The 119,430-nt window shown below is 40.3% G+C and overlaps 4 protein-coding genes across 9 annotated transcripts; 2 read left to right on the forward strand and 2 right to left on the reverse strand.

Moving 5' to 3' along the window:
• The first annotated feature begins 2,242 nt into the window (after nt 1–2,242).
• On the forward strand, nt 2,243–9,211 carry lrrc38a (leucine rich repeat containing 38a). Its single transcript, XM_063015912.1, has 2 exons — nt 2,243–2,870; nt 8,967–9,211. Exons 1-2 carry the CDS (start codon nt 2,243–2,245, stop codon nt 9,209–9,211), a joined length of 873 nt encoding a protein of 290 aa, XP_062871982.1.
• A 10,892-nt stretch (nt 9,212–20,103) lies between these two features.
• On the forward strand, nt 20,104–71,914 carry vps13d (vacuolar protein sorting 13 homolog D). Its single transcript, XM_063015973.1, has 69 exons — nt 20,104–20,200; nt 20,283–20,360; nt 21,111–21,301; nt 21,402–21,482; nt 21,567–21,683; nt 21,773–21,877; nt 23,133–23,303; nt 23,429–23,529; nt 23,611–23,779; nt 24,209–24,310; nt 24,417–24,618; nt 25,320–25,502; nt 25,599–25,729; nt 25,823–25,871; nt 26,004–26,183; nt 26,281–26,411; nt 26,520–26,652; nt 27,218–29,416; nt 30,624–30,775; nt 30,868–31,947; nt 32,554–32,644; nt 32,739–32,865; nt 32,947–33,127; nt 33,402–33,584; nt 34,779–34,938; nt 35,163–35,376; nt 35,756–35,927; nt 36,549–36,664; nt 36,776–36,988; nt 37,231–37,502; nt 37,594–37,727; nt 37,994–38,149; nt 38,265–38,454; nt 38,711–38,785; nt 38,906–39,103; nt 40,135–40,224; nt 40,888–41,028; nt 41,152–41,277; nt 41,511–41,585; nt 42,073–42,178; nt 42,287–42,439; nt 43,058–43,193; nt 43,391–43,438; nt 44,053–44,203; nt 44,322–44,538; nt 44,635–44,882; nt 45,279–45,470; nt 45,559–45,685; nt 45,791–45,933; nt 46,173–46,303; nt 46,461–46,636; nt 46,746–46,869; nt 47,801–48,036; nt 48,147–48,249; nt 48,331–48,488; nt 49,186–49,294; nt 49,396–49,563; nt 49,679–49,783; nt 50,581–50,730; nt 50,896–51,045; nt 51,434–51,530; nt 51,617–51,765; nt 52,440–52,574; nt 53,203–53,370; nt 60,044–60,176; nt 60,268–60,463; nt 67,964–68,095; nt 69,063–69,303; nt 69,544–71,914. Exons 1-69 carry the CDS (start codon nt 20,104–20,106, stop codon nt 69,673–69,675), a joined length of 13,080 nt encoding a protein of 4,359 aa, XP_062872043.1. The 3' UTR covers nt 69,676–71,914.
• Nucleotides 71,915–76,072: 4,158 nt separating this feature from the next.
• Nucleotides 76,073–89,876, reverse strand: dhrs3a (dehydrogenase/reductase (SDR family) member 3a). The gene is made up of 6 exons (XM_063015036.1): nt 89,316–89,876; nt 83,968–84,111; nt 79,433–79,552; nt 78,428–78,666; nt 78,217–78,342; nt 76,073–76,637 (listed from the first exon to the last, which is right to left on the reverse strand). Exons 1-6 carry the CDS (start codon nt 89,649–89,651, stop codon nt 76,553–76,555), a joined length of 1,050 nt encoding a protein of 349 aa, XP_062871106.1. The 5' UTR covers nt 89,652–89,876; the 3' UTR covers nt 76,073–76,552.
• Nucleotides 89,877–91,248: 1,372 nt separating this feature from the next.
• Nucleotides 91,249–111,649, reverse strand: igsf21b (immunoglobin superfamily, member 21b). 6 transcript variants are annotated; one of them, XM_063015034.1, is made up of 10 exons: nt 111,431–111,649; nt 100,733–100,845; nt 98,619–98,740; nt 97,942–98,060; nt 96,925–97,040; nt 95,542–96,028; nt 94,762–94,862; nt 94,042–94,234; nt 93,012–93,050; nt 91,249–92,921 (listed from the first exon to the last, which is right to left on the reverse strand). In XM_063015034.1, exons 1-10 carry the CDS (start codon nt 111,492–111,494, stop codon nt 92,845–92,847), a joined length of 1,431 nt encoding a protein of 476 aa, XP_062871104.1. In that variant the 5' UTR covers nt 111,495–111,649; the 3' UTR covers nt 91,249–92,844. The 6 variants fall into 6 exon arrangements, 2 of the variants coding, with proteins under 2 accessions (XP_062871104.1, XP_062871105.1); XR_010015353.1 differs by lacking the exons at nt 91,249–92,921; nt 93,012–93,050; nt 94,762–94,862 and adding an exon at nt 95,246–95,459 and having other exon boundaries at nt 94,151–94,234; XR_010015352.1 differs by lacking the exons at nt 91,249–92,921; nt 93,012–93,050; nt 94,042–94,234 and adding an exon at nt 95,246–95,459 and having other exon boundaries at nt 94,781–95,112.
• Nucleotides 111,650–119,430: the final 7,781 nt, after the last annotated feature.

A 119,430-nucleotide genomic window follows, 5' to 3' on the forward strand; every position in this document is an offset into this window, starting at 1 on the left:
CTTAGCGGTTAAGGTACTGGACTAGTAATACAAAGGTCGCTGGTTCAAGCCCCACCACTGCCAGGTTGCCACTTAAGCAAGGCCCTTAACCTTCAATTGCTTAGACAATATACTGTCACAGTACTGTAAGTCGCTTTGAATAAAGGCGTCTGCTAAATGCCGAAAATGAAATGAAACATACAGGTTTGCTCAATATCACACAGAGCCCAGATAAAAGCTGAAGTATTTAATTGGTATGAAATTCACTGCCTCAAGTCTCTTGACTTTAGTCCTTACCTCTCTAGTGTCAGGTAGGGTGGCCACATTCATAGTCAGAAAAAGGAGGACATTGCACCCCCAAAAGGAGGATGTCATACCAGGAACAGGGGGACATGATACTGCAACACACGGAATGAAACTATAACCCATATAACAGAGTTTTTGACCAATTTAAGCAAGAATTCTATAACAAATTACTGTTTTACTCACCAAATGTTGTGTCTACTTTTGATATATTTGGCATTTTCACAGCGTTCTTGAGAATGAGAGCTGACTAATTGACTCAGGTAGAGGTGTATGCAGAACAGAGCGAGCGGGCGAAATGTAACCACCCAATCACAGACTAGCATTTAGAGGGCGGACCTTCTGTGAATCGTAGCTCACCCACCACTGGCCAATTGCCAGTCCGCCCACGATAGGTAGCACGATAAGCAGTCAAATTAGGTTGTTAAACCAATGAAATACAAAGCATTTGTTTTGACATGTACCTGAGCCAATGACAGATAATATTGATCAAAAATGTAACCAGTTCTCTCCAAAAGGAGGATTTTTAAGTGTCCGTCCTAGTGTTGCATGGGCGGAGGACTGGCAGCTGAAAAACCGGACTGTCCGACCTAAAGCCGGACGGCTGGCCACCGTAGTGTCAGGGCATTTGTCCATAGCAGTTTGCTGAGCATAGTTAGCCATTGTAGTTGTGGTCAAGCAATCCATTGTGCAAGTTTAAATCCTGCTGACTATAACTCCACTTTCTACTGGTAGCTTGGCAGTGGTAGCTTGGTGGTTAAGGTACTGGACTTGTAATCACAATGATACTGTTGGGTCCCTGAGCAAGGTCATTACTGTAATCATCAACTGCTCACATTGTATTCAGTCATAATTATAAGTGGCTTTGAGTAAAAGTGTCTGCTAAATACCACAAAAATGTTAATTTAAAGGGTTATGGTTCAATAAGACATTGGAACTGCATATCCTTTGTGACATTTTGTGCACAATTCTGCAGCTAAGTACCTTTTAATGCAAGACATCATGTAAGTCTGCAGTAACCTTGTTCCTGTGAAAAATTCTGACATCACTGATTTGTAGAATGGCACAAAACCAGTCATGTGCTGAGGGATAAACAATAGTGACTTTTTGCCATCATTCGTCATCAGCACATGGTCTACTCTAGGGGACGCATTTGAGATGTGTTAAAGGCATAGTTGTGTTCACTGTCTGAATCTTTCAGGACAGTAATCTGTATGCAGACGGCTCTGCGCTCGTGCCCATTACCATGGCAATGGGACCAGAATATGCATTCAAATGCTGAGTAAATCTATGATAAAATGCAAAACTAAACGTTATCTCCTGTGTGCACTGGTGCTTAGTGCAATTGCTTTTTGCCCCAAAGTCTAGACAGGCTAGACATGCCCAGTGATTGACAAAGATAAGAATGGAGCAAAATGGACCAATGGACCAATGGAGATGTAGACTACAATACAGATTTTATGTCTTTATGAGAATTGACTCAGGGTTTACCAGCCAAAAATACCTCTTTCATCTCCTGTCCTGCCCAACCCCCTTTTGACGCCCCAGGCTCTCCTAGTCTGTGGTTTGGTCATTTCTATTTACCTCTTATTTAATCCCTAGTCTCCCTCTCTCTTGCTCTCACTCTCTCTCTTTTGCTCACGCTCTATCACTCTCTCACGGCTTCTCTTCCTCCTCTTCACTCAGAGCCAGCAGGCTGCCACTCGACCCACACTGCCTGCTATATGATCTCTCGGAAAACAGCGTTACGAGTCTTTGTTTACTCTGTCAATCTACAGCTTTATTTTTATTTAGAACTAACAGGCAAGGAAGGATGCCTTCGCAACGACCCTGACGCTTTTCTCTTTCTCACGCGTCCCCCTCCCTTCTCCTTGTCTTCTTCCCCCTGACCCTTTCCCGTCTGCCCTCTCCTTCGCCCCTTAATCCCCCCTTTCTTTCTTTTACTTTCTGCCCCTCGACAATGTTCTCATGTGTTCACTGTCTTCAGCCTTTCCTCGCCTTGCTCTTCTCTGGCTTAATCACTTGGGGTCAAACCTGTCCATCCAGCTGTTTCTGTTCAGACCCTCACACCGTAAACTGCACCGGTCAAGGGCTTACTCATTTACCAAACTCCATCCCTTTGGATACCCGGAGGCTCGTTCTGTCTAATAACTGGATAGCCTTGATCCCCCCAGATTTCCTAGTTCTATACAGCGATCTGGTATACCTGGACCTGCGGAATAACTCTCTGACCAGGCTGGAGCCAGGGACTCTGACAACTGCCTCCAGGCTTGTCTATTTGGACCTGGGAGGTAACAACTTGACAGACATCCCTTCTGGAACTTTTAAAGAATCTCGCAGCTTGATCAAGCTTCGCCTGGATAACAACCCCTACCTGAGCGTAGTGGGTGAGGACGCATTCTCCGGCCTCACCTCTTTGCAAGAGCTGGAGATGAAGATGACCGGACTCTCGAGCCTGGACGTCAGGGTGCTCAGCCAACTGCCTTCCTTGAGAGTTATACACCTTGAGGGAAACCCCTGGATGTGTAACTGTCATTTTGCCAAGTTGTTTTTATGGCTGAGTGAAAATCGTCACAAGCTTCGAACTGGTAAGCTGTTTAAAACATTGACATATTGGGTCTTTGTCCATGCTGTTAATTACATACATAGATGTCATCTAGTTTTATCAACACAATTTCACAATTATATTTATATGACTGCAAATATATTACCCAATCTATTATATTATACAATGTGTACCATAGTGTTTGGCGTTGGTGCTGCAGTACTCCAAGGACCAGGTTTAATCCTCACATCCACTGTTTCCTTTAAATAATCTTTAAGTACACAGGGGTCCCTCCACCCAAAACATACCATGAAGTGACCTAGCTTCTCCAAATATACCCTAGATATAAATAACTTAGTGAGTGTGTGTTGGCCTGCAATGGACTGTTATCCTGTTGAGTTCACAGCTTCACAATCACACATCAGACTTGGATATAACATCAGATTCATGTTTTTAATGACTTCAAAAGTATGCTTTTAAAAATTAACACTTGACCTGGCTAATTATCTTAATGTATTAATTATAATGCATTAATAATGTATTAGAATGACAAAGAGGCCAACACCATAGGTGATTACGTCATGTTTTATTTTCATTCATGTGCATAATTTATGGAACACATGCCTAGATTCAGTTTTACTTTGTCTATCACACATTCCTTGAGCTAGTTTACTTACAGATCCTAATCTTTATTGTAATTTAGATGGCTAAACCTGAAGTCACTGTAGACACAGTATCTCTTGTTTTTTGGCCAAGGTGAGGTGAGGTGGTGTTAAATGTAGGTTCAAGCTCTTGTTGTGTCTTGGGGATGACCTAACAACACAGACATGTGTATAATGACCTTGATTTCCTTTTCCTACCTGTTTTTCTCCTATTGTTTTCAACACGTTGTTTACATGCAGTGCTCTGTAGTGATCTCAATTACATAGTCTTATTACAGATTTCAAGGGCTTGTAATCAGAGTAAGGTACACAGGTAAATATCTGTAATCAAAATACAATTATATTTATTTTATTCTTGAATACACATATTTAAATCAATAAACCACATGAATACAAGTTGGTAATTTAAAGAGCAATGCAACATACTTATATACAGTATGTATGCTGTATGTAATGTTTTATTATGATGATGATCTTGTTGTCTTTGAGTAAATCCACTGAATCAAGCTAAATGTTAATAGCAAATGGGAAACAGTTTACATTCTGTTTAATCAACAATCTAGCAGCAGTTGCCAAGCAAATACAATTTACTTTCAGCGCCATATGTTGCTCAACGCTTTCTGAAGACCAAATCATCATTTCCAAATAATTAGGTACACAAAAATGAACTGTCTGTCTGTCTGTCTGTCTGTCTTTCTGTCTGTCTTTCTGTCTATCTATCTATCTATCTATCTATCTATCTATCTATCTATCTATCTATCTATCTATCTATCTATCTATCTATCTATCTATCTATCGAGGTATGTTAGTTTCCCACCATCCCAATAACATATCAATAGATAGACTAGCTGCTTAAAATTCTCACTAGATGAGAGCTGGTGGAAATGTGTGAATGTGAATCAGAGAGTCTGTGATAGCTTGTTAAAGACTGGTACCCTGTCCTGTGTATACTTCCTCTCTCATCAATCAGTGTTTTTGGAATAAGCTTCAACCCTCTGATACAAAGCAGATACTCTCCACTGCTTCATATATTATCTTAGATGTGATGTGCCATCACATTTTATTAAAAGACAATACGTCTGTTTCTAAGTGACGATTTCATTGCAGGTAAAGAATAACAGAATTTTTAAACATCTTGTGTCTAGAGATCCCAAGATGGGAGAGTTGGTTTAATGTTTGGTTGAACTATTGGGTAAATACTTGATTGTTTTAATTATACACAAATTAAAAAGTGCCTTTTCTGCCTAAAATACATTTTAAAAAGTTCGAAAACAGGAGGAGCATTAATAATGCTAGGATCTTTGTGTAACTCAGAAAAGTGTATACAGACACTAGCATTAATGTTTATTAGAATTTAACATCATGTTTTACACTTTGGTTCCATTCATTTTTTTTCTATTTATTTATGCATTTTCTCCTATTTCTTCTCCCGATTTAGCGTAGTGACTTTGTCTTCCGCTGCTGGGGGATCCCTGATTGCATTCGAGGATGGGATATTGCTGCTCACGCCTTCTCCGACCCATGCGCAGTCCTAGCGGACCCCTTATTTTCGCACATGCATTCTGCACAGACACCTCTATCTGCTAATCAGAGTCCTTGCACAGCGTTAGAAGACCCCACCCACATAGTCCGTTCAACCCGCCCTAGCAGACACGGTGGCCAATTAGTGTCTGCTGCAAGCACTGCACTGCTACATTGCGCCCAGCCGACCAGTGGCAACACCGAGTTTCGAACCGAGGAGCGGAATATCCCGCTGCGCCACCTGGGCGACACTTTGGTTTCATTCATGACAATTTACCTAATTTACATGTCTGGACCACTTAAACTGGAAATCAAACCCAGAACCTTCTCGCTGTGAGGTGACGGTGCTACCTACTGAATCACCTTGCAGCACCACTAGGATTAATAGGCTAACTAGCTAAGTAACTGTCATCAGCTATTGTTTTACACAGAAGATGAATCTTGTAATAACACTTAATAAAATGTTTATTACACCAAAGAATTAAATTAGCTTCTAATATTTACAGCTTGCTTCAGCTGCCGTACAGACTCCTGCTGTGTAAACGACCTTGCAGGACCTTGCATAAGTGTCACACTAGTTATGTGTTTTGCCCACGAGTCTGACTAATATTATTGTATATGCTGCACATTTCTGAAAGGTCTGTGAGTGAGGGCGGCATGGGGGCTTGGTGGGTATCACTGTCACCTCACAGCGAGAAGGTCCTGGGTTTTATTCCCAGGTGGAGCAGTCCGGGTTCTTTCTGTGTGGTGTTTGCATGTTCTTTCTGCATCTGGTTACTTCTCACAGTCCAGTCAGGTTAACTGGAGGTACACAATTGACCCAGGTATGAGTGTGTGTATGCCCTGTAATGGACTGGCGACCTGTCTGGGGTGTTTCCTACCTCTCGCCTGGTGAACTGAACCCACGGTGGTCGTGAATAGGATAAACCTGTGGTAAAACAGACAGTGAATGAATGAATGATTAAAGGTCTGTGTGTGTAATCTGACAGGATAATATGTGGGACAGCTTCAGCCTGAGATAATTGTAATTTGCTCAGCTAAAGAACTGAACAGTTGGTGTATCAGAGAGCATGGCCAGGTTTGAAACACAACAATGACTGAGGTGACTGAATGTATCGTGTGTAAAAACCTCTTCTGGATGGGCTGACTCACTCACACTCACTGCTGCGATTGATGATGATGTCTTCTGACTTGTCAGTGACAGTACACAAAGCACACCAATGTTTTTCCATGATAGAAAAGAGGGTTTTAATATTCAGTGTGTGAAGGCAAGTAGGATGTACCTTCAGTGCAGGCTTTTTCAGATTCACACAGTGTCTATTAGAATTTGTACATCTAAATGTCTGTCAATAGAAGCATAATACAGATATATTTAAAAACCAGATTAATATGGGTAACAGTATTCAGACATTACAAATTAATATAATTAGTACTTTGTGGCAAAACTGTTGCTGGCATTTACAGCTTGTACTTGTACACAGTAAGAGATAGTTAGCTTTTGCAGCATTATGTTGGGGCAGTTGTAGCCTAGCGATTAAGCTACTGGACTAGTAAGTAGAAGATCACCGGTTCAAACCCCACCACTGCCAGGTTGCCACTGTTGGGCCCTTAAACTAGGCCCTTAACCCATTGCTTAGACCACATGTGTCAAACTCAAGGCCTGCGGGCCAAATCCGTGAGAGCTTAAAAGATGTGTGATTGTCTTAAAATACACTGTAAAATCGTACATAAACCACACGACCACATCCCGCCACTACATGGCATAAATATTTACAAATAATCCCAAAATGTACAAGAAGAGAAAACTGAAAGAGAAGGAAGGTAATTTACTAAAAGATGGGAAAGTGAATACAAGTTTGTGTTACTTGTATTATGAGGCCATGTCTGTGGTAAAGGAGTACAATATAAATGTGAATACACATTATAAATATACAGTAGAAATTTGGCATTTTGACGCCAAACACAGAATTTAGCCCCCAAGAAAAACAACAAATTGTCCAGACTGCAATCACAGCAGTATACGTTACAATCGGCCCTTTGAGGGCAACCATAATGCAGATGTGGCCCTCAGTGAAAATGAGTTTGACACCCCTGAATTAGACTGTATAATGCAATTGTAAAATTATGGTTTAATTTCAAACCAGTTCATGTAACAGAAAGAAACGTGCCTTGCTAAAAATTCACCACACACCTAGTAGAAAAGAAATTGAACCCATATTGAAGTATCTCAAGTCAAGGTGGAATAATGCTGTTTATGAATAACTAAAAAGTGAAAGGGGGGATAATTTGTAACAAAGAAATAATAGTATAAAATATAATGTCTGCAACCCACTATGGAGAAACAGGGGGATAGCAAAAAGATAAGAGCTGGTCCACTGTCGTCAACGCGCCCAAACCAAACTCTTGGAAAGACAAGAGAACAGGAAAACTTTTTGTACTTCTTGGTTTGGCCCTGGGTGAACCCCCTGTCAACCCGCACTTCCCTTGCGCCACTGTGGTGCATTTACGGGGAAGGTCTTACCTCCGGAAATTCGGACATGGCACCATGGCCTGGGGCATTCCGCTCTTTCAAGAAAAGCATGCAGTGAGGCCCAAGTTACCGAAATTAGCAAACTGGAGCAAACTTCGTGGTACAGCATCACAGCTTTAAGAGAAAAGGTGTGCCAGCTAATGTGCTGACAAAGAGGATAGAGTAAAGTCGCGGTACACAGGAAACCTTGCACCTGAAGCGTATCAGCCCTTACAAGTCACAGGTGACTGTAATTAAGAGAATGAAAGCTCACACTGTGACTCCTGGCCAAACTAGGTCAACACAACTAGGCTGATGCACTCAACATCCACCCTGTTACATTCTCTTGCCAAACAATGTGTTTGAGTCTCTACAAAGGAGTAGCAATATTAAAATCCTCTATACATTTTTAAGGGATTGAAGGGCTTGGCTAGACCATGCCAGCACCTTCATCTTTTTTTAGAAATCATGTTTCCTTTGATGACAAAGAAGAAGTTCCATATAATGATGCTCCCATCTCTATACTGTGCCTGACTGCTGAGTTACAATGTACTGTATATGTGTCATACATAAAATACATAACATTTTTATACCTACTAAAACGTGCACGTGTGTTACATACAAGTTGGGAGGGGGGGGAGGGGCTCCGGGTCCTTTCTGTGTGGAGTTTGCATGTTCTCCCTGTGTCTGCGTGGGTTTCCTTCCACAGTCCAAAAACATGCAGTCAGGTTAATTGGAGACACTGAATTGCCCTGTAGGTGAATGGGTGTGTGTTTGTGTGTCTGCCCTGCAAGGGTGTTACTGGAAAGCTGGGATAGGCTCCAGCACACCTCAAACCCCCAAACCATTCGGGACCCTAATTGGATAAGCAGCTAAGAAAGTGAGTGAGTGAGTGAGTGAGTGAGTGAATAATTTGTGTGCAAAGGACACCAAATGATCCAGTTTTAAGGTGGGAGATCTTTTGCCTTAGCATATTTTGCAACTGTACGGAGCTCTCTTGTGGTATTTTTTTAATAAACAACAGGTCTGGACTTCAGGACAGCCAGTCTAGCACCCACATTGTCAATTATGGAGCCATGATCTGTATTGTATATAATGTGTATTTATTGTTTTATATTTTTAGTGCTGCTAAAGTTCTAGAAGTTACACATGCACTGACAAATACTGTCTTTTGGACTCCATGCTGGAAACAGTCTGGATTACCCTTTTTCTTTTGCTTTTCTTTTGCTTTTCTTAAACTGAAAACAAATCTTATTCTAATTTAAAATCCATGAGATCAGCAGTTAGTTCACCTTCTGCAAGCAAGTAGGTAATAAAACATTTGTTAATGCTGACAGAACATGTGTGCAAATCCTTAATGTGAATAAGGATGCATTGTCTACCAGTCCAGAAGTACCAGCTGTGCTCCCATACCTCTATCTGACTGCTTTTTCTTTCACTCCTGCAGGGCTGGAGGGCATGGAGTGCTCACTCCCAGTGGATGGGCGACAGGTCTCTCTGAGCATGCTTTCCGAGGACAGCTTCAGAGAATGTAAGGGTCTGCTCTCTCTAAAAGATTATCTCATCGTCATTTTCTCTGGGATCTGTATATCAGTCGCCGCCATCATTGCCAGCTTCTTCTTGGCATCCGCTATTCACTGTTTCCAGCTGCTCAAAGCCAAAAGGACAGATGAGGAGGATGGGGAGGACTAAAGGCTATGCTTTTAAGCCTTACTAAGCTGCTCCACCCTTCCATATTCACAGTAATGTACCTCATTGTGGATATCTGAGAGACGAAGCACCATGACTCTCCATTTCAGTATTCATAACAGGTGGGGCTCAGTAATCCACCGTTTGTCCCTATGACTTATTATTTTAATCAGAGTTTTAACCTGCAGCTTGTGGCCCATAAAACATAGAGGCTTTTCTATATTGGGTCTTTTATTTCTACAGTATATGTGAATGCAAGCATGTGGCCGAGACTAGCTTCTGTTGAATGGTACAGCTGACAAACAGGTTAAAAAACCTGATTTGAATGATGCAAAACATCAAAGCACTTTTGTACTTGAATAGAAAATGTTGAACCAAGCCTTAAATTGTAAACTGTTCCAGTAACAACACTGCGTAATTGTGTTCCAGGCTCTTTTTCTCGAGATGTTAGTCACTGAGTTACTGAGCATAATCATTCAGCGTGTTAACTACAGCATGCTGTGGTCTATTTTTGGTAAATGAAAAATGTATTAATTATTTTCTATGTTATTACTAGTGAGATTTGTCAAGTTGCACTTTAAGAAAGGATATTTATTGCACATAATCCCAGTAAGCCATACGGTAGGCTGTATCATAAATCATGCTGACCAAGGTCACCAAAGAGTTTCTTAAAATGTGTATTTTGTTACAAAGGTGTAAAATGTAAACAGTTATTTAATTTACTGATGCCGATGTACATTACGATGTATTAATATGAAGTTTTCCACCCCCTTTTAAAGGATTAAACATTATACATACACTGATCAACCATAACATTAAAACCACATCCTTGTTTCTACACACACTGTCCATTTTATCAGCTCCACTTACCATACAGAAGCACTTTGTAGTTCTACAATTACTGACTGTAGCCCATCTGTTTCTCTGCATGCTTTGTTAGCCCCCGTTCATGCTGTTTTTCAATGGTCAGGACTCTCCCAGGACCACTACAGAGCAGGTATTATTTGGGTGGTGGATCATTCTCAGCACTGCAGTGACACTGACATGGTGGTGGTGTGTTAGTGTGTGTTGTGCTGGTATGAGTGGATAAGACACAGCAGCGCTGCTGGACTTTTTAAACACCTCACTATCACTGCTGGACTGAGACTAGTCCACCAACCAAAAACATCCAGCCAACAGCGCCCTGTGGGCAGCATCCTGTGACCACTGATGAAGGTCTAGAAGATGACCAACTCAAACAGCAGCAATAGATGAGCGATCGTCTCTGACTTTACATCTACAAGGTGGACCAACTAGGTAGGAGTGTCTAATAGAGTGGACAGTGAGTGGACACGGTATTTAAAAACTCCATCAGCGCTGCTGTGTCTGATCCACTCATACCAACACAACACACACTAACACACCTCCACCATGTCAGTGTCACTGCAGTGCTGAGAATGATCCACCACCCAAATAATACCTGATCTGTGGTGGTCCTGTGGGGGTCCTGACCATTGAAGAACAGGGTGAAAGCAGGCTACAAAAGTATGTATAGAAACAGATGGACTACAGTCAGTAATTGTAGAACTACAAAGTACTCCTATATAATAAGTGGAGCTGATAAAATGGACAGTGAGTGTGGAAACAAGGAGGTGGTTTTGATGTTATGGGTGATCAGTGTACATCTCTTAGGAGACATGTATTTTATGTAAGTTTTGGGATTTTTCTGTTACTGAATGATTGGAACATTAATGAGAAAGCAGTGATTTAGGTAATATGCAGTCTACAAATTCTACAAATTTAAATGTATTGCACCACATTAACTCTGTTTATGTTTTTTTTTTTTTACTTTTGAGTATAATTAAATAAATGATACTGCCAAAGTTTGAAAAAAATTTAATGTTGTGTCTTGATCTTTTAATAGATAAAAAAGACAAACACGTCTTTTCCAAAGCCACAATCAGTAATGTGTGAATTGTTTTTTCCATCACAAGACATTTGCAGATGCTTTTCAATTCAAACATTTCTCCTAATGTAAGCTTGCACTGCTATTAGCTATTATGTAAAAAAGGAAAAACTAATTAGAAACAAGACAATTAAGAAATTATACAATATAATGTACAATGTACAAACACAGCTTCTGGAAATTTTGGGACATTTTCTCAATTGCATTAAAAACAAGAATCTGTCATTAGTTAATTCACTTGAACCTTCATTTAACTGATATAACTACAAAGAAATGACTTTTAATGTTTTTGGTCAGATGTTTTTTTTTTTTTACAGTTCAGCTTGTTTTTAGGGGAAATTGATGTTGAGTTCATGTGCTAAAGATGAAAAGGATCATCCAGACTGTACATTAAGCCAGATCTACCAAAGTTATGGTCACGATCTGGGGGTGCGTCAGTGCCCAAGGGTGGCTTGTGTCTGTCTGTCCTATTGACATAGGCTGGGATTTTAGATATACAGTGTATCACAAAAGTGAGTACACCCCTCACATTTCTGCAGATATTTAAGTATATCTTTTCATGGGACAACACTGACAAAATGACACTTTGACACAATGAAAAGTAGTCTGTGTGCAGCTTATATAACAGTGTAAATTTATTCCTCCCTCAAAATAACTCAATATACAGCCATTAATGTCTAAACCACCGGCAACAAAAGTGAGTACACCCCTTAGTGAAAGTTCCTGAAGTGTCAATATTTTGTGTGGCCACCATTATTTCCCAGAACTGCCTTAACTCTCCTGGGCATGGAGTGTACCAGAGCTTCACAGGTTGCCACTGGAATGCTTTTCCACTCCTCCATGACGACATCACGGAGCTGGCGGATATTCAAGACTTTGTGCTCCCCCACCTTCCGCTTGAGGATGCCCCAAAGATGTTCTATTGGGTTTAGGTCTGGAGACATGCTTGGCCAGTCCATCACCTTTACCCTCAGCCTCTTCAATAAAGCAGTGGTCGTCTTAGAGGTGTGTTTGGGGTCATTATCATGCTGGAACACTGCCCTGCGACCCAGTTTCCGGAGGGAGGGGATCATGCTCTGCTTCAGTATTTCACAGTACATATTGGAGTTCATGTGTCCCTCAATGAAATGTAACTCCCCAACACCTGCTGCACTCATGCAGCCCCAGACCATGGCATTCCCACCACCATGCTTGACTGTAGGCATGACACACTTATCTTTGTACTCCTCACCTGATTGCTGCCACACATGCTTGAGACCATCTGAACCAAACAAATTAATCTTGGTCTCATCAGACCATAGGACATGGTTCCAGTAATCCATGTCCTTTGTTGACATGTCTTCAGCAAACTGTTTGCGGGCTTTCTTGTGTAGAGACTTCAGAAGAGGCTTCCTTCTGGGGTGACAGCCATGCAGACCGATTTGATGTAGTGTGCGGCGTATGGTCTGAGCACTGACAGGCTGACCCCCCACCTTTTCAATCTCTGCAGCAATGCTGACAGCACTCCTGCGCCTATCTTTCAAAGACAGCAGTTGGCTGTGACGCTGAGCACGTGCACTCAGCTTCTTTGGACGACCAACGCGAGGTCTGTTCTGAGTGGACCCTGCTCTTTTAAAACGCTGGATGATCTTGGCCACTGTGCTGCAGCTCAGTTTCAGGGTGTTGGCAATCTTCTTGTAGCCTTGGCCATCTTCATGTAGCGCAACAATTCGTCTTTTAAGATCCTCAGAGAGTTCTTTGCCATGAGGTGCCATGTTGGAACTTTCAGTGACCAGTATGAGAGAGTGTGAGAGCTGTACTACTAATTTGAACACACCTGCTCCCTATGCACACCTGAGACCTAGTAACACTAACAAATCCCATGACATTTTGGAGGGAAAATGACAAGCAGTGCTCAATTTGGACATTTAGGGGTGTAGTCTCTTAGGGGTGTACTCACTTTTGTTGCCGGTGGTTTAGACATTAATGGCTGTATATTGAGTTATTTTGAGGGAAGAATAAATTTACACTGTTATATAAGCTGCACACAGACTACTTTTCATTGTGTCAAAGTGTCATTTTGTCAGTGTTGTCCCATGAAAAGATATACTTAAATATCTGCAGAAATGTGAGGGGTGTACTCACTTTTGTGATACACTGTACGTAGATATATGCTATAGAAATATATATACATAATAAAGAAATATATATTTACAATAACTTAGAAAAGCAGCATTTACTTTTCTACATGTTTGATCTTCAAAAAACAATATCAATAGTAAATGTGCACCATATGCTTGAACAAAAACTGATACTTATATAACTTGCTGTAGCTATATGATTGTCTGCTTGTATACAAAGCAAAATATTGAATACTGTGTATCAACTATGATGTCAGAATCACAAATATAAAGTTATAGTTTTTGAGAGGAGACCAACAAACTCAGAGGCGTACATCTGCAGTGTGTGGGAAGAGTACACTTACAAACCATGTACTGTAGCACAAACAATCTATCTGTGTATCACTGATCAAAATAGTGCAGTGACAGAGAAATGGAATAGCTCTAATTTTCTCCTATGTACACGTGGGATTTTATCAGTGATGTTCCACATTACTCAGTGTTACACCACCATAATTTATTATGTAACTTTATTGGATCATTCTTACAATTTACCATTTCTGTTAGTACTGTAAAACACCTGATGGTATGCAAATCAATAGAAATGTCATCAAAATAGGATTGGGACTTATAGGTATCTACAGGTGGATTTAATAGCCAGAAAAGACAATGTGTCCTCTGCCCACATCTGTATGTTCAACCTACAGTTTTACTGGTTATAAAGTTACATGCAGTTACCATGTTTTGTTAAAATAAAGTGATGATAACACACTTATTACTTGTATATGCTATATAAGATCTAAAGTTTTATTAGGCATGTAACTGAATGTTACCTCTGTACATGGGAGTTGGGGGTTGGTTGGTTGAACAATCAATGTTGCACATGGTGTATGTAGGGTTATTGCAATGTAAGGTTTACTTACACTCACTGGTCACTTTATTAGGAATATACTAAAAACCTAATTCCAAAAAAACTTAGAAAACAGGTAAACTGTTAAACATAAAGACAATACTCACACTCTATCTGTCTGTATGTCTGTCTGTCTGTCTGTCTGTCTGTCTGTCTGCCTGTCTGCCTGCCTGTCTGTCTGTCTGTCTGTCTGTCTGTCTATCTATCTATCTATCTATCTATCTATCTATCTATCTATCTATCTATCTATCTATCTATCTATCTATCTATCTATCTATCTATCTATCTATCTACAAAGTCATACAAGCACTTTTTTGTTTTGGAATGTAAATGTTTGCCTCAAGAAATCTGTGACTTATGTTCTACTGTTCTTCAGGTCATAGTAAGTAGTGACGTTTAAAGCCTCAGAACCCAGATTTATTCCATGGTGGCCCTTTTCAGTTAGGGTAGGGGTCTCTAGCAGTGGATTAAAGGAACAACTGGGTAATCAAATATGACTAGATTGGGAGAAAAAAAGGAAGGACAATACTCACACTCCAAAAATTTTTGTAGTCCAGTGTTTTACTGGTATTTATTGAAAACAGCACAAAGAAGAGAGATTGATTGATTTTTGTCATTTCACACTAATCTTAAATAAGTGAGGCTATCATATTTACAGTATCGTATGTACAGTTTTGCCACACTGTACAAGCAAATGGTCCAACAGTTCAACAACAGTTTAACCATACACAATTATAATTTATTTAAAGATTTCACCATCTAACGTTCATAGCATTATTAAAAGATTAAGGGAAACGCGGCATGCATTTGTGAGGTAAGAGCACCACAAAGATTGAAACCTGGGTCTCAGCAGACTAGCTGGAGTCATAGACCACTGTTTGTATTTTTCACGTTTTTCACGTTTTTACATCTTGACTATTACATGAGGGTGTGTTTTGAGGTATAACTTATACCCTGTGTACTTGCTAACTGGTTTCTTAAATGTCTTTTTTATTAATTTACTCAGGTGTTTTAATACTTACTTTTATGAGGCTGATGGATTTATTAACACACCACCCACCTTTGTGTGCATATTTTCCTCCAATTTGAAAAACTGAGTTTTTGTCTGACCAAAGTGCATTGCTCCAAATGTGTATTCATTAATTCATTCTTTCATTCATTCATTTATTGTGTGTTTTACCAGCACTTTATCCTGGCCAGGGTCACAGTGGTTCTAATCATTTGGGGAAAGGTAGGAAACACCCTGGACTGGTTGCCATACCAACAAAGGGCAGACGCACACACACACACACACACACACACACACACACACACACACACACACACACACACACACTTACAGCAATTTTTAGTAGCTCCAGTTTGCCTGACTGCCTGTTTTTGGACTTGTGGGAGGAAACCAGAGCACTCGAGGAAAACCCACATTGAAACACTGAGAACATACAAACTCGAACCCTTCATGCTGTCAGCACAGGATGAATTATAATAACAACACAGAAAAAACTGCAAAAACTACTTTCTAAATCTACTGTATAAACATTATTACAAATTCAAAAGACCATATTTGTGTACATTTAAAGTAAATGCACTGGAGGTAAATTAAATCCCCCAAAACTAGGTGGAGGTAAGATTGGCTCCATGTATTGGGAAAGCATCTCTGGCTGAATGAAGGTTGAGCCACAGCACATCGTGATTTGTGCACTGCAAAGCAACCTGACAGAACACTTTCAGCCTCAGGCCACAAGAAAACGGACAAGCGACAAAACAAGCTGCACACGCTGCCAAGTCTGGGTAAATCTTATTCACAAATGCCACACAGATGTGAGATGAGAGCACTCTTGACCATTATTTACAATTTATTTTTGCCTTCTTGTCTTCACAGGAAGATAGTGGGAGGGCAATATATGGATATGTGGGTCCTTATTGGTGCAATTTCTGCTGTCGCCATGGTTACATGGTTGTGGGCCAACTGTGTTGAGAAAAGATGCAGACACAGACACAAGGTTTGCAGGTTTGCATCGTCATGAGTGTCACATTGCATTCACACTGTAACAAATGGTTGAGGTTTTAATAAATATTCATTATATAAAAGAAATTGTGCTTGGCTTACTTATTTTAAAAGCATTTATGCCTACACACTTTCTAAAGTATTTTTTTACAAATTATTTTTTACAAGAAACATGTTTTAAATACACTTTCACCTAACCCATATTAAAGACATCAATTTATTGACATCACTATTTAAGAGTAATCATCAAGTACAATTCATATTTGACAGGGTTTCCTGAAGTTAGTTAGCTGGTCTGCCAGTCAACATGCCTCTGAAGTGTTGTGCTAATGTGTTGAGCATGTGCTAATGCTAACTTATTAATACAATGGTTATTGTTACAGATTTTTAATGTTACAGTTATATTACAAAAAATGCTGATAATTATGTAAATATAGCCCCAGATACTAAAATCTGTCAGTATCAGAGACATGACAAGTACAAGACAAAATCAAAGAAAGTAGGAACAGTATGGAATGTGCAAATAAAAAAAACACAATTTCTTACAATTACTTTGACGTGTATTTTATTGTAGACAGTATGAACAGTATGAAGATATTTCATGTTTTGTCTGGTCAGCTTCATTTAATTTGTTTAAATACATCCATTCCTGCATTTCAGGGCTGCAACACGTTGGAACGGTAAAGCATTTACCACTTTGTAATGTTGCCATTCCTTCTCACAACATTAATGTTAAATATAATTAAATGTAAAGCTCTGTAAAATAATAAGACATTCTCTTCCAAATTTAAAGGGATTTTAAAGAGAGTGTTTAGTACTTTTGGGTACAAAGCCTTTAGCTGACTGAAAGAAAATTAAAAGACTTTGAAATGACCAGTAGTGGGAACCAACTAGTGGACTGGAAAACATGGGAACATTTATTTTCGTTTGGCAGCACATATAATCGAAATAATCCATGTTAAAGTCTGTGAAATAAAAATACGAGTACGGTTCCAGTAACTACGAACTTCTATTTTTGCTTTACATTTCTCTTTCATTGTTTTCATTCTCCTTGCTTTATTCTTACAAGTCCTCTTATTTTAGCTTATTACTTTCTTCTCAATCCACTACAATACTGTACATCTCCAATATGTACTTCTCTTAATCACTTTTTTCCACATGTTATGTTTTTATAGCATCATTGTAATTTTCCAATACTTGTGCTAGTTGTGCATTAAATAATCTTTCTCTGCCTCAAAATTATGAGACTTCATTTTGGACAAAGGTTTTGTTAGAAGAGTCTTAGTCCATGACTTAGTCCATAGTAAATTAACTGATAAAAAAGCTAAAAAGGGTTAATTTACACGTAATTTACAGAATAACTGCATAACGGGACTAGTGAGTGTCCCACTGATTTTATTGATTTATTTATTAGTTTTATTGTTATTAAATTACCCTATCCCCCATATCATCCTTTTATTTTCTCTTCTTTCTCATTGAGGTGTTCCCAAGCCCTCAAACACACATTTCAATGTAAAAATGACAAATAAACTGGTAACTTTAACTTATGAGCATTTGGGTGAAAACAGTGTTTTGAAAAGTGCTTTGGAAATGTAATTTATGGTCATTTATACTTAACAAACACCGTTTTTGCATATAACAGAATACTGAGGGTGGGGGCCAAAAAGCAGTAGCCCTCCAGTGTCAGTGTGGTATTTAATCTGACCATGACTAAAACCATTATACCCTGGATCAGTTTGTCCTCCACTCGCTAGATGTCCACACTCAGTAACGGGTGTGTTGTAAAGGTTTGTTTGTTTGTACATGTGACCGGAAAAGCGGTGTTGGAAGTTCGGTCATTACGTGAAACTGAAAGCTCGTACTGCTCTGACTGCGCGATAAATAAACAACACAGGGAGGAAAATGTCCATTTTTGATAAAGTAATTAGGGAAACCAAACTACAGTGTCGTTTCATGGTTAGTAAATAAACTTTATTACGTCGCTTTAGTTTTATTTCAGGTCTAAAAAGTTCTCGTGTATCGACGAGTCTGGTTAGCTAACAGGCTAAGTGTTCCTGTCAGAGTGTTCAGTCAGTCAGTGTCGCGTGCTGCTGCTGTTCCTCTGAGCTGACAGGATGGTATTTAACTGCCATTTTATCTATTAAGAGCTTAAAACACTGGAGTCTAAAATGTGAAAACCAACAGTGAGCTAACAAACGCAGATACAGACTGTCCCAGGATTCGACTTCTACAAGGACAGCTTCTATTTATGGACACCGTGAAGACGCACTGTTTTAGTTGGATTTATTAATGACCCGGCGGGCACAGATACTGAACCGCTGTTTACAAGACTGCGTCCACCATCAGCTTTCATCCTGGTCCTGAAAGAATGGTACGTGCTGTTAGGAAATCGGCCAGTTCTTGTAGAAGTAGCCGCTATTCAGATAAATCATTAGATTTCACTTCATCCCGACAATAACCATTAGGGCTTACTGAACAAACCCACAGTGTTCCGTGCATTGTCTTGTAATTCTTATGCACATTTTTGCAGCTTGCTTTGATTCACTGTATTCCTTCCACACAAACAGTCTAGTGGCTGTTCCACGCAGGTGACCTTTAACATACATTTGTTGATTATTTGCTAATCAAAGACAAATAGAAATCACTGTAAATGGGATCGTGCTGCACTAATCAAACATGAATTTCGATTCAGACCTTTGACTATGTAATGTGTGGAAATACAAAAAACAACAGCAGGTTGTGATTGTGCTGTATTAATATTAACCCCTGCTGTCTGGATTTCTATTGTTAGATTCAGCTATACAGTAAATCTTGGTCTTTATTATTAATTCCTATAGCTGCTTGCATCAGATTTTAAACCATGATGCTTGTACCTGTTTGTTTGTTTGTTTGTTTATTAGGATTTTAACGTCATGTTTTACACTTCGGTTACATTCATGACAGGAACGTAGTTACTCATTACACAAGGTTCATTAGTTCACAAGGTTATATCAAACACAGTCATGGACAATTTAGTGTCTCCAATTCACCTCACTTGCATGTCTTTGGACTGTGGGAGGAAACCGGAGCACCCGGAGGAAACCCACGCAGACACGGGGAGAACATGCAAACTCCACACAGAAAGGACCCAGACCGCCCCACCTGGAGATCGAACCCAGGACCTTTTTGCTGTGAGGCGACAGTGCTACCCACTTAGCCACCGTGCCGCCCTTCTGTACCTGTAACACTGTATAAAGGAATCTGACTTGGCAACATAGTGCAAGACCATTTAAATGCAACATCATTCGTCAAGCTATCCATAGACATACAGCATACTAAATATGTCTAAAGTATTAAAAAATTAGGTCAGTTTGCCACTGGATTAGTGTAACACAGCTAACACAGTTAAAGATGCACACACTACTGGAGAGTGCTTGAGCTCACAAGTTTGAATCTCAGCAGTGCTACCGACCAGGCCAGACTTTCAACAGACAGTTCACAGATCATCTCTTGTTAGATGGGGTTCCTTTTTGTCCCTGCTGCGATATGCAATCTTTAGGACTGTTCTGAGCACGGGCACTACAGTGAGAGGAGTCACATGGAGCATAGCATGTCTCTCCGTATGTGATACGGATCTGTGTGGAACTCACCACCAGAATGGGCAAATTGGCATTGACTACATTGGGTAAAAAGAGGGGAAAAGCAACACAAATATATACAATTAAATAATATAAAGTGTTTACCCTTGATTTACATAATTCAAAATATTACAATACCTTGTTTTTTATAGAATTTGTAGAATCTTTTAAATTGTCAGCCCCTTTTAACATGCCTTCGTTGAACACACATTTTCTCTCTACTTTCCTAGATTTCAAATGCCTGGAATGTGCTTCGGATGTAAAGACCCAAAAATCCATCGTCACTGCAGACTTCCTGTCATTTCTCCCTCTCATCATGTTAGAGGGACTTGTTGCCTGGGTACTCAACACATACCTGGGCAAATATGTCAGCAATCTTAACACTGATCAACTCTCTGTTGCTCTTCTTAAAGGTATCAGTATTTTACATCTGCAGTTGTTTGACATGCCTCTGCTGTCTGACAGCTTGTAAAATGATGTTCATGTATGTTCCAGGAGCGGTAGAGCTTGAGAATCTTCCCTTAAGAAAAGATGCACTCAGAGAGTTTGGTCTTCCCTTTGAAGTCAAAGCAGGTGAGTTAGCAAACATCTGCCTGTAGGTTTCAGTGGAGTTTCAGTGGAGAAGATGTTTGTAACCTCATGCAAAGGAATGTCGACAATGTTGCTCTGAAATGCTTTACTTTTTCCTCCTTTCAGAACAGGAACAATTCTTAAGAGAGCTTGTTCCATCACATGGATTTTGGTCAGATTTGTTGTAGATATTCCTTGGTGCTTTCTCTCTATTCTGTATTAAGCTAAACAACAAATTCCGATAAAGCGAATGTGAGTTTACATACATATGAAAATTACATAGCCGGTGGAAGCATTGGCAGGTAATATAAATACTTGCATCTAGGTTAAATGGTGTGTGAATACTCCCATGTCCTCCCAGAACCTTGTGGTTTTGTTTTTTATTTACTGTCTTTGTTATGTGTAATTAATCATTTCAGCAACTTTAAGTCACTTTATAGGTTGAGACACTTGACACATGGCTTTTAAGGTGAGGGTGGACTGGATAAAGGAATTCCTTTCTGGTTGATGCTGACTGCACAGAGACTAGAATTAATAGAGATCATTTATGCTTAATACTAGTGGAATTGGGTAGCTTTAGAAATAAAGTTTCACAAAATATGGCAAAAATATCAGTTTTACATCATATTTTTACTGACACAGATTTACCTGTCTCCTCAGTAAGTGTGACACAGCATGAACAGCACTGAATGCACGAAAGAATGAATGCTTTTTTAATGCTTTTTGCATTTCTACACATTTAAATTCCTCCAGGCTTCATTGGGAAGATTGTACTTCAGATCCCCTTCTATCGGCCTCATAGTGACCCATGGGTCATCTCCATGTCTCAGCTGAACCTGATTATTGGCCCTGTCCAACCCCAGGAATACGATGAGGCACAAGAAAAGGAAGCTGAGCGGGAGCAAAAAAAACAGCTGCTCAAAGCTTATGAGGACAAATGGAAGGTAGTCAAAGGAAGCTTACTTATATATTAAAGTATAATCATTTACAAAAAATGCAAAACTATATAACATATATAACACAAATGTTTTTTTATCCATTTAGCTTGAAAGTGAACAGAGGGGCGAGTCATACTGGTACTCAGTCACTGCTTCAGTGGTCACCAGAATAGTTGAAAATATTGAGGTATTTTTTCCACATGATATTTAAATGAATTTTTTTACTATATTACAATTTTAATGCTAACAACATGGCCATTATTTGCTGCAGTTGAAGATTCAAGGTGTGCACTTGAGGTTCGAGGATGACTTCTCCAACCCAGAAAAGCCATTTGCCTTTGGAGTTTGTATTAAGAATGTATCAGCACAGAACCCCTCCAAAGAACCAGTAAGCTAAACAACTAATGTTATTACTATGTTACTAATGTAAACCGTTGTAATATAGAGAATAATATTAGTATAATTCTTTGTTCATAGGCTCAGAAACTTATGCGGCAGAAGCAGCTCGAGATTGAGGAGTTTAGTGTGTACTGGGACACACAGTGCACTCTGCTTGCTGATCTTCCTCCAGCTGAAATACAGGTAGCAATTTATGTAACCTATAAAAAATGCAATTATTACGGCATATTTTGACTACAAGTAAACTGTTACAAGTGTAATGATTAACACTCTTTTAAGTTTTTACTCACTTTTATCTATTTTTCAATGGCTATGAATCGGTATCGGCCGATTTTTAATCAAAATATGCTATCGGCGATCGGCCGATATTTCCTAAAAGTAGCCGATCCGATCGTGTGATATATAAAGACCACGTTAAGTTAACAGCTCAGTGGATTGATCCAGACTTTGAGCTACAAAGCACCAACCATCACATCACCATTCATCAACCATCGCACAGAAACCACAGTGAAAGCTCTTCATGACCTAAAATAACATCATTAACGTTGTGCATCATACATACGATGTAATTTGGCTGATTGTAATATTTACTTTAAAAAGATAATTCAACCCGGTCACATCTGAGTCGATTCTATCAGCACGTTATATAAACTCCTGGTTCACTTTGGTAAATCGTAAGCGGTTCATACTTGTGATGTAGATGAGAACAGAAAACGTTACAGAGCCAATCAGAGGCAAAAGTTTATTCATTAGCAAATTCGTTAGTTCAGGATCATCTGCTGAACTTTTAGGATCAGAAAACTTTTAGCTCCTTAGCGAGTCTGACGGTCGGTTACAGATCTGTGGTAACAGCAGTTTAATGAAGCTTTTTAATGTAAGAGAGTCACACAGAATGTTCTGTAGTAGCTGGTGTTTATTTAAAACCACGACATTTAATTAATAACAGTAAACACGGAGAGATAACTGAGAAGAGAAACTTACGCTTCACATAAAACGAATCGACTCATGAATCAATGAATCACTTATAGCGATACTGTGAACAAAGCGTCTCTTCTAAAGGCACACACACACACACACGCGCGCGCTGCTCCGGTTTATCTTCACTGTGAGGCTCTTTTTAAGTTTATTTAACTTTAAGTTTATCGGAATCGGCTATCGGCCGATGTCCCTGAAAGGAGATCGGAGATCGGAATCTGTGCCAAAAACCCCGATCGGTACATCTCTAGTTAGAATACAATTGTAGTTATTGAGACTATACTGAAAATACCAGCTGTGTCGTACAAATATGTTTTGTCATTTTGTTATACTAGCAGTGTGCTAATCTTTTAGCAACTTGGCTGTGGTTTCCAGCTTTTAAAGATGTAGAGAGTCTGCAATGCTTTTTAAGATACTTTTCCCAATTTATCATCTAGTCTTTTGTCACTGTTTTCCTAAATAGGAAACAATGACCACATGTATGCAGAGCCGAGAACACCAGTACATATTTGAACCAGTGTGTGCATCTGTCCTGCTGAGGAGAAATACATCAAAAGAACCGCTGCGATCTCGCCACACTCCCCGTATTGAGGGCCAGGTCCAGCTGGAACCACTTTCACTACATCTTTCACAAGTAATGTATTCTATATAACTTGCTTGCATTGTCATTTATACCTTTTGTTGTTTTTAATTCAATTTAAGAGAATAATTTGTGTATAAAAAGCTTAGAAAGTGCCTTTGTTGATTTTAAAATTACAGGTTCAGTATCAGCAAATAATGGCTTTCCTTAAAGAGCTTGACAGACGAGAGAAGGAAATGCTTTACCGCAAATGGAGACCCAAAGTCCCTGTCTTAGGAAAGTAAGTAAATGATGCTGTAATTTAGAAAGCAAGAAGTCACCCTTGGAATACAGTGTTTTAAATATCTTTATTGTTTTCTAGCTGCCGACAGTGGTGGATATTTGCTATCACTGCTAACCTGGAAGCAATCATGGAGAAGCGGAGGCGGAGTACCTGGAACTTTGCCCTTCAGCGTGCTTGTGATGCCCAGCTCTACACAAAACTTTACGCACAGCGACTGAGGGGAGATGCGCTAAGTTCACAAGAGGAGGTCATCTTAATAAACTAAATAAAAAAACATATACACTGTTTTGTATTTAAAAATGCTGCCCTGTGTAGTACAGTGTATTACAGGTGCTACAATGTATAACTACATATCTCAGAATCCTTTTATTAGATGATGGCACACATGGATGCTTTTGAAGTTGTCCAAAGCAGTTGTGTGTAGCAGTTAGAAATGTCCAGTACCTAATAGGTGGATAAGTAAACAGGCTTGGGACTAGTTTGTTGCTATACTATTACAAGGCTTGTTGGTAGTAAGACTTTTAATGCCCAATTTAACCGATGCTCTGAAGTCATCAGCTCTTGTATATTCTGCATTTTATGTTTTGCAACCGCTTTTCCTGTTCAGGGTTGTGACTGGTCTGGTTCCGCTGTGAAACATTTACACTTGTTAATTGCTGTTCTCTCCTCTAAACAGAAAGATTTTGAGAGAATTGAAGATGAGCAGACTTTGGAGGAGTTGCAGAGTCTCAGGGAAATTGTTCATGATTCCTTGCGAAAACAGGAAGAAATCGCAGAGGTAGGATTGTATCACTTATTTCGAATTCTGAAAAGCATAAAACTTAATGTTTTACTAAAGAAATGTAACTAAGAGTGATTTCTTTAATATTTAATATCATTCTCAGAACATAAGAGAGCCCATGACAGAGCCAATACCCTCTTCATCATCCACTTCCATTCCTAAAAGTCACAGTTCTGGAATGATCCAGTATTTGCAGTCTTGGTTTCCTGGCTGGGGTGGGTGGTACGGATGTGTTGAGAAGGGGCCAGATGGCCAGCCAGTGGCAGATGAGCTCATGCCATCAAGTAGCCAGTGGGATATTCTGAGTAAGTTTATATATTTTTGTATATACATAGAAATTGCATTGTATAGACAGTTTTCATTTTTATCAACCATTTTATCCTGGTCACAGTGGCGGTGGGTCCAGTTTGCACTGGTTGACCAATAGCACTGATTAGATTCAAACCAGGATCTCAGTGGTGGTGGGATGGCGCAATAGACCGCTGCGCTGTCTGAGTGCCAATAGGCAATGCTGACAAATTAAAGAAGACAAAACTAGAGATATTCTTTCAAAAGATTTTCCCTCAGTTCCCTCCATTCATCTTATTTGTTTTATTGTAGCTTTTAACTATTACTATCTTAACTATTTACCTACTGTCTTTATTTTGTCACTGTCAAACATGACTTGCTAAAAATGTTTTTTATAAAATTTCCAACAGTATTTACTGATATTTTTTATATATCTAAATGCCAATGTCATTTGCAAAACTGTTCCTATTATTGTAAACCATCAAATTTACCTAAATCTTTTGCTAAAAGGTCAGCTTTTTACATTTCTATTCATCCCATAGTGTATGGTAGGAGGTTAACTGTGTTATGCAGTGCACTCGTCTGAAAGAAGCTGCACTAGATTTGTTCATTTTTTTATTTAATATGTTTATTTTGTATAATCTGTCTTTACTTGGTGCTCACTTTGCTTGGACCTCTAATGTGTAAATGAAACATGAACTACCTTTGTCATCTACAGCTGAAACAGAGGACCTTTTTGACCCTCTGGAAGATTCTCATACGTTGAATACCTTCACTAAGAGGGATCACCTCTTCGCTCGGCTGGACTTCTCACTGAGAAAAGCAACTGTCACTCTTTTCCAGAAAGATCAGTTGAATTGTTTCTCAAACGATAGTGGGGTTATTCAGTTGGAGTTTTCAGGTATGAAACATGACCCAGGTGTTATTTTACCTATTTAATTCTTATCATTAAAATGAAAATTTTTATTAATGCTAAATGCTTTGTGTTCTTTTTCAGGAGTGAAGATTGGCATTGAGTCTCTACCCCGATCAGAGACCTCTTTGCTCTCTGTAAAGCTTGGAGGCCTGTTTCTCAGAGACCTTACTACTCAGGGATCCATTTTCCCTTTTTTGGTCTCACCTAAACTGGTAAATTTTACTGCGTAGAGAAGTGAACCTTTCAAAAGTTTATAAAATGAAGCATTGCCATACAATTTGCCATATAACCTTTATCTATTTTAGGATAAGAATCAGTCATTTGGACAGAGCTGTAGCACAGAAAGCAGCACTGGTGGGTGCATTTGCTAAAGAAAACACGTTTGTGTGATTGTGTTAAGAATGAGTATTTTTCTTTATTAACAAATGATTACTTTTATAAATATTATTTAAAAAATCTTGAGCTTTTTATTTACATTTTGTTCAGCATATGATATGGAGTCGTCTGCATCTCCGGTCTTTGAGATGATCTATGAGCGTAACCCAATAAGGTGTAAATTTGAGAGAAGACTGGAAGTCAATACTAGCCCTCTTAACATCATCTACAATCCCCAAGCCATAAAGAAAGTGGCAGACTTCTTCTACAAGGGTCGGGTTCATACATCAGGTATCAGATCATTCTAACTTGCACTAGTAGTTACTTTGCATCATCATTGCATGAATTTAGGTTTGATCCATTTTTGAGACGGGATTGTTTATTTTAGGATTTGGATATCAGTCTGAATTAGAGCTGAGAGTGGCAGAGGCAGTAAAGAGACAATACATCAAGCTGAAAATGCAGACAAAGGCAGAAATCCGTCAGTCCATCGACCAGCTGCTAGTTGGAGAGTTCATAGTAGGACATATCATCATATTGCTTCTTACTGACAGATAGTACAAAATATGCTGGACTGCATGTATAGTTCTCTGTGACCTCACTGTTTGTTTGTCTGTTTCCCTACAGGAGAATATCAAGCGATGGACAATGAAGTTAGATATATGTGCTCCTCAAGTTATTTTTCCTGATGATTTCCAGTCTGAAGATCCCATGCTGGTGGTTGTTGATCTCGGGCGTATCTATCTTAGCAATTCACAAGGTAGTAGAGTGGAAATAATTCTGCTTTCATTTAAGGCTGTGCTAGTGAGGCTTTTATGTTAACTAAAAACACAGTACAACTACCTGATGGTAAAACATTAAACTAAAGCCTAGTTGTTCAAATGGTGTATCATTTTGTATTTCCGAATATTTGATTGAACACTTAAGAACTAAATAGGAAATTACGTGTTTTCAAGTGTTATGTAGCAGGGATGGACAAATGACCTGTATAAGCTTGATGAGATTTTTATGCAAATGCTCTATTGCAGGCACCAAGTTAGTAATAATGATTTCATACTTGAAATGCAAATGTAACATTGGTCACTTGCTGCACAGGCGCAAGTGGTACCCATCCAGCCCACAATGTCTATGCTTCAAAACCAAACTGAGTGAAAATGAAGACACTAGTAAAAACAATTCAAATCCAAAATCTTAGCTATCTCATATTTTCCAGCACTGAGCCACTTACCATTTACTAGGACAGCCTCATATTCCTGTTAACTTGTCTAGCTTGTTTGATAATTATTCTTAATAAATAATTATCTTACTCTTTCTTATGCTTCCAGAGGCTCCCAAAACACAATTCAAAGCTGCTCAGTCAGAAGATGAATTAAGTGATGAGGAATATCAGACTCCACTTGCGACGCCTCCTAACTCTCCTCCACCTGAACCAAATTTAGAGTTTAAAGGGCATGATAAGAGTCTTGACCTCTCTAGCCTTAAATCAACAGAGGGAGGCCAGTCCTTCAGCAGGGTTCTCTACGAAAAGTACTCTTTATCTTTTAAAGACCTGCAAATAATGGTTGGTCGCTACAAAGACAACTGGAAACACCTACAGAGCGATGTGGGGCCCACCCATGTAGTGGAAAAATTTAATGTGCTCTTACAGTTAGAGCAGAGGTTGCGATACACCACAGACCCTCAGCTTCCTGGGGCAGTTCTTTCAGGAACTTTACCAGACCTCAAAGTTCACATCAACCTGGAGAAAATGACTGCACTCAGAAGCTGTCTTGCTAGATTAAGTAGTGCAAGTGTCGACGAGAGCAAAATTGATAAGGCAGAAAGCGTCAAGTCTCCTGACCCTTTAGCTTTCTCCCATGACAAGACGTTTGAGAGGGAGAACAGTCTATCAAAGCTTCAGGAGTATGACCGAAATCTTACAAAGAGTGTGATGACCCTTGAGCAACACACACGAGAAGTGCTGGTCGAATCCAGGCTTCTCCTTGCAGAATTTAAAATCAACTACATGCAGCTTGGTATTGAAAGTGAAGGCCAGTATATATCTGTCCTCAAGGTATTTAATACTAATGCTCATTTTGTAAAAAGACCCTATGATGTTGAGGTCTCTTTGACAGTCCATGGTCTTCTCCTGGTGGACACCTTGCAGACATATGGGTCTGATTTTGACCTGCTTGTGGCATCACATAAGCATCTCAGTTTTGATGTGCCCACTGGCAGTCTAAGAGAAAGCCAGCCCACATCACCAGTGTCACAAGACGGGAAGTCTGCCGAGTATTCAGACCTTGACGTTTTCAGAGACCAGGAGGCTCTCATTAAACTGGAGTATCAGTTCATCAGCTCAGACTGTCCCTCCATGAACTTAAATAGCTCACTACAGGTTACCACCATGCAGGTTAACAATTTGGATATTATTCTTAATCCCGAAACCATCGTACGACTGCTCCGATTTTTACAACAGTCCTTTCCTAAAGAAGAATCCACATGGACACCTTTAACGCAGCAAACACCAACAATGCCCAGTGACCAGGAGCAAGAGGAAGACTTTCAGTCTACTTATCAACAGAATAAGGAGTTAACCGTTGAGATCCATAGGTTAAATTTACTGCTCTTACGAACTGTTTCAGCTGAAACAACCTCAAGTACTGAAAAGAGATGTATGAAAATTGCCACAGCCAGTATAAATGGGACAAAAGTCAATGTTTCCATGGGAGGTCGACTAGATGTAAATGGCTCCCTAGGGTGTATACAGCTTGTTGATTTGACACAAGAAGGCGGAAAAAGTCAATTTGTGGTCAGTATTGGAAATTTAGAAGCTAGCTCTTCAGAAAGTGTTGCATACCTACCTAGTTCTGGATCATCTTCTTCTGATGCATTAAATTTCCACTTTTTGGAAAAGTCCCAAGGAGAGTGCTTTTTAGAGCTTCATATGGCATCATTACACTACAACCACTCAGCAAAGTTTTTAAAAGAGCTTAGTCTTTCTGCCAATGAGGTGGAGGGAACCTTTCGCTCCATGGTAAAGAATGCTGCCACTAAAGTTTCGAATGTTCTGGCTACCAAAACGGCAGAGTACACTGGCATGGTATCGCTCTTCGAGACCCCATCCAGAAGATCCAGAACTCAGAGTCAGTGTCATTGGACAATGGACCCAGTTGAAGATGAAACGGATCATACTGCTCTTGAGGATGAACCATCTTTGGATGCATTTTTGGTCAAACTCACTCTAAACATCAATATCGAATCACCAGTTGTATCCATTCCTCGGAAACCTGGTCACCCGGAGCTTCTTGTTGGTCACCTCGGGAGCATTGCTATTCAAAACTTTGTTGCAGGGCAAGGCTCGGACGGGGAGAAATTGCAAGTTGAAGTCAAGGATATAAGGCTGTATTCTGTCAACTTAAGTCAGCAGGTTCTGCAGAAAACGTCCACCTTGGGGCAATCACCTTCTCATAATGCTTCAGTCAACCTGGATGAGCCACAGTTTACTCGCCATGACTTCTTTGAGTATCTAAATCGTGGAAAAGGTAAGAATCAGAAACCAGAATGCATTCGGTTGAAGTTATATTTCTTCATAGGAATGTGTTTGCTTTATGCATTTTCAAAATAAAAATGGATCAGATCAGAAAATAGGTAAATAGTTCCCAAAACAGAGTCAGGATAATTGCTTAGTATCAACTGTAATATGCAATGCTGGTGCAACTGGTTTAACTTGACTGATTTGTGTGTGATTTCTGCTCATTTTGTGTTTAAAAAACAAATCAAACTTAATATAGGATATAGATTTATGGTCAGTTATTGCTGGATGTGGTCATGCAAACCGTGAATATGTTGCCATTTGGTAAAGTACCACGTGAATGTGAGTGGTGACATCTGGTGGTTTCGCTATGAAACTATTCTCCCCATGGAATTGAAAACAAGCCATTTATGGCTTATTTATGCCTCATTAGGGCATCACGAAAACGCTTTTGCTTCCAATTTGCTGCAGGTCAGGTTCCAACCAGATTGCTGGTCACAAGCCACCTATCCATGGGGCCCAACCCCACCCAAGACACAGTTAGTCATGTCTGTGTAGACGCCCGGCCTGCCATTAGCACAGCTGAGATTCAAACCTTGGATATCAGTGGTGGCGGGTGAGCGTAATAGATCACTCCACCTAGAGCACTAGTATCCAAATTTCAGTTATTTATTTATGAAAATTGCACGTGTGGTGACGTTACTGAAGGTGTTTTATATATCACATGATGGCAAAAAGGAGACACAGCCTGCTGCTTTTTTCAAGTAGTAATTTATTTTTATTTTCTTGTATAGAATTAAAACAAGTCTTATAACGTTCATTTGTAGGGAACCCTGTCACATTTAAATACAGTAAAAAACTTTTTGATGTTACAGGTTAACTCACAATTGCATAGCTTGCTTACGGAACTATATTACATATTACTTACCACTCACAGAAAAACAGTTACAGAATTCACAGTTATTCCTAGCACTTGGTGGAAATCAAAACTTTGTTTAGGTTTAATAGTGCTAAAAATGCCATTTAAGCCTTAAGTTTGGTTTTAATGAATATATAAATTTTCCATACAAATCTGGGGTTTGCTATGGAACATCTAAGCTTATTTCAGGGTAAATGATTTCCTTCCTCTTAGTGCTGTCTTTAGATACAAGGGTAAATACAGACTTTCTTATAATATTATTATTTACACTTTATATCTTTTGTTTGTTTTATTTCAGCCTTTCACATTCTTAAAGACACCACCATCCAGCTCACACTTGAGAAGCTTCCCATTGATAAAGACACACACTTTACATTTCTGCCATGTGATGAAACATTCACCAGTACAGGGGTCCTGAAAGTCGAGGGCAAATTTGTAAATGCAGTTCAGGTAAGTCTGTTTGATCATGTACAATCATTATTTGAATTATTTATGATGTACAGTTTCGTGAGTTTATGCTTTACTATTGTTATTTTTTTCAGGTTTTTCTTTGTAAGCACGTATATGAACAGGTCCTTCAAACTCTAGATAACTTGTCTTTAATTGAGGATCAAAAAGTAACGCCCAGTCAGCCTCCAACTCCTCCACCCCCTACACCCTCCTATACCAAACCACTTCGCTTCCCTGATCCACAGGGAGGGTTGTTTGTCCGGGACACCCCTCTCATGGGATTGTCATACTCCTCAATGTCATCTTCGCTCTCAACTCCACTCCCTTTTCAGGATTCCAGCTCTTCTATCCAGTCTTCCACATTTACCCAGGTCAAAGCCACCTTTAAGGTGTCCGAGCTCCAGGTGCAGCTGAGTGCTGATCTTAGCCAAGGATCTCAGGACCTGGTAAGTTTGTGCTTTCAGGATTTGGAAGGAGACTTCACCAAGGAACATCCTCACTCCCTGTCAGTGCAGCTGGCCCTGCGATCCCTGCTCATGGAAGACCTTTTGGAGCAAAATCCTGACTCTAAGCACAAGCACCTCATGGTTTCTAGAGGTGCTGCCAAACCATCTACTTTCAGCTCTAAAGAGTACCTTTCCCAGTCGTGTCCCTCACCATCTAATGTTCTGTACCCAGAAATGCCACGCTCACTGCCTGCACAAATAGTGGAGGCCCAAAATGTCTTCCAGTTGTATCAGAGACACCCCAGTACTTCCACCAGAAAAACTACAAAAGATTCAGAATGCCCCTGCACTCCTCCTCCTTCACCTTCTCGGGATACACCATCCCATCAATCTCAACCAGAACTGGATGACTCTTTGGTTCACATCAACATGCTTCTAGTGGACAGGCGGCATCCTGAGTTTAAGACTCGCTATGGCAGCATCGGTCGTAGTGTTGATGTGGACTTTAATTGTCTCGATGTTCTCATCACGCTGCAAACCTGGGTTGTCATTCTGGACTTCTTCGGCATTGGCTCTACTGCCAACAACCATGCTTTGAAAGTGCCTGCTACCTCCCCTCAGTCTATATCTGGAGAACCCCTGTACAACACAGGTCTCGGTGACGTCTCACCTGGGAATAATGAGGAAGAGTTCAATGAGACAGTCAACACTAAACTTGATCTTAAGGTATTGAAGTTGTTTTAATACTGATGGGCAAATAATAAATTTGTTAGCTAGACATCAAGTGGACAAAGCTCTACACTGGCCAAAGACTTGCAGTGATCACTTTTGAGGTGCCCTTAATGTGCATACAGACAATGCTCAATTATTAATTGACTAAATATGTATAAGCATTTGGGCCATTGCATGAAAGCAAACCCTGGGTATTCAGATACTTATTCTTTATTTCCTCTGGCACACCACAAAGACACTTAACTATAAAAAAAACTCGAAAAAAGCTTTATTGGCATGACAAATAAGGACATTCGTATTGCCAAAGAAAAAAACAAAAAACAATATATATATATATACAAAACAGAATGAACCTCAAAGACACATAACACAAAGACAAACATGAACCAACAGAATTCCATGTATAAAAAGCTGTGTGCCGTTTACTTAATCCCCAATTTATAAATTGAAAACTGGATGCCAGTACCTGTACGTGCTTGTGCTGAACTCCCAGCATGGTGCTTTGTCCATCCAGATCCTACATAATACCATATAATATACAAAACATAATAGATATATTAAACTTGAGAAATGTAATAAGATGCCTTTGTTCTTCCACAGGTTCATTCTTTGTCTTTAGTGTTGAACAAGAGGACCACTGAGCTTGCCAAAGCTAGTGTCTCAAAACTGCTAACACACTTAGAAATGATTGGTAAGTTAAATTAGGACGAAGGTCAATCTATGTGTCTTACGTTATTGATTTCTTTTTAACTTAGCTGTATTGTTTATTTTCATAATTATTTTAGATGGAGATCTTGCTTTGCAAGGCAGCCTGGGAAGTCTGTCACTAAGTGACCTGACGCCACATGGGGACTTGTACAGGGAACGCTTTACAACACGGGGTGGAGAGGCTCTTATTTTCAAAATACATAAGTAATGGGCTTTTTTTTTAACTTTAGCAGCCTTGTTCTGCATTTTACAAAGGCATTTTTCTAATGATGGTTCTTTGGGCAGGTATGGAGAACCAGACCCCTTGTTGGAACGGGAGTGTGATATAAAGGTGTCTCTTCAAATGGCTTCAGTGCAGTATGTACACACTCAACGATTCCAGACTGAGGTGGTGGCATTCATCCAGCATTTTACTCAGCTGCAGGATGTTCTGGGCAGGCAGAGGGCAGCAGTGGAGGGCCAGGCTGTAAGTAGTTTGTTTTGATTTCTTGTTTGCTAGGGTACATTTAAAAAGTTTGTTCACGGTGACCTTAAATCTACACTAACAGCCTGCCAGAAAAGACTTTTGTAGTAACACACAGTATTGTTCAAATGTGTAAAACAAGGCAACCATGTAACAGTTATTAAGCCCACCCATGTTGATTTCTGTTTCATTAGAAATAACAGTGCTTGGACTTGATAAAGTCGCTGCATAAATTAAAAGGTGTATTAATAGTGTAAATTTCCCCTTTTGTTTCTAGGTGCGGGCATATCCACAGCGAGCCTCTCGCATACTTTTGGACATTGAAGCCGGAGCGCCTGTCCTCCTGATCCCAGAAAGCTCTCAATCAAAGCGCCTCATAGTGGCCAACCTGGGTCAGCTTAAAGTGCGCAACTGCTTTTTGCCTGCAGGCAGTCGGGGCACATTTTCTCTCAAAGACAAGGTAGAGAAACTTACCATGGCACATACCTTTTTCCCTTGTCTGGTGAGTTCTATCACCCTACCCACACAGACAGCAATTCTGCCAATCTGAATATGTGGGATGCATCTAGGAAGCATTTTCCCACAGCTTGCTTTAGTAGTAGGATGTTTATTAAGTTCCTGTAATAAATATAATGCTTGAGAACAGCAAAAAAGCTCTGATAAATCCGCTTCATGGATGCGTCCCTTGTCACTGTGCATGATTACTAGCAAAGCTTTCATGGAAAATTGTGGTGGTGCATATTTGACGTTATTAACTCTTATTATTATTATTTGTGTTAAGTTTTATGTAACAATATTTAATATGTCATTTTATTTTCAAAGAATTTGATTTTGCATGCTAATTCCTACAAGGACCCCTCCCACTATAAGGTATCATTTTTAGGTCACTGTAAGTTTTAATGTAGATCTTTTTTCTGGCATTTTCTTCCTTTATTTTCAATCTAGTCATTTCTGTTTATTGTGAATCTACTGTTGTTTGCGCAACCTCCAATCGAATTAAGGAGTGCCGGATCACCACACGCCCCCTTTAACACGTGTCCAGTCTGCGGCCGCATCCTATCACCTAACGGCCGGTTCTTACAGAGAGTCACGCTAAGGTTTCATGTGACTGTGCCCACTTCCTTAAACCAGTCAGGTGCCCAGACCAGTCCTGGAGATTGCATATCACAGCATCAGTGGAAAGAGACCCTGTCTAACCTTTACTCCCCCAAACACAGCTAATCGTGTTTGTGTGGCCACCCAGCCAGCTCTGTGGCTCCTCTGAGGTTTGAACTCATGAGTCTGAACACCTTGCAGGTAGCACACTGGACTGCTGCAGCACCTGAGCGCCCATATAATGGGCAATGTGTAATGTCGTTCTTAAACAGCAGCTATTACACTGGTATATCAAATTGCCACTTCTTTAATGGCGTGCAGCATCTGCCCACCTTTTTATACCTAATCTTTCTCTTTGAGCATGGTGTGCAGTCTTCAAGCAGCACTTACAAAATAGAATTGAATGTCTTGTGTGTGTTTGAAACCAAGATGTTACTTGACATTTCTGTCATTTGGTGATATAAATTTTGTCAGTTTTTCAGCTTGATATTAAGCTATGCCTTACTGAACCCTAGTTTGTATTTTAAGAATGCCATCCATGTGTTTGTCTTTATCAAAGGATCATATGAAGAATGCTCAACCTTCTTCTGAAAATGTAAGAGAGGATGTGTTGGGAAATAAAGGCAAGGCCTCTAATACTACAGCATCTGGCTTCACTTTAGGCAAACCCCAGCATGCTATGTGGCAAAATTCTGATGTAGATGAACTACAAAGCCCAGGTAAGTAGCTGTATAAACACACAAACTTTGGAATGATACTTCTCTTTAAATCAGGTCTGTGAGTCCCCTGAAAATGTTCATTTATTTAAAATTGCCTGTAATGAATGTCATTTTGTAATTTACATATTTACTTTACATATGTTGATAAATGTGCAGAAATATCAGTCAGTTTAACTTTCATACTTTGCTATAATGTGCTGGTTCTTCTAAATCTTTTGTTGTAGATGATCATGTTTGTCTTCTGGACTGCATTGCTGTGGATCTGCAGGAGATGGATTTATTTGCTGCCGAGCGACTGCCCTGGGAACCATGGGACAGCGGAGTAAAGCACATGGACACAGACCTGCTATTTCCTTCCTATTCAGTGCGCAGGACAGGAGGCAGTCTGCTGAAGGAGCGCTGTTGGCTTAAACTTAAAGTAGAACGCAACCTGGACAGGTAAGAGCACAATCACTACTGCAGAGTAGCATTACCGGGGCCAATGCAGTAACACACCACAAGACAAGGCCACCAGTCCTTTACATGGCCTTGGCCGTCCCCCTTCCTACAACTAAAAGAATTGTTAATTGCTTGCAGGCAGAACTACTAGAATGACTAATTATTAGGATCTCTGGTCAGAGTTACTTTGTTCAGTTTGCTTGTATTTTGGGGATTTTTTCCACTGTTTGGCAACACATTCATTTCTGTTAATGAAATTCTTTTTGTAAGCATAGCAACAGTTTTTCGAATTTGTTATATTAGCTTGTTATATTAATTACACCCCCTAAATATTTCTTTTTTGCTTAGTGACTCATCTTGCTTCCAACATGTGTTTTAGGGAACTCAGTCACGCCGTCCCAGACATGTCCATTCATGGCAACCTGTCATCTGTGCACTGTTCCTTGGATCTAGAGAGGTACCATTTAATCCGAGGTCTGCTAGAGCACAACTTGGGAGAGCCTGTGGAGGAGTTTCTCAGACCATACAACTTACAGGACCCCAGCATCTATGTAAGCTTCATACTGAATTTAGTACGAGTCCTGTGATGAGTTCAAGTCACAACAGTTTTGTGTCCTCGGTTTCCTAGCAATTAAAGAATGTATTTTTTAGGAGGAGAGGTGAACACAGTGGTAAAGATGACGGTTCAGCCGTCAAATTTGAAATGAACACGTGTATACAAAACACTGTTTGATTGTTTTAATCAGTTTGTTTTGTTTTTTCCTGGACAGGGTTGCGGCTGGTCCTCGGACCTAGCCAACCATGTCTGTTTAGACGCTCGGCTGACTGATAGCACAGAACCCAGATCTTAGCAGTAGTGGGTTGGGGAAATAAACCGCTGTACCACCCAAGCCCCAATTGTTTTGTTAAGATAGAAGATATCTCTTTCCCATTCAAAGTCTTTTCTGTTTGTATTTAAATTTTTTTACTTCCTTTTTAAAATATTTACTGTTAACATGTTTCTGTTCTAATGCTTTTCTAATGTTATTTAAAGGAAGGCACATCTATATTGCAAGATATGTAGTGATATAATGTGAAGTGCTAAATAACTGTGTGCACATTAATCAGTCACTTAATCAGGAGACTTGATTTATTTTTTATGCTTTTGCTTTTTCTGCTTTTGTCTTTTACAGACGGTGCTGAGTGGTGACGTTTATACAGGCCTCTCCTTCTTAGTCGACATGAAGAATGTTAGTCTGGAGTTGCTGGATGGCCCAAAATCATCTGGAAATAAACAGTCTTTGGCCAGGTGTTATATTTGTCTTATATTTAGTCATAAAAAGCAATACAATCATTTTTAGGGAAATCCTTTGTATAGATGGAATGATGGATTAAACTGTTCTATATTTTTGACTGATAGGTTTGACTTTATGAAATCCAAGTTGCTGTTTGAGAGTTTCTCTGATGGATCCAAGTCTGTGAACCTGGTGTCTCATTCACTCCTGGCCTATGACACACGTTGTACTGGGGCTAGCAAACCCACAGGTGGAAAGCACAACGTATTCGACTGCATTCTACAGCCCTCGAAGACTGGTAGCAACAGAGCTTCCCTGCAGTTAGAGCTACACTACAGGTATCTTTGCTTAGTATTCAAAGTTATCATCAAAAAGTTATCACCCATTTATTTACGTATATACACCCAGGGACATTTTAGTACTGTGAGATACCATCTCTGACACAGGGTAAAACTCACTCTACCACTTGCACCTTCATGCAACCCGTTATTTCTTATTTTTAATAGAAATAAGGGACACAAAACTGTTATGCCATCAATCCATGTACATGTAATCTTTTAATCCATTTTATCCCTCATAGATCTACCCGTGACTCCTCATGCTTCACTGTGGTGCTGAATAACCTGCGAGTGTTCTTGATGTTTGACTGGCTGCAGCTGGTCAGAGATTTTCTTCAGATGCCTGCAGAAAAGGAGACAGCGCCAGCACGTCAGCGCTGGCCCAGCGGCAACAGTGACCCAGGCACCACTGGTGTTGTCATGCCCAAAACGGTCAAGACTGGTGTAGTTACAAAACGCTCCACCGTTCCGGTCACCCAAGAAAAATATCTGGAGGTCAAGCTGAATGCAACAGGTAAATAATCCAGCAGAATGTAATAGGTCTTTGCTCAGGTTTAAAAAAAAGAAAAGAAATGAGAGATCTACTTGTATGTTATTCTAATCAGGGACAGAGTTCGTGGTTGTTGAAGACTCTTCTTGTTTGGACACCAATGCCATCATTTTAAAGGGCACCACTGTGCTGACCTACAAGCCTCGTCTGATAGATCGACCCTTCTCTGGCAGCTTGGCTGGCATTGAGGTAAAGTAGTTAAGACTTTTATGGTTGCTTATTGCCTCCCACACATCAGTAATCTACCTGGGCTGAGATTAAATTGGATGAAATATAAGCAGGGAATATAAGTGGGGAATAGAAGTATACTTAGGAGACTATCAACATACTTAGGGAAGGCTATAAGATAAAACCTTTGTGTGGGGAAACAGTCAATGCTATATATTTAATGGAATGGATTACAGTGCAGGGTCATTGACATGTATTTAACTTCTTCCTTATCTTCATCTCTTCAGGTGTTCTCCTGTCGGCTGGGCAGCGAGCAGGAAACAGCTCTGTCCATCATTGATCCTGTCAATGTGCAGGTGGAGCTGTGTGGCAGCCCCACCTATCAGAGCAGCTCAGGCTTGCTGGATGCCTTTAACATAGAGGATCTCCCTCCACTACTGGAGGTCAGAATTTACTTCAAGCCCCTAAAAGTTAATTAAAAGTTGTTGTTGTTGTACTGTAGTAATACAATAAAATATTTGAATTGCTTACAGCACAGAGTTTTTGTTGTTTCTACAGATTCAATTTCCAACTCTGGATATTCGACTGTCCTACAATGATGTGCAACTTTTCCTGGCTATTGCTAAATCCATTCCCACTGGCTCTGCTGATGCTGCTGACCTCGCTATAACTGACTCATCCACTGCCAGTCTAGACGTCACTTCTAAACCAAAAGACGACTTTAGGCTTAAAACAGAAGCTCTACTGGGTATGAGTATGTTGGGTACATTGTGACATTACTGGGATTCTTTGGACATGTTTGAGATAAATCCTTTTGTTTGATAGTGATTACAGAGGTTGATAATTGGTATGGTATATTCAGGTTTAATTCCTGAGAGGTACTTTTACATATGCCAGCCCGGGATTCAACTATCAGAACTTGGGCACTTCTGTCACCATTAGCATGGTTCTTACCATTAAGCCACACCAGCGAACAATAACATTTTTAATTTGGTACATTTCAGAGGGTCAGCTAACACACCTGCTGAACCTGGGTTTTAAGAAGGAAGACTGTAGACGAGCTCTCATTTACTGCAAAGGTAAAGCACATTTCACTGCTTCCTAACTGTTTTACAGTTTTGCCAACTTCGTAAACTTTGATGGATGATAGTGATCAACAGAAAGAAAATAGTAAGTTGTGACTGTGTGTGTTGCTGCAGGTCAGCTGGACCAGGCTGCCACATGGCTGCTGGAGAATGCAGAAAGCACATCTGGCAGGAACCGGGACGACTCTGATTCAGGCTCCCACTCATCTTATCCGCTGTCTGGGGTGGAGGTGAAAGCTGAGAGTGTGTGCATCTGTTTCATCGATGACTGTCTGGACTGTGATGTTCCGTTGGCTGAGTTCACCTTCTCACGTGAGTTTAAAAATCATTCTGCACTAATTAAATACACATCATAAACATGTTATTAGACGTGTGCTGCTATCTAATTATTTAATCTACTGGGTAATTCAACACAATTGTTGCAATTCTTTTCTAATGAGCATTCATATAATTTTATTTTCATCAACCGCTGGTTTGGTTTTACTTCTAAAAACTGGGGACTAGGCAGGAACACCCAGGACAGGGCATCAATCCACCACAGGGCTTTATCCTAATACAAAGCCAACCACTGGTTAACACGGCTGAGATTCAAACCCGGGTCTCAGCAGTGGTAGTGTTAGCCCTGAGCACCCTCAACTGACCATGATGTTGAGTTAAATCTAATTATTGATATTAAGCTGTTTATAATACTGTATAATGATATTATGCTTAGCAAATATTTTAATATAAGTTATATTTTTGTAGATGACTTTCATTAAGGCCACTACAGTGTTTAATTATTGATAAAATACAGCTTAAGACCGCCATATCTAAGTCTACATATTCCTCTTTGATATTTTCACTCTTATAGTTATACCTATCTGTATATATTGATTATAATCTATATTATTATTATCTTTAGTATCATTGTTATTATAATATTACTATTACATGCATTTATACCTATATCTGATATTATGGTTTTTATATTTAATGTTTATTTCTATATATACCTGTACACTGTATATAAAATAATGTATATTATTGCTCCTATTGTATACACTTAAACCTAAAACCGATATATTTATTCATATAATGATATCTTTATTTCTATATGTATACTTAGATATCTGTATATATTGTTTATAAGAATAGATACACTACTGCTCCTATTATTACACATTTGGACATACTTTTTTGTATATTGTATATATGCACGTTTAACATTCTCTACACTCTACTTACTTTATTTGTATTTGTATTAATTCTTCTTCTTTTGCTTGTTCAACTACTGGAGGCCAATAATTTTCCTCAAGATAAATAAAGTATCTATCCATCTCTCTATCTTATCTTTACCATCACAGGGCTGTCGGTACTGCAGAGAATTGGATCCACTCAGGAAGGAAAAGGCAATTTTGCTTTGTCTGGAGATTACTACAACCGAGAGCTTTCAGGTGATCTGAAGCTGAAACATATAAATCAGATGCTTATATATTTTGAATCTAATAATAAACAAAAGACAGCTTTCTTTAGTTTTCAAAACTTTCTGGTGATTGTGGGGATGTTCTTTTTTATGGATTTTCCCCTCCATTATCTCCCAAATGGAGTCATTTCCAGTTCCAGACTGTGAATCCACTGTGGTTTGCACAACCCCCAATCTGTTGTGTCTTGACAGTGTATCAGCACACAAAACCTTATACAGTGTGCTCAAAAAAGTAGCCTCGCTTTTAGTCGAATAGTATTCAATATATAGTTTGGTTCTTGGAACACAACCGCTCTTATCTGCTACTTGTGCAGCCTGATGCAGCAAATTTTATGTTGATTTATTATGTAAAAGTGATTCATTAGTTATACATTTCATTAGTTTTATGTTTCCATTCTCAGTTTTCTTCCACTTTCTACTTGCTCAGGTTTTGATTTTATTGTGGCTCTATGTTGGCCAATGACGAAAAAAACTACTTGTGTTCTAAAAAGCTGGAATAATGTATCTAATTACTGTCTGTTAGAATAAAAAAGCCTTTTTGCCAAACCATTATGTCAGTTGGCCGTTAAGATGAGAGGTCAAGCCTTGGCGACAGCGGTTGTTGACTTGTGTCTATTTCTGTGTGTGTGAGCAGGCTGGGAGCCGTTTCTCGAGCCCTGGCCCTGTGTCCTGACTTGGCAGCAGCAGGCGGCAGGCCGGCTCCATCCATGTCGCCTGAGGTTGGAAGTACAAGCCAGGCAGAGACTAGACATTAACATCACCTCCGTCTTATTGGGTAGCCAGTCTGGGTCAAGCCCCTCATATATCTGCTCTCTTTTCTTTAGCTGTTTGCCTTCATATTTATGAGTAGTGTGACGTTTTTCTCACCCTGCTGTGGATCTGTCGTTCTGACACACAGAGCAGTACAGCACCACCAAGACATCATGGTTAGCAGATTACTGCAAGGAAGACGAGCAGTCGCCACAGTCCTCCACCTCCGCGTCTTGGATGGGCTCCTCTGTGGACCCCCCCAACCTTGGCCAGAGTGAGTAGCAGCCATACATTAGATCCTGACTCAATGCCAAACCTGGGAAAATATTCTGTACATTTTTCTACTGGGTATAAAAGGCCATATGATTATGCCTTATCATTTTAAATGAAGCAATCAAGATATTTAAAATATATGTTGTAATTCATAGCCTTTTCTTATCCTGCACCTTTCATGCATGTCTTTCTCTCTGTTGTTCCTCTGTACTAACCTTCTTTCTCTGCTATCAGGTGTTCCTCTTGCCCACCTTAGAACTAGAAGCACTGCCAGCTTGACTTGCCTTGAGCAGCAGATTCATGCCCGAGGTATAGTTCTAGTCTGAGCAGTAGAAGTTTAGGAAAGCTGAAAATCATTCTTCTGTTGTAAATTATAGAACATAAACTTACAAACCTTTTTTTTTCCTTTTTATCTTGACTAACATAACTGTTAATAATATCCTAACACTAGTTCTTACGACATTTGTGCTCCCCAGTGCATAGGGGTGCAGCCTGCATTTTCTACTTTATGCCAGTTATTACGAAATATTGGTGTATGTGTACAGGCCGAAAAGCCTCTGGCCAGTATTGCAGCCAAATTAGGCCCAGCTACCTTTTTACGTTATTAACCACTTACTTTTTCGCATTTTTTATCTCCACAATCCCTTCATTGTGTCTGTCTCCAGTGTTAAATGTGGATATTGTAAAGTGTATCAATGTGTCTGTCTGAAAATAACAGTTGTACTTTATGCACAGTTCATGTCCTAAATATTTGTTCCAACTTTTATCTGTGGTTCTTTTCTTTGCTTGGTTTCAGCTGACGTAAAACTTTCTAAGAGGCGGCAACCATTTGTTCCATATGCCTTGCGTAACCATACTGGCTGCACTATGTGGTTTGCCACCCTCACCACCACCCCAACCAGGTCTGAATGCCAGCTTTTGTCATCAGTAATTATATAATCAAAGCATTCCTAATGTACGACCAAAAAGCACTTTTCATTTGTAAATTCATATTGATCATATTACCACAGGGTGGCGCTGTCCCATAGCAGTAGTGCTGATTCTATATCTGATGTGCATGGGCCCGGAACAGATGACACACACAACGTCAGTCAGTGGAGAGAGGTGCTGCCAGGACAGGAGATTCCTTTTGAGTTTGAGGCCCGTGAAAAGCTTAGGCACAGGTTTGTACAAACTGCATCTTGGTTCAGCCAAAAAAAATATACAAACCAATCAAATAAAGAATCTTCCTACTCTAGACTGAGCAGTTTATTTAGTCACTCAATTTCATATGACTTTTTTGGGTTGGCGCACCATTCGAGTTTGAATCTCCACTGTGCTATTGAATGGCAGCTGTCCCAGGTGCCTGCAAATGCAGCTTTTGCTGGCTGGTCAATACAGTTCAATACAGTTGTGAGGTGAATGTCAACATGCAGTGCATTAAATCCTTCTGTGTATGGGGCTGCATAGTCATAGGCCAGTCAATATACCAAAACTCACAGGCATCGGGTCTGGACATCGGAGCAATGGAAAAAGGTCGACTGGTCAGAATCCTGTTTTGATCAAGATCATGTTGACGATTAGGCATGTGTGCATTGTTAACCTGCGGAACAGATGACACCAGGATGCACTGTTGGACGCACTGTTGGACGGTCCAGGCAGATGGTCCTAATGTTTTGGCTCATTGGTGTGAAATCTCACTCATGCCTAAACAATGATAACCAAGTGGTACTTGAAGCTGACTGACTCACTAGCTATGTGCTTTTATTTGTAACTAAATTGATCGATGGTTTTAATTGCAGACACACACATGAGCTGAAGCTGCACCAGCTCCTGGTGCGTGTTGGAGGCTGGGAGCAAGTAAAGCCTGTCTCGGTGGATAAAGTCGGTGTGTTCTTTCGCTACGCCGCTCCTGATCGCAACAACCCCTCCAACACGGTGAGGTTTAAGCCCAAAGTCCTGTAACTCATATATATGATATCCTGTAACTCCATATATGATTCACTACTGTATCATAATTTTAAGTTTAAATCTTTCCTGTTTTGTTTAATATAATGATACTTTGATTCTGCAGTGATAGTTAACCAAGATGAAAGGTCATAATTCGACCCTGTGTTTTTTGATGTTTTATGCAGGTTGGAAGCCCAGTCAGCAGAACCAACATCATCCATCCGCATGTATATGTAAGTTTGTTTTGATGCTGTATTAATTTTATTTGTTTAATTTAATTTTACTTATTTTACCTGTATAGATTTTTAAGTTTAAAAGTATGTTATTTTATTATTTTATTTTTACTTTTACTATTGTTTTATATTTCATTTTTAGTTCATATTTAAAATTATGCTTAGTTTTGATGACTTTAGGTGTGATTTTGTTGGTTTTTGTTATTGTTAAGGTACTTATGTTTAGCTTCATATTAATGTATTTATTCATCTTTAGTCATTAATTCTTCCCATTAGTAACCAATTTGTGTCCCAGTAGATTTGCACCACTAATAAAAGGTCTTAATTTGGAAGAGTCAATGTATAACCTGCATATTTTTGGACGGTTGAAGGAAAACTACATGGACCCAGGGAGAACATACCAGTTTTACACAAACGTGACTGGCAGGGTGTGACCCTGGGTCCCCAGGACACTTTTTGCATTCCCTGACACCCTTTTCTCTTTGATTCTATACAAAAGTATCATTTAGAATGACATCATTCTCTAGTGTGCAAAATAAAGTACTATATCTAAGTTCTCCCCATTAGGTGTAATGATCTTGATTAATATTAAGCCGTTTAATTTCACTCTGCAGTTTTCAGCTTTACCTCCTGTCAGAGTGGTCTTCTCTATTACAATGGAGGGTAGTGCACGCAAGGTCATCACAGTACAGTCTGCTCTTATGGTGAAAAATCGCCTAGAAGTGCCGATGGAGGTCCGACTAGACAGTCCTTCAGCTCCAGACAGTAAGTGCTTAGTTGTTTTGCTCCTGGCTTTTGTACTGTTTGTTATGTCCACTATGTTCACTGAGTTCATAAAATACTTCATACTATTTTATGGTCTTTTGAATCATTGTACCAACAGAACCAGTTGTTCTACCACCTATTCTGCCTGGAGAAGCCCTTGCTATCCCTCTTCACTTGACCTCCTGGAGGCTGCAGGCTCGGCCTAAAGGTCTGGGGCTGTTCTTTTGTAAGTCTCCAATTCACTGGACCAGTGTGGAGCGTCCTGGCGATGTCAACAGCAGCAAGAGGGAGTGCCAGTCTGCTGACTACGATGACCAGAACAAACGCAGTTTCAGGTGAAAGAGATGTTAAATTGGTGAAAAATAGATTGTGTTTACCTGTGAATCTTGTTTTTTACTTTTATTAGACTTAAATATTTGTGTTCTTTGTAGGTTTTGTGTGGTTATCAAGAAAGAGAACTATCCTGACCAGCAGCCTGCCAAAGTTGTTGCTGGAAGCTCCCAGCAGATCTACCGACAACCAGGTCACACCATCTACTTTCTGCCTACTTTAGTACTGACTAACCTGCTGCCCTGTGACCTTAACTACTACATTAAAGGCACATCAATCAAGGGAACCATGAAGCCGGGCAAAGAGGCAGTGCTCCATGCTGCAGACACCTCACAGAATTTAGAGTTGGGTAAGTCAAAGAAAAATGAAAACAAAAAATACTTCTTTTTATATTTACTGGTTTATTATGCACAGAATTCTGCAAACACCTGAACATCACATCCATATGCCCTTGTTAATCAGCTAATGTAAACCATGGGAATTAGCATGTAATTGATCCACCTTTTACTGCTATCGCAGCCTATATCCTATATCCATATAGCCTATAGCCTTCTGTCAGTTTTCCTGGTTCTCCTAGTCACATTGTGTGTACTGGGTAGATTATGCTTCACAGTCGGTTGCTGGGTGAGGCTGACATTTGTGAATAGTACAAGGCTGTTTTTACATGGGTTTAAAGTGTGAAAAGAATAAACGTTAACATCAAGCTCTGTGGTATTGCTCCTAAACCATTCCTGATCCATCCTAGGTGTTCTTTTGGAGAACTTCCCTGTGTGTAAGGAACTTCTGATTCCTCCTGGAACTCAAAACTACGTGGTGCTCATGCGTCTGTATGACACAAACAAACGACAGCTGTCTCTTACCATCCGCATCATTCTCCGAGCCAAGGGGGCACTCAGGATCCTCATCTCTGCCCCTTATTGGCTCCTCAACAAGACTGGTAAACTACTCAGACTACAAACTACCATGCAAAACTGTATCTGTGGACAAATTTTAACTAAGGTTTTGTTTGGGTGTTTGTACTGCAGGCTTGCCCCTGATCTTCCGCCAGGATAACGGTAGAGCAGATGCTGCCGGCCAGTTTGAGGAGCATGAGATGGCCAGGAGTCTGAGTCCACTCCTATTCTGTTACACAGACAAAGAACAACCTAGAATGTATGTTAACCAGATTCATTGCAATCCTTGTTTCATTCTGTTGGTCTGTCTTACTTTGAACTGATCATGCTCTTTTCACGCTGTTTGTCCACTGTGTGTGTGTAGGTGCACTATGCGTATTGGTAAAAAGATTCACCCAGAAGGTGTTCCAGGCTGGTGTCAGGGTTTCTCACTGGATGGGGGACGTGGAGTAAGAGCAGTTAAAGTAATCCAGCCTGGAAACAGACCCGGACTCATTTATAATATAGGTAAGAGGCAAATAAATTTAACAATCTCTATTTTAGGGTTTTGCCATAATGGGCCAAATAATAATCAGTTTGATTGAACTTTGACCCATTTGCGACTGACCTTTTCAAAGACATTGTGGTGAGAAACTCATAACCAATGCTACAGTTTATATGTTTGCAGCCATATTTCAAAACTTTTATTTATTCTTGTAATGTAACGTTACATGCCATTATAACAGACTGTGTATTTATTTTTTAAGGAATTAATGTGAGGAAGGGGAAGGGGCGTTACCAAGACACCCACATCGTGACATTTGCACCTCGCTATATGCTTGATAATCAGTCTTCACACAGGTTGGCATTCTCCCAAAGAGAGTTTGCTAGAGGGAAGGTAAGAATCCGGTGTGAATGTGAGTCTGTGTGATTGGCACCATGCCATTTTTGACACTTAGCGAATATTCATGTCAGTATTGTATTAGAATGACACAGATAAGCTATGAATCACTTTGTTTTGATATTCACTTTACCACATACTGTATAAACTCTAGGGTACAGAAAATCCAGAGGGTTATATCTCGTCTTTGCCGAGCTCCAATGTGGTGTTTCACTGGCCCAGGAATGACTATGATCAACTGCTGTGTGTCCGGCTTATGGATGTACCTAACTGTACCTGGTCTGGAGGGTTTGAAGTTAACAAACCAAAGTCTTTTCATGTCAATATGAGGTAAAAAAAAAAAAGTCAGCAAATTAGAGCAAATTGAGAAATATGTTAAATACAGTGCTCATGGTTATGATGATGAACAACATTTTTTATGCTTTTTTTTTTCACTTAGAGACACTTTGGGTAACTGCTACTTTCTCCGTGCTGAAATCGCCCTAAAAGGAGCAACCTATATAATCTCATTCAGTGACACTGACCAGTTACCCCCACCCTTTCGAATAGACAACCTGTCAGATGTGAGAGACTTTACTTATACTTAACCATGTTTTTGAGTGTTTTTTTCTATTGTTTTCAGTTGTGCATTCAATATAACACTATATGACCAAAATTTATATGAACACTCCCTGTAATTATTGAGTTCATGTGTGTCAGACACACCCTTTGCAAACCTGTGTTTAAAATCAAGTGTATAAAATAAATTATATGCTTCCAACTTCAGCACAAATTTAAACTCTCAATCTGCTCATATGTAATTGCCCAGTTGTATCTACTCTACTGCCGCAGACCTCCTCCCTGACCGAGGACATCCTTACCTAACACACGCCCCCTCCTACATGTGTGCAGTAGCCAACCACCTGTCCGAGGCAGGTTCATGCAGGGATCAGTACCATGTACAAAAAGTCCCTCAGTGATCTCTATTATTCCCCATTTCTGTGCAGACACCTTTGACCTGATAGCAGAGGAAGCAATGCACCTTCAGTGAGGAATCCCTTCAGCCCCCTACCCTTAAACGTAGCCAGTCATGTCAATTTGGTGTCCGACTGGTCCATAGCAAAGCTGAGATTTGAACTAGAGAGCTCTAGATCTCAGCAGTGTTGGGCTAGAGTGTTTTAACACTGTGCCACCCAAGTGCCCGACCTGGCTGTTTAAAAGCTGATCCCCCAGACCCTTAAAATATGTCAATTTTTAAAGAACCCGAACAAAGATAGGTAAAATTTATGATGCTCTTGCTAATATTAGCCAGATATTTAAATTTTGCCATAAATTTCAATCTTTGTGTTTTGCACAGTCATGAAAAATATGACACTTTCTAATATTTCTTCATAAATCATGTAAAATAATATTTTAATGAAAAATAATAATAAAGAAAAACAGAAAATGACCCTTCTAAGAAAATTAAATAGTCCTGCCTAAGTGTGTGTGTTTCTGTTTCTCCTTAAACCTTAGGTGCCAATTCAGTTTTGGCAGCATGGAGTTCCAGATATCCGACTTCACACCGAGGTGAAAGCAGGCGCCGTGATGGACTATGCCTGTGACGAACCCATTCTTAACCCCTACCTCACAATTACAGTTAAAGGAGCCGGTTCCTCAGAGGTCACCGCTGACATGAACAACTTTAGAGAGTACAACAAGCTCTACTACGAGAATTTCATCTACATCGCTGCCACATACACATTCTCTCAGTGAGTTGTTTAGTCAAAACATGAAACCTGTCACTATTTCACATTATACAGCAGCCTTTCAACATGTACAGCTAACGGTAATTGACATTAAGGTATTGCTGTGACTTTAGGGATGCAAGCAAAAGGCCTGGAGTATTGAAGCAGGAAGCCAGCTGTGCTGAGCTTGTGCTTGATGTGGATACAAAGACTCAGAGAGTCATCCTGAAGAAAAAGGTATTTTCATAGCAATTATAAATAAAAACGTAAGTTCTTAACAAACTTAAGTCCTAACAATTCTATTCCTTGGCTTTTTAGGAACCAGGAAAGCGGTCTCAGTTGTGGAGGATGACTGGAACAGGCAGGCTCTGTCATGAAGGCTCCTCACCACCTCAGAGTAAACCAGCACAGCCTCGACCTCTTGAATCCTGCATGGTGCTGGATGTTGCTGGACTGGCTGCCGTCACAGATAACAGGTCAGTGCTGACTTTAGTAGTCCTCACACCACGAACTGGCCAATCGGTTTTGCATCTTTCGGGCTGAAAATGGGGCATGGATGATGGCAAAAGTACAATATTTTGACCCTGGTTTAACTTGATCATTTTGGTTTTGACTGCTTGCTGAAATGGGTGGTGCATTAGGTGTTGTGGGTGCCTTACTGCACCAGGGATCATGGGACCTAGGTTGAAACCTCATCTTCATGAAAGAAAAAAAGGTCTATGTGCTCTGGTTACCTTCAACCTCTCCAAAACCTGCAGCATATCTGTCTATTGTCCTTATCTCGCTACTTGTAATTTATTAGCCTGTAGAACCTAATCCCATAATGCTTAGCGGTCAAGTAAATGTGCTAACTTTTGTTTAGCAGTCTCCTTTTACTATTGGAAGCATTCACACTGTCCTTATTTAAAGTGAGCAGGGCCTGCAGTTTCTAGTTGTTACTCTTGGTTCTGTTTTATCTTTCGGAATGAATCTTCAGTGTATTTCTTGGAGACATTTTGGCATTTCAGCCCATTCTGGGAAGATTCAGATATTTCAAATATTTAAAAGAAATGCTTTGGATTATGCTTTTACTCTATTATATATGTATTAGAAAATAAAGCCATTGGACTTTTCATCATTACTGGCTCTTCGCTCTTTCCACCATGCTACTCTCCTTTAACTTTTGTCATGCAGGTATGAGCCACTAATGCTAAGGCGACCAGACAATCGTCGGAGTACAACCCAGACATGGCACTTTATCAATGGCAGGCTGAGCTGTGGATTACCCAGACTAGTGGTGCAGGTCTGGAACTTTTGTTTGAATGACCTGCCATGTGTAATTTTATGTCAGCTGTGTGTGTGCCCATTAAAAAATTATTATTTTTTTGCTTTTTCTGACTACAGGTGAGAGGGGGAATCTCGGCTCTGTATGATGGTGCAGAGGTCGTACTTGGGCCTAACCTAGAGCTCGATCTGCCTCCAGAACAGCAGTTTATTAATCAGAAGATGAGACCTGGCTCTGGTGTGCTATCTGTGCAAGTCCTCCCTGATGGACCCACTCGTGTTCTGCAGGTGTGCACCTTCATGCTTCTTTCTTGAATCAGATTGGATTAGTGCTAACTGCAATCATCATTTTGCAGTTGGCTTTACATTGTTGAAAAACTGGATAGTTTTGTTTTCTTCACAGATCAGTGATTCTAATCAGCGGCGCATGAACAGAACTTCTCCCAGCACAGAGGAAAACCAGAACAAGGAGAACAATCAGAAGAAGGCTGCTGAGGATGAACTCGAGGTCTGAACAAATCATCTAGTTTACCACTGCAAACAAATGATATATGCACATAGTTCCTATAATCGAATTTCAGCGATGCTATCAGCCAGTCAGGTGGCCAAACTGAAATGATTGGCTATATTGCATGGATGACCAAAGCCCTGCGATTTGTTGGTGCCCTGTCCAGGGTATTCCTGCCTTGCACACAGTGTTTCCTGGTAAAACCAGACCAGCTGTAACCCTGGTTGTTGATGAAAATGAAAAGTGGTTGATGAAAATAAACTTATAGGGACCTTTTCTTAAAGAGACATTTTTTTTACATTTAATTTAATCCATTGTTGTAGTTAATCCATTAACTAATAGACTATAGACTTAAAATTAGTATTAATGTAAAAACTGTGATCAAATAATGATACATTTCAGTTAAATTTATAAAAACAACAAGTGATTCTAGGTTTAGTAAACATGGGTTTTCTGTCTAAATAGATATATAAAAGTGGAATACAACAGTATTTGAAATAGTGAAAATTTTCCCACTACATCACATGAATAATTTGTGCCATCGGCGGTGCTTTGAAAAGGTCAGCGGTAAACCGTGTCAAAGCTTAATCAGTGAACTTTGAGTGCTGCGGCAAGCTGTAAAAACAGAGCGGCAAAGCAGTGAATCGGTGTAGCGACAGACGCTCAGTGTAGCGCAGTGTAGTACAGCTATGCAAAGCAGTTTTGCCATTTATCATCTGAATGCAACCTTACTGTCATAAGTTTCTTTTTTTTAACCCGACCCTGCCCATTTTGTGATCCCATAATTCTGTTTGTAGATTTTAGTGAACCTGGAGGAGGGGGTAGGCCTGTCTTTGGTCAGTAAGCTGCCTGAGGAACTGTTGTTTGCCGTGCTATCTAACATCAACTTGCACTTCACACAAACTGCCACCAGCCAGGTTCTGGAGCTCAGTGTGGGGAACATCCAGGTAAATGCAGCAGAAACACATAGAGAGGCACATTTCAGTTCAGCATTTTTCACTTCCAGTTTCCTCACACTTTGGGGTACAAATAATACTCAGTCCCTCTTATTCCTTTTTCTTTCTTCCCACTCTCTCTTTGTCTGTCTATCTGTATGTCTGTCTGTCTTTCAGGTGGATAACCAGCTCATAGGCACCACCAATCCTGTGATGCTGTGTGTGTCTCCAAACACCTATGAGAGCAGTGCTTCGGACAGTGGACCTGCTCTGCAAGTCAACGCTGTCAAGGTTCCCAGCAAGCTCATGCTTACAGATCTCTTCAAGGTAAAAAAAACAAATTGGCTCAAAGCTTTTTACAAATGACGTGGCAGAATTTAGTTGCAGAAGTCAGTAGCTGCATCTGAAAGCAATGTTTCTGGGTTAACCAAATCCAAAGGGCTTTAATTGAAGAATTGCAAGGAAGTTGTCCTGTGACAGAAAGCCTTGTGGTCTGGTTACACTAACCTGAACATTTCCGGCTTAGGTTCTAAGTGGTATGTATGATAAAAATCCTATTGTGTGGAAGATCATGGCTTTGAACCCATCACTGCCAGCTACCACTGTTGGGCCTTTGTGCAGGAGCTTTCAGTTCAGGGTTCTTGCATTACCTCCGGCCACCCGAAGTTTCTCTCAGTATAAGTTGTATTAGGTAATTCAGTTCTCTTTTTTATAGCACCTGATGGTCACTACTCGGCGCTTTACTGTCATCATTGAAGAAAAACTCTTGCTTAAGCTGCTGGCTTTCTTTGGCTATGGGAAAACAGAAGCAGGTATATCAAGAAACAGGTTTTACTTGCTAACAATACTAGAGATTTAAACAAGCTGTGAAAAATGGTGTAACTGGTGGCTGTTTCAGAGGTCGAGAAGCTGGATGAAAACTTGTACGAGAAGACCAGTGAGGATGCTGGACCCCAAAAGCGCTATTACTTCGAGAACTTAAAGATCAGTCTCCCTCAGATCAAATTAAGTGTTTTCACTTCAAACAAGCTTCCTCCAGATCTTAAGGTAAAACCGGACTACAATACTTGCATGTTATAAAATCAACACTTAAAGTTTTATTCTTTTTAACAGCAGCTGCTTTAAGTGTTGCATTTTTGCGTCTGAACTATTTTTCTTACGGATTTATTTGCATTTTACTGGATATTCAAGTAACAACCTTTGTAACAATGTAGTACAGCCCCCAGATAACAACATAATTAAAGAAAGGCATTATGGGTTCGTTTTTGCCCTTACTGTCATCTCACAGCCACAATTATTTGTAATAAAACCAAACAACTCACATTTCTGTAATGGTTTGCCGCCCAGTATTTTGAAATTAATGGTTCAGAAAGTAGGTTTTTTAGAAATAAATCAAAAATTGAAATCTTGTATTTACAAGTATTTAGATTCTTTGCTTTGGCACTCCAAATTGTAGTCCGGTGCAAAGTGTTTGCTTGAATATACCTTGAATGGACTTGGAATGGAGTCCACCTGTTGCAATTGGAATGTTATTACAATTATTTTGCACTAATCATCAATACTGAACATGAGCACCATTGACTGCCAGGTTACAAAATCCTATTTTTATGCACTTGAAAACATCAGGCCCATTATCAATGAGTTTTTGTTTTTTTTTAGATATAATGAAATCACTTTGCATTCTAGCTTACTAACCCAGTGTTTTTTTCTATTCTGTGCAGACCCTAAAGGGAACCCTGGGTATCCCGCTGATCCGGTTTGAGGATGCAATCATTAACATGTATCCCTTTACTCGAGTCCACCCATATGAAACCCAGGAGATCATCATCAATGACATACTCAAGCACTTTAGAGAGGTACAGCTGCATGCATACACTATACTTCTACACAAAACTATCTTTACACCCTTTTAAAATATTCAGTTCAGGTGTTTCAGTCACGTCCATTGCTAACTGATGTATTAAATCAATTATTTTATTTTATTTCATGTTTTACTACCGGGTCTCTTGGGTCTGGTTTACCCAAAATCACTGGGCACAATGCAGTAACACACCCTGAACAGGATGTCAATCCAGCATTGAGCCATCCTCATTACACACGGCCAGTCATGCCTGTAGATATGTAGATGCCCAACCAGCCAGTAGCACTGCTTGAAATTTGAACCCCGCATCCCAGTGGGAGTGCGCCACACAGCATCTTTAAGTCACTTATTTGAAATCAATCATATGCTCCCATATTTGTGACAGTTTAAGGGCTACCCTTTAAATATCCCAGCATGCCCCTGTGCATTAGAGTCCATAAGTTATAAATTAACAACATTAGCTCTGTACTGATACCCATGTTTTTATGTGATGTCCAGTGTCCACATACTTTAGGCCATATAGTAAACACTCAGTTAATTGAAATTGAAGCTCACATCATTAATAGTTTGTCAATGCTGCTTCTAAAATTGATATGCTAACCCTATTATGATGGTATGTTCAGGAGTTGATTAGTCAAGCTGCTCAGATACTGGGTTCAGTGGACTTTCTGGGTAACCCTATGGGTCTGCTAAATGATGTCACAGAAGGGGTCTCAGAACTCATCAAGTACGGCAACTTGGAAAGCTTCATCCGTAATGTTACACATGGAGTTTCCAACTCAGCAGCAAAGGTAATACTCTACCCCAGACTGTTTTAGTTTTTTACTTATTCAAGTTTTTTACTTTTTCATGCACAAAAGGCTGTTGCCTCCGAGTTATAAATAATCACCCGTCAGCCTTTCCTTGATGGCCGAGACTTTTAAATTCAAGGCGGCAGCTAGATTCCAGTAGCAAGACCCCATTAGCTCGACTCTGACAGGCCTCATTTGCTGGTTGCTCTGACAGGCAAATAACAGCAGATGGTGCGTACAGTAGCTGTGTGTGGTCAGACCCGAGTCCTGCTCCAGCTTTCACTTCCAGTCTATAACCAACTCCCAGCATGCCTGTTTGCACCCAGTCCCATTAGTAACAGCCAGCTCTCTGTCAGCCAGCCTCCCTTTTGATATTTTCCCTCCCATTTACTGCCTTCGTGCCAGTAGACAGCAGTCTCTATCATTGGAGTCTGCTTAAACAGATTTTTGTGGCAGCTCTAGCCCATTTACTGCTGCTTTTCAGCCCTGACCACAACCACCAGAGCATAATAATAGTGTTGGGCTTGTTAGGCTGATTCAGCTCATTTAATGGTCTGACTTTGTGTTGAGATGAAATAAAATCAGTTTTTATTAGTTTTTTTATTGTGGTATTTATGTTTCGGTAGAAATTGGAATAGAAAAGCTATTATATTGACTTTTATCTTTGTTGTGTTGTAATGCTGTTTACCTTCAGAATATTTCAACTCATTTTTAATTCTCTCTCTTGCTTTTGGCAGAATTGTATAACCTTAAAAAAGAAAATGTTAGTCATACACATTTCCAAGAATGTAATGAAGGACAAATGATGTTTTTTTTATCAAGGCTTTGCTGCCAAACAAAAAAAGCTTTTGATACTGCATCCAAGAAGCATTCATTTTATGTAATAGTATATAGTCAATGTTCTTCTGATCAGCTTTCTGAAATTTGTAGTTGTTATTTTTGAGACTGGTCATAGATTTCAATAGCAAGATATGCAAGTGCTTCTTGCTTCTCATTCTCTGATTTGGTAATTGAATAAGACATGATTTGCATAAGAGGCTGCTCCCATATTTAGAGCTCGCAACAGCGAATCATATACACTGATCAGCCATAACATTAAAACCACCTCCTTATTTCTACACACACTTTCATTTTATCAGCTCCACTTACCATATAGAAGCACTTTGTAGTTCTACAATTACTGACTGTAGTACATCTGTTTCTCTGCATGCTTTGTTAACCCCCTTTCATGCTGTTCTTCAATGGTCAGGACCACCACAGAGCAGGTATTATTTAGGTGGTGGATCATTCTCAGCACTGCAATGACACTGACATGGTGGTGGTGTGTTAGTGTGTGTTGTGCTGGTATGAGTGGATCAGACACAGCAATGCTGATGGAGTTTTTAAACACCTCATTGTCACTGCTGGACTGAGAATAGTCCACCAACCTAAAATATCCAGCCAACAGCGCCCTGTGGGCAGCGTCCTGTGACCACTGATGAAGGTCTAGAAGATGACCGACTCAAACAGCAGCAATAGATGAGCGATCGTCTCTGACTTTACATCTACAAGGTGGACCAACTAGGTAGGAGTGTCTAATAGAGTGGACAGTGAGTGGACACGGTATTTAAAAACTCCAGCAGTGCTGCTGTGTCTGATCCACTCATACCAGTGTCACTGCAGTGCTGAGAATGATCCACCACCCAAATGATACCCACTCTGTGGTGACAGTTGAAGAACAGGGTGAAAGCAGGTTAAAAAAGTATGCAGAGAAATAGACTACAGTCAGTAATTGTAGAACTACAAAGTGCTTCTATATGGTAAGTGGAGCTGATAAAATGGACAGCGAGTGTAGAAACAAGGAGGTGGTTGTAATGTTATGGCTGATCAGTGTATATCACTACTAACTGCTTCTTCTGATCATTGCTGTGGTGGGTCCAGCACCACCCAGAAACATTTACTTTTAGCATACACTTTTATTCAAAGCGACTTGCAATTGTGACCACATAAATTGCAAGCAATTGAGGGTTAACGGCCTTCCTCAAGGGCCCAACAGTGGCAACCAGGAAGGTGTGGGGCTTAAACCAGCAGCCTTCTGATTACGAGCCCTGTACCTTAACCGCTGAGCTACCACTACCTTATGAGCTTGAGAGCATGGCTGACATGCTGCCCAGACATACTTAATCACTTTCACCTAGGGTCAGTTTCGAGCAGCCAGGTCTTTCGTTATAGGTTTGAAAAATAGGGAGTGTACCAGGTTACACACTCAGATACAAGGAAAACATACCAAACCTTGCACAAACAAGGTTTAAACCCAGATACCCATATGTGCATACTTGTGATATTTTTAAAATGCCTATTTATTTTTTGTTAACAGCAAAGGATTCTAATGCTAATAGCAGCATTAAAGCTGACACTGTTTTAAAATTGTGGGTTTTGGGTCTGATTCAACATGTCTGATCCACCCACATATTTTATACTGTGAAAGCATCTGGACATTGACATAAATATTTGTGAACCCTGTTGCTATTGCACCTTTGAACCTTTGCATATCTTGTTTGTTGAGTCAACTCGGTTCTCTTGGAGAGGTCAGTATCAGTTCACCGTCGGTATCTGCAGATACTCAGAGCTGTGATTATTTTCGGGTGAAATCGAATACTATGAAGTCTCTACTGCAAACATGCAAACAGCAGGCAGGTTTTGGCCGATTAAATGTATAATTTATTCGTCAGATTTGTTAAATGGTGACGCTTTTATATTAGCAAGTTTGTTACATCCTGCTTTAGAGCTTGCTTAACCGTAGTGGAACCTTATCTCTGGAATAGTTTCACCATCTTCACCTTCTCTTTGATTGCTGCACTCAGAACGATTTTATGACAGTCACACTTTGGCTGCCCCCCACACACACATTCAGAGCTCCATCTCTCCAACTATAGAAACTAATGGATTGACCAGGGAGACGTGGGGCCCATAAACTTGAAAGCATTCTCCTGCCTGTACCCCACCCTTCCCTCAGATTTAGATCTGCTAAGTGTATTGGTTGAGTTTCACAGAAGAGCTTAAAAAAGACAGAGGAGTAGGAGGAGAAAATTGGAGCTGGCCTTCAGATGAACTCACCAGGGACTTTGCTTGGAGAGGTCATTCCAAGTTCATGCCTGGCTCCTGCCGGAACTTAGCAGAATGCGCCTGTGTTTACGCAGCGCTCAGGCTCCAGTAGGGAGCTCTCTCAGCCTGTAACACAAACCCACTTCCAGGAGGCACCTGCTGGGGATTGGGGGGGGGGGTTGATCTGGGTAAAGTCAGATCAACTGTGCTGAGAGGGTGGGAAGCCACCCCACCAGACAAATTACTGCCTGATATATTTGACAGCTGAATAAGGCTCTGTGAAAAATCAGCATCGTCATTGCTCAACGTTGAAGCGAATAAGCGTTATGAGAAGCCCTCCACTGGTGCAGAGCATGAGGTCCTGTAAATATTTTCACAGTCAAGGGTTACTTAATGTCATTACTCTGTTTAGATAGATGAATATGTCATTAATCTTGTGAGTGGCCAACAGTGTGCAAACATTTCTTACTATTACTAATATTACAGAATTGTTATCAGTTTTTCTGTAGAATGAAAGTTTTTTATGGGTTCAATGACTGGACAAAAGCATTTAGCCTGTGTGACTGAATGAAACAGCTTTTTGGGTCATGTGTATGGAAGGACCTTTGACTAAGACAAATAAGTTATCAATCACTTCACACTGAGAGTCGCAATAAGTCATTGACGGTGTCCAAAGCTCCTTAGGGACACTGCAGGAGGCTTTTACCATGCTGAAAAGGCCAATGTGGGCTTCTCTACTGCTTGTTACTTAAACAGACAAGTTCTTGAATAGACAGAAGATTTATTGAGACATGAATTAAAATTAATGTCACCCTCTGAGTGGCTTGAATTCGTCCTCCATCTGATCTCAGACCAGCCATAAAAGCATACACCACAGCAGCCTGGCAAAAAGAATAGGAAACGCATACCAACAACAAACTATACGAGATCCACCCTACCATAAACACTGATAGAGCTCAGTACCCCAAAAACGATGGAAACAATGTACAGTGTATCACAAAAGTGAGTACACCCCTCACATTTCTGCAAATATTTCATTATATCTTTTCATGGGACAACACTATAGACATGAAACTTGGATATAACTTAGAGTAGTCAGTGTACAACTTGTATAGCAGTGTAGATTTACTGTCTTCTGAAAATAACTCAACACACAGCCATTAATGTCTAAATAGCTGGCAACATAAGTGAGTACACCCCACAGTGAACATGTCCAAATTGTGCCCAAAGTGTCAATATTTTGTGTGACCACCATTATTATCCACCACTGCCTTAACCCTCCTGGGCATGGAATTCACCAGAGCTGCACAGGTTGCTACTGGAATCCTCTTCCACTCCTCCATGATGACATCACGGAGCTGGTGGATGTTAGACACCTTGAACTCCTCCACCTTCCACTTGAGGATGCGCCACAGGTGCTCAATTGGGTTTAGTCCATCACCTTTACCTTCAGCTTCCTCAGCAAGGCAGTTGTCATCTTGGAGGTTGTGTTTGGGGTCGTTATCCTGTTGGAAAACTGCCATGAGGCCCAGTTTTCGAAGGGAGGGGATCATGCTCTGTTTCAGAATGTCACAGTACATGTTGGAATTCATGTTTCCCTCAATGAACTGCAGCTCCCCAGTGCCAGCAACACTCATGCAGCCCAAGACCATGATGCTACCACCACCATGCTTGACTGTAGGCAAGATACAGTTGTCTTGGTACTTCTCACCAGGGCGCCGCCACACATGCTGGACACCATCTGAGCCAAACAAGTTTATCTTGGTCTCATCAGACCACAGGGCATTCCAGTAATCCATGTTCTTGGACTGCTTGTCTTCAGCAAACTGTTTGCGGGCTTTCTTGTGCGTCAGCTTCCTTCTGGGATGACGACCATGCAGACCGAGTTGATGCAGTGTGCGGCGTATGGTCTGAGCACTGACAGGCTGACCTCCCACGTCTTCAACCTCTGCAGCAATGCTGGCAGCACTCATGTGTCTATTTTTTAAAGCCAACCTCTGGATATGACGCCGAACACGTGGACTCAACTTCTTTGGTCGACCCTGGCGAAGCCTGTTCCGAGTGGAACCTGTCCTGGAAAACCGCTGTATGACCTTGGCCACCATGCTGTAGCTCAGTTTCAGGGTGTTAGCAATCTTCTTATAGCCCAGGCCATCTTTGTGGAGAGCAACAATTCTATTTCTCACATCCTCAGAGAGTTCTTTGCCATGAGGTGCCATGTTGAATATCCAGTGGCCAGTATGAGAGAATTGTACCCAAAACACCAAATTTAACAGCCCTGCTCCCCATTTACACCTGGGACCTTGACACATGACACCAGGGAGGGACAACGACACATTTGGGCACAATTTGGACATGTTCACTGTGGGGTGTACTCACTTATGTTGCCAGCTATTTAGACATTAATGGCTGTGTGTTGAGTTATTTTCAGAAGACAGTAAATCTACACTGCTATACAAGCTGTACACTGACTACTCTAAGTTATATCCAAGTTTCATGTCTATAGTGTTGTCCCATGAAAAGATATAATGAAATATTTGCAGAAATGTGAGGGGTGTACTCACTTTTGTGATACACTGTATATACACAAGATGCTGCATAGGACATACCAAACTGACCCATATGTACCTGCTAAAAGGAGACCATGCCCACATCCCTCTCTGTAAATCAAGAACTTCTATTAAACATGTTCTCTGCTCATGCCAACAAGTGAACACCATCAGATCATCTTGGAATCACTTGCAATTAAAAACATCATATAAGTTAGACCCTCATAGTCACACAAACACTCTTAACCACCGTATGCACATGAAAAAAATGGACCCACCACCTTGACGTTTAAATAATATTTTAGCTAACAATGATAATAGCCATTGCAGCTGACATGGCATTAAGAATTAAACAAACATACAAACCCTGTGTCTGTATGGGTTTCCTCCAGGAGCTTCGATTTCTTCCCACAGTCCAAATACATGCAAGTGAGGTGAACTGGAGATACAAAATCGTCCATGACTGTGTTTGACATTAAACTTAATCTAATGAATCTTGTGTAATTCATATTCATTAGCCGCTTTATTCGGTTGATGGTTTCTGTAGATCTAACGGCCACCAAAAAACACTGGGCAGAGCAGCAACTACTCCAGCTGGCATGTTTTTGGAATTTGAAGATATTTTAAAACATATATAATATGCAGTATTTTTTTAGCATTGTAGTTATATTTGCAGTGTATAATATATACATATTAAATGTATATGCACTATCTTTTAACTTTCTACCTTGAATATTTTTATATAGGCTGTTTATTCACATACCGTTAGGTATGAAATGTATTTTAGTAAAAAACAAAAGCATTCTGGCAGGAGTTGTCATTGGAAAAATTGGAAAGATAAAAACCCTGCAAACCCAACGGTAAATCTGCTCCTTCGGAAGGTGCACTTGTCAGTGTGCTCTCAGTGCCAGTTCCAAACCCGGATAAGCATAGTAGGGTTGCGTCAGGAAGGGCATCCGGCATAAAAACGTGTCAAATGTGGTATGCGGACCAGAACCCAAAAAAAAATAATACACTGACTTGTTTATTTGCTTTTGCAGTTTGCTGGTACCCTGTCAGATGGTCTTGGTAAGACTATGGACAACCGGCACCAGAGTGAGCGAGAGTATATTCGTTACCACGGAGCCACCAGCGGGGAACACTTAGTGGCAGGCCTTCATGGGCTCACCCATGGTATGCTGATTCTTTCAAATTGCCTGTTGATGTGCAGTTTATTGATTGATGTTTGACCTTGCTCATGACTTTGATATCATGTCTTACACAGGCATTATCGGTGGGCTGACCAGTGTGATTACATCCACAGTTGAGGGGGTGAAAACTGAAGGGGGTGTAAGTGGGTTTTTCTCAGGACTAGGAAAAGGCCTTGTTGGAACAGTGACCAAGCCTGTTGCAGGCGCTTTGGATTTCGCATCAGAGACAGCACAGACTGTAAGAGACATGGCCAGTCTGAGCAACCACAGGTAATGGTTTAGACTATTTGTAATTACATATACAATTACATTACACTCATTTAATGCCAACCTGTTTTAGAAGTCACTGATTTAAAAGCCTGGCTGTGCTGCCAACAAGCACTCTTCCTGCACTTATGTTCTCTTGTCGTGATGGCTCAGTCTGCATGGAAACCCCATTCCATTGGATAAAAAAAGCTTACCACTGTGGTTAATCTTAAATGAACTTAAAGGACCCCCTCCCCAACTCTGCTTAAATACTAAATTGCATGGATTCCACAGTGTAATGGAAATACAGAGGAACCTCGATTTAACGGACCTCCATTTAACGGATTTCGGATTTAACGGACAAAATCTGGAAAACCAAATGTCCGGTCTGATTGTTTAAAATTTCAATGAAGAGTGTACCAAGACCAGTAGTTGTCCGCTAGCTTTATCGGGAGGCAAAACCCTAACCCAGTATCAAGTATGCATCAAAAGCAAACCATACTACAGGGCACACCATGTATGAAGGATCCGTTCCATTTTGTAATGGCATGTCAACACTGGTCACTTCGCATGACACCACGAAGATTGGTCTGGTCATGTACTGGGAATTTTGGCTTGAGTAGTACATCATCCGGGTATCATTTACATACTGGAAAAATATTATTGCTTGCGTACTGTATACTGCATACTAATTTGCATCCCCATCAGTATGCAAGTAGTATGTATTAGGCTATTTCTAACAGGCGCACACAACCTTCGAGAACAGTATTAACTGGTTTCAGCATTGTAGAGTGTGTGCGCTTTGGGCCGTGTGAACTCTCCATAAACACCAGATGTACCTATAAATTCCACCTGCCTTTTTAATTAGTTTAGCTTGTGGCGGCGGTTCTAATGAATGCACACTAATGATTCACACCACTACACAAAAGCACCCAATGGACCTTACTCGCCGATTTAAGAGCCTTTTCCTCTGGTTGTGACCCCCCACCTCTGGTCTCAAAACTGGCCTACCTGAGCTTTTATGAGGGGGCCCAACAGCAGCTCCTATTACACAGGGTGTCTGGTATGTAAAGCCATTTGTTCTGCATTTTCCTATGTATAAGGGAGGCAGCCAGGCATCAGCGGGAACTGGACTCGCTGCACGGACTGTTTGTAGCTTTTCTGCTCCAGAAGAAATCGGAGCGTTTCCTGCTTTGTGTGTGTGTGTGTGTGTGTGTGTGTGTGTGTTTTGGTGGGGGACCTAGTGGTGAACTGTGCAGTGGTAAGTTAGAGGGAGGGTTATGTGGGAGGCATTTCGGAGCATGCCTGCCACAGTGCAATGAGGAGTTCAGCCAGAGTTCACACTGAAAATGTGCAGAATTCACGGGTCACAATAGACACTGTTTGAACGTTATTGGACTCTATCAAAAGCACACACACACACACACACACACACAGGTAGAACAGTGTTTTATTTCCTTAATTTTTCCTGTACAAACAAACATTTATTACCATTAATTACTTTCACACAGGCTGCTATAAATACTGTCCTGCCATGTTGAGCTTTTCTTGCAAACATGTCAGTAGATGATACGAGAAGGCCACACAAAATTGCTGATTAATTCTGGATCTCTGACCAACAACTGCTTTGCATCTGCTCTGTGCACTTCTGATCACAAACAGGAAGTAAACAAGTAAATTAGAAGCAGAGCGAAGCAGGCGAAGAGCAGTGTGACTGTCCACACTCTCTTTTCGCTCTCTTGCCCTGCTAGTGAACTCTCCCTCCTTCATCTCTCATCAGCCCACACACACAAACACATCGCACACATATTCACATTACATCTACCCCCCCCCACACCCCCACCCAACAATATTACTTCACTGTGCGATCCAGGCAACTTTCCAGAGCCAGCTCAGTTACAATCCCAAAACAAAGCGGGGAAGTGCCGAGGGGCAGCAGCTTAGGCTAAATAGGCACCTACTTCAGGCTAATTGCTGTCAGTTAGGTTTAAAATGCGCTTCAGCTCTTTTACTCATGCTTAACCTGTGTGAACTTTTGTCCGTGGTGACTTGAAATTGAAACTGTGTACAATTGAGGGTTAGGGCCTTGCTCGGACGCCCAACACTGGCAACTTGGTGGTGGTGGAGCTTGAACCAGCAACCTTCTTTAACCACTAGGCTACCATGACAACTCTATGGAATTCTGGACTTGTTTTCTGGAAAATGTGCTCAGCTGTATGTCATTCTAATTTACAGTAGATTATGCAGGTTCATATTTTAGTACATTGTCTTATACTTCACATTCCTAAAGTAAGATCTAAAGAAGAATTCAGTGGATTGACATGACATATTTAATAAGGTTTTTTCCCCCAAGAAACACACAAAAGCTGCCGAATAAATAGATCAATTTATCCACTGAATAATGAAGCTGATGAAATCACCTTTTCATTTACTGTTGGAAAATGTATACATGTACAGCTATACCCATATGCCCATAGGATTTGTTGACATGGACATTCTTGCCATTTATCAGAAAATGCACTGTTGTGTGATGTCCATTAGTTTATTTGAAAGTCTTGCCTAAAACCAGGTACTATATACTACAAAGCATTAAAAATATTAACAGTAATAGGAGGTGTCCTAATTTGTATTCAGTATAGTTAGTGTAGATTGTACACTAGGATAGAATAGAATAGAACAGAATAGAATGCCTTAATTTGTCATATATACCGTACATATACAGGTGTACAGTGCAATGAAATTCTTCCAAAAAAAAAAAAGGTATCTGGGATCAGAGCACAGGGTCAGCCATTGTACGGCACCCCCGGAGCCAAGAGGGTTAAGGGCCTTGCTCAAGTGCCCAACAGTGGCTGTGTGGCAGAGCTGGGATTTAAACTCTCAACCTTTCGATTGAGAGACCAATGCTCTACCCACCAGGCTATCACTGTCTCACTCAGAACAGTATAGTATAGTATATATACAATATTTCCAAAGCTATATATTGTACTTTTTCTTCTTCTTCCAGTTACTATATACACCGATCAGCCATAACATTAAAACCACCTCCTTGTTTCTACACTCACTGTCCATTTTATCAGCTCCACTTACCATATAGAAGCACTTTGTAGTTCTACAATTACTGACTGTAGTCCATCTGTTTCTCTACATACTTTGTTAGCTCCCTTTCATGCTGTTCTTCAATGGTCAGGACCCCCACAGGACCACCACAGAGCAGGTATTATTTAGGTGGTGGATCATTCTCAGCACTGCAGTGACACTGACATGGTGGTGGTGTGTAAGTGTATGTTGTGCTGGTATGAGTGGATCAGACACAGCAGCACTCACTGTCACTGCTGGACTGAGAATAGTCCACCAACCAAAAATATCCAGCCGACAGCGCCCCGTGGGCAGCGTCCTGTGACCACTGATGAAGGTCTAGAAGATGACCAACTCAAACAGCAGCAATAGATGAGCGATCGTCTCTGACTTTAGGTGGACCAACTAGGTAGGAGTGTCTAATAGAGTGGACACGGTAAAGCAGGTTAAAAAAAAGTATGTAGAGAAACAGATGTACTGCAGTCAGTAATTGTAGAACTACAAAGTGCTTCTATATGGTAAGTGGAGCTGATAAAATGCACAGTGAGTGTAGAAACAAGGAGGTGGTTTTAATGTTGTGGCTGATCGGTGTATTTTTTTATAATTCTAGATATGTGGTTCTTTACTTTTTCTAGAAACAAACCAGTAGTTTTCAAAGCCTAACTTTGACTATTTTGTTGTATGTCTGTGTACATCTCTTATGTAAGTTTAACTTTTTTTCCCACTGTGCTCATGTTAATAATAAAAGGTATGTTTATAATTTAAATAAGGGCATAGTCTTTCCAAAAAATTTGATTGACAGGGTTTTGACAGGGAGCTTGAGGCTCAGTGCTGAAGCTTACCTGTTCTAAACGGGTGGGTGGCTGTCCTGTTCTGATTGAAACACCTCCTCTGCACTATTGCCTTTTCATCAGGCTCCACCCTCAGGCCTGCTGTGCAAGCTTATTCTCGGAAGTGAGCGAGAAGTAAGAGCTGTTTGTTTGCACCCATTGACAGTTGACTGGATGAACTCCAAGCCCCGAGCCTGACCTGCAGTTGAACCCTATTGTTCCAGCCGCACAATCGAGCGCAGGGCATTGTGTGCAAGTGCATTTAGAGCAGTGGGTGAGGCTAGAGGGGGAGAGGTTACGAGTCTCATTGGATAACCAGGACCAGATCTCATGGCTTATGGTTATGATTATGATACACATCCCATAAATATGGTCAAATATGTGTAAACATGTTGGTTTCTCTTAGGAAAGAAGCTGTAAAGAGATGGTGGACACCTTCAGCATCAAATCTGTTTTCCTGCTGTAACAGTATCTGTTTTTTAGAACATGACTGCAGAAATTAGCTGCAGGAACAAGTTTAAAAAGGAGGTCAGTAATACCTCGTTCACAGTCTGCATTCTAATTCATCCCAAAGTTGTTGAATTTGTTGCTGCTGGTGGTTTCCACGGGCAGATCAAGTTAACCAGTGAATGGACCTCACAGGGTATTGTCTGACGATGGGTTTTTCAGCCCTTAGGCCAATACTTGCCCTTGCACTTGGTATGATCACGCTTATGTGCAGTTGCTTGGACATGGCAACCCTCTGAAGCTCTAGTTCTTGTGCTGGTCTTGCCTCAGCACTGAGGACAGGATTTACCCCAGCTTTACCACTCAACAGGGCTGTTCTTTGAGCCCGTGTTCTAAAATTTCCAATTTAAAAGAAATAGACCGAACTATTCCATTGACAATTGTATGGTTTGATTTATTTGGCAATTATGAGTAATTCTTCTTCTGCTATTTCCTCATGTAGGTAATTTATGGTCCTCTTGAAGTTCATTTGTTTTAATCAAAGGTTATAGTCATTGCTTTTTTTAATTAATTGAAATTAATGAGCTCGTTAGGCAGTGGTTTACTGTATAAGCTAGTAGACCTCACCACCAAGTTCTTTACTAAGAACTACCATAAATTTTGTGTTCCCCTCATGCCTTTCATCCTGAGCTTAATTCTAGATTGGCAGCAGCAGCTGCATATAAGCAGACCACAGTTTAAACAGAACAGAGAAACACAGTACACTGGAGTCTTTGTGAATCAACTGGAAACCATCAACTCTAATCAAATAGTGCAGGTCCAGATTCAAGCCAGATGTAGGAATTCCAGTTAGACTGCAGCAGTAGTCAGGGAAAAGGGTCATGCATAGGAGAAGCTGGGCTAGAGTTTCGCCTTGACATTGTAGCCACTAGTCCCGACCTTTTCATTTGGCATGAACTACAGCACTTTCACAGGCTCCGTCAGTGAAACATGAAGCTGCTATGGGTTTTCCCAAAGGAGATAACAAAGAGGGATTGATTGCAAAGCTATTCATCTGACAACTAAACGTCCATGCATAGATTTTTGCTTGTTATTTATGTGTTTAGAACAAAACGGCAAATAAAATGAGAAGACAATCAAGTCATGTCACTGAATCGACTCTGTAGCACCAAGCTGCCTGGTAATATCTCAGAACTCTTCATGATGACATCAAGCTCTGTCAGTTTTAGACACTTTAAAGCTGTAAAGATGAGTTAGAATATAGGAAAGCATCACAAAAGGGGTATCATAAACCGCAGCAGAGATCAAATGTAAAATATTGTTCTCTGTGTGTACTTGTATTGTTTGAACAGGTAATGCTAAAGACAACCTGAAATCAACACTGACCTTTTTACCTTGTCAGTTAATCTCCCTGGTCGAAGTATTCAGTAAAAATGTTCTAAAAAAGACGGTAATAATACCTCTTTTGGAATGAGGCTGTATGAATGAGAACATGAATAGCTACTAAAACAACACTCAAACACAAAGACAGTAACAAAGACTATGTAAATTGGCAACATTTAATTTGGGGATACGTAAAATGAAATGTCTGATTACATTTGTGTTTTTAATGGAGCTTAAGCTTATTTCTGATTTAAAAGGTGGAAAAAAAAATTATTATTATCTTTTTATGCATTTTCACCCCTTTTTCCTCCCAATTTAGCGTGGCCAATTCGCTGCTGGGGTCCCCTACAGCGTCCACGGAGGGTGTATATTCGCCTGAAATACACTCCTTCCGACGTGTGCGCAGGCCACCAATCAATCTCATCTTATTCATCCATACTTCGGTGGATTTGCGTGTAAGATCTGCTTTGTCGCCACAGCAGATCATTCGTAGCATTTTTGATTTGGCACAGTTTTTACGCTGGATTATCCAGGCTTGGGGTCGGCAATAAGGGTGCTCTGATATGTGTCCCCTTAATATCTAGGTTCATGTAACACCATGCACCTTCTGTATTTGTGAACCCAGTGATATGAGAATTAGAAAACATGTCACATCAGACTGTTTACTTTGCTCATTGTCCAGGAGTGCCCTTGTTGCTATTTAAGGTTGTATTAACCAGTTAATTAACATTACACTATTATTCATGTACAGTCTTTGCCTGTTTACATCTTGAACTGATAAATTTCAACTTAATCAGTAATCAACAGGTAATAAGAACAAAATAAACAGATACTAATGCTGTCCACATTTTTCACACAGTTTCACCTTAAACCTTTCTTAGTTTCTTGGAACTATACCAACAACAAACAATTAATGTTTTTTAATAGCACACAGTATTTTTTAATGAGCCTCTACTGAACAGTTGAGATTATCACAAAAATGATGCAGCTTTTCATGGATGATTTTGACATTTAAATTAGAAAGGCTGTTTTCTTAAAACCACAGGGTCATCTCCCAATACTTTTGAGTTAACCACATGTCAACCAAGGAGTAGATACAACCCAAACAAGATTATTTAAATACAGCTTATTTTTACCCAAGTATTTACTCAATGTAAGTTCAACCAAATGGTTAAAAGCAATCAGCATGTTAATAAATAAATAAATGTTTTTGTTTTTGTAAGAATTGTATTTAAGCAAGAAAACTGACCAATTCCAAGTAGTAGACGATTAATTTCTTTTTGGCTTGAGCAGTTTACAGCATTTTAAAATTCCCCTGTAATTGTATTACTTGCTTTTACCATTTTAAATGTACCATACCATGAAACCATGTTATATTTAATATGGTCAGTTATATTTCCATGTTATACCTGTACAATTTTATCATACATTGTAATTTTCAAACTATAGCACCTTTCACCCAGTTTTGCTTTTACCTTTAATACAAATGCTCACAGGGTACAGTGGTTAAGACTGTGGTTATGACTTTTGATATTATTTACCATTGTTTTATGAAAGATGCGCCTGCTTTTTCCGCCCACTGTCTGGCTTCTAGGGAATTCTCTTAGTTCCCTCATGTTTTATCCAAAGCTCGAGTATCAAATGGCTTTTTTTATTAGCTGATTAATGCTGTTTATTAACGATCAGCTTGATGTAATTTACTTGTAATTTACAGCTATGTTTTTACTTTAAATCAGCCCCATTATAACATGTGCTCTTTCTGCGTGTTTGTCCACTCTTTGTATTTCAGGTTAAGTGTGCAGAGAGTAAGGAAACCCCGCTGCTGTAAGGGTCCTCAGGGACTGCTGCCTCGCTTCTCCTCCACACAGGCTGATGGACAAGAGCAGCTCTTTTACCTCACCGATAACATCCACTCTGAATAGTAAGTGTTCAGCCCAGATTCCTTGCCCTCATAGGGCTACTCCAGTGACAGGAAGAAATAGAAGCTTCAGGTCATCTCAGCTTTGCTCCTGCGCTCTTAGCTGAGCCAGAAAAGGTGTTTGGCCCTCCGAGGCTAATCCATCCAGATTATTACACCCCTCCTGTGGCCTGGTTGACCTTTCTGCCCTTGGAGGTGCCGTATAACACATTACTCTCACCAGAAGACAAATCCCTGCTTTGCCTTTACCATAATGAATTCCATGCTGTGTACATAGACTAAGTGTTACGAATTTGCCATGTTTTTTCAGTTTAGTTCCATTTAAAATGATCTTTTGTGCTCAAGGGAAGTAAAACAAATGTGCCATGCATTGATAAATTGGAAAAGTTTGTGTATTTGTAAGAAAAGTTAACAGTAAGGGGTCATAAAGGGTCAAACCCTTTTTTTGTTTAAATTGGTGGTTACATAGACAGTATTCATTTTAGTTTAGATGTACACCTAAACTGGATTACAGATTAATATGCACTTTTAATACTAGATCAATCAACATCAGCTATTTGTCACCCAAAAGGTAGTAATCACTACTGTGAATCAAACTACTTCTACCGTCAAAGACTGTAGTTTGAGCTCCAATCTTGAATTTCTGTAAAACATAAATATTTATATTTACAAAGTGGTGGCTCGGTGGGTAGCACTGTTGCCTCACAGCAAGAAGGTCCTGGGTTCGATTTCCAGGTGGAGCAGTCCTGATCCTTTCTGTGTGGAGTTTGCATGTTCTCCACGTGTCTGCGTGGGTTTCCTCCCACAGTCCAAAGACGTGCAAGTGAGGTGAATTGGAGATGCAAAATTGTCCATGACTGTGTTTGACATTAAACTTGAACTGATGAATCTTGTGTAACCAGTAATTATCTGTCCTGTACGATGTTGCTAGTCTGTTACTAATTTTTCTGGCCCTGCTCTGTCTCTGTAGCTTCATTGCTGTGGAGACCATAGACACCTACTGTGTACTCATCTCTTCTAAAGCCGTGTACTTCCTTAAACCTGGGAATTACGTGGATCCAGAATCCATTTTCCTGGAGGTCAAATATGATGATCTCTACCACTGTCTGGTCTCCAAGGACCATGGAAAAGTGTATGTTCAGCTTACCAAGAAAGCTGAAAACAGTAGTAGTGGGGTGGCTATGCCAGGACCATCACATCAAAAGCCAATGGTGAGTATACTTTATATGTGCTACTTGATTGCATGCTGTAATCTCTAACAGTGTACCTGGAAATCAGTTGTTGTTTTAATGCCACATAACATCGTTAAATAATGACCACAATTGCACATAACTAAAGCTAGAAAGCTTTAATTATGTGTAGTGAGAATTTTAATGATAATTGATTTTTTTATATATTATTCTTTTATATACATGTCTGATTTGTAAAGCCACTTATTTTTACTCCACCAGGTTCATGTGACGAGTGAGAGTCTGGCTGTAAAGATCTCCCAAGAAATCAACTATGCCAAGAGTCTTTACTATGAGCAGCAGCTCATGTTGCCCCCAAGTGAGAATGAGGATAGCTTATTATTGGATTCTTAATAAATGTCATGCACCAGGTATATGCTTATTAATTTCTCAAAGGCATTTTTTTATGTTTTTGGGGGTTTATTATTTACCAAGGAGCGAGCACCAAGTTGCGCAGAACTTAAGACAAGCTGACAAGGAAGAATTGGTTTGGTGGTGCAAACTAGGCTGGTGTAATATACTTGTAATCTATTAAGCACACATTTAAATACAAATATGCAAGATTTTATTGAAATTCTAAGATTATTTTACATACGTTTGTAAAAAAATAAGTTGTATTTGTTGCTACTTATGCATACAACCAATCTTGTACATGTTTGTTTATAGGGCAAACTTAAAGCCAGTGTGACAATAATAATATGGCATGTATTGTACATACTATTAAGACATTGTGGGATAATATTATTGCACAAAACTGCCTTTAATATAGTTTATATATATATAAATAACATGATTGTGTGATTATTGTGTAAATTCTACTGATTTAGATGTAAGAAACTGTTGCTTTGCTGCTACACTAAAGATTCACTGTTGAGCGAGTTCTGGCATTAAACACACACTTACACTCACTTTCATAACCGCTTATCCAGCCAGGGTCATGGGGGGGGGCCTGGAGCCTGTTTCAGCTTTTCAATGGACGCAAGGCACACTGGACGGGGCTCATACACACACCCATTCACCTATAGGGCAATTCAGGATCTCCAATTAACCTGACTGCATGTTTTTGGACTGTGGGAGGAAACTGGAGCTGCCGGAGGAAACCCATGCAGACACGGGGAGAACATGCAAACTCAGCACAGATCGAACCCAGGACCTTCTTGCTGTGAGGCGACAGTGCTTCCCACTTAGCCACCGTGCCACCCACACACCTACAGGAAAGTGTAAATAAAGTCTGACTGCAATTTTAGCTCTTTACATGCACACCAGAATTAATGTCATTTTTTTTTATAATTTATTTTTCTATAATCCATTCCAATTTGAAACAGTACACCAATTTGTCCTTCAATTTTCATTCATAATTTTCCAGGATGAAAAATAGAAATCAGTCACAATGATACCCGGCTAATTTATTATTTGACCTGGACATAACCCGCTTTGTTTTATTATTATTATTATTATTATTATTATTATTAAGAATAAACTGTAACGGCTCTGCTGTGATAATTAATGGAATCTGTTGCCTTTTATTGCTGCTGATATGTTGACACTTGACTTGTGTCTTATAACAAGCACTGGTTCTGATTTTCTTCACTCTTTATGCCACTAGTTAGATTTTATTTTTAAATATCATACTACTGCTATAAAATGAATGATGCTACTCTGATCAATCTACACATGTATGTATATGTTTACATTTTTTAACATTTTTTACCCTATCACTACTCTCATTTTTACCTTAATACCCTGTTTGACCTAACACTAAAATTAAGTTCACTTTTTCCTTTCTGTCTTAGTGTTGAGGAAGCTTATTTTTGGCATTTTGGTCTTTCAGTAACACCGTGCTGATGTCCTTATTCCATATAAGACAAATAGGCCATGTTTATCACCATCAAAGCGTGCTAGTTTATTGGATCTGATTAGCGATGATGAGGAATTTTGTTAATCACTAGAAACGTCTTTACATCTGCAGTACAATGCTGGTGTACTGTTTTGCACAGTATTGGGGTGTTAATCTGCAGTCACAAGTGTTAAGTCAAATAATAGGGCGGCACAGTGGCTCAATGGGTAGCACTGTTGCCTTACAGCATTTTACTTTTACTTTTAGTAACACAGTGCTGTGAAAAGTAACAACTCTCTTTCTGGTTGCCTCCTTCATACTGCATATTTGTTATACTGGATACATTTAGATCTTGACAAAACATGATATTACATAAAGAATTTTAAAACAGCACATTTGCTAAAGTGCACTTTGATTAAATTCTACTTTTTTCAGCCATTCAGATGTTGTGTGTGTGTGTGTGTGTGTGTGTGTGTGTGTGTGTGTGTGTGTGTGTGTGTGTGTGTGTTTTAACCACTGTCGTTTTGCCTAACCATGTTATGTCAGCAGTGATATTATAGCGATCCCAAAATGACTGATGTGTGTGAGCGCAGTTAGAAGAATACACAAGTGTGTTCATGTAAATACAGCAGTGTGAAAATGGTAGCGGGTGAATAAAACTGCCATATAATGTAAATCAAATCACACATTATGCAAATCTCATTCAGTTTAAATGTAAATTATAAAGGCTAAATAAACTTATGTTTTTTAAACAAACGTGTTTTTATTTTACTTTTTTATTTTTTTTAACCTAAAGAATGTTTGTAAAGAACAAGTTTGCCAAGGTTGGTAAGAAAACCTGTCAAATTACAGAGGAAATTCATCTGGCTGGTCAGATGATGTCCGCATGGGTTCTGCAGTTTCCCTCCCACAATCCAGTCAGGCCGATTGTATCAACTAAAATTGTCAGTGTGTGTGTAAGAACTGGCAACCTGTTTGGGCTGTTTCCTGCCTTTAGCCCAATTAATCAGACAAATCACAACCCTGACTAGAATAAAGAGGTGATAAAACAATGAATGAACTAGGATTTGATGAGGAGCTTTTGCAGGCAGCACCGAGCCCTGTCAACTAAAGAGCTTTGGGATGAATTTGAATACTGACTGTGAGCCAGGGCTTCATCCAACATTAGTGCCTGAACTTAGGAATGCTATTATAACTGAATGAGCACAATTGTCAACAGACTTTCTAAATGAATCTGATGTCCAATAAGCTCATATTCAGGTGTCCACATACTTTCAAATCACCGTGTTGAGCAGTTTTGCATTACTTACTGGTGTAGCTTGGATAAACTGGTTCTGTTTCATCCCTGCAGTGATGTGCAGTATTTTCTTCTCATTCTTCTTCCTGACTGACAGGGTAAAGGTGGCTGCAGGGTCTCCCCCTCACTGAGGAGCAGCTCACAGTGCATTTGTCTCTTTCCCCCACTTGCACATTACCTATTGATGGATGGACACGATGTCAGTGTGTAGTCACGATTATCTACGTTTTTAACAAGCCAGATGATAAACATATTTTTTACTGTAGGTCATGGCCTGGTCAGCCAAGTGTCATTATTAATGGATTTCATGCTTGTTTCTCCTGGTATACTACAAGAAAATGCTATGCTAGGGTAAGATGTCTTTAATTTAGGCAACTGTTTTGAATATTCCTCGTTATAGGATTAATATTACATTATTATTACACCTATTACTGAAAATTCTATTGGAAACAAATCATTCATTCATTTTAGTTTTTTACCTCCTTTTTTTTCTGATCAGGGTCGTGGTGGGTCTAGTTTCCCTGGAATCTTTGGGTGCAATGCGGTAACACACCATGGACAGGATGCCAATTCATCATGAGGCCTTGACAATCCCCCCTCCTCAGATACAGCCAGTCGAGTCTGTATGTGGATCACCACCCAGCAGTGCCACCCAGACACCACTTGGTAGAATTGATAGAATCTTCATTGTCTGTTTTCCCATCACTATATCCTGGTCAGGGTCACGGTGGGTCTGATTCCTTGGGCGGAAGGCAGGAAACCTGGACCCTGGACAGGTCGCCAGTCCATCACAAGGCAGACACACTCACACTTGGGGCACTTCTTAGTAGCCGAGCACTAAAAATTAAGGATTAGGGAGGAAACTGGAGCACCCAGAGGAGTCCCTTACAGACAAGGACAACGTGCAAACTCCACACAGGACCCTGGTCGTATGGCCGGAAAATCGAACCCAGGCCCTTCTTGCTGTGAGGCTACAGCACTACCCAATACGCCATCATGCTGCCCTCTGGATACTACACCAAAATGGACTTAGAACAGCATGTTACCCTTCTTAAAAATACCTTGTCACACTATGTACCTTGTGGGAATTTGTGCTTATTCAGTCAAAAGAGTATTTATGTGGTTTAATTCATTTTGGGCAAGAAGGCTTGGCTCTCAATCAACATTCCAGTTCATCCTAAAGCTGTTCTATAAGGTTAAGTTCAGGTCTCTGTGTTCTTGTTTTATTTTCAAATTCATTAGACTTACATGAGGAAAAAGCTCCAGCAATGAGCTCTACCAGAAGGCTTTCATTCAAAAAGAGGTTTATATAGTTTAAAGAGTTGATTTGCAAAAGCAGGAACTGAACATCACATCACATTTGTTAAAAACAAAAGCACTAAAATCAATGAAGTCAAACAAAAATCTGGTGTACACCCTGTACTTCTCACAGTTCATGTCTAACACTACTATGTGACACTGTGTAGCTCAAGCGCTGTAACACGCTCGTGAAGCATGACCCATTCCGCGGTGCCTCCCAACAGCCGATACGATCCCTCTCTTCCACCTGCGCTGGCTCTCGAGAAGCCTTTTCATTCCCTTGACGGAGTTCATCACAGGGTGAACTGTCCATCCAACAGCCTCCTCACATTAATCTCTTATTTGGCTAACCTCGCTCTGAACTCGGCCCCTGAGATCCGAGCTGACTTCTCCAACACACGTGCAACCCATGACACAACTTCATGTCATGATCCCACTCCGGAAAACTTCCACTGGCAGCGGTGACCGCGTGAAGATCCAAGGTACTAAATCAAATCAAATCTGTCCTAAAAGTGATGAAGAATGACCTTTGATATGCCAAAAAGATTATTGGGAACAAAAGCAAATATGAGTGTGTTGAAATTTGGACATGTTTGTTGCAAATGTAACATAAACCTTCTAGTAGTTTCTAAATATTTCTTGATTTCTGATTAATTGGAGCTTGGAATGAAATTTAGCCCTCTTTAACCTTTTTATATTTCATGTTTTCAGATCTCTGGTTTCAAATATAAATTTTGCTTTCTCAGCTGATAACTGTGCATTATAAAAAAAAAAGCCTTTTGACAAAAAAAGTGAAATTTAAATATATTTATACTTCTTTTGTAATTAGAAAAGTAAAATTAGTTTCTTGTGGAACTGACTACACACTTTATTTGCTGGTGTATAAACGTTGATCGGCTGTTTTTAATTTCAATAAATTGGCAAAAAAAAAGTCAACAAGGTAAACATTTATATTTTTATTCAACGCTGATATGTTATATTTATGACAGTTTATTTTGTAAGAATAAAGACACAGGCTGTATATTTAGTAGGGGATCTGTTAACAATGCTGGGTATAATATCTCTACATTCGTGGTACTCAAACATGCATAACGTTATTGCCAAGAACGACTGCACACTAGTATGTTTTCTCAGAAGTCATGGACTCTTCTTGTCACCAGACAGCATCGGAATTCTCCAGGAGACATCATGTCTGTCTATAGAAATTGCAGGCCTGCATGCATTAATTAAATCACTATTTAGCAGTCGGTGTTGCTGAAATTTGAAAGTTTCTTCCATTGTTTTTCTCTTTATTTATGCATTTTCTCTCTTTTTCTTCCAATTTAGCATAGCCAATCCGTTGCTGGGGACCCCGATCGCGTCCAAGGAGGGTGTATATTTGCCTGACATACGCTTCCTACGGCACATGCGCAGTCCACCGCCCCCCTCTTACTTCTGTGGATTCGTGCGGAAGGGAGAGTCACACACTGATCTCTGCATTTCCAATTACCTGATTTCATTACACTTCCTCTCTACCGATGTTAACCTCAAATCTGACTGAGGAGAGCCATGACTGACACACTCCCCTCCAGTAGCCGACTGCATCTTTTCACCTGCACGAGGCGGGTTCATATGTGGATCAGCTTTGTGTACAGAGAGTCACACCCTGATCACATTATCCCTCGTCTCTGTGCAGACACCATCAATCAGCCAGAAGAGGTTGTAACTGCATCATTTATGAGGAATCTCATCCAGGACCCTTCCTGCAAACAAGCCAAGCACTGTTCGTGTAGGCGCTCATCCTGAGATTCGAATTGACGAGTTTGAGATGTCGGCTCTGGTCTTTTCCCACACACCAGGGTTAGGGGCTAATTTTGTCTACTGTAGGCACTGCCAATTGTGCCTCCTAGGGCCCCCAGCTGACCGGTAACTGAAATGAGATTCAAACTCGGTGAGTGAGAATCCCAGTGCTCAGTGCTGGTGCATTAGCGGAGTGCTGTAGGTGTGTTTAACAGTAGGACAAGGAAGCACATTTGACAGAGCATAAAATGATAGACAAGCCATGATCACTGAATAAACTCAGTGCTACGTGTCTCTCAGTCCTCCAGTTGCTGACCCTCTGCAGTGTGCTTTCCTCACAAGCAGAGCCTGTGTTTTGACAGCCCTACCTCGAGTGCCTTGGGCTCATGTTTGGCCAACCTGCAGTGAAGGAATGCTGACCATGAAATGCCTCTGCGTTTTGGCCCAGAAAGAACAAGCTGACTGCCAGGAACGTACATATTTCTGTCTTCTTCCCAATAAAAAACACAAAAGAAAGTATTCTGGCATGAGAGGTCAAATATCAAATACTTTTTATTCAGTGTTGACATTAATGTGAAGATAGATACGCTGGATATACTTAAAACAAGTCGAAGGAGCAACTTGCATAAAGAAGAAAAAAAGAATGTACAATTAGTAACAACTTTTGCTAAATGCGTGGCATCCTGCTGAGATTTTAAATCCCCAAAGTCTTAAAGAATGTTTCCACAACATCGTCCTCCGTCTGCCTGCACGCCGGCATCCTTCCCGACCGACTTCTTGCTTCTCTTTCCTGGCAAATCTGTGAGTCTTTTAGACTAGAACCAGCACAAGTAACTACAAACGTTGAAACCATGTTACACAGTTTCACAAAATTGCTGGATAAACAAGCCAACGTGATGCACTAATCCCCGTAGTCATGAAGAATTGTTCCTACATTTGTTTTTAAGGGACACTGTGCTTGTGTTGTGTGAGTTTGTTTTAGAAGGTTTTTCTTCGCATTCCGTCCTGCGATGAGTCCTTTAAGTTCGTCCTTTGAACGTGTTCATGCAGGTATAGCTTCCTGCAAACTTGTGAATTTCCTGCAGAGCACCTTGTGGCAGAAGGCTGGAGAAAATAAGAAAAAAATTAAGTGCATAATAATTACATACATTTCTGAATTACTGATCCTTATTCATTAAAGATCTGAAATGTCAAATCTGACAGTAAACTGTGCATAGGCAAATATAACCAAATGTTTTATTATCTATTCATTTTATTTTTGATTTATAAGCACAACTGAACTTTTAAGTGTAATGTAAGTACAGTGGTACCTTGTAACTCAACGTAAAACTCAAAATCTTTGAAACTCAACGTCCTTTGTCGAGAAATGTGTACCCTTAAACTCAACGTTTCCCTTAAACTCGACGTGTTCAGTTTTTTTTATTTTATTATTTATTTAATTTCAAATTAACAATGAACAGTCGCTTTGTTCAGCGCTCGGCATGAGCGGTGCGGTAAGACGTCATCAAAGTGCGAATATGAGACGAATCTGCATTTGTTTGGAATAACCGTCAGATTCACTCTGAAAGCTCCACGTGTATCTGTGTTTAGCTGGATTTTCCTCCGTTTCACTTTTAAACTTGTGTTACAGCTTGAGGTTCTGAGAAATTGTAAGAATCAGCTTTTTATTTCAGTGTGTTTATATTATATTTGTGTTATTTTTCATTGTATAAGTGTCAAAAACAACCCCATTATTTTACATTAGCCTAAAATATATGCAGTTCCACAGGACCATGGAACGCATTAACAGGTTTCCTATACATCCTTATGAGAAAAAATACCTTGAAACTCAATGTCTTTTAAACTCAACGCCACTCCCAGAACCAACTGATGTTGAGTTTCAAGGTACCACTGTATACACATAATAGCTTACTTGCCTGAGAAAAGCATGATTTGTGGTTACATCATAAATAATTACATAATTATTAACATCAATGAAATTAAATACAAGAAGAAATTTGTGGCCTGTATTATTCTTGATCTTTGCTTATAAAGCTGTAGGATCTTTTGTTTGATTTTTTTAGATTATGTAGAAAAACATATACGGACATTTCTACACTACATGTAGTACTTGAAAGCATTACTAAAGATCTAGATGCAATCCAATATACTATAAATTGTCAAAGAATTGAAGAAGTTTAGTATTCCAGTTTCTGCTTTTTCTATGAGCTGCTGTCTTGCAAAGGACACTCCAAATAACCAGCTAGAGCTTAATAGAAGTTGGATAATGTAAAATGAGTGTTTTACAAGGGAACACACATTGTGAAAGTAATAGTGATTGAATAATAATGGAAATGGAAAAATGGGGAAATGGAATTCCTTTATTTGTACAATTTGTCAGATTTGGAACCTGGGGTAAGAGTTCAGGGTCAGCCATTGTACATTGCCCTTGGATCCGAAAGGGTTAAAGGCCTTGCTTAAGGGCTTAACAGTGGCTGGAAGGCAGAGCTGGAATTCTAACACCCAACCTTCCAACTGATAGCCCAATACTCTAACCACTAGGCCACCACCGTGAAGTGATCAATCAAAACCCTTGGTTGATGTTGAAAAGTGCAGTTGTCTATTTTGAGTAAATATGACTTGAGTAATTTCAAAGGGCTTATAAGCATTCGCTGACAACAGCAGATAAATATTAGAAATTGACCTTTTTAGGATAACAAGAAAGTGCATGGTCCATGGGAGCACAACAAACGCTGTATTAGTCCTGACTGCATCTACTGTCCTCTGAGCCACCATCTCAGGATTCAGAGGAGGAAACAACTTAGGGAACCTAAAAAAAATGATAAATAACTAAATAAAAAATATAATGGACAGATGTACCAGTCATGAATCATAAACACATTCTAGCACTGTACCTGACTCTCATGCCTTGAAACATCTCTGTGTCTGTGTGAAAGGGCAGTATGGTAGTGCAATCCACTCCTGGACAGTCCAGCAGGCCAAGAGTAAGGCTCTCCATGAAGGCGTAGGCTGAAGCTTTGGACGCGCAGTAGTCGATGGCCCCAGGAATGGAAGAGAGCGAGAGGATGGAGTTGATGCACACCACGTGGCCGTGGCATAACTCCAGCATGCGAGGCAGAAAAGCTTTCGTGGTCTGTGGAGAAAAGTCACAGTACTTTTTATTTCTGTTCCCCAAGCTAGCTTGTGGAATTTCCAATAACGAAGTGGTAAAGATTGTCGAAATGCTCTAGGATCTCATGAGCCTTAATTTATTTAGCAGATGTTTGAAGTTTAGCCCACATTCAGCGTTTGATCTTGAGACAGAGGATTAATAGATTGTGAACTACTATTATTACATCTGTTCACCAGCTTCGCCATACCTCGGCATATCAAAGACTTCTTTTCCAGCCCCGTTCATGTGTTTTACATTAGGAGCACAACAAATTAACCACCACCTTTGGCAATGGTTACTTCATAAATACCTAAAACATGTGGGCGTCACCGCAGATTATCATTCCCTAATTTTTTAGATTTCCTGTAAAAAGTCCTTTAACACAGCATCAGCTTTACTGTTTTATTCAGAATTCAGCTCTGGGACGTTCTTTGTAGAGCTGCCAGTTATCCCGAGGGTTTTTTCCCCCCTATAGAGGGCTCTGACTGTTTTATATGCAGGATATAATGTGTAAAACAGATAGATTTTTTTTCACATTTGGCAACAACACTGATTAATTATAAGAAAAACATTTCAAATACTGAGCGAGCCAAATTATTGGGAAGTGTTTATGTGAAATAAGAATGTTTTGAAATCCACAAAGAAAACCATGTGCAGTTGTTGGGTTCAGACAGAGTTTACTGTAGGACAGTATGCGGTCAAGAGAAGAAAATAAGCCCCGAGACTTGAGTTTGCGTCACTTACTTACCCAGAATTGCCCAAGTGTGTTGATGTGCTGGGTTTTTAGGAGTGCATCATCATCACTGTTCATCAGACTTTTTCCATGAACCACGGCAGCATTGTTTACCAGAATGGTAACATCCCCAACCTTTAAAGAAGCAAAAACATTCAGTCTGACACCTATATTCCATCTATATTAGCAAAGCATATTGCTACCAGGTGGCATTTTACATTTCAACAATTTAGACTGTCACATTTCTACTCTGCCCACCCTGTTCTGTCCAGTGTAAGTGCTGTTATTGTGAAGTTGAAGCCCTTGGGAGCCATAAACAGTCAACACGGCCCAGCTATTAAGCTGCACATAAGCTCACAGGATGGGACAGCTGAGTGCGTCAGTGTGTACAGGAAAAAAAAAGGACCCTGCTTGCAATACTCGCTTGGAGCAAAACCATTATCATTCAACTGGAGCTTTAACGAGTGGCCTTACACAAGCCTAAGCTCAACATGTGCAATGCCAAGTGTTTCTGTTTCAGTGTCTGGAAAATTGACAAATAAATATGGATTTTAGTGTCTTATAGGAGGGCTATGTTTTCTCTTAACCGCTTATCTAATCAGAGTTGCAGGGGTGGGGGTGGGGGCTGTAGCCTAGCCCAGCTTTTCAATGGGCGCAAGGCACACAGTAACACTCTGGACGGGGCGCCAGTCCATCGCAGGGCAGACACCCATACACTCACCCATTCACCTATAGGGCAATTCAGTGTCTCCAATTAACCACGGGGAGAACATGCAAACTCCGCACAGAAAGGACCCGGACTGCCCTGCCTGGGGATCGAACCCAGGACCTTCTTACTGTGAGGCGACAGTGCTACCCACCGAGCCACAGTGCCTCCCTGCCAACAAATTATATATATATAAATGTATGTATGTATATGTGTGTGTATATATATATATATATATATATACAGTGTATCACAAAAGTGAGTACACCCCTCACATTTCTGCAAATATTTAAGTATATCTTTTCATGGGACAACACTGACAAAATGACACTTTGACACAATGAAAAGTAGTCTGTGTGCAGCTTATATAACAGTGTAAATTTATTCTTCCCTCAAAATAACTCAATATACAGCCATTAATGTCTAAACCACCGGCAACAAAAGTGAGTACACCCCTTAGTGAAAGTTCCTGAAGTGTCAATATTTTGTGTGGCCACCATTATTTCCCAGAACTGCCTTAACTCTCCTGGGCATGGAGTTTACCAGAGCTTCACAGGTTGCCACTGGAATGCTTTTCCACTCCTCCATGACGACATCACGGAGCTGGCGGATATTCGAGACTTTGCGCTCCTCCACCTTCCGCTTGAGGATGCCCCAAAGATGTTCTATTGGGTTTAGGTCTGGAGACATGCTTGGCCAGTCCATCACCTTTACCCTCAGCCTCTTCAATAAAGCAGTGGTCGTCTTAGAGGTGTGTTTGGGGTCATTATCATGCTGGAACACTGCCCTGCGACCCAGTTTCCGGAGGGAGGGGATCATGCTCTGCTTCAGTATTTCACAGTACATATTGGAGTTCATGTGTCCCTCAATGAAATGTAACTCCCCAACACCTGCTGCACTCATGCAGCCCCAGACCATGGCATTCCCACCACCATGCTTGACTGTAGGCATGACACACTTATCTTTGTACTCCTCACCTGATTGCCGCCACACATGCTTGAGACCATCTGAACCAAACAAATTAATCTTGGTCTCATCAGACCATAGGACATGGTTCCAGTAATCCATGTCCTTTGTTGACATGTCTTCAGCAAACTGTTTGGGGCTTTCTTGTGTAGAGACTTCAGAAGAGGCTTCCTTCTGGGGTGACAGCCATGCAGACCAATTTGATGTAGTGTGCGGCGTATGGTCTGAGCACTGACAGGCTGACCCCCCACCTTTTCAATCTCTGCAGCAATGCTGACAGCACTCCTGCGCCTATCTTTCAAAGACAGCAGTTGGATGTGACGCTGAGCACGTGCACTCAGCTTCTTTGGACGACCAACGCGAGGTCTGTTCTGAGTGGACCCTGCTCTTTTAAAATGCTGGATGATCTTGGCCACTGTGCTGCAGCTCAGTTTCAGGGTGTTGGCAATCTTCTTGTAGCCTTGGCCATCTTCATGTAGCGCAACAATTCGTCTTTTAAGATCCTCAGAGAGTTCTTTGCCATGAGGTGCCATGTTGGAACTTTCAGTGACCAGTATGAGAGAGTGTGAGAGCTGTACTACTAAATTGAACACACCTGCTCCCTATGCACACCTGAGACCTAGTAACACTAACAAATCACATGACATTTTGGAGGGAAAATGACAAGCAGTGCTCAATTTGGACATTTAGGGGTGTAGTCTCTTAGGGGTGTACTCACTTTTGTTGCCGGTGGTTTAGACATTAATGGCTGTATATTGAGTTATTTTGAGGGAAGAATAAATTTACACTGTTATATAAGCTGCACACAGACTACTTTTCATTGTGTCAAAGTGTCATTTTGTCAGTGTTGTCCCATGAAAAGATATACTTAAATATCTGCAGAAATGTGAGGGGTGTACTCACTTTTGTGATACACTGTATATATATATATACATACCAGTGGCGGCTGCTGGTCTTTCAAAGAGGGGAAGCTCATTGTCGGCTTACATCATAAAATTTTTCAATTTATTTATATATAAATGTATAAATTCTCCCCTTTGTTAGTTTTCAAGAAAATGACCTGAAATGGGTTGCAGATTGTCTTCCGACTTTACTCGCCAAATCCGCGATGGTACTGAAGCTCCCAGCAACAGCTGTCAATCAAAACAGGATTCAGCCTTTCGACTGATCCTCCAATCATCCTGCAGAAGCTCAGCGTCCAGACCCGCCCACAGCTCCATTCACCCCCAGAGACGCTCAGCGTCCGGGGGCGGGACAAAATCGTGGCATTTATCCAATGACCGGCGAGTTTCGAAGTCCCGCCCATGCAGCCCCATAGAAGCAAAGAGACGCTCAGCGTCTGCGGGTAAATGCATTGACGCTCCGGGAACGTATGAGTTAAGTTAACAAAATCGAGTCGATTTGTGATAAGTAGCTGATTCTGAACGAACTCGTCTTCGAGATGAACGTGTTCTAACGCATTTGTAGTCAATGAAATGTTAACACAACTGTACATATTTGACCATTTAATTTTTGACATTTTAGGGGAAGCTGAGCTTCCCTTGCAGTCTTAGAGAAATCGCCACTGATACATACATATATACATACATATAAATTAATATGAAAAAATATAAATGTATTTGTACGCATAAACTAAAACAGCTTCATGAAACAGGAAACAAGTATTCAGACATCACAAATTATTAAACCCTATCAGGTTTTGTCTGGGAAAGACCTCTACCTGTTTCTACATGGCATCACCCCATGCACAAAGCAAGGTCCAAAAATAAATAGCACTTTTGAGGGGGAAGAACTCGACTGGCCAGCACAGAACCTCAACCTTTAACCACCTTTGAAATGATTTAGACTGCTGACTGTGTGTGAGCACTTGGCAGAATTGGTGGGGTTTAACAAAGAATTGACTTTTCAGTACAGTCCACATATTTTCAATAGGGTTGAGCCCTACTGAAACAGCAATGTATGCTAAGCTGTTTCAGTGGCTTTTTAATGGAACTTGGTTTACATTTAATTATGAATGGTTTTTTCTTCCTGACCTGTGCAAGGAGACCACTGTTCCATGTATTTTGTACTCACAATGTTAGTATAGATAAGCTTGGGATCTGAATTTAACTAAACATACGAGGGATCTTCAAAAGTTTCCTCACTTTTATATTTTGGGTGGAAATGGTGAGGACGGGAGGAGTAGTAATTGGTCGTATAGCTTATAGTCCGGATTTAGCGCCATCTGTTTTCCACCTTTTTTGGACACTCAAAGAAGCTTTAAGGGGAAGAAGATTTTCATGTGATGATGATGTTAAAACATTTTTTGCTGATGGCATTAAAAAGTTGGTACAACACTGGAAAAATGCATCGAAAGTGACTGTGTAGAAAAGTGATGTCATTTGTTTTTGAAATGAATAGAGTTTAAAAGTGCAGAAACTTTTTGAAGAACCCTTGTAGATTGAAATGAAAAAGTCAAATCTACTTTTTGCAATCTGTAAATAGCTTTCTAGACTGACCTATAATACCTATAATACTTGTTGATCAGTCTAATCGCACCGATATGGGCACAAAGTTAAAAGACAGTTCAATGAACTTTCTTAATCACCAAATGAATACATCTTTATACTAGTAAATCTGGTAGTATTTGTTACATTTTCCCAAGACTGCCCTTGCATACATATCTGTAACAAGAGTATGTCCATTTTTTAACTCACATTGAGCCAAGCCAATAAACCTTTAATATTCCTTCAGGTCCTGGCCACTGTAACTGGACACCTTTAATCTTCTGTTGATGGACAGCCTGTGCTACAAGGCATACCAGTTTCAGTTAAGGTCTTCTGGTCAGGCTGTTTGAAAGAGTTTTAGTACCGAGTGAAGGTGGTATGTTTTACATTACCTTTTCTCTCACCAGTTTGGCCTTTTCATACACTTCCTCCCTATTGCCCACATCACAGATAAAGTAGTGGCATTCTGTCCCTGTCCTGGAGATCTCTTCACACGTCTCCTGCAGACACTTCTCCGTACGACCCCAGAGAACCACCTGAGGGAGGATCAAAACCGTAGCATCAATCACAGAATATCCAGAAACCTGAGCATGATTAACGGTAATGAAAAACACAGTCCAGGACACACAACAGTCACCTGATCACCAAACACAGTTACGCAAACAGAGCTCCCTCAGGGAAATCGCGGTGATGAATTCCCATATCTTTCCGCAGGACAGCCAGTGAGAGTGATAGCAGACGGGGCCGACCTGCGGGGGCTGCTCGACGCGCTGCCTATTAGATGTGTCATTCATAGTGGGGGTCAGAGAAAGGTAACAAAAATTTGTTCTCCTCCCTCGGTATGTCCATCTTCATCTCTCTCACTATGCGCAAACATGCATTTAAAGGCGTTACACAGTTCATTCGCCTGACGAAACACTTTTCCCTGCATAATATCAGTAAGCAGGAGGGTATTCGGATAAGCATCCGACAGGTGCGTGTTCTCCAAGGCTGGACGACGAGCCACCTGACTCGACAGAATGTGTCCCATTATCAGTAACAGTTTAAACAGCAGGTCACTGGAGGGGTGTTTCTGGGGTGAGACTCAGGCCATGGTGCTATACATCTTTATCCAGCATTTACATACTATCTGACTTCCTTAGTGAATTTTGACATTGTAGCGTGTTCCTATACACGGTGTCAGCTTCTGTGTCGAGACAGCTTCTTATGTGTGTGATTTCATGGACCTCGTTTTTCAAAGATCACAGATTTCACGGATTTTTAAAGGGTTTTAAAGGGTTCCAAACTCAGTTACCTGAGTCGTGTTTTTAGCTGCTTTACGCTTTGACATTTTGGACATTTTGTCTAACCGGTTGCTAGTGTAATCGAGCATCTTTAGAGTTTGCTGAGTTTATAAAGAAAGAAACAAACTGTACATAGACAAACTATCGGGAGCATAACACTTTACTGGCTTGTTCTTTTTGTATGCATTTTCTCCCCATTTTCCTCCCGATTTAGCACACTCAATTTTCTGAGAGATACCAGATTGCATCCAAGGAGAGCACGTCGCTGTACGCGCCTCTTCCGACATGTGTACGGCCCTGCACAGGCGTCTCTCTTCCGCCAATCAGGGTCCTTACACAGCGTATGAAGACCCACCCACACATAGTCCGGCCCCCACCCTGCAGATACGGTGGCCAATTAGTATCTGCTGCAGGCACTGCCAATTATGCTCGCCAGATGGCGCCCAGCCGCCCGGTGGCAAGATTGAGGTTCGAACCGAGGAGTTCAGAAACTCTGTGCTGGTGTGCTAGCGGAATATGTGGCTTGTTCTTTTGAGGCCCAGCACAGACAACTAAGAGACGATCATGTGTGTAGAGAAGCACACTTTTCACTGATTATGGAATCCCCAAAGGGATAAAATGCACTAAATACATAAACACACACATCACACATTGTCAGCACACTACAGCACAGAAAAGTCTGTTACACTAACTTAATTGCCGTATAATTGCTAGGACCGCCTCATATTGCGCCTCATAACCTGAAAGTTTGCATTTCACAGCAAATTGCATATTACACATGAAACGTCTCATTTTATGGTCCATGATGCGATTTTTATTGCCGTAAATTAGGTAGGGCCTTAGTCATGAATGATGAATAGTCCACTACATGGCCAATATTGTGTGAACACCCAGGCATGACATCCATAACTGCTTGGTGAACACGCCCTTGTAAAACTGTTCATTAATATGGAGCTCAGAATGCAACTGTGACACCCAGAAGTGTTGGATGGGGTTAAAATTGAGGCTTTATGCAAGACAGGCGAGATCTTATATACCAACCAGTGTCTTTTTGGAATATGCTTTGAGAGTGAGGTAATGGGGCACTGGCGTGCTGCAACAAGTATGGGAATTTCCCAAACTTACACTGGACGCCCACAATTCCATAGCAGGCTGTAGCATTAAGATTTTTCTCTGCTAAAACTAATGGTTCTAGTCCTAATGCCTTGACTATACAGTACTGTGACAGTGCACTGTCTAAGCAATTAAGGGTTAATGGCTTTGCTGAAGGGTCAAACAAAGACAACCTGGCAGTGGTGGGGCTTAAACCAGCGACTGTTTGATTACTACAGTTTGCACTAATAGTAGCCGGATATATGCTAGGTAAAATAAAGAGAAGTTAGAGATGGTAAAGAGAAGTTTCTTCAAGTGTCTCAGCTGTTTAGGAGTCTGTTCTTACGTTGATTCAGAAAGCAGTTTGAAACTCAGTAGTGAGTGCTGCATCCGAGGACAAATGCTCTTGTCTAGCATAGTTTACATGCTGTGTGGACTGTTGCTTGGCCGCCGAGCCGCTGTTGATTCTAGGCTTTTCCACATCACAACAACAGCTTCACAGAAGATTTTTGCTTACGTCTTCCAGTGAATCTGTGACAGGACGGCAGATGAGTGACTCTGCCTCGCTGACCCATATGTCCCCGCTAAACTTGGCTTCCACTCACACTGACTCAGTGAACTCTGCAACTCTTTCAGTTTGAGTCTCTGGCTGCACAGTAACAGCGATGACATCATCAGCCCTACTCCGCCGAATCTGGCTGGCTGACCCGCCGGTGAACCTGGTCGCACGAACCAATACGAAAGGTACGTTTCGTATACTTCACCACCTGCATGTGATCTATTCACCCACGCAGTCCACACCTACACCCATGACCATGCACTACTCACACCTACGCACCTTCCCTCACACGCATAAAGCAGAACAGTCTGTCCAGTCACTCAGCCTCGGTCAAAACGCTCACGCATAAATGATATTAAATGATACTCTATTTGTTTTTTACCTTTTTTATTGTAGCCCTGCAGTCTTTGAAGTTTTAATTGTTCTCCGGGTCACATTTTACCTGCGCTGCTAAGAAATTGAGGCTGTCCTTTGTTGCTCTCTGAGTTTTGAGCACAGGCAAGTATGAGGCGAAGGTTAAAAAGTCACAGATCATTTAAACTCAACAAAACAGTCAGTCTTGCCTGTCAGCACTCCATTGTGGGGCATTTATAAAGGCAGAAAGGCTTAGGAAACACCTGTGTTTGTGCGCCTGCAGAGTAGAATCTGAGACGGTACATGAAACACAACCAAGTCTGCATTCAATTCAGTCAAAGTTCTTCTGTCTAGTCACACGAAAAAACCACAACATTGAGACTTGCATTTATGGGAAGCAAACATTTTTGCACTACGTTTCTAAGGAGTGCATGGTTTATTTCAGACTGATGAACTAAATGTCTAAGTGCAAGGGTATTGGCGTATGCAATGTACTGTACTACTCACTGCCATGCAGTCTTTTGTGCCCTTGCGAGACCTGGCACATCCCCTAATCTACTATTCCAGACATTATTCAGGGCTGTGCCAGACTGTCAAGATAAGCTCTGTAGTAAACTGATAAAACTGATTAGTCTACTTTAGTCTCCGTTCTAAAGGATGAGGAAACGTTTCCAGTTTATCTTAGGGTTGGGTGATACGATAAAGCAATATCATGATAAATTAAATTCCATTATACTTTCTGAAAGAATTGTTTGTACCACTACGTCTATAATGTTGAGCGACTTTGGTGTTAATCACAGTATTAAAGTCTTAAAATTGCCAGTTGGTTGATTTTTTTGGATAAACTGTTGCAAATTAAAGTGGCACAGTGGAGCATTGGGCAGTGGTAGCTCAGTGGTTAAGATACTGGACTAGTAATCATAAGATTGCTGGTTCAAGCCTCACCACCACTGTTGGGCCCCTGAGCATGAGCAAGGTCCTTAACCCTCAATTGCTTAAACTGTATTCAGTCATAATTGTCAGTTGCTTTGGATAAAAGCATCTTCTAAATGCTGAAAATGTAAATGTAGCTCTGTCGTCTCACAGCAAGAACAGCCTGGGTTCGATTTCCCAGACTTACTGTGCAGAGTTTGCATGTTCTCCTCATGTCTATGTTGGTTTCCCCCTGGAGCTCCGGTTTTCCTCCCACAAGTCCAAAGATGGACCAACTAATTTAATTAATGCTTAAAACCCCAGTTCACATGTATATGTGCAGGTTATGCTGGTCGGGTAGCTCGGTCAACCTGGTAATACCGGACATACCAGCTTGGTCAACCTGGCTGTGCTGGTCAGCTGCATTGTCAAGCTGGTTATACTTAATGGCATGCTTGTTCGAGCTGCTTGTGATTGTCAATCACTCTGACAAACTGTCAAAAAAGTTTGGCCAAGCTTGATTATGCTGACCTTTCTCTTTTTTTTTTTTTTTAAATGACTCTGTCTGCCGGCCGGTTTGCTTTAAGGGTTTTTGATGCTGGTCAAGTTGTTAGACAAGCAGCTAAACTAACTCAAACCTGCATTCCAAACTGGGAGAGCAACTAGACCAGCCCAAATCAACTAAGAGCAACAAACAATTTTAACTGGTTTATGACCCTGCTGGCTATGGGAATTATGCAGTGACAATTGGGGGAAGCAACTTATATATATATATATATTTATGTATATTAGCTAACTACCGACAAACCCACACACACAAACAAACACACACACAAACAAACTGTTGTTTTTACCTCTTTTGGGGGGGAGGCACAGTGGCTAAGTGGGTAGCACTGTCACCTCACAGCAAGAAGGTCCTGGGTTCGATTTCCCAGACTTACTGTGCAGATTTTGCATGTTCTCCTCATGTCTATGTTGGTTTCCCCCTGGAGCTCCGGTTTTCCTCCCACAAGTCCAAAGATGGACCAACTAATTTAATTAATGCTTAAAACCCCAGTTAAGACTACCATGGCTGTGTATATGTGGGGCGGTCTGGGTCCTTTCTGTGTGGAGTTTGCATGTTCTCCCCGTGTCCGCGTGGGTTTACTCCGGAGCTCCGGTTTCCTCCCACAGTCCAAAGACATGCAAGTGAGGTGAATTGGAGACACTAAATTGTCCATGACTGTGTTTTATATAACCTTGTGAACTGATGAACCTCGTGTATCGATTAACATGACGTTAAAACCCTAATAAACAATCAAACAAACCTCTTTTGGGGGGTCCAAAGATTAATTAGGAGGGTCAGAAACCCCAAGACACCCCCCCCCCCCCCCCCCCATTTAGAACCATGATCATAACACCAGAAACATCAACATAGACCAAATAAACCAAATGTCAAAAATAATAAGCCAATAAAACAATTAGTTGAGCATGTTTTAGTCACTTTGAGAGTTTGTACACTGTAGTATGATTACAGCAGTATGAATGAAAACACTGGTACCTTTTTGGCTCCTTGCTTGGCGAATTCTTTGGCCAGGTAGCTACCGATTCCTCTTCCTCCTCCAGTAACGAGCACCACATCCGAACCCAGATCTTTGCGCGTCTGCGGCACCAACAAACGCACAGCAGCTTTTAGTACACAAAATAAAATCTGAACAGGAAAAAGCACCGCGCAGAAGAGCAACTTCAGATCCATAATCATCATCCTGAGAGGAGGAAAGCAGCAGATCCCCGTGTGTATGTGTGAGCGCGTCTGTGAGGAGCTGTCACTGCTTCTTTCTCCTCCTGGAGTCTGAATGACTGCGACCACGGTTACAGAACTGAGCTGATCTGTCATCCAAGTTCCTCTCAGCGCACCGAGTCCACGCTAGAGTCCACGTTCACCGCAGTAAAAGTGTACACAGTGTAGATGGAGCAGAGCCCAGTGTTGTCGTGGAGAGGATCACTGGTTGAACTGAGAAGATCTGAGTTCAGTCAGTATTGCTGTGTAGTGGAGGAGAGGAGGCTGAACTAAGAGGAGAGGAGGTTGTGAGTAGAGCTCAGTGCTGCGTGGATGATCGGAGAGGATCCAGGGTTGAACTAGGAGGGTCGAGTGATGTTTGACTGGGGTTTAGTCGAGCTGATTGGAGAGTGATTGTTTTCTTTGCTCTGTAGTGACTCAGGTTATTACACAATCTTCATACTTTCACAGGTCAGCCTAACTTCTCCTCCTGAGTGCAGATCTGCACCCCTACATATACAATCCCAGTACCATGGGAGAGGCTTAGAACTTTAAAGGTTCTCAAGAGGGCAAGGGGATTTAAATTAGCTCAATGGAAGAACACCTGTCACGTTATTATTGAAAATGCATCTATCAATCAGTCGTGGTTTTTGGAGTGAGAGTTGCCAAGTTGTCTTATTGTGAAAGGTTTAGGATGAAAAGGAGATTAAAGCATCTTACATCCTGATCAACCACTGACATTGTTAGCCAATTGAATTTTGGCTAGATTTGTAAACATTAGAAAGGTTATTAATATTAATACTGTTATTAACATCCTAAGATAAGGTAAAGATGAGGACATTGTTTTTAAACCAGTTTAGTGTTGCTTTGGGTCAGTGTGCCTAATCTTGTGATAGAGGGTATCAGTTTTTTTTTTTTTATTAAAATCACCATCACCATATTTTACAGTGGGCATGGTGTTTCTAAGACAGTAATTTATTGAGTTAGTCTAAGTTTCAATCAAATCTTATAAAAAATACCTTTAAGTGACATTTTAAAATACATACAGTAAAGGCATCTTACTTGCAGGTGTTTCATTAATACCTGCCACATCACCTCCACTGATATCTGCAAATTAGACAGTATTACAATTAGTGTTACAGTAGCAATTTTAACAAAGAGCATTCTGACCTAGGTAGTGTTGCTATAGTCTCAGATTTTCTTCACAATGTTCTGCTCTCTTTCATAAAGGCCATTTTTAAAATATCATCCGATTTGGGGTTCCAAGTATTCATTAGGAGGGTCAGACCCCCCAATCCCCTGCAATTCAAACCATGATCATAACATTAGGAAAACCAACATCGGCCAAACAAACTGTACAAATATTAAGCAGACAATTCGTTTACCTTGATTTTTGTCAAACTGAGAGTTTGTATATTGTAGCCTAATTAAAGTCTTCGTATTGTAGTGTCAGCAGTATAAATGAAAAAAAGTGTGTTACTAATTGTTACGAATGCCTTTCTGAACATTTGTTGAATAATATTTGATTTGATCGATGCGTGACCATCAGTTTTATTAAGTTCTAAAGAGCATTCTGTCCTACAAAGTTTGGTTAGTTTCAGATTTTCCTCACAATATTTGACTATTTTTTAACTTAATTTAATAATCTTTATCCTAATTTCATGTTAAACATTTTTTTTATCTGAAACAAGAAAAAAGAAACAGCACACAGTGATTTAGATTAAATGTTTTATTCTTTCTACATTGCTGTACCAGCTGCATTCATTGTCGTTCACTTTTTTGACTTGTTGTTTCGCCCTGCTTCTTTTCTTTTTACAATATTTTAAAATGTTCCCTGTGGTTGGACTTGAGCAAACACACTGCACTCTTTAAAACAGATGTGTGTTCATATTTATTTTACCTTGAATGTTTCTTGGATCAGCAACTACAACACATGTACCTGAATTTCTCCTTACACATACAATCTAGGCAAAATAGGCTAGTTAGATTAAACTAGTCAATAAAAAACAATGATTTATTTTATGTCCGTCCGAGATACATTTGTGTTTTAGGTGAATTTTCTGGAGTTATTTTCTGCTTCTGTGGTGAAACAATTAGGACACTTTGTAAAATGCAGTAAAAAAAAGAATCTAAAGATTATTTGGCTTTTAGAATTAATATAAGTCAAGTTCTCATGCCAAACAGGGCAATCCAGACTGTTTCCAGCAAAAGGTGGAAAAGCCAACATCTGTCATGATGTGAGGGTGCATTAGTGCCCACAACAGAGGTGACTTGCAAATGTGTCAAGGTACCATTTATGCGGAGGCATATATTAAGATTGTAGGTTCATATTCTGCCTTCAAAGGCAACGTCTTTTTCTAAGAGGTCTGTGGTTATTTCAGCAAGACAATGCCAGGACACAACACGGAGTGTGTGTGCTGGACTGGCCTGCCAACACTCCAGATCAGACAACAATGAACAAAAACTGTTTAGCAGCTGATATCTTGTATCCTAGGTTCCCAAATGATTAAGTGTAATTAACAGAAAAGGTAAAGTAACAGTGATAAACATCACTTGATAAAAGAATTGTAGCAAGGCCCACGCTGCAATGCAGCCCCCATGATTACAGTAGTTGTTAATTCTATGCCCTCCAAGGATGATTTACTCTACCCAGAATCTAGACATTGTAAGGTCTGGTGAATAGTTTTAGTGCTTACTAAACTGGAATTTAAGAGATTCATATTTTTAAAATCGTGTTTTGTTGCTGTCTATGTACAAACAAGAACTGGAACTATTTAAATCGCCTTCTGTCCAGCCCCGCAAAAGAGAAAAAAGATACAAAGTAATTTTTTGCAATTGCTATGTATGTAAAGGAGTTACAATTGGTCTTTATTGACTAAATAAATTCATGTTTATATACCACTGTAAAAATGTGAGTGTGAAAAAGGTGTATCACCCAGGCTGTTGTAATCAGAGCAGAGACAGTAAATTATTACTATTCACTATAGCACTTTGCAGGGGCTTCTCCAAGTCTGCACTGCCACCTACAGGTCAGATCTGGTAATTAACGCCTAAATCCTAAACATTTTATGATACTCTGAATGGTTGTAGACATGGATTTTTCACTCACAACCCCAAGCCCAAACCAGTTTACACATGCAGTTTGTGTTTCTCATTTATGAGCAAAGTCATGGCTTCACCAGTCTGCATACAGTCACTTCTTCCAAATCTATCTAGCTGTGTTTCATTTTAACAAACAGGGAGAGCACTAGCAGGTAAGTGAAGAACTAAAGAGTTCAGGGCAATAAAAGATGCCCAGCTCGACTCCCCTTTATGTAAACTTAAAGAAAACTGACAGCAGAAGCATAGTGAGTGTTGGTCCAAACCCTGATCCACACGAGTCAGCAACTGCAGAACAAAAAAAACGGTAAATACTGGTTGCCAGAGTTGCTGAATTACTTATTTTGGCTTCATAAAGTATTCATATTAAGAGCTTACCATTAAATTGTAGCGTTCCCTTCTTCATTCTTGAATTTTCTGTTCAAACAGAACATAAATTGCATAAAAAAGCTGCATGATTTAGGGTGTTCAAGTAAATAATAAGTCACTGGCAGCTGCTTGGGTCTCTGCCCTTAACAAGCAATAAAAACAACTACATTTGTGAAAAGATCAACACTAGACTAGAAAAAGCACACAGCAGTGTACTGAATTAAACAGTATGTCTGTTACAAAAACCTTTATTTCGAAGACTTAACGTTGTTTTTCTTGTGTTATGGATTAAACCAGTGGTCCCCAACCACCGGGCCATGGACCGGTACCGGTCCGTGGGTCATTTATTACTGGGCCACACAGAAAGAGTAAATAATTAGAGATCACTACAAGAGCAATTACATTTCCAAAACTCTTCAGGTGTTATTGTCTCCAATCACCACTAGGTGGGAGCAGTGCCTCATTGCATCGAAAAAAGCGCAGGATTCACACTGATTTTCATAATGCCACTGTACAAATGTACTGAAATACACTAAAAGCTGTTTGTGGATGTGTATATATATTTATGTATTGAATGAACACTATGAGTTGTGTGTGCTAACTAAACACCATGAGGTATGTGTGGATTTATGTACTGGGGCGGCACGGTGGCTCAGTGGGTAGCACTGTCGCCTCACAGCAAGAAGTTTCAGTTCCTTTCAGTGTGGAGATTGCATGTTCTCCCTGTGTCTGCCTGGGTTTTCTCCGGGAGCTCCAGTTTCCTCCCACAGTCCAAAGACATGCAAGTGAGGTGAATTAGAAATACTAAATTGTCCATGACTGTGTTTGACATTAAAGACTTAAACTGATGAATCTTGTGTAACCAGTAATTACCCCTGCTGTCATGAATGTAACCTAAGTGTGTAAAACATGACGTTAAAATCCTAATATAATAAAATAATAAATGAATAAATAAATATTTATGTACTGAATACCATTAACTAAACACTGAAAATGATAATAAACACTGTTTGTGTGTGTGGTGTGTGAGTGCACTAACCTAACACTATAAGGCGTATGTGTGTGTTGGTGGAGCCGAGTGGATTCTCAGCAGTGCAGCGATACATGGAGCCGTTAAGTTCTGCAGGAACTCTCTCCAGAACCAGAACCCTTCCTTCTCTCTCAGCACTGCCATCCAGGAGCAGCCCACCCAAACGCGTCCATGTAAACAGGGGCTCTGGAAAAATCTCATTCTGTACATACACACATATTTACACACACACACATATATATACACACAACTATACAGCTTTAACCCAAACACCAGTATATCATGGATTCAGACGGTATTCGGACACCTTGACTTTTTTAGTTGTGGGTTTATATTCACAAAAGTATTAATACCCTATTTAAGTAGTGAGCCTATTTGGCAGAATTACCACCTGCAAGAATATTTGCACACCTACATTTGGGCAGTTTATCCCATATCTCCTGGAACATGCCACAAACTCCAAAGTGGTAGACCGGGAGTGCATGGTTATATAAAAGCCAACTAATAAGAAAAAAGTTTTAAGACCGATTTCATTTCAATTCAATATACCAGTCTATGCTACTCTTTTTTTTCTTTACCATGAGTACCCAACACCCTTAAAACCCATCGGAACTCTTACGAACTTTAATACATTCTACTAATGTTTCAGTTTCTACCAAAATACTGACATATCAAGGTTATTATGTGATGTTGCATTAATCCTCAGTGCAGGCAGGTTTATGTTCTTACCCCGGTTGCTCCCATTTGAAACCCCTCTACAATGATGCGCACTGTATCTCCCACTTTTACTCTTTTTGGGGTCAGGGAGAGTTTAAGTCCCTTTGGAGCAGCTTAAAAAAGAAAGATAAAAAAACTGTCAGATGTTACAAGTTGTAAAATTTAATAAATACAAAACTGTACAAACTAGCCTTACATTTTAAGTATATCATATTTTGCCTACTTCCAATGTTCAAAAGTTCCAAAGTTAAATTCAGCATAATGAGGACACTGAGGTTTGAGTGCTGAGGAACTGTTAAAAGTCCTTGTGTTGAACTGTATCAAAGCAGTGAAAAATGGTTCCCTGCTGCTTGCCTTTCCTGTCTTAAAAATACATATGCAATGAGAGACTTTTATCTCAAAACTTTTTTGTATAACTAGATTTTCCGTATCAATTGAATGATACAGAAAATTAATAATAAGTGAGTACTTTAAAGTAGCAGTATTTTATTATTACATGTGTTCCTCGTGGCTGCTGCAATTGCGGCCTCTGCTGGTTGATTGAGGTGCCTGCACAACAGATGATTGTTACATAGATAGCAGTGAATGGTTTTCCATAAGTGTTGCTGCTCTCTGTGAGTCTCCTACTGGTGAACATGCATGTGTTGAAAAGGGAACACGATAGTCTCCTCTTCCGGGGCAGGAATTTACAACTGGGAAATTGCATACAACTAGATTGGGAAAAGGGGTAAATAGAAAAAAATGCTGTTTTCATTTAATTCTGGAAGGTTCCATGCAATAAGTCATACTCACAGAGGATGACCTCAGCCTTCATGGGCATGGACAGTGCAGGGTGCTTGACTTCGCAGCTGAACAGAGCCTCGCTATCAAGCTGTGGGTTCAGGTGCCAGGTGAGCACAACCTGTACCTGCGAGGTGCCGTCACCGAGCACAGTCTGTGTGTGGTTGAAGTAGTAGAGCGGGCTGGAGCTGGGTACCCAGCGTGGAAACTCCCTGCTCACCACCGTCTCAGGAATGATCTCGGTGGTAGGACTCACACTGTCGTGACCCAGAGCTCCGGGAGGAGTGAAGCTGTGCTGGTGACGGGCTCCGTGCATCCGCACCGGCTTGATGTCTGGCTTCAGGTGAGACAGTGACTTTTGCAGCTTGGTGTCGTCAAGCTCTCGGGTGATCAGGGGTCTGCTGAGTCTGGTGGAATGCAGACCTCTGCTTTTGACTGCCTCTGATGGCTGGGCTGAGGGAAGCACTTCGATTAGTTCACTATCTCTCTTAAAGTACACCTAAAAGACAACAAAGAGAGGTCATGAAAGTTCAATCTTAAGTGATACATAAATAATAAATAAATAATTAACTTAATAACGGGTTGTGTCTTTCACAGCTCTGTATACGCTTTCACATCTCTGAATTTTGGCTCACGTTTTTCCAAAGTGACTTACATTACACAGTCTAAGTAATCAAGGGTTAAGGGCTTTGCTCAAGGGCCCAACATGGCAACCTGACAGTGGTAGGGTTTGAACCAGCAACCTTCTGCTTACTAGTCCGGTACCTTAACCACTAGGCTACACCTAGGGATTTAAGATCCCACCCTTCATTTCCTTCGTGATCATTAATTTCCTCAGGATTAATAAAGTGTATGTCTGTCTGTCTTTCTACTTATGGCGTTTTAATTAGGTTCAAGTCAAAAATTTAATGAAAGCACCCATTGGTGCCCATCATCAGTGCCCAAGCTCAATAACGCTCATGTGGTCTATTGTAGCAACAATGCTAATTAGAATAATATTCAATGGAATGGTTTAAGAAGCAAATATGAATATGAATGTAATGCTTGAGTGTCCACATACTTTCCGCTTTAATTTTAGAATTTAACAGAGAAAACCTCCCCTGCTGTGGATTCAGGAAATTTTACAGTACTGAATTGTCTTAATAATAAATAGGCAGCACGGTGGCAATGCTGGTAGGTATCGCACAGCACCAGGGTCTTCAGAACCTAGGTTCGATCCTGGTTTTCAGTCCCTGTTCTTGCTTTGCTTGTTATGCCTTGTGTGTTATTTCCAGCCACTTAAATTTCTCCCTTTGCCTAAAAGCCTAAGTAGATGCATACAGTACAGTTTATAGGTGGTGCGAGAGCCAGTGCGACCCAGACCAGGATGAAATGTTTAATAAAATACTAACTCACCACAGGAGTAGGTTTTCCTCCAGTCACTGTGCATATGAGAGTGAAATTTTGCACCTCGTAGTGATTGAATCGTATTGGTTGGTCAGCTGCTGTGACAGAAATGGATTTTGGAGGTGCTGTGTGGGAAAAAAATTTATTCATTAGTGAATCTTGTAGTTTAATATATGGAATGTCAGAGAGGCTATACAACTTGCATTAAGAACTGTTCTTTTTAAACCAATTGGCAATTCTCCCCTGAAGTTTGGAACACATCGTGGTGGATCGTTTTTTTATACCCAATTATGATTATCTCATCTGTTACCAATTTACCTGCTTATTGTAAAACACTGTAAAGTTTTACTTCTATTTTGTCTCTGTCCCAACTGAAGTGTGTTGCAGACAAATATTTATATACAATTAAATACAATTAATGATCAGTGAAAACACTGGAAATCTTTTCATTCTACTTTGACTCAAGAGAATTATTCAAAAACAAATAACAGATTCTTCTTTTTATTTCTTTTCCCAAACGTCCCAACTTTTTTAGAAATAGGGTTTGTAAATATTCTTTACATTTTGAATTATGTCAAGGAATAAGCCATTTAAATACCTCTATTAATTTCCTGTTGTTCATGTTATAGCATGCTTTTCTCATTAAACACTCAATTATCAAATCAAGCAAGAAGCGTTGCTTTAACAGCATGTAAGGTCCACTGAGACCAAAAAGCTTAAAGGCATTCAAACCAATAAAAAATAAGCCAACACTTAATTAGATTATGCCAACATTCTACTCTAAATAGTATTTTTTTTTTTTATAAAATGAGCTCTGGTGTAAGGTGAGGAAAAGCTTCAAATTTAAAACAAAGCTTATCAAGTACTTACTGAACTAACCTAACATTTGCTTGAGAGAATCAATAACAATGTCTTTACATTAATGCACACACAAGCAAGCTTAGTTAAATGCTTCTTACAATCAGCAAAATGAGCACTGCTAATAAACAAGCTATTAATGTTTATGTATATTTGATTGAAACCTACACATAACAGCAAGCATTATGCTTCCAGATGCTAAGACCACCTTCTCTCTGGATGCTCTGTCGTAGATGCCCACATGGCATTCATACGGCCCATTGTCTTCCATCTGAACTTCAGGGAGCCTAGTTACAACAAAGAATAAACTTATTTATATTCAAAACTCTGTCATTACTAACCTAGCTTACACAGATAAATGAAAAACCTAATTGTAATATTAAATTCTGATTATATATCGTGTATGAAGATCCACACTAAGCTCCATGTGAATACAGTTTGAGCAACTGAGGGTTAGATGCCTTGCTCAGGGACCCAAAAGTGGCAACTTGACAGTGTTAGGGTTCGAACCAGTAATTTTCTGCAAGTTACCACTAACCAAGACAGAAGTGTGAAATCTCAGAGAGAACTTTATTAGGGCACATCCAATCAGCATCAGGATCATAATCCACAGCACAGGTCAAATCACAAATATTCAGATATATTTGGGCTGTGCTGAAAAGTCAGCTGTGTGCCAGAAAACAAAAACTTGTAGCTAAAGGTTTGCCAAGGTGTCAAAGATCCACCGAATGTTGTGCCAAAAGCATGATGATGGCTATCAGAAGCTGGTTCAAACCGACTTATTCAGCATACATTCTGACAGGACAGCTGTAGTTCTAGTCACAATGCAAGGACGTAATCTTTACCTAACAGTCGACTGGTAAACGAGATCCTCTCTTCTGCGAAAATCCTCCATATGAGAGAAATTAGTGTTGTACATGGCATCATAGGTGAAGATCTTCTGCTTAGAACTACCACCATCTGATACCTATAAAACAATAAACTGTCATTAAAAACTACTTAAAACGTTTAAGTAACCTAGAAATATGTAAAGATATGTACAAACTTTATTTGTTAAAAGTTGGGGCATTTTATAAAACCTTAAGCCTTATTTAACTGACAAAAGTACTAAGATCAACGTTTTCAGAGACCAACTTAATTGTATTATGTAAATATAAGCAAATTTGATGCCTAAAACACACTCAAAAATGTGGGATAAAGGAACGTCTGTGTTACATCATCTTTTGTATTATTAATTTTTTTCTTTTAAGTGAGGAACGAAGGATACAGTTTTTGCATGACAAGACTTGAGCTGCTCAACAGTCTGTCGATGCTGTGATCTAATTCTCTTCTTTATGATGCACCATACATTTTTAATAAAAGACAGATTTGGATTGCAGGCACATGCTTTGTGCCTATGAAACCATGCTGTTGTAGAGCATGTAGAATGAGACCTGGCATTGTCTTGATGGCAGCATGTGTCACTCTAAAATCCCAGTATACTCCTCCATATTAATGGTACCTTTTAGAAATACCCAAGTCACCCATGCAGAGTGGTGCTGATGCAACCCTATACAATGGTAAATGGTAATGAACTTGATGTCCATTAACATTTACACTCTCTCAGTCCATCTGAGATGACCCAGAGAACTCACAGCATAGATTTATGGCTTTCTCTTCATGTAATAGATTTTTAGGTAGCTTTTCTTAACAGCGGCGGACTGTGTTAAGTGACAATGTTTTTCCGAAGTACTCCCAAAGTAGAGCCCATTAAGCTAAATCTGTCACAAAAGTATGAGGGCTCGAAGGTCATGCACACTCAACAGTGGTTTCCACTTTGCTTTATGCTGAATTGAGACTTGAAAATTCACTGGATACCTGGATCTTTGTACAATATTATGTACAGTAGATGGTAAATGGACTTTGATTATTTACAGTCTTGCCTTGTTAAACGTTCTTTCTGAACAGAAGTTGCGAGCCACGACCCATTTTTGCTTGCAAAGACTAAGCCTTTGATTGCTCTTCCATTTATACCCAATCATGATACCCACATCTGTTACATCTGTTAATATCTTCTTATTGTGGAATGTTTCAAGACAGTGTGCCCTGAATTGACAATAAACCTTTATTTTCTATTTATTTATTCATTTTCTCCCTTATTTTCCCGATTTAGCATAGCCAATTTGTCTTCTTCTGCTGGGGATCCCGATTGTGTTCGAGGTTTTAAGGTTTTAGAGGGTTTTAAAAACAAGTAGGGTATGTTCGCCTGCCCCACACGCCCTCAGATGCGCCTCAGTGGATTCGCACATATGACTCCTCCACTTCTGCACAGGCGCCTCGGGCTGCTAACCAGGGTACTTACACAGAGTTTGAAGGCCCCACCCACTTATAGTCCGGTCTTTTCCCACACTGCAGACTTGATGGCCAATTTTGTCTGTTGCAGGCAGTTCCAATTGTGCGCCAAAGGGGCGCCAAGCCGACCGATAGATTCCGGGGAGTTCAGAATCCCAGCGCTGGAGTGCCACCTGGGTGCTTCAACTTTTGCAGAATAAAGTTTGTACATCTTAGACAGTTAACACTGTAACTTTTTGGTTAAAATGCTTGACTATAATTTATGCCCCAGTAATAATGAATGAAACACCCGAGGCAGCAGGGGTTTATTAAAAATGTCATGGAAATGAAGGGGAACACAGTGTTTGGCATAACGCTACAGCTCTGTAATTTAATGCAGTACACACAATCTTTCAGGGCTGTGCCCAGCATGCCCGAAATGATCAGAAAATGAAAAAGCTTGTCCTAAAATCACTCGGCTATAAACTCCTAATCCTGAATATAATTTTCATACGTTAAGCACTTTCCTCTCGCACTGTATGAAAACAAGGCAAAGCAACTTATGCAAGAAATTAAAAACTGTCTGTTCAGGAAACTAATAAAAATAATGGAGTAGAAGCTGAGAAGAATGAGGTGGAAGCTCACTCACCCGAAACCACACGATTTCTCTCAGGTTGCCGTCAGTCCTGAAATTGCATTTTAAAGTCACAGTATCCCCCATGACCACCGGCGGCAGAGGCTCAACGCTGACTGTTAAATAAGCTGCAGGACAAAACAGAGGTCACATCCAGAAACCAAACTTCCCAAACTTTCTTTTTCCAGTAGTGCGCTAACTGTTTTCCACATATATTTAGTATTCAGAAATAATAAAGTACTGAGGACTGTTCTGCAAAACAGAAGGAAATTAAAGTGAAATGTCAGTTGGATTTCCCTATATAAGCTTTAATAAACCTGGTTCTAGATTATCAAAACTTACAAATATCTGACAATGAACATCTGGAGGAAAATCATTATTTTTGGTGGCATACAGGAATCAGCGATACAGCTCAAGTGATGCACATACGCCAGCGACTTTTCTTCAAACAAAGAGGACGGCAGATTTAAAACCTGGGCAGGGCAGGACCTTACATTTGAAGGGTCACTTCAGTTTTATTAGTGCATTTTCTCCCTTTTTCTCTGATTTTTAGCGTGTCCAATTTTTACCCTATTGCGTTATGCTTCCTCTCTACTGGTGCTCACCCCCGCCCGTGATTGAGGAGAGCGAAATGACACACTCCCCCCCCCCCGACACGTGTGCATTAGGCAAATGCATTTTTTTTCACCTGCACGAGTCGAGATCATATGCAATCAACCTTGTGCAAGAAGAGCCACACCCATGAGTGTTTGAGATTAAAAACTTGAAATGATGAATCTTGTGTAACCAGTAATTACCTGTCCTGACATAAATTAGTAAAAATGAATGTAAAGTGTGCAAAACATGACGTTAAAATCCTAATAAATAATCAGTAATAATTAATAAAAATACATAAAAATGTGAAATGAACTTGATACTGAAATTCCACCGAAGTTCTGTGACAAATTTAATTTATTACATTATATTCCTAGTACTAAGCATTAAAAAGCATAAACTATTTATTATTATTATTGTTATTATTATTAATGGTTTTGAAATCTGTCTGGGGTAAGGAAATCATTTAAGCAGCTTCCACACAATATGGACATCATCCATCTGCTGTCTTACATTTAAAAAGTTGTGCAGCAAATTATGTAATAGTTTGTTACACGATCTTGTGTATGTAAAACAGAGTTTAATGTTTACAGGATGTGATTGCATGGTTTTACCTTAAAATCCTTTATCAAGCATGTAGTATTAACTTAATTTGAAGGTTACTCCCAGAGGGTCTTCATAACACCTTCATAAAATATCACATTAATCTTTAATAAAGCAAAGCTTAAAACTTATAGGGTTGCAATAGAGATTTTGTGCAGTTCGTCACACAAAACTGAAGAAAAGACGTCTTAGTATTTTGAGTAAAACATACATTATCTTATTTAATGATGTAAAACTGTCTGGCGGAAATGAAATACAGAATTTCATAAGCAGAGCAGTTCAAGTCCCAGAAACAAAGCAGCATGTCTGATTTAAAGGGGTTTTAAAAAAATACAATTCTTGTTATATTATAAAATGTGGGCTCTCAGATGTCACCACAGCTAACATCTCAAACTCATCGGTTTGAATCTCAGGTCTGCTACCGGCAGGCTGTGCACCTACACAAACAATGATTGGCAAAACTGATGCAATTATGACCTCTGCTGGCTGAGACGAGGGATAATGGGATCAGGGTGCTACTCTCTGTGCGCAAAGCTGATCTGCATATGAACTCTCAATGTGAAGTTGAAAAGATGCAGTCGGCTACTGCAAACGTGTCGGAGGGGGCGTGTGTTAGTCACGGCTCTCCTCAGTCAGAGTGGAGGTCAACATCAGTAGAGAGGAAGCGTAATGCAATCGGGTAATTGGATACGACTAGATTGGGAGAAAAATTAGGGGTGATCTAGCAACCCTTGGGTGGGTCACGAGCCAAAGAATTTTTTTTGGTTTTTTTTGTATCTCCTTTACTGCTGCAGACCCCTACTCTGATCCAGGATCCTACCTAACACATGCCATCTCTGTCATGTGTGCAGTTTGCCAACCACTTCTTTTCACCTGCCCAAGGTTGGTTCACACAGGGATCAGTATCATGTAAAGTGAGCCATGCACTGATCTCCATTATTCCCTGTCTCTGTGTAGTTGAGTTGCCATCGTCCAGCCAGCAGATGTCGTAATGAGAAAGCTCTTCAGCCAACCCACCGATAACAGAGTTGAGAATCAAACTCGAGATATTTTGTTTTTATTATCTTTGCTTTGTGTATTATAGGGGTATGTTGATTAAGCGGAAAATATTCAGTGTGAAAAAAAAACAATAACAAAACCAATTAGAAAAAGAAGCAATTGCTTTTTCCACATCACTATGTTTTATTTAATGCTTATGAAACCTTATGCATGGCTGCGTACAATAACCCACTGAACAAACACAAACAAAAGTATCTATCTGTAACAATCCACCTGAGGCGACCAGAAGATGCTGAATTGAAGATTTGAAAGCAAAACTGACCTTTAGCCTCCATTCCTACAAGAAATATATCTCACACTGTCTGGAAAAATATCATTAACTGAATTGACACAAACCCATTCAAACAGTCCCAACGTTTTAAAGAGAAACTGCAGGGAAGCAATACAATTTATCACAAATCCAGTGGCCTAAAATAATCCTCCACTCCCACCGTATTGGCTCACCCACTGTGACGTCTATGTGTGGATTATCTTTTCATGGTTTTTAGCCTATTCCTAATCCATAAGCTTCTTTTGAATCAGTCAAGTTCTGTGCGCTGCCCTAAATGCGGCTGGGAGACCTAGACCGGAAGGGCGTGTCAACCTGCAGGCATTTAATGAACCGACTTTATATGACCCATAACAGCATATTTGCCAGGTCAGAGTGCAAAATGAAAAATCCGCTGGTGGAAAGTGTCTGAATGAGCATGGTAGATATGCTGGATAGGGGTATAAACTGGATTTCTGAGTAGATGGGTCATGTCTAGTGACAGAATAGGGAAAAAATTTAATTTCTCATATGCTGTTTTCTCAATTGTATGACACACTGTATTTGTAATGTTTAGAACCGTTACAAGCTCGCTCTCCCTTTCAGTTATGTTGTAATAATTAGGGGTGTCGGAGTCTAACTGACATTTTACTCTTAACGATTTCACATTTTAACTACATCTTCTGTTGTTTTATCCCGAGGTTAAAGACTGCACGTCAAGACTGCTGTGCCAGCAATGCTGCTCCTGCTAGATGTGACGGAAACCTGGTTTGTTTGCACCAAAAATGTCAAGAACTCACTACGGACTTTATCACAGACAAATAATAAAGAACTCCAATTATTCTTTGCTAGTTAGAACGTTTAGTTTAATTTTATTTTGTGTATGTATGATTTGTGTAAATCCTATTTATTCAAATTATCCTCCAGGCCACCCAAGAAGGATGGGTCCCTGCTGAGTCTGGTTCCTCTCAAGGTTTCTTCCTGTCATTTTAAGGGAGTTTCTCCTTGCCACTGTCGCCCTCGGCTTGCTCAACAGGGGTTTTTGGTCTGTAAGTCCTGGGTTCTATAAAGTTGCTTTGAGACAATGTTCATTGTAAAAAGCGCTATATAAATAAAATTGACTTGACTTGACAAGCTTCAATTTCAGAAAAGTTGGGGTGGTTTTTAAATTACCTGTACAGTAAAAAAGACAAAATATTTGATGCTTTATCTTATCAAGGTTATTCGATCATTCATTAATTTTCATGTTTTACCACCACCATGGAATGAGCTTTAAGAGGTTGTACTGAGAGCTGCGGTCATTCAGCCGGGGGCAGAACAGGGGACAGAGGCTGCTGAGAAATGCAGTTGGTTACAGAATCGCTCCTATTTTAATGAATCACTTCACACCCGAGAGCCAATTAGAAACAAGGATTTTGATTATTCAATAATTCATTGTATGTTTTATCGCTGCTTTATTCTACTGAGGGTTGCGATGGGTACAATTTATTGGCCAAAAGGGAGGAAACACGCTGAACAGGTCGCCAGTCCATTTTAGGGCAAAAACACAAACACACACGCATGAGGCAATTTTAGTATCTCCAATTAACCTGACTGCATGTCTTTGGACTGTTGGAGGAAACTGGTGCACTCAGAGGAAACCCACACTGACACGGGTGAACATGCAAACTCCACACAGAAAGGACCTGGACTGCTCCACCTAGAAATCAAATCCAGGACCTTCTTGCTTCTAGTGCTACCCACTGAGCCACCATGCCGCCCAGGACTTTTCTATATTATTTGATAGAATATAACATTATAACAAGTGCTATAGTAGTACGAATACACATTACAAAGAAATGCTAATAATCAACACAAGCAAGAAATATAGAAAACCTGTTACCGAGGTTACGTGTTATACTTATTTTACAGAAACAGCTTGTTTGGAAGCTGAAGTAATAGCATAGGGTCAGCCATGGTACGGCGCCCCTGGAGCCAAAAGGGTTAAGGGCCTTGCTCAAGGACCCAACAGTGGCAGCACGGCAGAGCCCAGATTTGAACTCTTAACCTTTCGATTGATAGCCCAAAGTTCTACCCACTAGGCTACTACTGTCCCAGTTAGTTAATATAGCTATATTATCTTAAACAACATTATAAACAGGTGCTGGATTATAGGCATTGAACACCAACAATTATTAAAATATATTGGAACAGTAATTGATGACACTAATTAAGAATTAATAGTGTCTAATAATGAACCTGCTGTTTTCCAGTGCAAAATATGAGGCCGAAATCTAACCTAATTGTGGTCATCATTTATAATCAAGACAACAACAAATCATTGCTACAGAGTGATTTAGCAAAAATCGCTAGCTAATGCACATTAGTCTATTAATAACATATTAATAACAATTCTGTTTCTGCCTAGTAAGCATGACTGCAGTACTGCGACAGTAAGGACGTTTAGGGATACTGTAAAAGATTATACAAATGACTGCATAATCGGGTGGCACTGGGCTCAGTGGGTAGCACTGTCGCCTCACAGCAAGAAGGTCCTGAGTTCGATCCCCAGGTGGGGCGGTCCAGGTCCTTTCTGTGTTTGCATGTTCTCCCAGTGACTGCGTGGGTTTCCTTCAGGAGCTCCGGTTTCCTCCCACAGTCCGAAGACATGCAAGTATGTACAGTGTATCACAAAAGTGAGTACACCCCTCACATTTATGCAGATATTTAAGTATATCTTTTCATGGGACAACACTGACAAAATGACACTTTGACACAATGAAAAGTAGTCTGTGTGCAGCTTATATAACAGTGTAAATTTATTCTTCCCTCAAAATAACTCAATATACAGCCATTAATGTCTAAACCACCGGCAACAAAAGTGAGTACACCCCTTAGTGAAAGTTCCTGAAGTGTCAATATTTTGTGTGGCCACCATTATTTCCAAGAACTGCCTTAACTCTCCTGGGCATGGAGTTTACCAGAGCTTCACAGGTTGCCACTGGAATGCTTTTCCACTCCTCCATGACGACATCACGGAGCTGGCGGATATTCGAGACTTTGCGCTCCTCCACCTTCCGCTTGAGGATGCCCCAAAGATGTTCTACTGGGTTTAGGTCTGGAGACATGCTTGGCCAGTCCATCACCTTTACCCTCAGCCTCTTCAATAAAGCAGTGGTCGTCTTAGAGGTGTGTTTGGGGTCATTATCATGCTGGAACACTGCCCTGCGACCGAGTTTCCGGAGGGAGGGGATCATGCTCTGCTTCAGTATTTCCCAGTACATATTGGAGTTCATGTGTCCCTCAATGAAATGTAACTCCCCAACACCTGCTGCACTCATGCAGCCCCAGACCATGGCATTCCCACCACCATGCTTGACTGTAGGCATGACACACTTATCTTTGTACTCCTCACCTGATTGCCGCCACACATGCTTGAGACCATCTGAACCAAACAAATTAATCTTGGTCTCATCAGACCATAGGACATGGTTCCAGTAATCCATGTCCTTTGTTGACATGTCTTCAGCAAACTGTTTGCGGGCTTTCTTGTGTAGAGACTTCAGAAGAGGCTTCCTTCTGGGGTGACAGCCATGCAGACCAATTTGATGTAGTGTGCGGCGTATGGTCTGAGCACTGACAGGCTGACCCCCCACCTTTTCAATCTCTGCAGCAATGCTGACAGCACTCCTGCGCCTATCTTTCAAAGACAGCAGTTGGATGTGACGCTGAGCACGTGCACTCAGCTTCTTTGGACGACCAACACGAGGTCTGTTCTGAGTGGACCCTGCTCTTTTAAAACGCTGGATGATCTTGGCCACTGTGCTGCAGCTCAGTTTCAGGGTGTTGGCAATCTTCTTGTAGCCTTGGCCATCTTCATGTAGCGCAACAATTCGTCTTTTAAGATCCTCAGAGAGTTCTTTGCCATGAGGTGCCATGTTGGAACTTTCAGTGACCAGTATGAGAGAGTGTGAGAGCTGTACTACTAAATTGAACACACCTGCTCCCTATGCACACCTGAGACCTAGTAACACTAACAAATCACATGACATTTTGGAGGGAAAATGACAAGCAGTGCTCAATTTGGACATTTAGGGGTGTAGTCTCTTAGGGGTGTACTCACTTTTGTTGCCGGTGGTTTAGACATTAATGGCTGTATATTGAGTTATTTTGAGGGAAGAATAAATGTACACTGTTATATAAGCTGCACACAGATTACTTTTCATTGTGTCAAAGTGTCATTTTGTCAGTGTTGTCCCATGAAAAGATATACTTAAATATCTGCAGAAATGTGAGGGGTGTACTCACTTTTGTGATACACTGTATCCATGACTGTGTATTACATTGAACTTGTGAACTGAGGAATCTTGTGTAACGAGTAACTACCGTTTCTGTCATGAATGTAACCAAAGTGTGTAAAACATGAAGTTAAAATCCTAATAAATAAATAAATAATAAATAAATTACTGCATAATCATGGCTTTCTAGCAAGCACTGTCAAACACATACATAATTCAACTAAACACTATGGGTCAGAGTCTGGTCTTACACCTCCCAAAACATGGCAGTAGGTGCATTGACCCTAGGTGTAATAAGAGAAAGTGTGAGCGTGGTTCTCTGCTATTGATTGCCTCCCACCGCAGAGTGTATTTCTGTCTTGCGCCTAATGTTTTAGGTAGCACCAGGAAGAAGCAACTAGTGAAAATGAACAAATTAACAAGTGAATAAATGAACGCATTTCTGTCAATCTAACATTATTTAAGAAAAGGTGAGATTCACTGATGCAAATTGCACCCTGCTTAAATCTGGTCAAAAGATTAAGCTTTATTCATTAAACAACCATTAATCAGTAATCTGGCATTTGCCACCGCCCTCATTTTATACAGAGTAATTATAATAGATAATAAAGGATTACAGAAGCAGCACCGCAGTGTCCCAAAGATTCAGACTGAGATTCAGACGCTAGAGTACCGTTTAGTGATTTGCACAGTCAGAGTTATCAACATAATGAAACCAATTCTATGACACTATGTCATACAGTAGCAGTACATAAACATAATGTCTAGAAATAAGTGGAAATAGCTCCCTAAAAATGTCATGTGTGAAAATGTTACTGATGGTGAGTGTACATACAGGTATACGTAATTATGAGGATGTAGTGAATATAGCTGACACCCAAACCTTAAGGCTACAGATCTGCATAAATCAGCTGTTACTCTCAGGCAGGGTCAGCAATAGCCTTTAGGGGCCCTAAGCTAAAGCTACGCTGGTAGATCGCGCCTCATTCAAACAGGTCAGTGTGATTGACATGAAATGTGGCCACTGTTTTTTTTTATTTGCTGTTTGTTACCCACCTAAAGCACTGTGAATCTAGAAAGTTTTCATTCATCAGTAGCCAGTTTGCGCCATTTTTGCATTTTTCCTTTTGTAACCTACACTGTTTGTAAAGATGAGTGTGCAACCAAGCACAAAGAAAAGAAAAACGGTTCGATTTGGGCAAGAACATGGCAAAGATGGCGGTTTCGTTAAAATGTGGAGGAAGCTGATGGAGAAATTTTAACCCTACAATCTGACATTCCTATGAAGTCATGGGCCTCTGCAGGACAGTTTTGGAACTAACATAAACATTTTTTGGATCAACCTACTTGAGTGAATCAGCCTTTTCCCACATTATAATAATTAAGTCTAAATATCGATCCACCGTTACTGATGAACACTTGGAAGACTGCTTGAGATTTGGCATCAGCAGCTTCTGTCCAGACTACATAAACCTGACTGACACCATTCAGTGCAAATCATCAGAATACAGTTAGTGTGATTTTTAGTCACTTACCCTGTAATGCTGAATATCAACAAAGGCAACTGAAGTGCATTTTAAAAAGAGGCCAACCTTTTTAAAAAGTCGTCTATTAGATAGATAGTAGATCTCAAGCCACAAAAGTATGTGCACCCCTGTTCTACACAATCTACTGATCTACTGTAAATATATATAATACATAACAATTTCCACCCATTTTTCTTTCAATCTAACCATTAGCAATTCCACTATTACAGTTCTCTTGCCGCTTGTTCCATCCCAGCACTAACCGAAGAAGGGAATATCACAAAGCCTCTCCAAGAAGCGCACAGACACTGGCTGCATCTTTTTACTTGCCAGTGTGTCTCACAAACAGCCGCACGGCTGTGAACCTGACAGCAGAGTTTGAAATTGTACAGCAGCAATAAGGCACAGTCTATTGTGCCTATTTTGGTGCCCGGCCAGATTGCACCGCTTGGGATTCCAAGTCGAAAGCTTGTGCTTATAATTTCAATGTCACAATATGTAATAGTAAAATGAATATTGAACAAAGAAATTATATTAACAATATGGCAAATTATAAAAATGAAATCTTATCTCAAAGAAATACTGCAGAACAATTATTCATCTCCGTCCTGACAAAGTGCAGAAATTAAAAGAACTATAAACAATTAAATATAAGAAATGACATGCATAAGAGCTGGGTATGTAAATTATATAAGATAAGATTCCTTTATTGATCCCCATGGGGGAAATTCGAGTGATACAGCAGCTCCAGTACAGTGTAAGTACAGTAAGTAGAGTAAATAAAAGTAGAATAAAATAGAAAAAAATAAGGAAAGAAATTTGCTATGCAATGCAATTACTATTCACTAAAATTTAAATTAAAAGTGTACAAATAGAACAAAAGATAGAACAGACAGAAAGAGCAAAAAGAGAAAAAAAGCACAAAAAAGCAAAGTATGTAGGAGCTGCTGCACCAGGCTGCTGATCCCTCCAGCGCCAAGGTGTGAATGTATGTATATGTATGAATGTATGTGAATGTATGAATGTATGTATATGTATACATCAAATCAAGTACATCTATTTGTAAAAGAAAGAGTGTTATATTTTAATCAGATTTATTTTAAAACAGCATGGGTGGCACAAAAGAGCAGGTACTCTGGCTTATGCACAGCAACCCTGGTCCTGGGGGCCCTACACTGAAACATCACCTCAGGTCACTGTCTGTGAGGAGTGGCATGTTTTCCCCATGTCCACCAGGGTCGATACACAGAAGGTGGATTGTTGGTGCCCTGCTGGTACCCAAAGAACATTCCTGTCCTGCCCAGTGTTTTAGTGTGACTGTGTACCAATTGCACCCCTGATCAAAATGAAGGTGATATTAAAGATTAATAAATAAATGGGCATAAAAGCATGGTAATCACCCAACAGTGCTCACGAGGAGCCTGATGAGTGTAAATCATAATAGCAAACATTATTAAGCAAGCAAACTATATAATATTATTTATTTATTAGGATTCTAACATCATGTTTTTACACACTTTGGTTAAATTCATTACAAAAACGTAGTTACTGGTTACACAAGATTCATCAGTTCACAAGTTTAATGTCAAACACAGTTCTGGACAGTTTTGTATCTCCAATTCACCTCACTTGCATGTCTTTGGACTGTGGGAAGAAACCGTAGCTCCCGGGGGAAACCCACACAGACACGGGGAGAACATGCAAACTCCACACAGAAAAGACCCAGACTGCTCCACCTGGGGGTTCGAACCCAGGACCTTCTTGCTGTGAGGCAAAGGCTTATAATTAACATTTAGGGTGGCACAGCTAGTACTGTACTGCTGCTTTCATTGCCTCCAGCCAAGGGTAAAGATGTGTAAAGAGTTTGTCATGTTCTTCATGTATCTGAATAGGTTTGTTTCAGACTCTCTTGTATGAAGTTTCCTTCTTTTTCTTAAAATCATGCAGAAAGGTGGATTGGCTCATGTAACTTGCTCCTAAAATGACACTGACTAAGCAAATGTATGAGGGCACTTTGTGATGCTGCATTGGATACACCATTCAAGGTGTATGCTCCAGATAGTACAGGACACACACTGCGACCCTGACCAGCATTAAGCAGTATAGGAAAATGAATGAACAGATGAATGAATGAATGAATGTATGAGAAATGTATGTAATTAGGTTATTTGGACCCAAACAGAACAAACAGCTAATGCAGACTGGAGTCACTGACATATGCTAAACAAAGTGACATTTCGGTTATTTCGATGATTTTTTAGTTATTTTGTCGTCGTAACCAGTAAAATATAAAGATTTGTCGGTTCAGAAGAGTAAAAACTAAGTTTTTACGTAATAAATTCTAATTTAAAACACTAAAATACATCTTTAAAATGACATTAAACAGAATAAGTAGTTTCTAACTTACCCAGCACTGAATCAGTCACACAGCACATTAGCAACAACAAAGTGACCACAGTCTTCATTTTCATAGTTTCGACTTAAACCGTAAATATCGCGTTTCCATTTTCTTCAGAGCATCTGTGGTGGTATCTGTGCCCCCGTATAAAATTAACTATGATGCCTACTTCTTTAAAATGACCCATTTTGTGTTGGTTCAGGTAAAATATTCCTCTTCCTTCGTCTGTATTGGTGTCAGAACCGCGCGGGTAAGCAAGAGCTGCTGGTGGCTGTACACAGAATCACCGGGCGGGGATTAGCACGCGCACACACACACGCGCGAGCGCGCACACACACGCACACACACACACACACTGAACTTGATTCACTGCACAAAAAACTATCAAAAATGTATCTATCTGTAAATCAAAGAACCACCGAGCACCTCATTAGATACATCTACCTGGTATTCAGATGAACTTCTAGCTATACAATTACTGACTGATCTGTTGCTCTGAACATTGTCACCCACTTGACTCTCTTTTATCAATCGAAAGATATCCCAATAGGACCCTGCCTGACCAACTGTTATTTGGGTAGTGGATTACTCTCAGGACTGCAATGACACCAACATGGTACAGACATGGTAGTGTGTGTTGTTTTTGTTGTTTCATTAGGTACATCTACCTGGTATACATAACTTTCTAGCTGTACAATTACTGACTGATCCGTCAGTAATCTCATCTGTTCCTCTGTACATTGTCACCCACCTGTACCTGTTTATCAGTCGAAAGATACCCCAATAGGACCCCACCTGACCAACTGTTTAGTGGGTGGTGGATTACTCTCAGGACTGCAGTGACACCAACATGGTACAGACATGGTAGTGTGTGCTGTTTTGGTATGAGTGTATCTGGTGCAGCAGTGTTGTTGGGATTTGTAAACAACTCAGTGCCAGTGCTGGGAGGATTCACCACACAGAAATCTATTAAAAATACAGTGGGGGAAAACATACAACCACCGAGCACTTCATTAGTACATATATCTACCTGGTATACATAACTTTCTAGCTATACAATTACTGACTGATCTGTCATTAATCTCACCTGTTGCTCTGAACATTGTCACCCACCTGTCTCCCTTTTATCAATCGAAAGATATCCCAATAGGCCCCCACCTGACCAACTGTTATTTGGGTGGTGGATTACTCTCAGGACTGCAACGACACCAGCATGGTACAGACATGGTAGTGTATGCTGTTTTGGTATGGTTGTATCTGGTGCACCTCAGTGCCAGTGCTGGGAGGAGAATTGTGCTCCAACCAAAAAAATACAAAGGCAGCAGCATCCTGTGAGCAGAAAGCACCCACTGATCAAAGACTAGAGGAGAATTAGCACACATCATGCATGAAAGAATAAAAAAGCTTTAGTCTTTGTTATCTGAAATTGTACAGCTAGAACCTATGCTGACAGTGTATATATTCTTAATAAAGAAGCCATAAAAAAACCCAACACTGCCACACCTGATAAACACATACCAGGGCACCCAGTATTATGTTATTGACATCATATTGTCTATGCTGTACTGAAAATGGTTCACTACACAAATAGCATTTCTTCAGAGGGGTCCTATGTGGGTTTTTTGGATTAATTTTATACTCACTTATGTGGTACAGCAGTCTATTGCGTTCACCCTTCATCAGAGTGTATCAACTGGCTCAGCAAAACTAATGGTAGCCCACCACCTTATCAGGGCACTTATTTTGATCATAGATATGTCAAACAAGAAAATATCCTGAACATAATGTTTTAAGATAGTGTTTTATTTACATTTATTTGGACTGTTCCTACAGTCATAGTGTTCCTATAGAAACTTTAAGGTGGCTGCTTGACTTTGTTGATGAGTGAGATTTCTGTTTTACAGGGCTGGCTGTGATTTATTGGCTAAATTACCTTATTAATCGAATGCATTGGTTGACTAAGTAACTAATGGGGCATTTTTCGCACCATTGAAATAAAAATTGGATGAGTTTGCTTTTTTATTTATACAATGTGGTTAACAAAGTGTGTTAAGTCAAGGTTCCAGTGTGTAATATCAGTTTAATATGACAATACGTCCATCACAGAGGCAAACCAAATACTGTAGTGTTTCTTGGTTATATGCTCTGTTCTAAAATATCAACAAGGTATGGTTACCAAAACTATATAGAGCAGACCTTTTAGAACATTTAACCCAGAATTTTTGTAAGCATCTAGGATTATCATAGAGTCCTTATTACATCGCTGTAATTCCAGGAGACGTCCTGTCTGGCAGACAGCTGTGTTGGAAGAGCCAAGATCAGGTCTGACACACAATCTCTATGGCATACAGTATGATTTGATTTCCCTGTCACGTTGGCTTTGAGTCAGTGTGTGCATATGTTAGCCTCTGCTTTATATGGCAGCAGCTGATATGTTTAATGAGACTGCTGCCTGTACAGATAAGAGGAGGAGAACTGGCACAACGTAAACAGCTTCCGAACTTAAGCAGAAAGCAGCGGTATTTAGGCCATTGCTGTGATCAAAAGAAATAAGAAATTCCTGTAACTGTATCTATGCACCCCATTTAACTTGTAAAGTTAACTTACATGGGGGAATGTGCTTCTGCATGGAGTCAATGAGTTTACGTAGTTAAACAAAAATTATACAACAGGTAGTTCCGACCTTACAATCTGATTGGTTGAGAAGCGTTCTAGACGTGCTGATATTCGTGATAACAGCACGGTCTTTTCACACCACAATGGTATTACTCCGCTGACGCGTTGCCATTAACGACAAGCTTCATGCACATAAATGCGCACGCAGGCGACACAGACTTTTTTTCCCGGTCGCGTTTTAAATCCGTTATCTGATATACAATCTAGCGCACTGTGTAGGGAACATAACCAATTGTCTAATTCACTATCTAGTGCAATATGTAGGGAACATATATCCATGATCTGATACACTATCTAGTGCACTATGTAGGGAACATTAATGTGTTTGTAACGCGAACAGTTAGTTAAGCCCTAGTAGTTCTGTTTTCATCCATAGCCTTTGGTGTGTGCGAGAGGTTTTTTTATTTCTTTTTTTCCCTTCGGAGGTTCTTGCTTTCTTCTTGTTGTTGTTCTTACCTCCCTGAAATGAGTTTTTGCAACTTGGGATGTCTGCTTTGTAGTGTTAAACTTTATATTCGTTGTGGAACTACTTTTTGGCGGAAGGTATTGTCAATATTAAAGCATATTTAATATGAAATTCAGGGCTTCTTTGATTTATTTTCTTTCTTTATTTTGTAAAAACTGTTGTATAAAAGCAATAGAACACTCGAGGTCGTGTGTTATCGCGAATAACATCACGGCTGTGAGCAGTACTTAAAAATGTAATATAAATTCAGTGCCAGTTAAGAAATGTATGGTCTAGCACAGGGTTTTTCAAACTTTTTACAAGCAACCCACATTTTGTCCATGATTTTTACTGCGGCCCAGGCAACACAAACAATGCATCAAAATGAAACACAAAACGAAATATACTTAATTAGTGAAAATGGGGGCAATCTGGTCCCACTGTGGTTTACAAGATATAACATAAAGCCTCCACAAGGGGGTGCTCATGTACAAGTTAATTTTGTGTTTATGTGCCTGTTAAATTTGTTTGTTTAATTATTATTTTTATATTTTGTTTATACATTTTCTCCCCTATTCCTCCCTTTTTTAGCACGTCCAATTTCCCTATTGCGTCATGCTTCCTCTCCACCAATGCCTATCCCCGTTCTGATTGAGGAGAACGAAGCTGACCCACGCCCCCTCCAACATGTGGGCAGCAGCCGTATGCATTTTGTCACCTACACTTTGACAAGTGCAATGAGGATCAGCACTGTGTACGGAGAGACACACCCTGACAGCACTCTTTTCCCGTCTCTGTGCAGGCACCATCAATCAGCCAGCAGAGGTCGTAATTGCATTAGTTATGAGAGAGACCCTCTCCATCTTAATCCCACCCCTATCTGAACAACAGGCCAATCCTTATTCATGCAGCTGCTCAGCCCAACCGGCAGGCAGAGCTGAGACTCAATACGATGTATTCGAGATCCCAGCTCTGGTTCCAGTGTGTTTTTACCGCTGCGCCACCTGAGCGGCCAATTATTATTCTTTTTCTCTGCAATCCATTTTTTGACTTTTGACCCAGGGTTTTTGGCCGTGTCCTCCCAATCTTTTGATAATCTTTTGCACTGAAGAGGGTAAAATACATAACATTCTTGCAACTGCTCACTGATAAGCTGTTTATATATAAAAAAAAAAGTGGTAAAAAGTCTTGACCCATGCTTGCTCATTATGGTATTAATGGTATTTATTGTACAATTCACACATAAATAAAAATAATAAAGTTAAAATAACATTAAGGACCCTGTATTTTGATTTATATATATTTCTATCTACATTCTTGGAAAGCAAACGATCCGATGAATTGTTTTGAATCTAATAGGCCTGCCTTGTATTACTGATGACTTTTTGCTTTTGAATTGTTTTGATTCGTAGGTTTTAACACGGTTATGTAGCTAGTGATGAGCGAGCTCGCAGCAACAATGGGAGGCTTTGTTGAGCAAACCCAGTTGGCTGAGAGGGACACGAGCTTGTATTTCATCATATTCTTTTTGAACAAAATGTCTCTCCATCCAAGTCATAATAATGGATGAATACTTTCTGCTTAAACTAATCACACACACATTATTCAATGCATTGCATGGACTTTTTCAGCAGTGATACAATAATGATCAACTGACAACCAACAAAGAAGTCATTGTTTGATTAACAGTCTAGTTAAATGCTATTTAAATTCATTTTTAGCAGCTGACAATTGATTTTTATGAGATTTAAGGCTTACCAATACAAGGTAGGTGTACAAACTCATTTAGAAAAAGCCGCCTTTTTTATTTTGAAGTTTTTTAAAATACATTATTATTAATTATATTATGAATGACGGAACTATTGAACATTAAAACCACATACAATTGCCGTTTTTTGTACATGTGGATTTATCTGCTTGTTGCATTATAATTATTATTTTACAAAACATGGCGGCATTGTGGCTTGGTGGGTAGCACTGTCGCCTCACAGCAAGAAGGTCCTGGGTTTGATTTCCATGTAAAGGGGTTTGTGTGTGGGCTTTCTGTGTTTGCATGTTTTTCCCATGTCTGTGTGGGTTTCCTCCGGGAGCTCCGGTTTCTCTCACAGTCCAAAGACGTGCAAGTGAGGTGAATTGGAGACACAAAATTGTCTATGACTGTGTTTGACATTAAAGACTTAAACTGATGAGTCTTGTGTAAAAAGTGGCTCTCTGTCCTGTCATCAATGTAACCAAAGTGTGTAAAACATGACATTAAAATCCTAATAAATTAATAAATAAATACTCTATTTCTCTAATTCTCTACTGGCAAACGTTTCCATAGCTATCCGGTATGTACCAGCATGCCTCTGAACGTTGAGGGAACGTTTTGGGGGGGGGGCATTGAGGGAACGTTCGTGGGAAAATGTTGGGGGAACGTTTGTGGGTAAACGTTGAGGGAACGTTTGTATGGAAACGTTGGGGGAACGTTTATGGGGAAACGTTGGGGGGGACGTTCGGGGGGACGTTCAGGGGGAACGTTCGTGAAGGAACGTTGGGGGAACGTTGGGGGAACGTTCGTGAAGGAACGTTGGGGGAACGTTCGCGAAGGAACGTTAAGAGGACGTTTGTGGGGGAACGTTGGGGGAACGTTCGTGTGGAAACGTTGGGGGAACGTTTGTGGGGGAACGTTAGGGGAATGTTTGTGAAGGAACGTTGGGGGGAACGTTCGCGAAGGAACGTTAAGAGAACATTCGTGGGGGAACGTTAAGAGAACGTTCGTTGGGGAACGTTGGGGGAACGTTCGTGAAGGGAACGTTTGAGGGAATGTTTGTGGGGGAACGTTGGGGGAACGTTCGTGGGAAAACATTGGGGGAACGTTTGTAAAAGAATGTTGAGGGAACGTTCGTGTGGAAACGTTGGGGGAACGTTCGGGGGGAACGTTGAGGGAACGTTCGTGGGAAAACGTTGGGGGAACGTTTGTAAAAGAACGTTGAGGGAACGTTCGTGTAGGAACGTTGAGGGAACATTTGTGTGGAAACGTTGGGGGAACGTTCGTGGGGGAATGTTGAGGGAACGTTTGTGTGGAAACGTTGAGGGAACGTTCGTGGGGGAACGTTGGGGGAACGTTTGGGGGGGGAATGTGAGGGGGGAACGTTGAGGGAACGTTTGGGTAGATTGTTGGGAATGGTTGGATAAATTGTTGAGGTAATGATTGGGTGGATCGTTCAGAAAACGTTTGGGTTTTCAACAATTCACCCAACCATTCCCTTAACAATCCCTCAACAATTCACCCAACCATTCCCAACAATCTAGCCAAAATTTCCCTTAACAATCTACCCAAACGTTTTCTCAACAATTCACCCAAACGTTCTAAAACGTCTAAAAGAGTATAAACTTATCTGACTGCTGTTGTTTTTCAGAAAAGCGAACGTTAAGTTCTCGGTGCTAAAGACAAACAGGACCATCCAGACCAAACGTTGGGGTTTATCAGTGTCCTGGAATGGATGACTAGAGGTTCCATTAACGCAGAGGCAGATATCTGTATTTTAGAGAGGTACATGCTGCCATCATGTCTAGGGTCAGGCTGTAACATAAACAACTAACAGATGAAACTGAAACGTAACAAGTGCAGTGACGTCTTTATATACGTTAATAAAGAGAGGTGCTGTACAGTGGATGGGAGTAGATGGGGTATTTACAATAGAAAAAGAGTTTGAACAGAAATATACAGGGAATAACACACAATTTCTATTTACAATTATGTAAATACACCCTTCATGGACCCAGAGTGTGTGTGCTTGACTTGCCTGCCTGCAGTCCAGATCTGTCTTCTGTTGAACATTGAAAAACAAGAGAATCAGACAAGGACGACCAGTAGGCAGTTAGGCAGCTCACTAGGTTTTTAGACAGACCCATAGGGTATAGCGTGACCCTCTGTATGTGATAGAGCTCTCTGTAATAGACAACTAGAAATGACTAAATTGAGAGACAATAATTCCACAGACTAAGAGAATAATTCCACTTGTAAAACCAATAAAAGGTCCCAAACCAATAAAGATGTCATTTACAGGAAACGATCAACATCCCTGTCTGAACGCACATCAATATGCAAGTCCTTGCAGCAATGAATTTCATACATTTACCAACATAAAATATAACTGTTCTGTATCTTTCTTTTGACTTTCTTTGTTCTCTTGAGTCATCTACAGCTGCCTGTTATTTTTAGTGGTACATAAAAGTTGGCCCACTGTTCCCGTTGAATTTATGACTCACCTTAATGTATTACGGAATGTACAAGCCAAACTGTCGGGCAGTGATGTGCAGTTACATTCCTTTTAATTAACACGTCAGACTAAGCACCACTGCCATTAACACATTCATTGTGTTTCCCTTATAATTAAACCTAATTTATGGTTATAGAATCTTTTATTTAGATTTAGTAGTTGGGGTAAATGTGGAGGCAAAACTGACAGTATTGTCAGTTAAATTGTCTTGAGTGCCCAAGCCAATATTTATCTGTCCATTACATAAAGTCCAAACAGTTAGAAACAGTGTATAACAGAACTGTAATTCCTATGCCCATATCTGGAAATTACCTGAGATAGGAATCTATAATTAAACAAACAAATTTATTTATTAGCCCAAGTTATCCCATGTATTTGGGCAACATGCTTCTCTAAATGACAGTAACACCCTCATGCCTGAGCTAGACATCTCATCAGTAAGAGAGATATATCATTGCTAACTAGGGTTGGGCGGTATTGCCGATTTTCATACCGTCATACCGTCTTTAGAAAATACCGTGGTATACGGTATTACCGCCGGGGGGTTGGACAAACTTTACAGCGTACAAACTTTACAGTGTAATCACAGTATTCAAATGTTTTATTTTAAAAACATTAAACAA

Source organism: Trichomycterus rosablanca, chromosome 19, assembly GCF_030014385.1.
Source record: "Trichomycterus rosablanca isolate fTriRos1 chromosome 19, fTriRos1.hap1, whole genome shotgun sequence".
Lineage (NCBI taxonomy): Eukaryota > Metazoa > Chordata > Actinopteri > Siluriformes > Trichomycteridae > Trichomycterus > Trichomycterus rosablanca.

Excerpts from the sequence above, each read along its gene's own strand:
- vps13d (XM_063015973.1), top strand. The coding sequence starts at position 20,104 with ATGTTAGAGGGACTTGTTGCCTGGGTACTCAACACATACCTGGGCAAA. Across the intron at positions 38,786-38,905 it reads AGCTCTCATTTACTGCAAAG|GTCAGCTGGACCAGGCTGCC; the intron begins GTAAAGCACATT and ends GTGTTGCTGCAG. Across the intron at positions 52,575-53,202 it reads TACTCAAGCACTTTAGAGAG|GAGTTGATTAGTCAAGCTGC; the intron begins GTACAGCTGCAT and ends TGGTATGTTCAG.
- lrrc38a (XM_063015912.1), top strand. The coding sequence starts at position 2,243 with ATGTTCTCATGTGTTCACTGTCTTCAGCCTTTCCTCGCCTTGCTCTTC. Across the intron at positions 2,871-8,966 it reads TCGTCACAAGCTTCGAACTG|GGCTGGAGGGCATGGAGTGC; the intron begins GTAAGCTGTTTA and ends TCACTCCTGCAG.
- igsf21b (XM_063015034.1), bottom strand. The coding sequence starts at position 111,494 with ATGAAAATGAAGACTGTGGTCACTTTGTTGTTGCTAATGTGCTGTGTG. Across the intron at positions 97,041-97,941 it reads CATAATGCTTGCTGTTATGT|CACCTCCAAAATCCATTTCT; the intron begins GTAGGTTTCAAT and ends TTTCCCACACAG. Across the intron at positions 93,051-94,041 it reads CATACGCCTTATAGTGTTAG|AAAATTCAAGAATGAAGAAG; the intron begins GTTAGTGCACTC and ends CTGTTTGAACAG.
- dhrs3a (XM_063015036.1), bottom strand. The coding sequence starts at position 89,651 with ATGACAGATCAGCTCAGTTCTGTAACCGTGGTCGCAGTCATTCAGACT. Across the intron at positions 84,112-89,315 it reads CCAAGCAAGGAGCCAAAAAG|GTGGTTCTCTGGGGTCGTAC; the intron begins GTACCAGTGTTT and ends ATCCTCCCTCAG. Across the intron at positions 78,667-79,432 it reads ACACACTTGGGCAATTCTGG|ACCACGAAAGCTTTTCTGCC; the intron begins GTAAGTAAGTGA and ends TTTTCTCCACAG.